Genomic DNA, 133,203 nt, shown 5'->3' with positions numbered 1-133,203 from the left:
AGACGCGCTGCCGAGCCCTACCTACTGCAGCAGCGTCGGTGCCTAACCTCCGCGGCCATTCATTCCACCCCACCCCTGGCCCAAACCGTCCTTCCGAGCTGAAGCTCTTCCCTGGGGTCTGCTCGCTGCTTCAGCAAATACACATTGAGGGAACTATAGGCCGGCGTTGTTGCAGGTGCTGGAGAGAGTGAGCCAGCCTCCCTGCCGGCCTGCAGCATCCTAGGGGGTAACAGACAATGAGCGGGACGAGTGAACTGCGCGGGGCGCGGGAGAGCGGCGAGCTCTGCGGGAGAAAGAGCGGAGCGGCCAGCCCAGCGGGAGAGCACGGGGTGGAGCAGGGCTGGAAGGCTTGAGGAGGAAAGGCCTGCAAGGAAGTGGGGGAGGAGGGGACAGGCAGAGGCACACCTTTGCGTCAGTCGTGAACGGGGACCATAGGAGACCCGTATGACCAGAGGGGGCAAAGAGGGAGTACAGGGAGACGTAGGTTTTTGCGCCCACTTCAGTTTTTGCCGAGTAGGAGGGAGGGTTTGGAGCAGAGCCCTGACCTGATCGCAGCCCGTTCTTTAAATCGTCTGGGTGGTAAGGACACAAGGATGGGGGCAGCGAGCCCAGACCACAGTGAACAGTAGCGTGGCCTCGGGTGGTGGAGTGAGACATGGTTGGCTCTACTCTGAAGATCAAGCCAGGAGGATTTACCGAAAGTTGGATATAAAGTATGAGAAAAAAGAGATTCAAAGATAGCTATGGAAGGTAAAACCCGGAAGGAATGGTTGGCTGTCACCGAGCCAGGGAAGACGGCAGGCATACGTCTGGGGTGGGTCAGGAGTCCCATTTGGGACGTGAATTCAAGAAGTTCACTGGCACTCCAGACAGACACATCAGTAGGTTGCGTGTGAGTGTGGGGACCAGGGACGAAGGGGCTGGGTGGACGTCGGGGAGTCGTCGGCACAAAGATGGTCTTGAAAACCTGGAGAAAAGATGACTCTCCACGGCAGTGAGGGAGGAGAGAACGGAACCGACACAGGGTCTTGGAGCCCCCAACACAGGAAGGCTGGGAAGAAGGGGATCCAGCAACCGGGGGGAGACCACTGAGCCTGGAGGAGAAAGGAGGCCTGGGAACTGAATAGAGAAAGTGAGACAGGAGGGGTCCCGTCGACTGGGGCCCGTGCAGCCTGGAGGTCTCGTAAGAGAGGATTTAGTGCCATGAAGCCCCCCAGGGGCTTCATTCAGCACCTGCAGTCCCTCAGCAATTCCTGCCAGTTTCCCACTCCCCGTTCTCTGGGCCCCTTGGGCCCTGAATCAGCACCCACAGACACTTCTCACGGTCCCCTCTCTGCCATTTCCCATTTCCATCCCCTAATCCTAGGTCCAACACTGGACCATGGAACCTGTCCTTTTTTTTTTTTTAAAGATTTTATTTCACAGAGATCACAAGTAGACATAGAGGCAGGCGGGGAGGGGGGCGGTAAGCAGGCTCCCGGCTCAGAGCAGAGAGCCTGATGCAGGGCTCGATCCCAGGACCCTGGTATCATGTCCTGAGCCAAAGGCAGAGGCTTTAACCCACTGAGCCACCCAGTCGCCCCGTGTCCTTCTTCTCTTATTCACTAGTTTCATTTAAGGAACTCATTTAAGGATTCACTAGATCATTTAAGGAAAATATTAATAACAGTACAAGGACATCATCAGCGTTGTCCTGATTGAAGCAACTCACAGTGGGACCCCGTCTCTACCTTGACTTTTCTCTTCTTCCTCTATCGCAGCTCCAGCTGTGGCCAGGCTGGACTTCATAAAGCACACATTTGAGATCTTGTCACTCTGGTACACTCCAGATAAAACTCAACTCCTTAGCAGGGTGTGCAGATGAATAGCTCAACCTGCTGTTTCGCTCTTCTGTTCCTTCCGGTCCCGCTCAGTGCTGAGAACCACCCTTGCCCCCAGTTCCCTGCTCCTCCACTTCCCACCTGGCCCACCTTCCAGACTCAACCTTCCAGACTCATCCAGGACTCCCCATTGCTGCTGGGTCCAGTGTCCTGGGCACACCCGCCATCCTCCACACCTCACCCCATTACACTTACCACATTCTGTTTATAATACGTGATTTTCCCCACCATGGTGGGGTCTCTTCATGAGAGGGCAGGGGTTGTATTGTATCGCTTTGGTTTGAATGTCCCTGGCCTCATGGGATTCACATAGAAAATATCTCTTAAGTGTTCACTGAATGGGTACCATCCTCTCCAGGCACTGGTCTGCCTCTCTTCTCTTCTGGACCATGTCTGCGATGGATCTAAGCGGCCTTCATGTTATAAAGACTAATGGCCCCATGCTTCAGTCCCACTGCTTGATACGTGGTAGGCGCAAAATAAATATGGGACGAATGAATAAATATCAAATCATAGAACCCAAAACAGGAACAGTAAGGGCCCAAGGTTGCTAGACCTTAGATATATTAATAAAAACATTGGGTCTCTTTTGTAAATGTTCATACAGGCTCATTGAGCTTGTCTCTGAGAGTTCTCTAAAACAGAAGTTAAGATCCGGTTCTATGAGTGATCGTCTAGCTATTGGCAATACCTTTATTTTTTTTTTTACTATTTTTTTAGGTTATAAAAATCATGCATGGTCACTGTTTTTTTAAAAAGGGAAAAAGAAAAGGAGAAGTAAAGGAACAAAAAAAATGGAAAAAAGAAAATTTAAGTAACACGGAGGGGTTAGAGCACAGAGTCCCTCCCTCTTCATCCTGTCCCTCTCCCCCAAAGATCATCACTGTGAAGTTTTTGTATCTCTTCCTAGATAATGCTTATGTGTCTGCAAACATACATATGTTTTTTCTTACACAAATGGGATTCACACTGTGCACAACCCTTCTCAGTGCGCTTGCTTCCGTATCTTGTGTCTCAAACATTTTCCATGTGAGCATATACCCACCTACTGCCTTTCAAAAAAAAATGACTACATACTATTTCTTTGTATTGATGGGTGACAATGAGACCCTATGGCTGAGCAATTAGGATTTGTCTCCCCAGTTTTTCGCAATTATAAGCTTCCTGCAGTAAACCTCCCTCTAACTCTACACTTTGCACACTTGACAGGTGTGGCTGTTGGGTAAATCCCAGAATTGCAACTTCTGTGAAAAAGACATGCAAAGTTGCAATTTTTATAGGTTTTGCCAAATCGTTTTCGAAAAGGTTGCCCCATATTTGGGTTCCAACCAACAGGATTTCAGACAGTCTGCAGCACCACACACCACAGCCCAACCCTGGGCATTACCAAACTTTGCTGACCCCGGTCTGTTAGATGAAAAATTCTATCTTGTTGTTTTGATTGGCATTTTCAAAAATTATGAGTGAGGTTTGGCATCTTTTTGTTTGTTTGGCAATAATTCTTTTAAGCTCATGAGTGGGGCTGTGTTTTTGTTTTAAGAGAAGGAGGATCTTTGAGGCACCTTCTCAAGTCGTGGGCTTCCAAGTAGGGAATGTGGAAGTTAGGAGGCAGGGCTGAATAGACTGAGTGAGTTCTAGCCCAGCTTCTTCTGCTTTCTGGGCCTCAGAAAAAGGAAGAGGTTGGACTGGACATCTGGTCCCTTCCAGCTCCAGCGGCTCATGACTCAAGAGGATGGTTGCTAGCAGTTGGTTCTGACCTTTGCTGTCCACCGTCCACACAACTGCAGTCCAGCCTCTGCAGCCTGGCATTTAAGTTCCTTCTCCATCCGGCCCCGGCATACATTTCTGAATTTACGCCCCACTGAAAAGCCCCCAGTGCTCTGGATCCCCCCATAGTGTTCCCGGAATATGTCCCACAATTTCTGGCCCCTGGTTGCCTCCGCTATTCCTTTCCTCCTCTCCAGCTCGCTCACCTCTGCCTTCGAGGCCACCTGCAAATGCCGTCTCCTCCGGGCATCCCTCCCATCCCACCCGAACAACACCCGCAGCGCCTCAGCTGTCCCCTTCTTAAATGGCCTTTCACAAGCTGCTCTGCCCCTCAGTTGGTACGGCTCTGCGTGAGCTCGACGGAGTGACATTAAGGCCATGAGATCTGGGTTCAAATCTCAGATCTGCCTCATATTTTTACCTCGAGCCATCTACCTCACAGCCAGTCCTCGGCTCTCCCTTCTGTAAAATGAGGGAAACAAAAATCAGGTTTTGTGGAGTTAAATATGATCACGTGGTCAAAGAAGCCACCACAATCCCTGACACAAAGACACTTGACGGTTGGCCTCCATCGAGAGGCTGGGTGGTCGGAAGCCAGCCTGGTTCCTTCCCGCGCCTCCGCGTTGACCATGCCACCACCATTACCTGGCCAGCCACGGGCAGGGGCCGTCGCAGGCAGGGACCTCAGTCTGATGAGATGGCCCGTATCGGAGAGACATCTCGGGTGGCTGTGATGGCGGGGCCTCCGTGCCTGCCATCCGCGATCGGTCCCGCCCAGCGTACCACAGCCACCCTGTCTCTCACCACTGTGACATGAAAGCCTTCCGCTCTGGAGATACGGGGTGTGGACGGGAGAGTGTGGAGTCCCCACCCTCGCCTCCCAGCTCTGTGACTTGGGAAAGTGACGGCAACCCTGAGCCTCAGTTTCCACAACGGGGGGATAGGAGGCACTGAGTCCCATCACCCAGGGATTTATCTGTTTTGTTTTATGAAAAGTGTCTTGAACTATGCCAGATCTGCTGGAATTCAGTAAATTCACCTTCCCGTTTTTCCTCACTGTGTAAATTCAGGACTTGAATCCAGACCCTTGTTTCAAATCCCTCACTTTCCCTTGCAGGTAGTGTCCAGCCAACAATGAGAGCATTGCTGCCCGACGTTCCGGATTTAGCCTGTCACCCCATTATAAAGCAGCCTGGACACTTTAATTGTGTCAGAGCCCTGCCCCGGGCTTCCAGTGACAACATCTGGTGTAGAGGACAGCGTCGGATTAGTCTCTACATTGATTCTCCAACTCAGAGAACATGGTGACTTGCAGAACTCTCCATTTTGTCGCGTCTCGCGCTCTAGCCTCCGATGTCCTTAATGGCACTGTCCTGAACGTGCTCGCTCCCGGAGGCTTCGCCCCTTCCCTTCCAGGTCTGCCTGTCATGCCCCTTCCCTACCAGGTCTGCCTGTCATGCCAGGCTGACAGCAGTCTCCGGTGAGTCTTGTTAAGTACCTGGGACTTGATCCAGACTCTCTCCCCGTTTCTGAATGGAGGCAGAAGCTGTGTCAGGTTGGAAGTCACCCTCCTGCTGGCAACAGGAACCCAGATATCTCACATTCTTTTCTTATGGCTTCACGCGGATCGATCATTCCAGCGAAGGCTCCACGGTTGCAACACGGCTGCCAGAAAGCCCTTGGCTTAGACACGCTGGCCTTACCCTTTGGTACACCTCTCCTGTCTGTGACTCACACGGAGCGGGGAGGAGCCTTCGTGCTTCGCAGCCATCTCGAGAAACGGCTCCAGGCTCGGGAGGGGGAGGCCTTGGCTGGGCTGGCTGGCTTCCATTTGCATATTTCACTCTTTGAAGAAAAGGTTATTCCTGGTAAAACATCTTCATGATGAAATGGGTGTTTAAAATTGTAGCATCTCGCCACATTTGAATACGAGAGAGAGGGATCACCCTGCCTTTAGAGGAAGGAAACATGGGATTAAGTTGCTGGCCCAAAGTTGACATTTCATTAACTCAATTTTTCCAGTAATTCTTCCCCAGCTGGGTTTCTTTTTACTTGCAACTTGCGTATTTTGTGACTGACCTTTTGATTATCTTTCCTAAACACCCCGAAGCTGTCAATTCCAACATCTGGAATTTTGAGTTATCCTTGTTGGCGACAGTTAGAAAAAGGAGGAACCAGGGGTTGAAAAAAGGAACAGGAGGAAAAAAAAAAGTCAGGAAAAGTTCACCTCAAGGACCCAGAGAGAGAAACAACGCAGAAGCGGGGTTCAGAGTTGCGGGACTGCGTCTCATGAAGAGACTGGGGTGCTGTGTGCTCGGTCTGAAACGTCCTGGAGCACCACGCTGCTTCGGTGACTTTGGACTTGGGGGAGGCAGTAGGCATTACCTTTCTGGTATCCTTCCATCCTCTTAGTCACAGCCCCTCAGGACATCACAAAACTCTAAGGGACTCAACTCTGGGGCCATCGTGGGGATCAGTAGATGGGGACACGAGCTCTGAGACAGGACATCAGAGGGCTTTTATCATAGAGACAGCAAAGCATGAACAGTGCTTCCTGGCACGCACGTAATCCCTAACAAAGCAAAATTACGTGCTGGCATCACGTTGAGGATGCACAGAAGAGAGACCCTACGAAGTTTCTGGTGGGTGACAAGTAGAAATTAATTGTAGGGGGGCACCTGGGAGGCTCAGCTGGTTAGGCATCTGTCTTGGGCTCAGGTCACAAACCCAGGGTCCTGGGATCGATCCCCACGTCAGGCTCCCTGCTCAGCGGGGAGCCTGCTTCTTCTTCTCCCTCTGCTGTTCTCCCTGCTTGCTCGCTCTCTCTCTGATAAATAATCTTCTTTAAAAAAAAGAGTCTCCCTCTGCCCTCTCCTCCCTCTTTAAATAAATAAATGCATGCATACATTAAAAAATTAATTGTATGAAGTTCACTATTATAAATCAGGTGTGTGACGTCTAAATAAGCGTCTTCTTGGGTGGGTTATTTATCCTCTTTAAATCTTTGTGCACTCTATTTTTCATATAAGATCTCGGGTTTCTTACCCTCAGAGTCTCCTACCCAGCCCACAGATGCGTGTATCCACGAATAACTCACAGTCTGGTGCCCATTCGTGGATCCGGAGACCTGGGCACATTCGGACAAACGTTGTAAATGCCCTAAAGGGGACATGTGTCGACTGCTTAGGGAATGATGGATTCTGCCTGGGGGAGTTGGGGTGGGGGGTAGGGGAGGACATGACAATTGAGCAGGGTCATTAAGGAAGAAGTAGGGGTCTCCTGAGATGAGGGAGGACATTTCTGATAAGGAGCACAGCAAGGACAAAGGCCCTGAGGTGGGAGATGTCATAGTTGTTCAGGATTGCCTTGTCTGGGATGGAGGGAGCTGGGCTGGGGCAGGTGACAGGAAGTCCTGTGTAGGAGTCACACTCAGACGGACCGTCCAGGCTAAGCCATCAGGCTGTGCGTAGTAAGGAGTCATCAAAGGCTGCCGCGCGTCAGAGTGTCATTAGATCTATCTGGGGAACGTAACTGGCAGGGCCATGGCAGGGACAGATGCTGGGAAATGAGAGTGGCTTTGCGCACCCCAGGAGGGAGATGATGAGGGTCTGAGCTGGGCAGCTACTATGTTGTCAGAGGACTCAAGACTGGCCAGAGAGGTCTTTGGTGGTGGAACTGTCAGGGCTGAGTGACAGAGATGTTGGGTGACGGACTGGGAGGGGTTGGCGATTTATAGCGTAGGTGATTCGGTGAATGGTGCCATAACCGAAAGTCAGGGAACATGGAGGACGAACAGGTTCAGGGCGGAGGTTTGGAGGAGGGGGTGGTGAGGAAACACATCCGTCATAAACAACTAATGTTTTCTTCTTCAGGGCAACATTTGGGCTCCTTTGATTCCAAACTGAAATCACCAGGGCTGAGAGCTTGGAGAGGCAGGGCTGTGAGCCAAAGCCCGCGGATACCTTAGCCAGTTTGCCTGAGATCAGGACTTCTCAGTGCCTTTATTTGTCAAATAATGTAGTGCATCATGGGATCAGTGAGGGGCTGAGAGCAGAGGGCTCTGTAAGTGCTGAGACCTATGCCTGGCATATTCCCAGCACGTGAGATCTCTGCGGTACTGCTCAGGGGTACCTCGAGCAAAAGGGAGGCCAGCGTCTCCTCCTTCTGTTTTAAAAACATTCCACCCGATTCAAAACCAACATTCGGAGGGCAGACAACCAGCTTCCTTCGTCCAGCAGTGATCCTCGTGGTGCATAGCCAATAAGAAAAGAGGAAGTTTTCGTAATCTTTCCCCTTTTATCCTCATTCCTTCCATCAGAACCCTTTCTTTTTATGATTATTATTTTTTATTAACGCAAAACATATTATTTGCCCCAGGGTCCAGGTCCCTGAACCGTCATCTTACACAGTTCACAGCTCTCCCCACAGCGCAACCCTCCCCCATGGCCATCCCTGCATCGGAGCCCTTTCTTGAGGGTCTGTGGGACATGGGGTTCTCTACGGAGCAGGAGAAAGTCCCCCCACCCCCCGCCCCGTCTCAAAGGCTTCCCACCTGCCTGAGACAAGGCTCCCCTAGATGCCAAACATGGGGTGAGCTGCGAGCACCCGGGAACGGCGAGGAGCTCTCCCTGACCCTGTTGGAAGGACACAAGGAGGACGAGATCAGCAAGGGACAGAGTGAGCTGGGGGCCGGGAGACGGGGACCAGATGGCGGGAACAGACAGCAGAATTATGGTGCATGGGAGGCAGGTGACAAAATGCAGACTCGGGGGCCACCCCACCCACTCGGAGCCCCAGGCAGTGCTGAGAAGGAGGAGTCAGGGGGGTCTAAACACGCAGCACCTTGACCAGACGCAGATCCCTGGGCTGGACCTGGGGAAATTCCAGGGCTAGACCCAGAGAAGTGGACTGGGGCTGGCACGGGCCCATTGTGTTTTGGCAGAACCGCCAAACGGGGAGTGGGAGGAGAGGGCCCAAGCAGAGTGACAAGGGGCCGCGGGCAGAGGAGACTGTCCCAGGGAGACTTCTATTCTGGTGTGAATTTCTAAGGAGAGAAAGGTAAAAATAAGTGAACATGTGTATAATACATGCTTATCCTCCAACGTGGTGAGGAACACATCTTTCCTACTTTTAACCTTTCGAGTTAAAACCAGAGACCATCTCTTTCATTTTAGGTAATGTTTAACCTAATCACGTAACCTGACTTGATGGTGACAAAAGGTAATTACATTTAAGTGGAATTCTAACTTAAAAAATTCTTTTGGAAATATCTGTGAGTCACCTGGTTCAACGCAAATATCCATAAAACATGTACTAATTGTTCCAGAGGAAATAATTGTTGCAGAAGGGCAAGAGGTCAGGGGAGCTGAAATACCAGGTTCTTAATTTATAAAGTCAGTAAAAGCACTCTTTTGTAAGTTCTTCTCAAGTCGCAGCCTATTATCAGCTAAGTCTGGCCCTAAAATCACTTTATGCTTAAATACTTCACGAGGGCACAAAACAAGGGAACACACACTAAGAAAACATTTTGTGAGAGACTTAATACTATGGGACTTACTCAGCTTTCAAGAATAGAGAGGTATTTAAAATGAAAAAAAAAAAAAAAAAAAAGTCACTGGTTCTCCACCCAACATGAAAATATACACTTTTAACTAGCTGCGATGTGTAATGATTCACAGAACTCTGGAAATTCTACTCAGTTCTCCTGAAGACTTGGAAATAATGCTCCTTCTCTCCCAACCAGTAATGCTTTTTGTATAAATACAAGGTTGAATTAATATTGCTTTTTGCCTCCTAGGCTTTGTGCCAATGGAGGGGGAAAACAAAAACAGAAACAAAGAGATAACAAAGAACTACAGACAGTCTATGATTAAAGGTTCAGCCCCAGCTACCCTGGCCCTGGTCTTTCCTCTTTCCTCTGGACTGTAGAAGGTCCCACTTCTGTGTGGCAACCACAGCCTGTCGTGGCCCCTTCGGGGAGGTAAGGCACGTGGCAGCTCCTTACCCATAACCTACGAGCTCGCCCCCTGCATTTCCACGATGATGTCCGTTTACCCGATGCAAAAGGAGCCGAGGTTGGCCGGTGGAAGGCCCTCCTCTTCCTTTCACGTCTAACCCAGAATCTCAAACTGCCTGAAGAAATCCATATTTTTTCAAGGATTAAAAATAACACCCCCGAGGCGCCTGGGTGGCTCAGTGGGTTAAGCCTCTGCCTTCAGCTCAGGTCATGATCCCAGGGTTCTGGGATTGAGCCTCATATCGGGCTCTCCGCTCGGTAGGGAGCCTGCTTCCTCTCTCTCTCTCTCTCTGCCTGTCTCTCTGCCTACTTGTGATCTCTGTCAAATAAATTTAAAAACAACACTCCTGCAAAAAACAAAAACAAAACAAAAACCCCAACACCTGTGCTCAAAATTTATGAGATAGGGGCACCTGGGTGGCTCAGTGGGTTAAAGCCTCTGCCTTCGGCTCAGGTCATGATCCCAGAGTCCTGGGATCAAGCCCTGCATCGGGCTCTCTGCTCAGCGGGGAGCCTACCTCCCCCCACCCCGCCTGCCTGTCTGCCTACTTGTGATCTCTGTTAAATAAATTAAAAAAAAATTTATGAGGTAGCCTTGTAGATTAACAACATATTTAAGCCAGTGTTCTGTATTCTTATGGGAAAAGACTCTCATTGTATCTGTTTAATTTTTTAATTTTAAAAATCTAGAAGTTTTTTTGTTAATCTACTATGATCAAACTTTTCATTGCCACGATGTAGATGGGTAGATTTATCTAGATATAGTAAATGAGAAAACACGCAAAAGGTTTGGAAGGTAGGCAGGTGTGGAACAAGTGTGCTTCCCGACTGTGTTTTCCACGAGGTTCTGAGGATCCAAATTAGACGCTCAGACACCCAAGAACAGGACATTTTTTCCACTTCAGTATCTATATGCTCTATTGGCATGGCTGTGAGAATAGACTGGTCACTGACAGACACAACAATCTAAAGACTGTTTTTCTAGAAGTACCGATGGCATTCTGCTCTCACCCCTCCCCGCCTGCGAAGGATCTGCTTTCATACGATTTCGGTAGTTAGGGGAGCTGAGACCATGTGAAATATTACTTGGTTTTATTTCCTTTTAGGGTGGTCCCCTAATCTGTAACATTGTATTTCACTGCAGTGGAAAGGAATTTAATAAAAAAAAAACATAAAATAAGTTTTATTCATAAAAGAGATTCCACCCAAATCCGCAAAGATTGTAAGTCACTCTAGTGGTGAAATAATTTATTGCTTCCCCTGAAAGGAGATTAAAAATTCGCTTCCTGCGCTGCGCAGGGGCAGCCTGGGACCTGGGCATGCCTCCTGAGAGCCCGGCTCCGTCATGCGCTCTCACCCCCACCCCCCCCCCCTCCTCCGGGGCTCTATCTGTGCACCGTCGTGGCACTCAGCCTACTTCTGCCTTATTGCATCACTGGGCACCTTTTTAGTTTAGATAGAGCTGAGGCAAGGGTTCAGGCAGAGATAGACCTTGAGGAGACCACCCACTGGGTGCCCTGTGCCCATGGGGGGCGGAGACTGCAGCAAAGGAGAAACGGATATCGTCATTCTCGCCAGCCGAGTATGGGGGGCCCGGTGGAGCTGAGCACCTGCGTTCCTTGTGGACAACCCCAGCCACTGGGAGGCAAGCGGAGCGATCAGCACCCACGACCATGTGCGTCAGAGCCTGGCAGGGACCTAGAGGTCATGTACGGGGTCGTGGCTCTTCCTCCATCTCACCCTTGAACCCGAGGCCATCTAGGGAAGGAGAATGGTTGGGAGGAACAGCCTTCATAGGGATTTCAACTTTCACGTTGCTAAATATTTATTCTCCCTTGGCTTGCTGCTCTGGGCAGCTTGGGCTTTCTCTCTCTCTCTCTGACAAGTAAAATTTTAAAATCTTAAAAAGAAGATAGAACAAATCCGAATGCCAGTAGTTGGAAAGTTTCTAACCGAATGCCCTGGTAGCAGACAATCAGCCGATGTTAGGAATTGTTTTGCCCATAATACCACAGCGTCATGTTTCGCACACATGAGATGTTGAGACTTTGATCTAGAGAGGAGAGACCACATACGCAGACATTGCTCATTGCCTATCAACACACAGGCCCCCCCGATCCCGCCTTTCCCTGCTAATAGTACCCTAAGTTTGCTCAAATAGTGGAGAAAGATCCTTAATCCTAGGGAAGGTAGGAACGCGTCAGGCAGTCGTGGCAATCCTATTCCCCTTTGCCAGTGATGGTGCAGTTTTGGCCGATGGAATGTAAAGGAAACTCTACCGGGGAGCTTCTAGAAAAGGTTTTCTCACTAGACACTCTTGGGAAAATGTTTAGTCATAGTTCCCTCCTTCTACCAGGATTTGTTTGTATGGAATCGCAGCATCCATCTTGTGACCATGAGGTAGCAAGCTGAGAACTAGAGGCCAACATCCTGGGAAGGGCAGGGCAAGAACAGTTGGGCCACTGAACCAAAGCTGGTATGACTTACTTCCAGAACTTTTGTTATGTAAACAAAACAAAAACAAACCTCTGGTTTAGTAGTTGGAGGGGAGTCTGCTAATTGCAGCCTAAGAGCATTCCTTACTTCCCACTCTGTGTCATTTGTTTTTGAACGGGATGGTTATGTGATAGACCCAACAGTGGTTCTCACATTAGTGGGTGTGCAGCAGAATCTCCGGGAGGGCTTGTACAGAAATACACATTGTTGGGCTCCATGCTGAGTTTCTAAATTGGCAGGTCAGTGATAAGGCCTGGAATTTTGCATTTCTAGTAAGTTTTCAGGGGGTGTCAATGTTGTTGAGTCAAGGATCACATTTTGAGAACCACTGTGAGAGATAATCAAGACATTTTTATTGAATTATATTTACCAACATGTCCACAAATCTTCCTTCTGGTAATGGAGGAAAGAAAGCTACATTTCTTATGACCATAGATGCAAAAAATCTTAACATTTCAGCAAATCAAATTCAATAATATGTAAAAAGGATAATAGATCATGCCCAAGTGGGGTTTATCCTAGGAAGGCAAAGCTATAGGTTAGCATTTGAAACTCAATTGAATTTCGTATTAACCATATTGTAAATGCCATATTAACTGGCTAAAAAAGAAAAAAACCATACCATCATCTTACAGATGCAAGAAAAGCATCTGAAAAACAAAACAAAACAAAAACAAACCAACATTAATTTCTGATTAAAAAAAACAACAACAAAACAACCACTCGGCAATCCAGGAGTAGAAGGGAACTTGCTGAAGCAGGAACAGCATTCACAGACATCTCTCTTCGATCTATGCAAACCCTCTAGGAGATGCCATCTGGCCTCATGGTTTTTAAATAGTACTTGTATTCTGATGTTTCCCGCATTTACATTAGCCCAGACCCCTGCCCCTCCAACTTCAGATTTGGAGGTCTCTCTAGTGACTAACAGGGCTCTCAAGCTCAATATGCCCAAACGACACTGATGTCCCAATACCCACTCTTCTGAGTTCCCCTCAGAAGAGGGGAAATCAAGGCCTGGTACCATGTGTGGCCTTGGCATCTGGTGAAACTGGGAGGGCTCCGAAGTGGCCTAACTTGGACTTCCTCTCCCCACTTGGCTCCCACGGATAGGGTTCCCTAGCCAGAAACACCTTATTAAGAAGATCAGAGGAGGGCGCCTGGGTGGCTCAGTGGATTAAGCCGCTGCCTTCGTCTCAGGTCATGTTCCCAGGGTCCTGGGATGGAGCCCCGCATCGGGCTCTCTGCTCAGCGGGGAGCCTGCTTCCCTCTCTCTCTCTGCCTACTTGTGATCTCTCTCTGTCAAATAAATAAATAAAATCTTTAAAAAAAAAAAAAAAGATCAGAGGAGTTCCTGCCTGCCCATGGGATTATTCAAATAAGTCAATCATACGCTCCTGCAGGAACCAGGGGTCACTCCATCCCTCCGACAGGACAGAGCCTGCTTCCCTGTCCCTTGTTCTCTGTTCCCGATGTGACCCCACGGGCCTGCAGTGTGCTGCATCCTCTCCCAGCTGCAAGTACGTGCGATTACGCTGCTGCCAGTCTCCTGTACTCAATCTTGGGTTCCCACAGCCCTATGACCAACCCAGCACACGTCCCTCCCAAGCAGGGTGAATGGGGGAAATTAAAGCTGCCCATCTTAATAAACGGTACAGGGGGCAAAAATCAGGGCATTTTGATTTCTCACACCTACAACCGACCCATCACCAAATCCCTATTATTTCATACGTCAACTGTGTCTGGGATCTAATCCCTTCCTACCACTTCCATCACAGCCTCGGTAGTGCACACCGCCTCCGGCCCTAACCAAACAGCAGTCTCTGTTGTGGGCGCGACCTCTGCCCACTTCCCCCTGCAATCCATTCACCCCAGAGCAACGTGCTCCTTTTATGACATACGTCTGACCACACCATTCTTTGTTTTTTTTAAGATTTTATTTATTTGACAGAGCGAGCGAGAGAACACAAGCAGGGGGATCAGCAGAGAGGGAGGACAAAGCAGGCTTCCGGCTGAGCAGGGAGCCTGACGTGGGGCTCTATTCCAGCACCCTGGGATCATGACCTGAGCCAAAGGCAGACGCTTAACCAGCTGAGCCACCCAGGCACCCCAGATGACACCATTCTTTTGCTCAAAAATTGCTAATGGCTTCCCGTGACACCCTTGGGATATAAGCCCAAGTTCCTACCACGGCCTCCAACGCGAACTCTTCCGTTTCACTCAAACTGCCCTGAACAACTTGCGATCCCTTGACTCCATCCAGCTCACTCTGGCTCAGAGCCTTTGCCCGTTTCCTCTGCTCCGAATAACCTTCCGCTGGAGAGCACCGGGGCTTCTCCACCCACTTGATCTCTGCTCAAGGTCACCTCCCAGGTCCTTCCTCAATCACCTTTCCTAAAATGGCCCACCTGACATCCTCACCTTGCTTTTTCTTTGTTTGCACCTCATTAGCCCAACTCCCGTCCATTTGTTTACTCTCTGCCTCCACCCAATGAGAAGATCCTCAAAGGCAGGGCCCTTGTTTTCTGCCAGTCTACAGTGCCTAGAATATGCCTGGAGCACACTTGCTCAGTGTTTGTTGCATGGATAAACTGTGAACAAGAACACCCGGTTTTCTAATATCCTCACCAGATATTATAAACCTTTATGTATCTTTGGTAATCTATTTTAATTTGTATCATTTTGGGGGTTGACCTTTGTATTTCTTTTTTCCAGAAAGCTATCTTTTCAGAGTCCTTGCACAGCTTGTCTTTTTCCTATTGCTTTGCAAGAGCTATTGATTCACTGAAAAATTATTCCTTTGTCTGTCCCATGCTGCAAATATATTTTCCTACTTGCTATTTGCGTGTGACTTTGTAGTCACATTACCAATTTTCCCCTTTTGGTTTCTGGTTTTGGGGCATGCTTAGAAAGTCCTTCCCTGTTCCAAGACCATCGAAGCAGCCGTACTTGTTTTCTTCTAAGCAATATATGTATATGTAAAAGATTATGATGTTTAGACCTCTGATGCATCTGGGATTTCCTTTGGGGAATAAAGAGTAAGGAAGTGATCTAGTTTAAAAGCAAATTTAGCTTTTAAGAAGAAAAAGAAAAAAAGCAAAGAAAAAGAAAAAAGAAAAAAGCAAATTTGGCTTTAAAATACAAAGAATTCAAATTTCTGGATACCATTTATGAAACTTATTGTTTTAATCTTCTCAAAGAATATTCATAATTTAAAAAATAAGTTCAAACACAATTCACTTATTTTCCAACACACATTTTTATAAGCATTTGACACACATATATGAATCTATATATGTGTAGATATATGATAAAATTCTATTTCCCATAATTCTCTGGAATATTATAGTTTGACATTATCATCAGTATTAAAATATTTTCGCAACAAAGTTTCTACTTCATTTTTCTCAGTATTTTCTCCGTTTCCTGGATCTTGATTTTCTTTTCGTTTTACTGTATTTTCTTTTAAAAAGTCTCTTTTCAATTAAGCTCACTTCTACATGGAGACAAGAGGCCTTTACTCTGAGCAGGAAGGAGAAGAGATTTATTATGAACTGGTAACTCAGCGAAAAATTTGATTCTTCATAGGTTGTCACGTGTTTACAATAGCTGGAAAGGGAAGATAAAGGAAGACGTTATCTTGAAATGACCATTTCAAAGGTACGCATCTGTCCCTGAAACATCCCCCTGTTGGCACATACATATGGTCAGGCTGAAAACAGTACTCAGAGTTGGAAGGAAACGTGGAACAATTTGGCAAAACAATGCTCCAGAGGAAAACGTGTCAGCACCACGGCTGGGTAGCCACTGTGCCAGGGTAACAGACGGTCCAGAGCAAGCGCTCCTGACTCCTCCCCGCAGTCCTTCTGTTCCAGACACGCTGCTGCTTTTCACCGTGCCCAGAGCAAACGACAGCACACAAGCAGAGATTCTGGGCATAGTTTTAAAACAAAAGAAAATAAATAATCCCTAATCCCCACCCAAAATAAGACACCAGACTTGATAATGTAGCCTACAATCTTGTACCTATCACAGAAAGAAGAGTTTACAAAGCAAATCCACTTATCTTAAAACTGGAAGGTCAAGTTTCCAACTACCACCAAATCTCTAATTACGAATCTCTAACACTCCATCTCTAACTAGACCAGGTGCAGGCAATCCAGGAGACAGAGGAACATGTTAAATGGTATCATAGGTCATAATCAGCAAAATGCAGACTATGGGAAATTGTATAGGACAAAAGACCTGGATTATTCTACAATTTTTTCCCTGCAAGGGCAAAGAAAAAAAGACATTAAAGGGGAATTCACCAAACAAAACACTTCAGGGATATCTTAGCTACTTGCAATGTATGGGCCTTATTTGGATCGAATTATATTAAAGACTTCATAGCAAAATCTAAACACTGACTGCATATTTGGTAATATTAAGGAATTACTATTAGCTTTTTAATGTCTGATCGATGTTGATTATGGTTTTGCTTTTAAAAATATTATGACATCTGAGATATGCTTCCAAATAATCTGGGGGCGGGGGTGGAGGAGTGAGTCGGCAGGGGCGAGGCCAAGACTCGTCACGCTGACAATTGTTAAGGCTGAATGACAGGTACAGGGGGGTTCATTATACTATTCTATTTTTTTTTTTAAGATTTATTTATTTATTTATTTGACAGAGAGAAAGCGAGAGAGCACACGTACACAGAGTGGAAGGCAGAGGGAGAGGGAGAAGCAGGCTCTCCACTGAGCAGGGAGCCCAATGCGGGACCCTGGGATCGTGACCCGAGCCAAAGGCAGCTGCTTAACTGACTGAGTCACCCAGGCGGCCCTATTCTCTGTAATTTTGAATATACTTGAAATTTTCCATAGTAAAAGGCTTTAAAAAACAGGTAAACAAATTTTAGATATTGGATTTATATAAATACATGGTCCTAAGTTCCTGAAAGAACGTTTATGTGTGCACCACAAAACTCTGTCCCCACAGTTGTGACTATGGATAACTAGCCTTGGTTCTTCTCTATCCCGCAAAATGGGAAAAAATAACACTGCCTACCTCAAAGAGTGAACAAAAGTATCGAATGAAAATATATATTAAGCACTTAACCCAATGGTCGGCACATGGTAAGGGCTCAAAAATGTTCACCTCCGCAATACTCCTTTAAAATTGATTTGTTTTCATTTAAAATCTTAAGACTAATTTAATAATCTGTAATAAAGCCAAAACCCTGCCATTTCACTAACAGGACATTTAAAAGCCTCAGCTACTCATTGGTTGGTTTAGCAGAAATCAAGAACAAGCCATTCACAGGAATTCTCACAAACTTGGTGGCCTCTTGCCTCTTACTTAGGGAAGCTCTTTTTCTACATAAGAAAGATAAGAAAAGGTATATAAATTATTTGCTCCCATAAGGACTTTTAGGTTGAATCACTAACAATACTTTAAAAGGATTATATTCTTCACCACAGATTCAGAGAACTATCCTAGAGTCATAAGCCACAAAACCAAACAGAACATACAATAATGTGTGATTGCCAAGGATTTTGCTGTACGTAGAATATGAGCCGACAGATGTTCTTTGAGCTCTGACCGGGAAAGAAATGAGTGTGGCAAATGGATGCTGTAAAGAGTATGTTTATACAAATAATTCCGTGTGAAGGGATAAGCACAGGTTTATATTTAAAAGAAGGGTGTAAGGTACATCTGAATTTCCTTATGAGAACTTCCTTGTGAGAAGTTCGAACATATGCAAAAATAGTCTCTCAAGTCGGTGCACCGGCAAAATTAAATAAACCTGCCAAAACAAGTTCAAGTTTTGGTGGTCTGAAAGATGTTCAAATTTGGCATACGACATACATATTTGAGTACTGGTTTTTTTTTTTTAAAACTCTAGTTTAAAATATCAGTTAAAATAAAAATTTTCAAATTCAAATCAAATTTTTGTGGGACCCAAACAAATTTGTTTATGTTTGGGGGCAGGGGGCATCGAAAGCCTCTCCATTTCCTGTGGATGGCAACCTGAAGTACCTCGGCTGTCCCTCTTCTTGGGGAAGGAACACCTGCCCTTCTCAGGGAGGCCGGTGATAGATGCTTGATGAGCCAGGGCCCGCGACAGGTCTTTAGACAGGTCAGTAACCGGCCTCCTCCAGACGCGTACTTCCACACGTGCGCGGAACATTAGGGAAGCATTTACATTCACGGAGACTGTCCTTCTGTCTCAGATAAGAAGCATAAACGACCTCTTGCATCTGAAGTGCTCTTACGGACTTTCTCTGCTCAGTCCTCACGGCCCGAGCTCTCTCGCAAGTATTCTACTGTACGTTTCTCTCTCGAACCCTCAGACAGGAGTCCTTCTGTGTAACACAATTCTCTACACAGCTGAAGGTCTGCTCTCATAAGCATCAAAACACTGCATTTATTTTGTACGAACATCTTTGAAAACCGAGTTATATGTTCTTAGCCTAAATTATAAGTGCATAGTGTGAATGAGGATGAAATGAAATCAGCATAAAATATAAGGTATAATTATATTATTGTAAGTTGTTCAGTTTTACTGTAAGATTGTCAGAAATGCAGCTAGGAAACACAAACCCAAAGAGAACGCACATGGCACTTTGGGTCACGCTCTGCGGTACAACCTGGTTTGTCAGGCGGAGCGGCTGCCCAGTGTCGTGAATGAGCTGCAGACTGATGTGACTCGAGTGCTTCTGGCTGCCGCGGCCGCTGGCTGCTCTCCGGTTCGGCACGGCAGGGCACTTATGTCTGCTGTCGAGATGGCTATCAGCGGAGCACCTCTCAGGCCCCCTCCGACTTGTCCGATGATTAGGAGTTTGGAAATCAGACAACTCAGCCTGACGGAAACCCACCTGAAGGCAGAGCGAGCCGGCTCTGAGTGAGGGGCTCGGGGGCTTTCTGAGAAAAGTGCATTAGCTCTAGTCATGGACTCTGACATTTTTATTGGTTGGTGGAAGCCTTTTTGGCCCACTCTGTGGTTCTAGGCTACGGTCTAAACAGGCAAGGTGGACAGAATTTTGGTGCATAAAGTCATGGTATCACTGAGGCTTTGTCTGCAGGTTGTAATTTTCAGTCTTATAGTTCATGCAGAGAAAAAAAAATCCCAGCTGTTTCATCTCTCACTCTACAAGGTCTGTTTGTGACTAACTGTATTATGTAACTATGACTATATTATATCTGTGAAGATTTAGAAAGACCTAGAAATCCACTGATTGCCTCACGGGAAAAGCATAAAGGTACGAGCTCCCCCCAGCTAACCGAGGACCAATTCCACAAGCAGGAGAGACAGAGGCGCCACAACACTACTTCCCAGCTTACTCATGCGGGTGCCCCTCACAGGCCAGGACTACCACCATTTCTCTTCCTTTTGATCAAATCTTAACACCGGGAAAAGCCACTGAGCTGACCACTGCACAGGAACGCATGCCCCCGCCTCATGCGTGGAGCAGAGCCTGGGGTTTGGATTCTGGCCTTTCCCTGTTGCTGCTGGGACCGTGCCACTCTGCAGTCATTCTAGACGCAGCTGAACTTTTTGTTGAGCAGGAAAGTTTCATTCAGATACCTTCATTTTGTTCTCTCCTATTGTATTTCCTACATTCTACTTAGCTTTGATACTCAGGAAGAGTCTTTAATAGAAAATCAGTTTTAGTCAAAGTAACGATTGCAGTTATCATGTACTGAGATTTATTATGTGACAGACACCAAAATCTCATTTAAACCTCATTCTTTATTACTCATGCATTCATTGGACACGTTAACCAGTGAGCACCTACGTCCTAGGCCCTGTTCGAGCCTCTGGGATTTTTCATTAAGACAGTCCATCCCGGCATTCAAGGACCTTCTGTTCTATTCTAGTGTGTGTGTGTGGGGGGGGGCAGACAAACAAGCAAAACAAATATATAATAATCTATTCGACACTGACAAGAACCATAAGAAATAAAAGAGAGGCTGGGAGGGGGTTGCGGATAGAGAGTGGCGACGTGTGGGGGGTGGGGGGGGGGAGAGGGAGCGGCTGCTGCTCTGGACAGGGCGGTGCCGAGATGCGAGCAAGAAAACCCGGCAGGAGCAGGTCTGTGTGGCCACGAACAGGAAGAGCATTCCAGGCGGGAGGCACAACACGTGCAAAGGCCCGTGTGGGGAGTGTGCTTGGCAAGTTCAAGGAACAGCTAAGGAGGCTGGCGTGAACGGGGCAGAGCGAGCAGCGGAGGCGGCGAGCAGGGAAGGTCAGAGAACTGCAGGGGCCTGTAAGCTCCTTAGGGTCTTTTAACTCTACTCTGTGCGAGGCGGGAGCCTCCGGAGGTTCTGCGAAGAGGAGAAAGACCAGTAGAACACGCGTCTGTGCCATGGGGAAAACCTAAAGCTACGAGTTGCCCCAAGCTCATTTGCACGCTGTTTCGTAACGGGACAACGGCTGCAGAGACGGTAAATGACTTGCCCACAAGGCGCAAGCAGCAGGGCAGACAAACGCCTGGTTCACGGCCCGGCCTCCTCACTACGGGAAACTGCCCTGTGAACAGGTTCTAGGGACCAAGACTGAGGTTAGTATACAATGAAATTAGTATAAAATTAAAAAGGCACATGGAGCGCCCGGTGGCTCAGTGGGTTAAGCCTCTGCCTTCGGCTCAGATCATGATCTCAGGGTCCTGGGATCAAGCCCTGCATCGGGCTCTCTGCTCAGCATGGAGCCTACTTCCCTACCCTTCTCTCTGCCTGCCTCTCTGCCTACTTGTGATCTGTCTGTCAAATAAATAAATAAAATCTTAAAAAAAAAATTTAAAAGGTACGATGAAAAAAGTCCTTAAAGTCTAAAACCTTCTTCAGCCTTATCGGGATACTACGGACATAGCATCTGTTAGATTTAAAGTCTAAAACCTTCTTCAGCCTTATCGGGATACTACGGACATAGCATCTGTTAGATTTAAAGCGTGCGAAGCGTGTCGTGTAGTTATTACCACAGTAAGGTCAGCTAACACTTCCATCCCTAAAACCCTTGAACAAGACGCAACGTATAATTCCAATTTTCTTGACTGTAAGCCCAACATCTTCTAATTCTAACAAATAACCTATCCGGTTCTTATACAGTCAACTGTAATTTTATGTGATTTTTCAAATTAGGAAAGAATACTACTTCATGCCAAACTAGAGATTTCATGATGTTTTTTATCCCGTATTTCTGAAAGCATCACATACCTTCTACAGAATTTCTGGGTACTAAGCCAATAGAGTGAATTCTTGGTTGTCAATGACTGGCCTTTCTTCTTCAGGATCCCCTGGAGGCTATGGCCATGGAAACAGGTTCCAGCAGAGTCTCCTTCAGTCCAGTTGAACTGAAAACTTGAAGGACTTTTTTTTTCAACAGTTGGAGCTGAATCAGTCAGTGCGCTAAATTGTTTTTGTAGACTCACCACCATTTCTGGAAACGGAAAAAGGAAAGGAATAAAATAAAAACTAAAGTTAAACCACAGATGAGTTTACTTGTTAGCAATGTACTATGTTGGTTTCTTAGTTGGACAATTGCACCACGATAAAGGAAGAGGGTAACAATGGGGGAGATGAAACCAGTTGAGAACTGGGGAACTACTTAAAAAAGGTTAAAGTTGTGGGTACTAAGGGGGACATGGATTGCATGGAGCACTGGGTGTGGTGCATAAACAATGAATCTTAGACCACTGAAAAAAATTAAATTAAAAAAATAAAATCAGCAAAGGGGAACAAAGGTTAAATGGTAAATCTTACGTATTTTTACAATTAAAAAAAGAAAAAAAAATGAACAAGACACCGTACAGGCAATTCTCCAGAAAGAGTTCTGAAAGTCATAGAAATACAGGATGATTTCAGATTTTGGTGGGAAGTTAAGTTCTGTTTTGAAAAGTACAATGTTCCTGAAACAGATTCCTCTGGAGGTTTCTTATGGAGGAGGATGATTTCTTTGGATGGGCACTGGAACACTCATTTTTTTTTTTTTTTAAGATTTTTTATTTATTTACTTGACAGACAGGGATCACAAGTACGCGGAGACGCAGGCAGAAAGAGAGAGAGAGGAGGAAGCAGGCTCCCTGCTGAGCAGAGAGCCTGATGTGGGGCTCGATCCCAGGACCCTGGGCAAAGGCAGAGGCTTTAACCCACTGAGCCACCCAGGTGCCCCTTCACTGAAGAAGTAAAATAATCCCTTAGACACTTTTAAATTTATTTATTTAAGTAATCTCTGCACCTGACATGGGGCTCGAAACACAACCCCGAGACCCAGAGTCGCAGGCTCTCTAGACTGAGCCGGTCAGGTGCCCCGAGGCACTCACTTTTCAGGAAATCAAGATATTTAGCTTTTCTACAACAGTACAGCTAAATGGCGTTAAGAGAAAATGCAACTCACCTCTTCTTTTATATACCACTGCTCTGTCAATGGATGAGTGGTAGAGTGGCTTTTCGCTTTTCCACACATACCTGTCCGAGGCAGAAAAACGTTTGGAGCAGGATGGAGAAGAAACGGACCTAAACACATTTCAGAGATGCTTCTCTGAAGCAACATCTGAAATCCCCAATGCTCCGTGTAAGGGCTCAGCCTTAGAGCGACCCACGGACAGGCCTCAGGTCACAGATGCAGGCAAGGAGCTCTGAAGGGGACGGCAGGCCAACAGAAGGGTGTGCTCATCCCCAAAGCCTCCCAGATGTCATAAGGTCGTGAAGATGATGTTACAAAAATGTAGAAATGGTTTCTCTCGCTGTAAAATTCTCTTGCTGTCTGTTCTCAGAAAGAGAATCCACCACCTAAGAAACAACTTCCTCCTTGCCCTTGCCCAGCTGCCCAGCTCCCCCTCTGCTGAGGATTAAACCAGAGGTACGTCTGGTAATGGATACGAAGTGAACAGCAGGCACCAGTCTTCTGATATAAAGATGTAATCGATGTTAATAATGACAGTTTTCCTGACAATTATGTGTGAACTAAATTTTAATGAACATACCACATTTAAAATATATCAGAGAACTTGTCACTGGACCCTACGGTAAAGGTTTGTGATTCTTTCAGATAATCTTTTTTAAATTTGTTTTCTTAAACAATAAATGTAACGATATACTCAAGGTAAAAAAAAATAAAGAAGTTCCCTAAATAGTCTAATCCCAATGGGTGGATAAACCCACTATTAAAAATCTCTTGCAAATACCTAAGCTAGACAGATTTTCTCATGCATTTATAATGCCTATGCTGGTGGCAACTAGGGCAGTACTTCCTTGGGGCCATATGACCAGAAAACGGGAAAAGTGATCTAGAATAACCTTCTGTGCAGATACTCCTTCTTTACAAATGTATTTTATTTTGCTTACTTCTTCCCCAAATCTACAAAAAACAGAGGTTTTCACAAAGTCCTAATGTTTTCTGCAGGAATTCTGCATGCTTCTCTCCAGTCTTCCCACAGGATTTTGTTTCCCAACTATTAAAGAGTCAGGTATAAAGTACGTACAAGTCCATCATGTTCCGCGTGCGGCTCTGCTGACTCTGGCAAACAACAGTCCTGTGACGACCACCAGGGTGAACGCGCAGAGCAGGCCCATCAGGCCGAAAGTCTCTCATGCCTCTTAATAGTCAATCCCGCTCCACGCTCCCAGATCCCTGGCCTTAGGTAACTACTGATATGTTTTTCCATCCCTGCAATTTATAGCCTTTCCCAGAAAGTCACATAAAGGGACTCATACCGTAGGGAACCTTTTGAGACTTTCTTTGAGCATAAAGCATTTAAGTCATTCATATTGTCGGATGTGGCAGAAGTTTGTTCCTCTCATTGCTGAACAGTATTTCGCTGTACAGATAAACTCCGCTTGGTTTATCCATCACCAGCTGAAGGACGTTTGGGTTGTTGCTACTTTCTGACCACTGTGAATGAAGCCACCAGGAACACCCGAACAGGGATTTTTACATGGAGCTGCCATTTCACTTGGGTAGAGATGTAAGAGCGCGAACTACAGGTAGTGTAATAAATGTATGTCCAACTTGATGAGACCCTGTCAAACTTCCAAAAGGGCTGCACCATTTTAAATCCCACATTAGGTATGGCCAGCTTTTTTTGCTCATTTCACTTTGTTTTTGACCGTTCTAACTGGTGTATAATGATCCCTTACTGTGGTCGGAATCTGCGTTTCCCTATTAACTAATGACATTGAGCATCACTTCAGAGTCTTCTTTGGTTCAAATCTTTTGTCCATTTGAAAACTGGGTGTGTGCTCTTCCTGTGCGAGAATTCTTTACTCTGAACGCGAATCCTGTACCAGCTACGGGACGCGCACTTATTTCCTCCCATCGTACAGCTTCTCATTCTCTTAACAGTCTTCCGAAGAGCAGCTATTCTTTCCTCTGATGAAGTCCAATTTATAATTTTTTCTTTTATAAATCATACTTTTGGTATCATATCTGTAAAATTTTTGCCTAACCCAAAAGGCTAAGAAGATTTTCTGCAATGTTTTCTTCCATGTTCCTCCCAACATCCTCTCCATGACAACTGGAAGTCATCAAAGCAACCTCTTAAGTGGTTATTTGGTTTTCAACTACTGTTTATTGATGTTTTTCATAACCTCCTACATAGGGACCCATACTTAGCTACGGAAAATGCTTTAATAACTTTCATCTAATAATATGGAAGGTGATGTTCAGAGTAACAGGAGAAAAAATTACCAATTAATGTCAACAGTGGGGGTGGAGTAGGGGGAAACAGGCAGGTAACAGACCGCACACACAAGGGCTCTGTGCCGAAGCACTAGTCAGTAGTGATTTACATGTGGGATTTCGCTTAGCTCAAATCACCTACTCCATACAGAAGGATCTTGGTGGTGTATCCCCTGGACAATCTCTTCCCTGAACCCTGGTCTCTCCCGGGAAGATGCCATTTTGGAAACAGATATACTCTCTTTGGTCATTAAACTCCCCTAACGTACCTAAAAGTCAGTAAGTCTAAGATGTGTAACTAAAGGCTAAAATATCAATCTGGGCTCCAACAGCCATATCTGCAGTGTAAACTGGTGCTTGGCTTGAGCTAATGAATTCCTAGTTACCACTGAGATGCCTGAGTGGCAGGGTCACTGAACCCCTAGCCTGTTGGTATCAGCCAGGACAGCCCCTGCTGGCCCCACAATTAGGCAGGCCCAATGACTGGTACTCCCAAGATAACCTAAGGCAACAGAATGAACTTCTGTTCTTCCTGATACTCTTGTAACCACTGAGATCCAAAGACCAAAGAGACATTCCTTCTCTGACAAAGAAGAGGAAGGACCCGGTTTCCTGGGCACCCACAGGCTGTCAGAGTTCACACCCCACCTCTTTTCTTTCATCATTGTGCATCAAAAACCCGAACAGTGAGAAACTACTACCCCTCTCCCCTTTTTGGCAAGGATCCTCTTCCCCACAGTGCTTTATTCATCCCCGTAAGTCTGTTTCTCTATTTAAAAGCTCTCTTAAATGAGGAAAAATAATGCAGTTCTACCTGTGAAAACTAAAATTTAGTTCTTATAGCACAAAGCAGGCGTTATTATCCCTATTTCATTGTCGAGGAACCTGGAGCTGAGCAAATTAGTTTAACTAATTCTAGGAGCCTTGATTTTTCTCAAAGTATATACAATTAGTTGATCAATTGAGTATTAATATAAATTTACATAAGATACAGAGACGTTAACTTTTTTTCAAAGTCTTGTAAAGACTCAAAGTTCTAAAAACAGTTACCAAACTGTTCAAATCAGAGATCAACAGAAATATACTCTATATTATGTAAGATATAGTGTCTATGAAAATTGATAAGCAAACTAAATTTCAGTGCGCCGAGGCTGAGAAATCAAGTAACTTGCCCAGGGTTACACAGCTAGTCTGTACTGCAATCAGGATTCAAACCCAGAATGGTCTGTCTCTACAGCTTTGCTCCTTCCACGCTATCACCATGAACCTACATCAGAACGAGAGTTCAAAGTCAAATGATGAGAGTGACTCAATTAAATATCCTGTTTTTGTGCTTTCCTGTTTTGCTTTTTGTAGGGATTTTTATTTGGAGTACATTCCAATTACGTACATCACAAGCTGATACTTGTAATCTTTGTAATATTGGAAAGCAGACAGGAAATGATCAACTTTGAGAAAAGGGAAGGAGGAAGAATATTAGAAATGTAGGTATGACTCATGCAAATTATAAAAAATTAATAACTAAGTACAATATGGTACTCTGGATTGGAACCTGGATTGGAAAGAGGTCATTAATGGAAATAATGATGAAATCCAAATAAAATCTGGAGTCTGGCTAATAGTAACACCAAAAAAAAAAAAAAAAAAAAGTCGGTTAGAACACAGGGGCTAGTAATTCTAGAAAAAATGTCATAATGCTAAGTAGTCTAACTGCTGAAACTTCAGCGTTCAAATATAAGGTAAGAGACTTGGAAATCAAGCAGGTAAACGTAAACCAGAGGAGACAACATACTTTGCCCTGGCTTCTTCCCACTTCTGCTTCTTCTCATCAACAGATTTCTTCATAACTTGGTACCATTTTCTGAAATCAAACCATGGCTTATCTGAAAGAAATGCAATTCATGATTAGTAACCAAATAAGTCACATTATAACCGTATACATTATTCACTGGAGTCTTCATTCTTTGGTATAACTAAACATTATGGAGTCAGCATTATGGGAATTAGGGAGTCACTGTCTCCACACCTTAACATGACTCTTGAGCAGTCCACCACGGAGTTCCTATCTATACTGTGGCCCTACCTAGATGATACTAAAACCATTTATGTATTTATTTATAGACATGGGGAGTATGACAAGGGACATTAGAAGACACCTTGGTCAACCTTTCACTCTGAGTAGAAGCTGACATAAAGCGATGTGTAGAAAGAAGTATTTAGCATATATTCTGGAAAGAACTCACAAATTGATTTCTACCACTAAATCCAAGCTCCTAAAACCAATGAGCATATATGTGAAATCTTGGGAAAAAAAAAAGTAAAACTCTCAGAAACAGTAGTTTCTACTCTAACAGAGTAGAAAGTATTTCCCAGGGGCTGGGGGGTGGGAGATAGGGAGAGGTTGGTAAAAGGGTACAAAGTTTTGGCTCTAAGACAAGTAAGTTCTGAGAACCTAATGTAAAACACGGTGACTATAGTGGATCACAGTGTATTATATCAAGGAAATCTACTAAGGGACTAGGACTTAGATGTTCACACACACACACACACGCACAAGATTAAAATGTGAGGTGATGAATGTATAACCAGATGAGAGAATCCTTTCGTAGTACATAGCACAAATCATCACAAGATGCACGTTAAATCACTTAACAATTTTTGTATGTCAATTATACCTCAATAAAGCTGATTAAAAACACAATGACTGTAAATCCTAATGAGGGAACTAAGAAACTAGAATTGCATTTAAGAATTCATACACCTACCCAACTTCACTGAATTGCTCTTAGGCCAGACACTGTGTTTTAGGCACTAAAGATCCATTAAAAAATTAAAAAAGAAAGAAAGATATGATCCTTCCCTTGAGAAGCTATAATCTACCTATCCTTCTACCATTTATGTTGGGCCTTACTCCATGTCAGCTGTTCTTAGCACTCTACAGACACTGGCAATCGAACTGGGACAGACATATTTAGTGTACCAGTTCTGATTCAGTGTGCTGTGGCAGGAATGATTAGTTCTGATCTGCTAAGTGGTAAGGTCGGGAGTGGGTGTGAAGAGAAGGTAGAATCTTGAAGAATAAAGGCACATCTGTCAGGGATTGGGGGAGCTAGGGGTAAGAAGGAAAGCATTTCAGGTAGAAGAACCAGCATAAGCAAAGGCTGAGGCATCACAACAGATCGTACAGTCAGGGAACTGCCAGGATGCTCTCAGTCTAGCACGGATAGGGAGGAGTAGCCAGGAATAAAAAAACAGGCTGGTCTTTACACATCGCCGGGAATCACCGAAGTTTAGGAGCCTAGATGTATAATTGGATAATTTATATAAAGAAATAATTCTGGTATTAGGCACAATTTACATACACGTGTTTGTCTATGTGTACGTGTATATTTTTCAAAGTCTTCCTTACATTTACTGTATCTTCTAATCCATCACTTACTTACAATCACTCTGAATTTGAATGACAAAAAAATTAAGTACCTTCTTTGTTCTTTTCATTATATTTCTCGGCAATATTAGACAAAGTCCTGGAAAAACCACAAAGCACATCAATTTATTTGGAAGTCACTTACTTGAAGACAGTTAAAGACTAGAAAAATATAGACTAGCACTTGAAACCTATGCTAACTTTTAATGGAGAAGCAATCACTCTACACACTGCCATTGTTTATTGGCATTTGGGAGGAGTGACACTTTTAAGTTGCGTTGACTTTCCGAAATAATCTTTGAAGTCGCATAGCGCCAAGAGCCTAAAGACATACAGATAAACTGCTACAAGATTCTTTAGAATTTCTGTATGATTTAATGTCGGGAATCAGTGAAGCAATGAGAACACATGTATCTACTTAGAAAATAGGAACACAACATGAGACAAACAACTTACTAAGGTAGAATTAACTCTCTGACAACTAGCTGAGTCAAAATTCATGTAGGAAGTAATTGTTGGTACTAGTCAGTGTTCTGCAACTGAAAGGTTCCATTTTATCTTGAGATAATATAAGGATTCCTGTATTCCGACTAATTAGGTAAAAACAGTATAATTTTTTCCTCATAAAACTGACATACACTCACCATTCTAAATTGTCATCCAATAAAAAGAGCAGTTTCAACACTATGACAATGACAGCGACGGCCTGTACATCGTATTTAACAGTTTTTGCCATTTTAGCTATAGGATCAAATGTCAGAAAATCCACTTCTCCTATTCCAGTCATTTTTACCACTTGGCAGGTTAAATCATTCATTTCATCTGTTGAAGAACAAAAGAGTAAAATGTGAATTAATTCTTTGCCTAACTAGACCATACCAATGTGTACCTCTGTAAGATAAGCTCTATTATCCTAAAACGGAATAATGCTAGAACTGAGGGAACACATTTTGTGAATAAAATAAACCAAAAAATGGTATCTGTATAGAAAAACAAATGGTAGAATCCTGGCAAGGCCTTTTCCAAGTTGGACTTCATAAAACATCTACTATGTATAGGACACATTCTGGTACCTAACACACAGCCACACACTCGTTTTCTACCATTTCCTACAACTCCCTTGTCTGTGTTCTACAGCAATTTGCACTTGCCGAAACAAAATCCCCTGTAAGACCAAGAGCTTCTCTAGGAATGCACACTAACCTGCCGGCTGGCACCCTAGGAGCCTCCGTGCACATTAAACTTGAGGTACTGCTTTCCCAAGGAAATCATATGGTCGGTTTAGCCTCTATTATTCAAAGCTCAATAATGTGGCACTTGGCACCAGAAAGCCTAGCCAGGGCCTATATATTTAGGTTTTCCAATCATTAGCTTTGTGATTCTGCATTAGTCACTTAACCTCAGTTTCTTCATTTGTAAAATGAGCTGTGGGAGGATAAACTGAGATTAAATGACATAAGTGAATGTACGTTGAAAACTCTCAATTACAAAGCAAATTTCTTTACTCACTAATCTAAGTACAAGATGTACAATATTCTATTTTTAAGTGAACAGCTAGTATTTATAAGAGCACAGTCAACTGTACTGAATCAAGTAGCATTTCCTACATGCTTTCAGTCGCCATGTCCTGTGGACTCCACTCTCCGTCCAACGGCAAGCACGGGAACCAGACACTCGCCATGAGCCAGCGTGTCAGTTACATTCTGGTAATCCCTTGCGGTCCTTCCGTTACCTACTATTACATTTGTGTGTGTATGTAATATATACAGACCCTACCACACATTTATACTTATTTTTATCATTGGAGTTATACCATACCTACAAACACAGTTTTGTATATTGCTTTCTTCATTAACATACGCATTTTCCTTCCCTATTAAAAATATATCCAACTGCATGTTTTATACTGCTCAAGCAATAGGCTAACCACACCATGTCTGTATTTTCTCTTTAGAATATAAGTCTTGAATTTCTCACATTTCTAGTTTTGCAAGAAATTCAGGACTGGGTTCCATTGGCAGATTCCACCTGGTGACCTGCGTCTTGGTATATTGTGAACAAGGTCTAGTGAGGCTCTCTCCACATTCCATGCTTCATCGCCTTAAAGAGTTCACTATGATCCTGCAAATGACCAAGCACTGCCTTCTTTTCGGGGGGGGGGGGGGAGCATCCAGCTCGTTAAGAACACATACTGGAACATTTGTTACTTTCATTGCACTCAGCAAACTTACTGTAAAAACCAAGCGTATCCCTCACATCAAAACAGAATTCTTTATTTCTGAACAAGGTCCTTTTAACCTTTTCAGGTGGCCTGAAATATTTTAGGAAAGGATTCTGAAATTAAGCATCATGTTAAAACGGACCCTGTCAGGAGGCTCTAACTGTCCGTGATCTGAGAGGAATTCTCTATTTTGTTGTCATTTTACAAGGCTGTAAAGGCTTCCTCACCGCATACACTACACTTACCAGGGAGATTGACTTCCATCAAGTACTTCGTACACAAGATATCTGGGTGAAGATAGCAGTCTTCAGTTACATCTGGAAAACGTGGCAAATCTAAGAATTGGGCAATTTCAATCATTTTTTTATAGATATCCTCATAGGTAGGCCAAGACTGAAATAAAAAATAATCAAGGTAGCAACTTTTGCAACATAAATTATTTTTAAAAATATTTTCTAATTTTAAAGGTAATATGTATTTGCTGAATGAAATTTGAAATGTGGAGAAAAGCATTACGGGGAAACCACCCATAAATCCCTAATACCCTAACTTAGCAGTTTACAACAGTGGTAACGCTAAATTAAAAAGCCACTAAAATTCCATTTGGCTCATAAAACTCTTACTGACCTTCCCCATGAGAGAAGGAAAGCATTACGTCGTGCCAGTCACAGAAGAACCAGGGAAGGGACAAAGCTGTGACCTAAACTGAAGTTCCAGAGCCCTCACTGGAGCTCTACTGCACGACGTCCCTCTCACACTCCCTCACCACACCCGTCTCATTCACCTTCAAGTTCAGGTCTAACAAACTCAGTTCTCTGTTTCACAATATTCACAACCTTCTATGTGGGAGCTAACACCAGGACTTAAGTCTAAGAGTTGAAAATAACACAATTCAACTTCATATTCTCCCTTAAAACCACATAAAAATTTTTATAGAATCCAGGAAAATCTATTAGCTACTATGAATAAATTGATTCTGTTCACTTAAAGATCACCCCTGTAGTTGATCTGGTATGCTATTTTTAGGTTTGCAATTCATAAACACCCTTGAAATTAATATTACAGGGCGCCTGGGTGGCTCAGTGGGTTAAAGCCTCTGTCTTCATCTCAGGTCATGATCCCAGAGTCCCTCTCTCTCTCTCTGCCTGCCTCTCTGCCTACTTGTGATCTGTCTCTCTGTGAAATAAATAAATAAAATCTTTAAAAAAAGAAATTAATACTACATATAATTTTTCCTCACTTCCTCATCCATTCACATAAAAATATTAAATTTAGAGTCACTCAATGCAAACAACTTTGGGAAATGTAAAGATGAATAAAACAATGCCTTCATGTGTAAACCTGGCGATTCACAGACCTGTACCCCTGGGGATAAAAACACATTATATGTTTATAAAAAATTTTAAAAATTCATAAAAATAAAAAATAAAAAAATAAAAAATAAAAATACGTACTCTAAAAAAAAAAAACAACAAAAAACCCCACAATGCCTTCAAGGAGTTTATAACCTAGAAAGGGAGATAAGGTATACAAAAATACAGTATAAAAGAGAGAATTATCAAGTACCTCAAGTAAGGCTTTTTTTTTTCTTATATGGCTTATGGAGTCCCAGAAAAACTAACACTTCTCATATGGTGGGACCCTATTAAAATTGGGCCTGAAGACACACATTTTGGCTACCTGTTTGGCTGTATTAAAGTTGCTCATGTGGACATTCTGTGGCAAGGCAATTCTACCCCTAGCTACATATCCCCAACAGAAATGTGCATGATGTCTGCGGAAAGGCACGCACTAGAAGGTTCTTAACAACACTATACGTAAAAGCCCCAAGCTGGAAACTACCCAAACGCCATTAATGATCGGTAAATTTTGACAGAATCTCATAATGGAACACTTCATGGCCCGGAAATGAACGCTCTGCCGGCAACAACATGAATGAATCTTCAAAACATCACGTTAGAAAGAAAGAAGCCAGATGCAGAAGAGAATGATTCTCGGTATATAACGTAGAAAACTCAGCGACCTCGCAAGCAGCTTCTACAGAGTGAGAAAGGAGCACTGAGGAGGGGGGAAGCAGTGCTGGGAGGGGCGCCGGGGGGAGCTCAGGGGAGCGGGTCATGGTCATGGTGTTTCTCCCTCTACCGATTGGTTCTGGCTGTGAAAATTCACCAAACTATGTACATATGCAACACATTCACTTTTCTGTATGTCTAGTTCACCTCAAAAAGTGGCAAGAAAGGTAATACCAGTTTAGAAAACCACTTTGTGTGACACAAATACTTCATACATCGCCTTGTAGGAGGAATCATCGAACCGGCGTATTCAGAGTTGGAAACGCCCTAGAAGTCTACGGTCCAACTTTACAAAATCCCGAGCAGGCAGATGTCTGGCCCTTTTTACAAATGTCCAGGGCCAGGAACTCAATATCTTCCCCGAAGTTAGGCTATTCCATTTTTAACGGGTTTAGTCATTAGAAAGTTCTTCTGTGTTCTAAGTAAAAAGTTCCCCAATTTGAGCCAACAGTCAGTTAAAATCGGCCCAGCTGCTTGTGAAAGTGCTGCTGTTGAATCGCGCCTTGCCCAGCTTCTAAATGTGCGAGTGCGTCTGGAGATGACTAAAGGAATAAATATTTCTCCGGTAAATTTTACTTTGGTAAATTCAGCTCATACGCAATTGTAAAGCAAAGGAAATGCTTTGCATTATAAAAGATAATCATACTGTTAATTTCTAGAAATTATAACTATGCTTGATTCTACTTTGCCTGAAGCTACAATCTCGTTTGTATTATATTTTGAGTTTAATAGGAAAAAAGGCCTTTGGTTTAGGCCGTATTATTAACAAGTGATGAACTGTAGCTGAAGGCTACGAAGTAAATTTCTGTCAATCCGAAGTAGCAGTGTTGCCTTTCAATCTTTTTTAAAAAGTGTTGAAATAGAGTGACTGTAGTTGCACACTAAAATACTATAAACTGTATTCTAATCTGTGAATTTAAAAATGAAAAAAGGAAAACAAATTCTCAGTGAACTTTGGGAAGAAGTGGTCTTTTTTCTTTACAAAATGAATTCATTCAGAACGCTGGGATGGAGTGGTGAACAAACGGGCTTCATTTTGCACAAGATTTGAAGCATCTTTTCCAGTTAAAATAGTTTTGACATTGCTGACAAGATTTATGGCAACTCTAATCCTTTCAAATAATGGAGGTCGGAGATGTGATTAAGCACTTCTATCTGCAAACGAAATAAACACTTTTCCCCTTAGAAAAATAATCACCTCAAAAAATCAATTTACTGTATGATAAACTCATGACTAGTAATTGTAAGGCCCCTGATGAAAAGGAATCTGGTAAACTTCAAAGATTTAATATATTTCCAACGTCCACGCTAAAAGCTGGTTTGTCAAACTAAAAGTCTGGTGACAAACAGGCTACGATTCTTTCATGTATGAACTGAGGAAGAAATAACTATTAAGTATTAATAATGCAAGTCTACCGATTTATATTATAGTTTATAATAAATTCTAGATTCTCCTAGTCTCAAGTTAGTACAGCAGACTTCACTTTTAAAATTTTCATTTATTTTTAAAGACTTTTCCTTTTTGAGTAACACTGAAAACCTTTTCTTTTAAAAGGTGGCTACAGGGTTTTCAGGGCGCCTGGGTGGCTCAGTGGGTTAAGCCTCTGCCTTTGGCTCAGGTCATGATCTCAGGGTCCTGGGATCGAGCCCTACATTGGGCTCTCTGCTCAGCGAGGAAGCTTGCTTCCACCTCCCTCTCTGCCTACTTGTGATCTCTCTCTCTTTCAAAGAAATAAATAAAATCTTAAAAAAAAATAAAAATAAATAAAAGGTGGCTACAGGGTTTTCAAGATCATCCTACTTATTTTTTTTACCAACCTGCTATAACTGTTACACATATAAGCCGACTCCCATTTTTATACTACTACAATTCCATGATGGATGTGATCTGATTATAAAACTGCGTGATTACAGAAAATTTATGAGACATAAAATACTATAATAAAGACAATAAGAACTGCTCATAACTTAGAGAAGGCCACTGTTAGCATGTCGGAGGACTCTTCTCTCAGCCCTTCGGGGCAGACCCACATTTATAACACTGGGATTTCAATTCGACACCCTCTTGGACACTGCCACTGGAACACCTTCCCACGGTGCCAAACGTACGTACGCCACACTGAGTTTTTCATCTCCCATACCCCTGAATTTTATCCCTCCATCAAGGTTCCTTACCCCGTCACTAAAACCAAACACTTAGGAATCATCCTTGGCAGCTCCGTTTCCTTGCGCACCACAAGCACCCGGACTGTTTGCCTCAAAGCTGGGTCTGGAATGCTGTTGTTTCTTATCACATCTACAACCACCCTCCTACTCTAAGCCTCCATCATCCCAGACTAGACTCCCAGCCAAACAGTAGCCCCAAAAAGCTCCCCCCTTTAAAGCACTAGCTTCTGCCACTTTAAAGCTACCACCAAGAGTGATATTTCAAAATGCAAGTCTGGTATGTCACTCCTCTACGAAAATCTAACAGTCTACCTCGCTCTTAGGCTAAGCTCCTGTCTGAGAACCAGTGTACAAACTGTATTAGTTGGACATGGTTTTGTCTCCTACCCTTTTACTTAACATTTTATTTTGCGAGTATTTTCTACTGTCAGGAGATAGCCTTTGAAAGGGTCATTTTGAGTGACTGGAAAATACTCCCCTCTATGAACCCATCACTTCCTTATTATTGGACATCTGCGTCAGACACACATCACATGCACACATACTAAGCAGCTATTAAAAAGCGTTTTCATAGGCTGCTCTATGACGTAGGATAACTTTCATGAAAAAAGCGCAGTACAATTCTGAGTTTAAAAAAAGCAAGAGAGGGGTCCCTGGGTGGCTCAGTGGGTTAAGCCTCTGCCTTTGGCTTGGGTCATGATCTCAGGGTCCTGGGATCGAGCCCCGCATCGGGCTCTCTGCTCAGCAGGGAGCCTGCTTCTCCCTCTCTCTCTGCCTGCCTCTCTGCCTACTTGTGATCTCTCTCTGCTAAATAAATAAATGACAATCTTCAAAATAAATAAATAAATCCATTAAAAAAAAAGGCAAGAGAGAAATGTGTATATAGTGTTCAAGACTAATTTGGCAAATAAGACTATGTACATTTAAATGAGACAATCAAAAATACCAATGTTAAGTATTAATGGCATCCATGAGTAATTGGATTGTGGGTGATTTTTACTTCCTTTTTTCTACATTTCTTTTAATCACTCTAAAAGTATTCAAAAACGTATTACAGTGGTCTCAAAATCACATATATAATTACCATATGACAGGGCAACTGCGCTTCTGTCTGGATGCCCAGAGCTGAAAGAAGGGCCTCTAACAGGTATTTGCACACTAATGTCCACAGCGGCATCCTTCACTATAGCCAAGGGTGGAAGCAACTCAAATGTCCACGGATGAATAGATCAACAAAATGTAGTATATACACACAATGGGATAGTGTTGAGCCTTAAAAAGAAATGTTCATTTCTGAGACACGCTACAACATGGAGAAATCTTAAAGACATTATCCTGTGGGAAATAAGTCTGACATAAAAAGACAAATATGGTGTTATTTCACTTACATGGAGTCAGGTTCACGGAGACGGGAAGCAGAATGGCGGACCTCAGGGGCTGGGGAGCAGGGTGCAGTGGGGAGCTGGGGTTTCACAGGGACAGTTTCAGTTTGTGAAGATGAAAAGGGTCTGGAGGTGGACGGTGGTGGCGGTCGCACAACAACGTGAATGGACTTAATTTCGCCAAACCGCGCACTTAAAAATGGTTTAAATGGTTTTACATTATGTATATTTTGCCACCATTCTTTAAATGATTTTTTTTTAAAAGATTTTATTTATTTATTTGACAGACAGAGATCACAAGTAGGCAGAGAGAGAGAGAGGAGGAAGCAGGCTCTCCAATGAGCAGAGAGCCCGACGCGGGGCTCGATCCCAGGGCCCTGGGATCACGACCCGAGCCGAAGGCAGTGGCTCCAACCCACTGAGCCACCCAGGCGCCCCTTTAAATGACTTTTTAAAAAAAGATTTTATTTATTTATTTGATAAAAAGAGCAGTAGGCAGACAGGCAGAGGGAGAGGGAGCAGCTGGCCCTCCGCTGAGCAGGGAGCCCCACGCGGGCCTCGATCCCAGGACCCTGGGATCACGACCTGAGCCAAAGGCAGACGCGTAACCGACTGAGCCACCCAGGAGCCCGTGCTCGTCCCTGCCACAATTCTTAAAAAGTATAAAAGAGGAACCTAAATAACATCTGTATAGAGGGAAAAAACCCACAACATATTAGAGAGGTCATAATTAGAAGTAATAAAAAATAAAAAAAAATGAACATTATAAAAAAATCAACATATATAAAATCTACTACAAACATTCAAAATCTGTAACTACTTGCTAATATCTACCTTTATCACCTATAAAATATCATAACAAAAGAACCCTATGTCAGGGAGATGGAGTCTACAGAAATGTAATTATTAGACATGTAACACTCAAGTATGGGTTTGCCTTTCCCAGAAGACAAAATATACTGAGCAAAAAAGAAAACAGTATCTGCAGAATTGCTTGCTCCAGGTCTCTTTATACAGAAATGATTACTTAATGGTTCTAGTACAATTCCGAAAGGGACTGTCTTCTCAACGCCTCAAATGAGGGAAGAGTCAGAACAGAACGTGACCACTGCATGCCATTCCTGTCCCAGAGGACATCATCAAAAGGCCCAGAATGCTACCCTCTGCACCCAACCCCAACTGAAATGGGGGCCCAATTGTCCCTACAGGGCTTGGCTATGGACTAACCTCCCTATACATCTATCTGCTTCCACTCCAAGTAAGACAGGCTAGTCTGTAGGGCAGCAGAGCCCCAGCCTCAGGCAGGAGGCTAGGAGCACAGTTACACAGCACTCTTTTACAGGGTAAGACCACACTGAAACATTTTTTGTTCCTGTCCTGTTGTCCTCAGCCCAGAGGGGAATCAGGCTCAAATTTCGACAGGATTCTAAAGCACGGGTAACCATCATATAATAATTACGGTAAAGATTTAATGGCTGTGTGTTACTATAGTCTTACTTTGACTTAGAAACAGCATTCGTGGGGCGCCTGGGTGGCTCAGTGGGTTAAAGCCTCTGCCTTCTGCTCGGGTCATGATCTCAGGGTCCTGGGAATGAGCCCCACATCAGGCTCTCTGCTCAGTGGGGAGCCTGCTTCCTCCTCTCTCTCTCTCTCTCTCTCTCTCTGCCTGTTTGAGATCTCTGTCAAATAAATAAATAAAATCTTAAAAAAAAAAGGGGGGGGCACCTGGGTGGCTCAGTGGGTTAAGCCGCTGCCTTCGGCTCAGGTCATGATCTCAGGGTCCTGGGATCGAGTCCCGCATCGGGCTCTCTGCTCAGCAGGGAGCCTGCTTCCCTCTCTCTCTCTCTCTGCCTTCTGGTGATCTCTCTCCGTCAAATAAAAAAATAAAAATCTTAAAAAAAAAGAAAAGAAACCGCATTCGTGTATAGAGCACACCCAAGGAGCGGGTCTCACCGAGGCTGCTGGTATTTGTACTGCATCTCCATTTGGTGTGCGGAATGTCTGGTGTATTCAAGTGGAATACGAGGACTACCAGAATCCTGTTTAAAACTCTGCAGGTGCAGTAAAGTATAATGGCATTTTGTTTGATACTGGCCCTTTGGTTATCTGACGTGTCTCATTCCACCTGGAATGTTTGTGCGACAAGATGGAAGATCGACAAAAGCGAGCAAGCGGCAGAGAGGGAAGGCTAGTACCGCCCGAAGCACCACCTGCACCAGAACCATGGCAAGACAGTTGTTAAAAATTCACATCCCGAGATCCCACTCCAGACTTAACGACTCAATCTCTGACATCCAGCTGAAGAACCTGTGCTTTCAACAAGCTCTCCAGGATATTCTGATGCCGGCACCCCACAAAGAATACAAGAAAACGCAGTGGCTTCCCACCCTCATTCTCCCTGCAGCCCAGCAGAGAGCCTCGGATGGCTTCAGTCCGCGAGCTTGAACGGAGAAGCGCGCCCACCACTCCGAGCGCGGTCAGGATACCGTGGGAGGAGAGAACAAAAGAAAACATCGGTCGGTTTCTGTTCCTGCTGTCTGGCAGCGAAGTGGGAGTGAGGGAAACTGAGAACACCTGTTCTGACCGCACTCCCCTCGGTTCCCCTCGGGGAGGTTCACACCGGCCACATCACTAACGAAGCCCGCGCTGCAGAAGGCCTGCAGGCTGACGGCGACAAAGCTAAGGGCAGCTGGAAGACTCCAAGACCTCCGCTCCCAGGTGCTTGAGGAGGAACTGACAGCTCTGGGGCAGTCTTTTTCCTCCTTCAACCGACAGGGACCTCGTTTCACCAAGGGTGGAAGACCGCTCCGAGGCAGGGTGAATCATCCTGGCAGAGTGCCACCCGGCGGGCTGGGCCACACCAGCATTACATCTTTTCTTTTTCCTCCTCCGGAGAGAAGACCAGAATGCTGCTGATCAACATTCAACAGGCTGGAGATGCAGCTCCAAACGAATCTGCAGTTTCCTTCTTATCCCTTCTTGCTGAGTGTAGTGAGGGATGACGAAATGCCTGCCTCTTGAGAGGACTTAGAAACACTGTCACCGGGCACAGCGGAATAGCACGTATGGGACATATTCCCTGTGTAGAAACTGCTCTGTGGGTTTAACACACGCAAACAGAAAGAAAATCAATACTGAAAAGATACATGTAAGTCCCAGGCAGACTGAGCAGTATGTATGACAGGGACACAAGCATGTCCAGGCCCAGCTTTGGTTTGAGCTGCGATCTGAGACCATAAAGATGGTCCCTGAAAGAAACCACATTTTTAGCTCATTCCACCAGACGGATGGCAAGATTTTTTGCTAGAAGTAAACGATGCTTTGACTCAGCACCAGACTCCAGAAACGAAAGTCATAAATAAAGCAGCAGAGGAGGCAGAGAGAGAAAAAAGGAGGAGTCATCTTTAAGTCAGTAAGTAAGACGAAGAGCCTGTCCACCGGGAGATGGGATCGTAACTCGGAAAAGGGAGATGGTGTGAAACACTAAAACTTAACTCGCACTAAAGCTCAACCTCTTCTTCTGAGCTCTGCTCTGCAGGGTGGGTAATGGCAGGAAGACTTAAGTGTTCCTGGCCCGCCTGGAAAAAGAAAACAAGTCACACCAATACCCTGTATTCCGTGTTCCATTCGGGTTGAAGTGTGTTCTGTCAATTTGTTGTCATTGGAACAGAGGGACTCACTTAAACACTAACAGAACAATTTACAGGAAAAAAGGAGGTCACCCAGGATAAAGGTTTAAGGGTCTTTCAAGCTCTTTTTGGGAGTGGTGGCTTGTTTTTAAGGTGCGCTCAACTTTCTAGAATAACAAAAACAAAACAAAACCGTCCCCAGCAGCCCACACACAAAACACTCCACCAGCATTATCTGCGCCGCCATCTCCTCGAACAATTGCACCTTTTGTCGTTTCTGCTGGAGGTACAGCTGCTGAAGAAGCCAAGACTTACTGCAGAAAGCGAAGACCTGGAAGGAGGGAAGAAAATGCTTCCTTTGTTAACAAAAAGGCATTTCCATTGAAAAGTTTCAACATACTGTGGAACAGTGAATGCACTTTTGTGAGCAAAGGCGAAGCGTACAATGAAGAAAAGCTGCCTGTCAATTAAATAAACAGTCATGTGAAGACATCGCAAACCTTCCCCCCTTTTCTTGAAAAAAGGAGGGGACAGGAGAGACGGAATGTGAACTATCACTAGACATGGCCAAAGATGTGTAAAAGGTAGAGCAAATATGACACAGAGGGCTTCTGGAGTGAGACACATTCATTTAATTACAATCGTAAGAAATCACAAAGTTCCTATGTTTTGTAAAAGACCACAAGGCTATAATAAATTCTTGTAGCATGCATTAAAAACGAAGGGCTTGGGAAAGCATTTTATTGAATTTCACAAATATTCCGGCGAGTTTATTTTCCTTCATGAAGCAATGCCTTGAGACAGGTAAGGACAAGCTAGAGTTTCTGTTACACAACAGCAGGCTCTGGTGATAAACCTGATTACAATACCCTGAGAGAGGTGAACTTCCTGCTTAGCTATTAAAAAAAAAAAAAAAAAGTACAGTGCCTCGCCCTTACTTATTCTTATGATTGTTTTGAAGCAAAGATTCAGCTGAGAAAAAGCTAATGCTACATGCACCTGTTAGTGCAGACTTAAAGCAAGACTTTTTATGACAACGGGAAATTAACAAGAAATAAAAGTAATGTCAGAAGTAATGACAAAACATGTAATATACGGTCTATGGAGGAAGGATAGATGATTTCCACATTATCATGATTCACAAAACAGTTCACTTTGCATTTTTAGTCCGCTGGAATTATCCTAATGGCTGCAATCTACCACGTAGTAACATAAAATACTTTTATGTTCAAAGTCTAGTCTGGAAGTCCGCAGTGAACACCTTATGTGAAATATGGTCTTGGTCCTGCGGATGAGACTATTTTAGAAATATGCCGTCCACTTGTACAAAGACAAACTTATGAACGAACACTAATTTATGACGGATAACAAATGAGGACTTGCCAACCAAATGGGGAATCATAATTTGTTTTGAGCCCAGGATGAGAGCTGGGAAAAACCTACTGGAGTCCCCCTTCTTAAGATTTGTCTGTTCTCCAAATACTCTCCTGATTGTAGCACACCTAATGTTCGAATTTCCCATACCTGTACTAACGAAGATTAAAAGCTATTTATCCAGAAAAGCAGATGATCCTCCAGTAGTTTCTATCTGATTCCGGGAGGGTTGTGTAACTATTTTTGCCACAGACTGACCTTTGTCGTTACCCAGTTTTCTTTGGCTCATGTAAAACCTAGGTCCTATCTCTCTTCTCCTGGGAAGCAGTGGTGAGGGGAGACCTGGGCTGAGCATGCCCGGTTCTGGGGGTACTCGCCAAGGATCAAACTAAGTCACAGACAATCCCCGTGAAATCACCAGTTTCACACAGCAAACATGAAGTATGAGTTTCCCAAAAGAAGTATCCTCAATGTAGCCTCACACATGTATTTTCTGACCAGGGTAATTCGTTATTGGTTTTAGTATACTGGTGAACAGCACAAATTAACCAAGGAGATTATATATTTCACACACTGGTTGTCATGAGTGATGCTGATATACCCCACAACTCACATCTCCAATGTCCTTGCTTATACATCCAAGTTACATCCCTTATACACTTATCGCTAAAATATTAGTAGAATGTTTTTTTATTTTTTCCATCAAATGGCACTATTTAATGGCCTCCTCATATTTTATGTAATAAATACATCTGAAAGTTTCCTACACTTAGGTGGGGAAAACCCCCCAATAAATCAATTTGGAATCTCCTGAAAATGAATTGCTTAAACTTACTATTTTTTAGCTCTTTCAAATCATTTAATCAATAAACACAGACTGAATTCTTTACCACGTTTACAGATTATATTAGGTCTTAAGGATAAAAAAATAGAAGCATTAAATACGGTTCAAAGAGTAGCTGGGGATGCGGGACATAGACAAACCCTCACACCACATACTGCCTTCTACTTCCGTTTTAGAGATTTCAATTGGACAACATCCTCTAGTTGCCTTTAAAATCTTGAAAGATGCAAACAATACATGTAACATACGTGTAATCTTGACACGTGATAATCAAGCGAACACCCATGAATCTACTACCTGACTGAGAACCAGAACGTGGGCAACCGCGCGGCATCTACTGGTACACACCTTCCCTCCCTCCCCCGCCACTCCCCTGCCCTCCCCCCTCCAGAGGTAGAACTAGTACCCTGAATTTTGCTCATCACAAACTCACTTTTTAAAAAACACTATCATACGCATGAACATACCTAATAGTTTACCTTCCCTTTGAACTGAATACAAACGCACCACACTGTGTGCACGTTTGTGAATCTTGCCTTTTACACGCAACAGAATGTAGATTCGTTCATGTTGCCGGTGGCTGCAGCTGTTTAATATATCAGTGTCTGACGGTCCCACTTTATCTGTTTTCCTGCTGACAGACATTTAGATGGTTTCCAGTTCTATTCGTTTTGTTTTTTTTTCATTACCTAGCTGCCTTCTTTAGCCTTTTATCACCAAGTACAAAACTCCATCAATAAAGAACAAGTTAACTAAACTGTGGCATATCGTATAGTTCAGTTCTTAGAAAAATGAAAAGTTAACTGAACTGTAGTCATGTAAGAGAATATCTCTATTCTTAGAAAATACACACTAAAATATTTAGGGGTAATGGGCCATGATTGATGTAACTTACCCTCAATGATTCAGAAACAGAATTGCGCAGACAGACAGACCAACAGACAAACAGTGAGAACAGCACAAATGATAAAACAAATGGGATAAAATGTTAATAGCAGTTGATCTGGGTTAAGGATATACGGGTGTCCTTTGTACTATTTTTATTTTTGTAACTTCTCCGTAAATCTAGAATTATTCCAAAATGAAAAGCTTATTTCAAAAAGATACTCGATATAAGCAGAAAAGGCAAAAAGTGCGATGGTTATTGTTACCAAGACATAATCTCCTATTTTTTTTATGTTTATACTTTCTACCAAAACCTCTAGAAGAAATCACTCCTCTATCTTACCCCTGTCCCCTCACTCAAGATTAACTTAAAATAGTCAACAAAACATATTATCACTAGGGCAAGTATTCTGTGTAAACGAAAGTCCATAACCATGACCTTCCAATAATATGGTCCAGCCAGGGGAAAATTTTAAAGATCAGATTAGTGATAACATTCATTAATAGAGATTGTAATTTTTTTTTAATACAAGAATGAATGGCCGTGAGATATTTTAGGCATTCAAGAAAGAATTTTTTTAGGTAACACGTCCCTAAAAAAACATCTGAATACTGAGTCTACTTCTAAATGTCTAAAAATGAGTATTTGGCATGCTTCCATTTCTGCCCATCAAGGATGAAATAAGATGGAAACTGACTTCCCACCATAAACACAGAAGTAGAAAAATCCATGAAATAATAGTTTCAGGCAATGGACAACAGGACGTATAGGACTAGAATCCCTGAAAGAAAAGAAATAAATGGCCTAGTTTACTGCCTGGAGGCAGTTTCCAAGGTGCAGCGCAGAGAGCCAGGGAGTGAAGTGGAGGCCTGTGATTTTGCTGAGTTGAGGAGACAAAGACTGGAGATCGGAAAAGCTGAGGTGGCTACACTTTGCAGGCAGAGTACCGCAAGGATAAAACCATACACAGAGAGAACTCTGGAGATCTGCAAAGAGGTCCTCTCGGGTCTTTGGCTGAGCACTGATTCATGCTGTATGAGGAAAAACCCAAGGCCAAGGAAAAAAATATCACTGGATTCTTTCCTAATGAATCTAAACAATTCCCAGAGCTCAGGCAAGGCAGCAGCTGCAGTGGAAAGACTGCGTAACGCTGGGGGCACTGGATGGAGCCTTCGGAGGGAACGTGCCAGAGCAGCAAGGATGAGTTAGTCCCAGGATAAAGGCCCTGGACCAGCAATGAAAAAGCTTAAACACGAGCTTCTACAGGATCAAAATGTTCTCCATATTACCTAATTATACCAGAACAAAAATCCAGTATTCAACAACATAAAATTCACAACGTCTGCATCCAATCAAAAATTACCAGACATGGGACGCCTGGGTGGCTCAGTAGGTTAAAGCCTCTGCCTTCGGCTCAGGTCATGATCTCAGGGTCCTGGGATCGAGCCCCGCATTGGGCTCTCTGCTCAGCAGGGAGCCTGCTTCTTCCCTCTCTTTCTGCCTGCCTCTCTGCCTACTTGTGATCTATCAAATAAATAAAATACTAAAAAAAAATTACCAGGCATGAAGAGACACAGGAAAATCCAACACATAATGAAGAGATAAAGTGATCAACAGAAACATACCCAGCAGTAACAGAGACAACAGAATAGAGTGGACAAGACCCTTAAAACACCTGTTATAAATATGGTCAATATACTCAAGGATGTACAAGGAAACAAACATAATGAGGGAAATGGAGAAAATGAAACTTCTGGAAATGAAAAGCATAGGATCTGAAATAAGAAACACACTTACCGGATTTAACAGCAGATTAGACACTCAAAAAGTAAAAATCAGTGAAACTGAAGACATGACTATCGAAACTGTCCAAAACAAAACACACTGAGAAAGAAGATATAAAAAACAAACAAAAGGGGCACCGGGGTGGCTCAGTGGGTTAAGCCTCTGCCTTTGGCTCAGGTAATGATCTCAGGGTCCTAGGATCGAGCCCTGCATCGGGCTCTCTGCTCAGCAGGGAGCCTGCTTCCTCCCTCTCTCTCTCTGCCTGCCTCTCTGCCTACTTGTGATCTCTGTCAAATAAATAAATAAAATCTTAAAAAAAACAAAGATTGTTTTTGCCTGTTTGGGGTCTTGTGTGATTCCACACAAATTTTAGGGATTCTATTTCTGTGAAGAATGCTATTGGAATTTTGATAGGAATTGCATCGGATCTGTAGATTGCTTTCGATAATATGGACCATTTAACAATAGAAATCCTTCTGATCCACACACACGGAATATCTTTCCATTTAGTTGTGTCTTCAGTTTCTTTCATCAGTGTCTTATAGTTTTCAGTGTACAGATCTTTTACCTTCTTGGTTAAATTTATTCCTACGTATTTTGTTCTTTTTTTTTTTTAAGATTTTATTTATTTATTAGAGAGGGAGAGAGAGAGAAGGAGCACCAATGGGGAGGAAAGGGCGACAGGCTCCCTGTGGAGCAGGACCCTGGGATCACAATCTGAGCTGAAGGCAGACACTTAACCAACTGAGCCACCCAGGTGCCCCTTATTCTTCTTGATGCCATTGTAAAGGGGCTGTTTTCCTCATATCTCTTTCTGGTAGTTTTCTGTTAATGTATAGAACCACAAATGATTTTCATATATTGATTTTGTGTCCTGCAATTTGCTGAATTTCTTTGCTAGTTCTATAGTTTTTTGGTAGTCTTTAGGGTTTTCTACATGTAATATTATGCCATCTGCAAATAGAGACAGTTTTACTTCTTTCTTTCTTTCTGATTTGATGCATTTTATTTGTTTTTGCTGCCTAATTGGTCTAGCTAGGACTTCTAATACTATCTGGAATAAAAGTGGCGAGAGTAGGCATCCTTGTCTTGTTTCTGATCTTAGAGGAAAAGTTCTTAGCTTTTCATCATTGAGTATGCTGTTAGCTGTGGGCTTGTCCGAAATAGACCTGCCTGATTTCTGATTCTTATCTTTTCTGTCAGTCTTATCTCTTCTATTCCCCATGTAATGTATCTTTTTTCCTCCAGCTGCTTTTAAAAATTTTCTTTTTATCACTGTTTTTCATCAGTTGGATTGCGATACGCCTTGGCATGGTTTTCTTTATGTTTCTTCTGCTTGGGGTTCATTGACCTCAGATCTGTGACTGTATATAGTTTTCATCAGATTTGGAAATTTTTCATTCATTATTTCTTTAAATATTTTTTTCTGTACTCCCCTTGATTTTTGGTGGGATACCAGTTACATATTAAACCATTTGATAATGCTCACAGCTCACTAAGGCTTTGGGGCTTTTTGGATTTGTTTGTTTGTTTTTTAAAGATTTTATTTGACAGAGAGAGAGATCACAAGTAGGCAGAGAGGCAGGCAGAGAGAGAGAGGGAAGCAGGCTCCCTGCTGAGCAGAGAGCCCGATGCGGGGCTTCATTCCAGGACCCTGAGATCACGACCTGAGCCGAAGGCAGAGGCTTATCCCACTGAGCCACCCAGATGCCCTGGCAAAACAATCTTGAGAAAGAACAAAGCTGAGGGCATCACACTTTCTGATTTCAAGCTACTAACAAAGCTAGAGTAATCAAAACAGTATGGTATCGGCATAAAAAGACACATAGATCAAAGGCAGAATAGAGAGCCCAGAAATAAATCCATGCATATACGGTGAATTAATTTACAACAAAGGAGCCAAGGATATACATGGGGAAAGGATAGTGTCTTCAACAAATAGTGCTGGGAAAACTGGACAGCCACAGGCAAAAATGTGAAACTGGACCACTATTTAACACCATGCACAAAAATGAACTCGAAATGGGACAAGGACTTAAATTTAAGACCTAAAACCACAAAACTCCCAGAAGAAAACATAAGAGGTATGCTCTTTGACATCAATCTTGGCACTGAGTTTTTGGATTTGACACCAAAAGTGAAGACAACAAGAGCAAAGATAAACTAGATCAAACGAAGATAGACTAGATCAAATTAAGAAGCTTCTGCACAGCAAAGATAACCACCAACAAAATGAAAAGGCAACCTATGGAATGGAAAAACATATTTGCAAATCCTGTATCTGATTTATCCAAAAAATATAAAGAACTCACAAGCCTTCATAGCATAAATAATCTAATTTAAAAAGGAGCAGAGGAACTGAGTAGACATTTTTCCAAAGACATACCAGTGAACACCACGTACATGAACAGACGCTCAGTATCACTGATCATCAGGAAAATACAAATTAAAACCCCAATGAGCTGTCACCTCACACCCATTAGAACGGTTACCATCAAAAAAATAAGATAACGAGTGTGGGTTAGATTGTGGAGGAAAAGAGAACCCTTGTACACTGTTAGTGGGAATGTAATTTGGTGCAGCCATTATGAAAAATAGTATGAAGGTTCCTAAAAAAATTAAAAATATAATTACCATGTGATCCATCAATCCCATTTATGGATATACATCCAAAGGAAATGAAAACACTTCCATGTTCATTGCAGCATTATGCATAACAGCCAAGATATAGAAATACCCTGAGCATCCGAGCAGAATGAATGGATAGAGAAGGCATGAGATACACATACACACACACAATTTAACATTATTCAGCTGCAAGGAAGAAGGAAATCTTGCCATTTGTGACAACACGAACGGACACTAGAAACATTAAGCTAAGTTGGATGATCTAGAGAAAGACAAATACTTCATGGGCTCAATTATATGTCAAATCTTAAAAAACAGAAACACCGCTGAACTCATAGAAACCGTGAGTAGAAAAGTGGTTGCCGGGGGGCTGGGGGTTGGGGGAACAGGGAGAGGTCAGTAAAAGGTTACAAACTTTCAGCTATAAGATGACTAAGGTCTGAGGATCCAATGTAAAACACGGTGATTACAGAAGACAACAGCATACTATACAATGAAATTTGCTGGGGAGGTGAATGTAAATGACGTCAGACACACACAAAAAGACAACTGTGTGAGGTGATGGATGTGTTTAGTCAGCTCGATGGAGGAATCCCTTCACGGGCTACACACAGAGCAAACCACCATGACGTACACTTTAAATATCTTACCATGTTGCCCATTTTACTTCAATAAAGCTCAGGGGCCCGGGGGGGGGGGGGCGGGGCGCGGAGAAAGAAAGAAACGAGGCAGGCCTGCAGAAAATAAAACATCTTTAAAGTGCTGGAAGAGGGGCCCCTGGGTGGCTCAGCGGGTTAAGCCTCTGCCTTCGACCCAGGTCATGATCTCAGGGTCCTGGGATCAAGTCCCGCATCAGGCTCTCTGCTCAGTGAGGAGCCTGCTTCCTCCGCTCTCTGCCTGCCTCTCTGCCTACTTGTGATCTCTGTCTGTCAAATAAATAAATAAAATCTTTAAAAAAAATAATAAATAAAGTGCTGAAAGAAACTAAGTACAGACCCAGAATTCTGTACTAGTGAAAATGTCTTTTCAGAAATGAGGGCAAAGGGTACCTGGGGGGCTTGGTAGGTTAAGTAGGGTAAGTCAGGTCGTGATCCTGAGGTCCTGCAATCAAGCCCCACGTCCAGCTCCCTATTCAGCAGGGAGTCTGCTTTTCCCACTCCCTCAGCCCCTCTCCCCAGCTCATGCTCACACTCTCGCTCTCTCAAATAAATAAAAAATCTTTTTTTAAAAATGAAGGCAAATATAGACTTTTTAGACCAAGAAATGCCAAAAAAGAATTCACTGCCAAACAGATCTATACTGTAAGAAAATGTTAAAGGACTTTTTTAGACAAGAAGAATGCCGGAAATAGCAAATACGTAGGTAAATACAAAATCATTTTACCCATTTTAATTTCTTAAAAAGATAAATGATTTTTTTAAAGCAAAAATAATTTAATGCATTGTGAAAATTATAACAGATAAAAGTAAAATGTCTGAGAGGCACCTGGGTGGCTCAGTCAGTTAAGCGTCCCACTCTTGATTTTGGCTCAGGTCATGGTCTCAAGGTTATGAGACTGAGCCTGGGGTCTGTGCCACGCTCAGTGGGGAGTCTGCTTGGGATTCTCTCTCTCCCTTTCCCTCTGCCTCTCCCCCCTCAGGCTCTCTCTCTTTCTCTCTCAAATATAAAATATATAAATTGTAAAAAAAAAAAAAAAAAAAAGTAAAATGTCTGACACTAGAAGATGGGAGCAGGGAGAGGGAGAGGAAAGTGTACTGTTGAAAAGGTCCTACTTTATACATGTCCTGGTGTACTAGTACTTGAGGCAGATTGTGGTAAGTTAAAGACGAATGTTCTAAACTCTAGAGCAATCTCACGCACACAAAACTCCACAGGTGTAGTTAATATATCAACAATGGAGATAAAATAGAATCATTTAAAAAAAGTCTACTCAGGGGCGCCTGGGTGGCTCAGTGGGTTAAAGCCTCTGCCTTCAGCTCAGGTCATGATCCCAGGGTCCTGGGATCGAGCCTCACATCGGGCTCTCTGCTCCGCGGGAAACCTGCTTTCTCCTCTCTCTCTGCCTGCTTGTGATCTCTGTCTGTCAAATAAATAAATAAAATCTTAAAAAAAAAAAAAAAGTCTATTCAGAAGAAGGTGGGAAAAGAAGAAAGAATAAAGACTAGACGGAACAAATAACAGCAGGACAGTAGATTTAAACCCAATCATATCTATAATCACGTTCAATGTCGATGGTCAGACATATAATTCTAAGGCAGAGAATATCAGACTGCATAAATTGAAAAAATCAAGATAACTAGAAACTGACTACCAGGAAGCCATTTTAAATATAAAGACACAGATAGGTTAAAAATAAAGTAGTTCCAAAGGTATGTTAGGCAAACATTCTTTTTAAATTAACATTGGACAAGGTAGATATGAAAACAAATATTCTGAGGGGGGAAGAAAAGGACATTACATAGTGAGAAGAGTCAGTTCATCAAGAAGATAAAATATCCTAATTATTATGCACCTGAGCTCCAAAATACCTGAAACAAAAACTGACAGAATGTGAAAGAAGAAGCTGTAGTCCTAGGAGTTGGAGATTACAATCCACCTGTCTTGGTAACCGGTAGAATGAGTAAAAATTAGTATTTGAATGATTTCAGAGCAAAAATGAAACATGCAAGTAAATACAAAATAACTAATTTTGTTTCTTAATTTATAAAATTTAAGTCTCAAATTACAAAAATTTAGGAGGGGCAGAGGAGAGTCTAGATTTGATACCATAGTGAGAAGATAGTATTTCAGGCTGCAGACCGAAACAGCACCAGAAATAAACATGGCTGTAAATGCTGGCACTCCCTCCCATGCCGCCCATCGGAGGGCAAAGCCAACCTCAGCTAAAGGCTTCAGCTATGTTTCTGGGAAACGTAAGCCACACTGGAGAGCCCCATGGCAGTCCCTTGGTTCTGTGCATTATACGTCACTCCTGCAGTCATCTCAACGTTTGGCAATCATGGGATCTATTACTATCTGAAAGGACAAGGTATATATTTTTTAAAACAATTATTTTTATAGAGTGAGATTTGAGTGTCTATTTGAGTATAAAGTGAAACCAAATTTCTTAATTTAAAAGGAAATTACTGGTTAGCTACCACTCCCAAGAATATAAACTTAGCAGAGGAAGCACGATCCTTTGCAAGAAGCTGAACTTATGGTAACTAAAATTATAAAACACTGTAATGAAAAGTGAGAGTCATATCCATGAACTTCCTAGCACCTCCTTGCAGCAAACTCAGAAATGGGCACATTCAAAGGTTTTTTGTTTTGTTCATAACAGAGCTTTAATATGAAAATTTTCAGGGCACCTGGGTGGCTCAGTGGGTTAAAGCCTCTGCCTTCGGCTCAGGTCATGATCTCAGGGTCCTGGGATCGAGCCCCGCATCGGGCTCTCTGCTCAGCAAAGAGCCTGCCTCCCTTCCTCTCTCTCTGCCTGCCTCTCTGCCTACTTGTGAGTTCTGTCAAATGAATAAATAAAATCTTAAAAATAAAAAAATAAATAAAATGAAAAGTTTCATTTCTAAAAATGATACATTTTTTTCCTCTGAGCAGCTTGAGGATAACTCTTTTTCCTTAGAGGAAAAGCTTTTGCATCCTGGGACCTGGAAGCAATGTCCATTTCAATGTCCATGACATACCTACATTTTGAAGATATTACCTCAGATAATCCCCACAAAAACTACTGAAGAAAGTAGAGGTTTACCTATTCCCAAATCACATTCTTCCTTAGACCTGTTTCCTTACTGAAAAACGAAGAAACGTGGACTAAGTGATGTTTAAATTTCCCTCCAACTTTAATATTTCATGATTCCATATAAAAGTTTCTGGTGTTTATTCCTGAGAAGCTTATCATTTGGCTAGGGAGTTAAAAACAAGTAAGTAATTTTAGGCACCAGCAAAAAGTAAGAATTACCTAAACCTAGCAAAAATGATTGATGTAACTTGAGCAGTGAATGGTTCTGCGAAATCAGGCTAAAGCCTAGTCGTTAGAATGTAAGATACAGACTGGACTGGAGGCTAAGGGAGAAGAGAAGGAAGGGTGGGATGGGAAGGGAGGGAAAGAAGGGCAGGGGAGAATGAGTGAGGGAAAGAGAAGAACGAGAGAATTTTTTGTTAGCCAAGACTCCACTGGAGAGATTAATGCAAAAATGGTAACTGAGTTCCACTGGTCCCTCCAGACACACTGGAGTGTAAAGACACACACCAAGAACAACTGAACTAAATGTCTAGCCATGAACAATTTTTTAGCAGCTAAAACTGAAATTACTAATTAGTGAATTATACAGATTTTCAAATCAATTACAAAAAAAAAAAACCAAACTCAAAAAACAACCACCTTCCATGTGACAGTCTTAGGGTAGCATCAGTACCGCCCGAGGCATGCCCAGGAAATCCAGACGTGTCTCACTGCACACGGGATGCTATTTAAAAGGATGAAAAACGAATCAACCTCAAAAACCTGTGCTTTGCTTTTCCTAGAGGCAGGCAGGGCTCCGGAGGTGGCAGGGGCACCTTGTGCCTGGTAAACGCCCGCCGGAGGTGACTCTTGTTCAGCTATCCCGCCACATCCCCGAAAAATTAGCTGGGGACTGGAGGGCTGACTGGAAACACGGTGTGTCCTCTGTGTCCCTAGTCCTTTACATAAATCATCGCAACCCTCCAGTTATGGAATGAGGAAGTCACCAGAGTGAGCGTACAACACACAAACTATAGTCGGTGACACTGTAGTAGCGTTGTATGGTGACAGATGGAAGCTACGCTTGTGGTGAGCGCAGCAAAACACAGAGACCAGCAAAACCACTGCGCGCCTGCAACTGACGGACCGTCGTATATCAACTGCAGTCGGGTTAAAAAAATTTTTTTTGAAGATTTTATTTATTTGACAGAAAGAGACACAGTGAGAGGGAACACAAGCAGGGGGAGTCGGAGGGGGAGAAGCAGGATCCCTGCCAAGCAGGTTTGATCCCAGGACCCTGGGACCGTGACCTGAGCTGAAGGCAGACACTTAACAACCAAGCCATCTAGGTGCCCCTAAAATTTTTAAAAATAAAAATTAAAAGGAAATGATCACAATTCTGCCCAAGCTAAGAAAATCGTCATGAAGACCCATCGTTCAGGAAGGCTATTCCGGCTTCCTAGCCTGTGCTTCATGCCAGGGCACGTGTACCCACACTGTCGCTTCCAGCCTGGGCCATCCTCCAGCTGGATCCTCTATCCCCGGCCTTCCGGTTCTGGTTGCCGTCTCTTCCACAGGCCCACCTCTTGGTTTTGGTAACCAGTCCGGAGCCCAGTGAGGGGCTCGAACTCACGACCCTGAGATCAAGAGCTAAGACTGAGAGTCAGAAGCTTAGCCGACCGGGCCACCCAGGCGCCATCTCCACCCCCCCAATCTGGAGCTTCTTTATTACCTCAATAACCTACTTCCACTTCCTGGCCCTGCTCTCCCTGCCCTCCCTGCCCCACCCCTCACCCTACCCTCAACGCTCGGTATGGTCCCACTTTTTCTGTCTCCCTCCAAACTAAGGCTGCCTTGGCCATGCTGGACTATGCTCAGAGTGAGGGGACCAGGCAAGTTACCGAATCTCTCTGTGTCTCGGTCTCCTCATCTGTAGAACAAGCATAATAACAACAATAACAATAACAATAACAATATAATAATAATAATAATAATACGGGGGCACCTGGGTGGCTCAATTGGTTAGGCGTTTGCCTTCGGCTCAGGTCATAACTCAGGGGCCTGGGATCCAGCCCCATGTCAAGCTCTCTGCTCAGCAGGAAGTCTGCTTCTCCATCTCCCGTACCTCTCCCCCTGCTTGTGCTCTCTTGCTATCGCTGTCACTATCTGTCTCTCTCTCTCTCAAATAAATAAAATCTTAAAGAATAATAATACACACTTCAGAGGGTTGATACAATAAGAGTTTATAAAATACGTACAAGAGGGCCTCGTACAGAATAAGCACCGCCACTGTTACTATTTCTTCGGCAGCCATACCCGCCATACCCGCTTCCCTGGGCTGCCGTGCACGGGCGCCACCACAAGCGCGCGTGGAGCTGTCCCGTCCTCTCTCCTGGCTGTGGAATAAATGGTGACAATGCGGAAGCAGCCCTGGGGACCCAGCCCCAAACTTGCTTCCTCTCTCTCAATCCCCAGGAACTGCTCCTGCACAAGAGGTTCTGAAAGTAAAGCCGTCTCTGGTTTAAAAACCTAACGTCACCTACGAATCACTTGTAGTGGCCAGTACTCTAAATTCAATGCAGACGTACAATGTTCTGGAATGTTGTGCGCTTGTTTATCTGCATTTCCAGCCATCCGTCACTTTTGGCTCAAATGCTTCAAAAAGAGTACTTCATATGATTCTAGTTTCACAGCACCTACTTAAGTGTTTAGAGGAACAAGTGTAAAACGGAGGGCGGAGTGGCAGGCACACAGAGCCAACGACGACACAACGAGTAAAAGGCTGCAGGTACTACGGTTCCAAGTCTGGGATCACTAACCGTATGGCTCTGGCATTCATTGTCTTCCCAAGCTGTCTACTCAGACGTACAACTGGGATGACAGTGAACCACACTTAGGCAGGGGTTTGGTAAGAATCACAAACGTCTCTTGAATTAAAGCACAAACAATGTAAGGCTGTGAAGGTTAGGAGGACCTAGAAAAATAATTCCTTAAGTGGCCAAACAGGATAATATTTAACGTTAATATTTAGTATACTGACAACCTTCTGATGAAGAACAAAGAGAAGATAATCTCTGAGCACTACACGTAGTGATAAAGACTCGTAATTAAAGGGCAGAAGTCCTTCAGTTGGAGACATCTGAAAACAGATCTAGAAAAAGACCAAGAAGCGAAGGACTTAAAATAGCACCTCTTGAAACAAGAGAATAACTTTCTTCTCTTTTCTCAAAAGCAATATAGTATGCAACTAACAAAAACATTTTTTAAAAATGTGAAACTACCTAAAAGTCTCTACAGAAAACTTCTCAAGTTCAGTGTCAACCAAACAGCTACTGACAGTGCACACACCTCACACCGTAGTGCACGTCAGGACAACCTAAAGGATCAGAAGAGACCACATGTGGAAATTTAAAAAAATAACAATCCTGCTCCTCATTAAATTATGACTAATGATCTACGTGTGGGCAGAACAAAAACTAGGTGCCATTTTTCAAAACTCCCAACCCCAAAGAATAAGTCAGGAAAGGAATACAAATCACCATACTATTCTTGTGTCTCATTAGTGACTACAAAGTAAAAAAGAAAATAACTTGCCTCTATAGCAAAAATTCCTTTGTCGCGCCCATATAATTTCATCTCTTCCGGGAAATGCTGAAAAGCATTTATGTAAGGAATGTGGCCCTCTTCAACAAATCTGTATTTTCAAAAAGAAAAGTGTCAGTGAGAGATATGTACTGATTCAGCAAAGCAGGACAAAGAGCTGAGATGTGTTTCACAGACGAGGTGAGAACAAGTTGAGCCCGCTGCATCTCCCACACGTTTTTACGGAGGATAAATCTGAAAAGATTAGTTAGTCTCTGCACCCATGTGTGGAGAAAACATTTAGCCAATTGTCTAATGATATCTTGAAGTTTCTGACTAACTAGATGAAATATTTCTATGACGTATATATCTTACTTGTCAATTCACCGGCAGGCTTGCAGACACGGCCTCCTTCTACCCCTAGCACCCTTCACATGACGACCTTCCACTCTTCTTCTAAATCACTCTCTCAAGGAGACCTTCCTGGATCCATTTTCCTTGTTAGAAAACGGACCTTGTCTACCTGCCTGTCCTCAGTCGCTATGATAGTGTACAACAGACGCTTGGCCCTAGCGGTAATCCAGGAAAGGGACCTTGCCCGTTTGCTTACCACTCCATCCCAAGGTCCAGTACACAGCAGCTGATCGAATATTTTGAGTAAATGATTGAGTTTGGAGAAAACAGCACATATATATAAATAAATACACCTACATATTTATTTACAATTCATGCATTAAGTCAACAGAAATTGATCGAGTACTAAAACCCAGCACTATCTGAGGCCGTGGGCATACAGCAATGACCAAAACAGGAAAACATGCTTGCTCCCAAGCAGTTTCAGTCCTCATGAAAAGAGACGACAAACGAACGAGTGCAGTCTACAGTATGTTAAGTAGGTGAAGATGTAAGGAGAAAGTAAAGTAGGGGAGAACACAGAATGAGGAATGGGGGCATTGCAACCTAGGCCATCTATACGTACCTATTAGGTTTTTTTTTTTAAGATTTTATTTATTGATTTATTTGACACAGAGAGAGAGAGAAAGAGAGAGAGAGAGAGAGAGAGAGAGAGCGTGCACAAGTGAGGGAAGGAGTAGAGGGAGAGGGAGAAGCAGGCTTCTCACTGAGCACAGAGCCCGACGTGGTGCTCAATCCCAGGACCCTGGGATCATGACCTGAACCGAAGGCAGACACAACCAACTGAGCCACCCAGGTACCCATCTATTAGGTTTTTAAAATATGACAACAGTTAAAAAAAAAAATAAGATAAAGACAGGAATAAGTTAGTATACAAATGTTCTACATTGAAATCTTTGTTGTTGTTATAGCTAAACTGACATCTAGCTTCTAGCTTTCTGTGTGTGAATGAACAATATTGATTCAATGTTATTTCAAATAAAAAATGTGATTTGATTTTTTAATCTATCGAAAGTTGAGAATTAAATGTTATGTAAAAATGGTGTTTTATGAAGTTTAACGATAAAGCAGGCTTCTTTAGAACAGCGCTATAGGGGAAACCATCCTCATCTAGGTTTGTGTTCATTTCTTTAATTACTTAAAAGTATGTGTGTGTAGTAATCAGTCTTCATATTATTTTAGAACTATATTCTTGGTTTAATATTATTTCATACACAGGATGTATTACATGGTTATCATTTTATTACTATGTAGTGTTCCATGACGTTAATATATTCATAATTTACACAGTCGTTGCCCCGATGTGATGATACACACATGCCAGCCCTGTGTGAGGGTTAGCTGAGAGTCAATGAAACACGAGAAGCCCCCACCACGGCCCTAGCGGGACAGGCAGACAGCCTCCGTGGATGCCTCAGTAAAGACAGTGCCGCAGTGCCCCACAGAGGCACACGCACAGCGTTGTGGGAGCCGGGGGAGGAATGACAAACCTGACGAGGGGAAGCAGAGACGTCTATAGAGAGAAGTCTTGGCCATCTGGGGTTTTAACAATTTTCACCATTTCTAAAAGTGCTGCTCGTAATCTCTTTTCAAGTTCGATTGGTTTCTTAAAAATTTCCTTTTAGAAAAATATACTTTTTCAAAAAAGAGCTATTGAATCAAAGCTCCGAATAATCAATTTCATTTTCTTAAGTATTATCAGAGGAGTCTCTCAACCAGTCCAGGAAGCTGAGAGAGGCCCTGGAACAGACTGAAAGCATCCCGTCTGCCCTTCCTGGCCCTGTCACCTGAAAGCAGTCTCTATTTATAATTTGTTATGCTTTTCAAAAGTTTCGATCTGCGGTAGATTGGAAATTTAACAAATGGACTCTATCACAGATAACTGAAGAAGCACTGCACTGGAATTAGGTCGTGTCCATCTGCAAAACTCATCCGGAGCCCACTCACCTTGTTCCATTTCAACTGCTACCATCCCACTCCAAACTGCTATCTCTCGCCCGAAGTACAGCAAAAGACCCCCTGGGTCTCTCTGCTTTCAGCCCTGCCTCCCTAGAATCCATTTTCCTCCTAGCTGCCTGAATGGTCAGAGAACGTCTCCCCTGCTAAAATCTTCCGGGGGCTTACTATCGCACTCAAAAGCCAAATTCCCAAGGAGTATTTAAGGGGTTTCCTTCTAAAGTGACGATCATGCTCTGGAAATAGAGGTGATGGTTGCACAACCTTGTAAATATCCTGAAAACCACTGAATTGCACATTTAAAGGGTGAATTTTACTGTATATGAATTATACTTCAATTAAAAAAAAAATCCAAACACCTAGCCTGGCTCACAAAGACCTGTCCCTGGTCCCCGCTTAGTATCTCTCTGTCCCCACCCGCCCACTGCCCCTTGGACTGCCCCTTCAAATTCTTAGTCCTGTCGCCGAGCCTCCTCTGGCCCTTGATCCTACAGACCTTGCTCTTGCTTGAGGGCTTGCCACTAGCAAGCTCCCTCTACTTGGGGCTAGCACTGCGGCTATCCACCTGCTACCTCCACTCACAGCGCTTCTCAGTGAGCCCTTCCCTCATGACCAGTCTAAAGCAGCAGCCACTGGCCGATTTCAGTCTTCTGCATAGCACTCCACTGTTTCATCATTATTTATTTACATGCTTGTCTATCTCCTCCTTTAGTCTTGAACTTCATGACAGCAGGAACCTGTTCTCTGTGGTTCACCACTGTGATTCAAGGGTCTAGACTCTAGAACAATGCCTGCATCTAGTCGGTATTCAGTAAATATTTGTGGAATGAGTACGCTTTGACTACTCTTATTTATTGTTGCTATTACTAGGTAGGCAGGGTTCTTTATTTTTATTCGTTTAAAGATTTATTTATTTGAGGGGACGCCTGCACGGGTGGCTCAGTCGGTGAGGCGTCTGCCTTCAGCTCTGGTCATGATCCCGGGTCCCTCTACCAAGCCCTGCATGGGGCTCTCTGCTCGGCAGGGAGTCTGCTTCTCCCTCTTCCTCTTCCTCTGCCTCTCCTCTGACTGTGCTCTCTCTCTCTCTCAAATAAATAAAATCTTTAAAAAATGTATTTGAGGGAGAGAGAGATAAACTGAGTGATCGAGCAGGAGGAAGGGCAGAGGGAGAGAGAGAATCCCAAGCAGACTCCCCACTGAGCACAGACCTGATACAGGGCTCGATCCCATGACTCAGATCACATGAGCCAAAATCAAGAGCTGGACGCTCAAGCAACTGAGCCACCCAGGCACCGTAGACAGGGTCAGATAAAGGCTACATTAGGAGTTGTGAATTTATACTAAGGACTATGGATGCTGCTAAGGGATTTAAACTGGGGAATGACATACAGGATGAGTATAAGGTATGGGGTATTGGGACTAGACTAATGATATATTTCCTTCCCACTGCTGTTTTTTAAATACTTTTTCTCCGTTTGGTGGTAGTTCTCAAATGTCAGCATCTGTAAGAATCCCCTGGAGGGCTTATTAAAACAGAGTTACCAGGCCCTTCCCCCAGAGTTTCTGATTCGGATTAGAATGGGTTAGAATCTGGTTAGAATTTACAAACTTGTAAGTTCCTAGGGGCTGCTGCTGCTGGTGGTCAGGGAGCCACACTTTGAGAAGCTGACTTAGAGCTCCTTCTCTGAGAAACACAGAGAAAGAGGAGCAGTGGAACAGTCCCTTTCTTATTGCTCTAAGCACTAAGGGTTAGTTCCCAAACGTGTATGTCCCACAGAGCAAAATAAAAGCCCTCCAGCTAATTAGATCCAATCTCCCTGAAGGCACTTCAGAATTCTCCTTAAAGGGAGGGGAGGAAAGGAGGAGGAGGGGGAACAGTAAGAGAGAGGGAGAGAGACAAATGTGTAGGATCTTATTACCCCTACCCTTCCGACCACAGCTAATATTCTCCCTAAGAAGAATTACGGGTGAATATTGTTTTGTCCATCTTGTAGGTGTCTAGAAGTCCCGTTACTCCCGTAGAGACTGCCCTGAGTAGCTGGATTGCCCCTCTACCCAGCTCGAGTGACAGGATTTGATTGTTGTTTCCGTAAGACCCCTGAGCTCTGGAAAGGAAAAGGGACAGGTGAGGCACAAGACCGTGGGACACAGGGCCCACTTGGGAGGTTGCTAAGTAATCCAGGTGAAGATATGGAGGGAATGGGAAGAAAAAATGGTTTCAAGGGTTGTTTGGGAAGGATCATTGCCAGGATGTAACAACTGACTGTAGCTCTGGGGAGAGGAAAGAGTCAAGGATGAATCTTAAGTTTCTGGATAGGAAGAAATGGAGTGCGGGATATTTACGAGGAAAAAAAGAAGAACACTGGAGAATGAGCTGGACTGAGGAGAAAGACGATGAAAGATGAACTTCTTTTGGTCATTCTGATTTTGAGATACCATAAAGACACCTAAGTAGTGTCCAACAGGCAGTTGTATGTATGAATATATGGTCTGGCCCTCACTAGACAAGTCTGGGCTGTAGATACAAATTTGGGTGTTGTCATCATCATACAGATGGTAATTAAAGCCTTGGAAGAAGATGAGCTCACCCAATGAAGGCATATAGAGCCAGGTGAGTTTTTAACTTAACAGTAAAATTCACTGAATCATGGACTATCTGCAAGCAGAATTAATCACCTCTGAGAAAAGCCTTGTTAGTTGGTTGATGTGGCCAAATTCAAAGGCACTATCATCATTTACTGGAGGTTATTTTATTTAATCAAAGAGCCTAGTATGATGATGATGATGAAGAAGAAAACAAAATAATAGCTAGCACTGAGCTCTTACTATGTGCTGGGCACTGTCCCGAGTGCTTTTTGTGCAGCGATAATGACTGGAAGTAGTTACAACTCTGTGAGGCAGATGCTATCATCGGCCCCAGTTCACCAAGGATGAAACAGAGGCAGAGAGAAATTAAATAATTTACTCAAGGTCACATGTGGTGGCATAGCTGGGATTAAACCCAAGAGTCTGGTTCCAAATCCATGCTTGTAAAAATCACTGTATGCACTGAGTAAACGCAAACGTTACTGTTTAGAATGCATATAAAGCAAGGCAAATAGGAACCCACTAATGATTTCGGCATATCTTCTATTTAATGAGAAAGTCTTATACATGATGCCCTAATTAACTCATTAACTATAAAACACTGTAAATTATCTTGAAAAAAAGGAAATACTGACCATTCACTAACAGGTTTTTCTAATACTTCTGTTCTCAGTTTATCTTATAAACACAGAGAACCTACACGGAGCTCTCACCGACACCAGTGCGAGCTGCTCTGCGGCTACCAATGACCGCTGGCCAACAGGAAGGGCATCGGTTCATCTTCTCTCTTAGAAATGCAGAATACTTAATACTACCACTAAGCTACCTAAGTGTCACTTTTTGTCTTTGGACTCACATTAATGATCTCACATGAGATAATTAATCTTCCAACATCCTGTGGAAGGTAAATACCATTATTTCACTATATGAATAGGAAACCGAGCAGATGAGTTACCAGCCAGAAGATTACGTTTCAGAACTAGAACTCAGGCTACCCAATCTTTCCTGTCTCTCCCTCAATTTAAGCCTTGTAAAATTCAAGATATCCAAAGGTTGTCCCCTGGTCCACACAGATAATCAGCAAAGACATCATCATACAAGAGGTCGAGCTTACCTCAAAAGATCCGAAAGAGTAACTGTCTCTCTCTGCCACAGTAAAGACAGATAGCAGAAAGCAAGTGTCCTTGGCACTGTCATCTTCACGATTCCCTTCTCTTTTCGTAGCGAATATTCGACTCCATCGAGAGATCCAGAACAGACAGATGCTGTTTCTTAGGGGATAAGGAGAGGTTTTTTTTTTTAAGTGCAAATAACTGTTTGGACAACAAAAGAAGGAAAGCGACAAAAAGAATCCAAGGAAGCATTTTCAGTATCTTAAAATCAAGTTATAATTGATACAATCTTTAAAAGAACAATTTGGCAATAAAGAGCCATGATGGCTTAGAGGAAATCGACCAAAAAAGGTAATCACTAGTTCTTTATAGGAGAGGAGTGGCCAGAGATTCTAAAGCGGGATGTGACCTGCTTGAATTTTTTAGAGTGAATAGGAACAATTTTTCAAATAAATACAAGAATAAACAATTACAAAGCAAGACAAAAAGTATGTAACTGCTTTGATGCAGGAGCTACTCCACATGTCCCTCGGAAGGTCTGAGAGGCTCTCCAAAACTCTGGCTAGGGAAGCACTCCTCCCGCTCCCAGCCTCCAGGCACCCTAACCATAGGACATGACTTGCCCTCGTTCATTCACTCAACACTCACTCATCTCATTGTTTTTTTTTTTTTTTTTAAGATTTATTTATTTGACAAAGAGAGATCACGAGTAAGCAGAGAGGCAGGCAGAGAGAGAGGAGGAAGCAGGCTCCCCGCTGAGCAGAGAGCCTGATGTGGGGCTCGATCCCAGGACCCTGAGATCATGACCTGAGCCGAAGGCAGAGGCTTAACCCTCTGAGCCACCCAGGTGCCCCTCACTCATCTCATTGTTGTGCCACCATTCTAGGTCTGGGGAAACGACAGGGAAGTGTCTCACATCCCTTCCAACTTACATTCTAGTAATGGGAGATGGTCACTAAACAGAAAAAAAAATCACAACTGACAGACAGTGGTAAGTGCCACACAGGAAAAATAGCCATGTAGGGACACACAAAGTGATGGGAAGAGAAGAGACAGGTGCGACTTTATATGGGTGGTCAGTGAAGCCTCTTGGGGAAGATAGCATCTAAGCAGAGACCTGACTGAACTCAGAATAACTCCTGAGAGTTCTCAGGAAGAACACTGAGTTCATCAGCAGGAGTGAACTTAAAGGAACAGCGAGAGCGGGGATTGGGGGAGAGGCGGCGCCTGGGTGGCTCAGTCGGTGGAGCATCTGACTCTCGGTTTCAGCTCAGGTCATGGTCTCAGGGTCAAGGGATCCAGCCTGCATCAGGCCGCGAGCTCGACGTGGAGTCTGCTTGACATTCTCTCTCCCTCTCCCTCTGTCCCTGTCCCCACTCACACACTCTCTGAATAACTAAAATCTTCAGGGGATTAAAAAAAAAAAGAAGAACAGCAAGAAAGCCAGTGTGGTGAGAGCATCATGGGTAAAGGGAAAGTGGTAGGAAATGATACAAGAAAGAAAGTAAGAGGGCGCCTGAGTGGCTGGTTGGTTAAGCATCTGACTCCTGATTTCAGCTCAGGTCACGATCTCAGGGTGGTGAGATCGAGCCCCATGTGGGGCTCTGTGCAGGGTATGGAGTCTGCTTAAGTTCTCTCTCTCCTTCTGTCCCTCTCTCTCTCAAAAATAAATACAAATGAATAAAAGCGAGAAAGAAACCATATTACATGGGACTTTGTAGGTCACGTTCTGTACTTCGGATTTTATTCTGCATATTGTAAGAAGTTTCTGGAGAGTTTTAAACAGAGGAACAACCTGATTTCATTTGTACTTTTAAAAAGCTCTCTCTAGTTGCTGTAGGAAGAATGGAGCTATAGGAGGGCAAGAGTGGACACAGGACACTGTGTCCTTTCACCTAGGACAGGGATGACAAGCACTTGGACTGAGTGGTGGCAGTGCAGGCGGGGAGAAGTGGTTGGAATCTGGACGTATTCTGAAGCCAGGGTCAGCAGAATTTGCCAGTGGACTGAACGTGAAGTATGAGAGAAAAGGAAGACAAGTGTGATCCTGACAGTTTGGGCCTTAGCAACCAGGAGAATGAAAATGCCATTTACTGAGACAAGGGAGATGGCAAAAGAGCAGGGCTGACGAAAGACATCAAGGTTTTAGAATTGCACGTGTTAAGTGTAAGATCCTATTAACTGTACAAATGGATATGGTAAGTAGATAATTGAATATAAAAATCTGTAGTTCAAAAAAAAAAAAATGTCTGTAGTTCACAAGAGAATCTGGAGACAGAAATTTCTGAGTCATCAGTATGTAGCTGGTATTTAAAGCCAGAAGCAGGATAAGTAGAAAGCAGGACTAAGAATGACCCCAAGAGACTCCACGATTTCTTGGACAAATCTCTCTAAACTATTTCTCAAAATCCCCCTTTCCAAGTCCTATAAATCCTTTCTTCATAGCATTTATCAATAACTGAACTTTTAAATAAATGTGTGCACTTACTGTCCAGCTCCTCCTACAACAATCTAAGCACCCTGAAGGCAGACAACCTTGCTCATCACTGTGTCCCCAGGGCCCCACGCAGGCTCTAGCACGAAGGAGGAATCCAATAAATATTTGGTGACAAAGAGGCCAGCAGTTCAAGATTTTCACCAGAGTGAAAAGATTTTTTTTTTTTTAAAGATTTTATTTATTTATTTGACAGACGGAGATCACAAGTAGGCAGAGAGGCAGGCAGAGAGAGGAGGAAGCAGGCTCCCCGCCGAGCAGAGAGCCCGATGTGGGACTCGATCCCAGGATCCTGGGATCATGACCTGAGCCGAAGGCAGAAGCTTTAACCCACTGAGCCACCCAGGCGCCCCTCACCAGAGTGAAAAGATTTTTAAACGTGCAAAGAGGGAGCCTGGGTGGCTCAGTAGGCTAAGCATCTGCCTTGGGTTCAGGTCATGATCCTGGGGTGCTGGGATTGAGTCCCGCCTTGGGCTCCCTGCTCGGCGGGCAGTCTACTTCTTCCTCTGCCTCTCTCCCTGCTTTTGGTTTCTCTCTCTCCCTCTCTGACAAACAAATAAAATAAAATCTTTAAAATAAATAAATAAATATAACATGCAAAGATTCAAGGTCAAGGCATGTTGTGGCAGTACCGTTTATAATATGAAACAAATTTAAAACGACCAAACCGACAGGAGTAGAAATTTAAATAAGTAACTACACAACGGAAAACTATATACCAATTCACTCAGTGCTTAAGTCGGTGGTTCTCAAAGTACAGTCCCTAGACCAGGTGCATTAGCATCACCTGAGAACTTATTAGAGCTGCAAATTATTGAGCCTACCAATCTATGCTCTAACAAGGCCTCTGGGAGATTCTGAGGAATGTTAAAGTTTGAGGACGACTGTTTTAAAAGAATTTATAAAGACGCAGATTTCAATAAAGTATTATGTTTAAAAATCTATATATATAAAGGCTTCCATGTATACATATGTGTATATATACATATACATAGAAATATATATACACACACACATAAAATGAGAGAAAGAGGCTCTCCAATGTATGGCGGCTTTCAGTGAAGATGGCAGATTGAAAACACATAGTAGCTTCTGCTCTGTCTCACTACAACGATTATAGAGGAATTTTTTAAAAATAGACATAAACTCAAGAACAAATAACATGGAGAAGGAAGACAACAGCAATAAAATTTTAAAAGCTGGAAAGCCTATGTACAGGTAATTATTGCTTTAGCAGTGTAGAGAAAGCTGGATTCAAAGCCAGCAGAAGGGAAAACCATAAGCCAATGTAACTTTCCTCTGGGGATGTCTAAAGAAAGCTCCAGAATTGGTTAAACCCTGGAAATTGGGTGAAAGTAGGTCTAACACCAGAAAGATTGCCCGAGAGTTGACTGGGAAGCAGTCAGAGGCTCAGACTCCTGCCCCAACTTCGTGCAACAAATGCTTGCCTCCCCCACCCTCGCCCCCGCCAATCTGGGAACACAACTGGGAATTTCTCCTCTAGAGAGGGTGAAACAAAAGGTCTCTTGGAATAGGGCATGTCAATCATACACACAGTTGAGAAAAGGGTACATTACTGAAAACAGGAAGATTAAGTGAGGTGTACATACTGAGTACCAAGACAGCCCCCAAGCCCCACACTCCCCCCCTCAGGCCTTCTACCCACCTGGTTCCTAGAACAGCCAGCATTACACCCTGCAAACAGATGACTCAAAGAGATTTCTCTTGAAAATCCTACCAGCTCAGGGGGAAAAGATTTAAAGATGATAATGCTGGAGGCCTGCTAAGAAAACAGTCCAGCTAGATCACGCACAGCACAACTGACCAAACTCACTGCGGGTATAAGGCTTCCACTCAATTTTCAGTCTCCATTCTTAAGAAGACCAGCCATATTGGGCTCATAAACATTTGAAGAAACTCTCTAATACAAAAAGCAGAGAAGAAAAGATTCAAGTCAAGGGGAAATATTATCAATATCATATTAACATCCTCAGTAAAATAAGAAAAGATGTACCACGAAAACAAGGGAGTAAACCAGGAAAAGATGATACAGTCAAGGAAATAAGGAATTTAACAAAAGAGCGGTAAGAGAATCTTCAGGATGTTGGTAAAGAGATCCCAAAGATAGCCGGGTCATAGGTCTAGCGATGTATCATTGTAGATTAGAGTAGGTCAGAAGTTCCACAAAGATTTCTTCCAGAATATGAAACTGGTAGAATATCTCAGAATTTGGGAGATTTCCAGAACTGGGAGGAAATATGGAGACACAAGAGTAATAAATTATAGACTGGTAATAAAATAAATAGAAAACGAAATAAGTAACAAGGTAATTATCGACTCTGGGAAAACAAAAATATATACAGAAAATGTAATCATAAGGGCGCCTGGGGGGCTCAGTGGGTTAAGCCTCTGCCTTTAGCTCAGGTCATGGTCTCAGGGTCCTGGAATCAAGCCCCACATCAGGCTCTCTGCTCAGCGGGGAGCCTGCTTCCCCCCTCCCCACCCCCCGGCCTTTTTCTCTGCCTACTTCTGATCTCTCTCTGTCAAATAAACTTTTTAAAAATCTTAAAAGAAAAAAAAAAAAAAAAAGCACAATTGTGTGCCGGTGACTACATGGGGAGAGGGGCAGTGAGGATTGTGTGAAAGAGCCAAGACTTCATCTTTCATCCTGGGAATTCAATAGCTCCTGTCCAAAAGCAGCAATCAAGATGCATACCACAAGCGTGTGCTCCAGAGCCACGGGAGCCGCAGAAGAGTGAAAAGGAACGCCCCTTAGGAATGGCACATTTAGGTGAACAAGGGACCATCATCTTTTCATAACAAGCTTTATAACATTTTTTAATTACATGCATGGAGGATTTTGATTTAAAAATGTTAAGAGGGGCGCCTGGGTGGCTCAGTGGGTTAAAGCCTCTGCCTTTCACTCAGGTCATGATCCCAGGGTCCTGGGATCGAGCCCCGCATCGGGCTCTCTGCTTGGCAGGGAGCCTGCTTCCTCCTCCTTTCTCTGCCTGCCTCTCTCCCTACTTGTGATCTCTCTCTGTCAAATAAATAAATAAAATCTTTAAAAAAAAAAAATGTTAAGAATGAAGAAATAGCAAACATTTTTGTAAAAAAATAATAAAACTCCTTTTTTCTCTTTATATATGTGAATAGAAAACTTTCTGGAATGATCTACCACGGCAACATGGTTATTTTTGGATGACACAGTAACTGGTGATTTTCCTTTGTAACTATCTGTATTTTAGATTTTTGAAATAAGGGTTACATTCATAGTTACTCTAAATGTACAAAATAAAATAAAGTCTAAGGATCCTCATTTACTAAAAATCAAACACACAAACAAAAACTTAACACGGGTAAATAGTCAAGATGCTCTAAAAGGCTTGGATGCTTTGAGAGTCCTAGTTGTCTGGGACAGCGTGAGCTCGGGCCGGCCTGAAAGCATGGAGCCAGAAACTCAAGATTCGCCGCTGCCCAATTATTGTGTGATCCGACGTCCTTGACTTCTCTGGACACAGAAAGTAACTTACCTGATATCTGTGTCACTGTGCAGTCCAACAAGTAATGCGGATATACTGACAAAAGGAATTTTTACTTTAGAGGCCAAGAGGCCTGCAAAGCAGCAGTCCATACAAAAAAAATGTTTTGCTGAAAATGTTACATAACCACACAACCCAGATTTCCACAATCCCTAACACCAGACAGTTTGGAAGCTATTTCCCAAAGAACCCCGTCAGCATGCATCAAGATTCTAGTAATCTGTAGTAAGAGTCTGGTCTGTTCTCTGAGGTGTTTTCCATCATGTTTTTTTTTTAAAAAAAAAAAAAAGAAATGTAGTGTGGAAACAGTGAAAATCATGAATAAATGCCCTGAGAAGGTCTATATCTGTTACCTTAAATATACTCCTTATCTATTTTAGATTATGGAGTTAAATCAGAAAGTAAAACTCACACACATACACACAATATGGTTAAGTTTTGCTTTAGTCTATGCTTAAAAATTGGACATACCGTCTGACTCTTACCTATCTCACCGTATGACTAAGATCTGTCATCTTTCTATTGCAACTTTTCTTTGAAAATTCTGAGCCCACACATATACGATCTTAGTCCCGCTAGTTCCTTCTCTCTGGATTCACGTATTATTTAAGTTCCTTTAAAAATTACACAAAAATACTCACGTGGAAACAATGTACCTTTTTAAAAACTGCACTAAGATTTCATTTAGTTTACCTATCTTTTAGCCAAATGATTTAGCAAATCATTCTTTCTTGCCAGGCCGAGTTCCTTTCCCGAGAATATGAAAAGATTGGACTGAACTATTTTTAAGGTGCATTACCAGCTTTAAAATTCTAGATAGCCTGATTCTCATTTTTACCTGATTGTGACACTCTGCTGATGGGGAAAGCCTTCTGAGTGTGACCATCAAGCTGAGGGTCTGGTCCACTTTCAACAAAAGAAGGGCAGCTAAAGTCACTCAGCAGGTCAGGCTCACTATCCCAGTCTGAATGACTCGGGTTATCTTCTAATACCTATTTGCAAAATAACACACATAAAATTATTACATTGGAATTTAAAACGCAATTCATTTCCACGAGCTACCAAGTCCCGCCCATCTGAAACACCATAAAATAAACTACCCTAGGGAACATCTGCCATGTTCCTAAGACTAAAAGACTTTTACCTCTATACTGTGCTCCTGGCTTTCCAGGCTGCTCCCGGAAAACGTCTACAGACACGGGTGAGCAAGGTAACAGGCTGCCAACAGACACAGCAGGCTTCCTTCTCCCTCTAACTAACATCTCTCTTGTAGCCCTAGTAGCCACACCAATAAAAACATCAATAATGACTCCGGCACAATGCTGGCTTCTCTTCACTGAGCCTACCTGGGAATTTTCACTTTGTATCTTTGCTACTTCCATTTCTCCTGCCTGGACTATCCTTTCTTCTCTTTTTCTCCAATTCGTTATTTACTGTCATGCTGTCTTTCCAACCAATTCTTCAATGACTTCTCGATTCCCTGAACTCCTGTGGTACTTTACTATTTATAACATTTAACTGACAAATACACTGATACCATTGTTTAATTTTTCACACGTGTATTGTTGAAATGGTGGTCACAGTGTTCCTAAGAAAGGTCGGCTGGCTGGCTACCTAAAGGCCTCGTTAGCTGACATAACCTTGGGGAAACTGATCACAGTTAAAAAGCCACATTATCAGCCATGCAGACCGGGAAACTCAATCTTATCAAGAGGAGGTAAGATTCATGTTAAGGAAACTCACAAGAGAATAAATTTAAAAAAAAAAAAATCAGGGATGAGATACTTGTGTCATCTTTGAGAAATCTGAAGCAACTGTAGGAGAAAATGTCCACAAGCTTAGGCAAGCAACCAGCTGCCAGGAACCTGACCACATAATCTACTCTCTGTCTGATTCTTCTGGTGTACTATCCAAGCTGCCATCTAAAAAGCCCGTTTCGGGGCACCTGGGTGGCTCGGTTGGTTAAGCATCTGCCTTTGGCTCAGGTCATGATCCCAGGATCTTGGGATCAAGCCCCACATTGGGCTCCCTGCTCAGTTGAGAGCCCGTGTCTCCCTCTCCCACTGCCCCTCCCCACCACTCATGTGCTCTAATAAATAAATAAAATCTTAAAAAAAAAAAAAAAAGCCAGTTTCCCCCTCTGGGCAGCCAATCCCACCCTTTCTACTCAAAGCTTATCCCTCATTTCTATTTTCCCTCTCCCCATTGAGAATTTCTTCTCTCGTATTATTTCTATCAGTACACAAATATGCTATCATGTATCCCACTTAAAAGAAAAAAAACTTTCCTCGACTCCAGCTACCATATCATCTCTCTGTACTTCTCCGCAGCAAAATGCCTTGGAAGAGTTATCCAGATTCGCCGTCCCCAATTTCTCTCTTCCCATTCGATCTTAAGCCTCATTCTAATCACACTTGCCACTGCGCTGCTCTGCTCATCCATTTTTAGCCTTCTCCTTCCCGACCAGGCAGCGCGTTTCAAGGTTAATCCCTTCTCTCTTCTTGAAACACTTTTCTCCTTGGATTCCAGAACGCCCTCTCAGTCTCCAGGCTTCCTCCTAATTTACCAGTTGCTCCTCCGACTTCCTTGCACGGTCTGCTTTTATCCCAGGCATCTTCATCCCAGAGGAACCCAGAGCTCAGTCCTTGGTCCCCTTCTCTATCTTCACTCCTCAGTGACGTCATCTGGTCTTTTGATTTTAAACACCACCTACTATGTTGTTTGCGACTCTAAAATGCCCTGCCTCTCCCCCATATATTAGTGTCCCTGACATCAGGGTCTATCTTATTACCAATGGCATGTCACAGTTTGATGTGCAGCGTGATTTTCATTCTTGGGGATATTTAAAATAACGGAGCATCTTCCAAACAATGGCATTTGAGATTTGATAAATTCTAATGTACATTAACAACATCCAAATTTTTATCTCTAACATAGTCCTCTCTCCCGAACTGAAGACCTGGAAATCAAAGTACTTGGAATTTCCTCTCAGATGTCCAGCAGCTGTCTCAAACTTAAAACATGTCCAAAACCAAACTATAGCTCTTCCCGTTCCACCTGATGTATGAGACCCCAAACTTAAGTCATCCTTGATGACTCCTCTCTTTCTCTTACACCCTATGTCCAACCAATCAGGAAATTCTGATGACCCTACCCTAAGTTTATCTAGAATCCTATAGCCCTTATCACTTCCATTGCTACCATCTTATCCCAGCCACCACCACGTCTTATCTGGAGGAGGGCTTCTCAAACTTTAGTGTGCACAGAAACCACCTAGGAACTGTGTTAAAAAGCAGATTCTAATTCAGTAGGTTTGGGGGAGACCTGAAATTCTGTATTTCTTCCCCAAGATATCCCCATGGCTCACTCCCACTTAAGATTCCCTGATCACACCACAAATAACACTCTTTCCTGCCACCCCATTTTCCATCTCCCTTATCCTACCCTGATCTTTAATAATCACTTGTTCATTTTTTCTGGGAGTTTTAAGTAGTTTATCTCACCCAAGATCACCCAAGATCACGCACTGGAGCCAGGATTCAGATGCAGACCTCTTATTATTCTTGGTTCAGTCACATTCAAAGCATGCAGGAATTACTGAATATTTGAGAAGACTAAGCTTTTTTTTAATCCTTTTATAATTTAAATTCAATTAATTAACATATAGCATATTAGTAGTTTCAGAGGTAGAGGTCAGTGGTTCATCAGTCTTATATAATACCCAGTGCTCATTATATCATGTGCCCTCCTTAATGTCCATCACCCAGTTACCCCATCCACCTGCCCACCCCCTCCCCTTCAGCAACCCTCAGTTTGTTTCCTAAGATTAAGAATCTATAATGGCTTGTCTCCCTCTCTGATTTCATCTTGTTTTATTTTTGCCTCTCTTCCCCTACAATCCTATTGTTTCTTAAATTCCATGTATGAGATCATATGATAACTAGTTCCACTCACTTCGTTAAAAATGGCAAGATTTCGTTTTTTGATGGCTGCATAATATTCCATTGTATATATAAACCACATCTTCTTTATCCATTCATCTGTTGATGGACATCTGGGCTCTTTCCATAGTTTGGCTATTGTGGACACTCTGAGGCTATAAACATTAGGGTGCAGGTGTCCCTTCGGATCACTACATTCTTATCTTTGCAGTAAATCCTTAGTAGTGCGATTGCTGGGTGGTAGGGTAGCTCTATTTTCAACTTTTTTTTTTTTTTTTAAAGATTTTACCCATTTATTTGACAGAGAGAGATCACAAGTAGACAGAGAGGCAGGCAGAGAGAGAGGGAGGGAAGCAGGCTCGCCGCCGAGCAGAGAGCCCGATGCGGGACTCGATCCCAGGACCCCGAGATCATGACCTGAGCCGAAGGCAGCGGCCTAACCCACTGAGCCACCCAGGCGCCCTATTTTCAACTTTTTGAGGGACGTCCATACTGTTTTCCAGAGTGGCTGCACCAGCTTGCTTTCTCACCAACAGTGTAAGAGGGTTCCCCTTTCTCCGCATCCTCGCCAGCATCTGTTATTTCTTGACTTACTGATTTTAGCCATTCTGGCTGGTGTGAGGTGGTATCTCTCTGCGATTTTGATTTGTGTTTCCCTGATGGCGTGATGTTGAGCATTTTTTTCAGGTGTTTGTCGGTCAACTGTATGTCTTCTTTGCAGAAAGCTCGTGTCTTCTGTCCACTTCTCAATTGGATTATTTTCTTTCGGTGTTGAGTTTGGTAAGTTCTTTACAGATTTTGGATACTAGCCCTTTATCTGATAAGACGATTCCAAAACTCTTCTCCCATCCTGTCAGCTGTCTTTTGGTTTTGTCGACTGTGCAAAAGCTTTTTATCTTGCTGAAGTCCTAACAGTTCATTTTTGCCTTTCTTTCCCTTTCCTTTGGAGACGTGTCTATCTAGCTTTGCGCAGTGGCAGTATCGTAGCCAATGAGGTTTATCCGAGGCGCGATTATTGCTAACTGGAGACGTGTCTATCTAGAAGTTGTTGCAGCAGAGGTCGAAGAGGTGCTGCCTGTTCTCTAGGATTTTGATTTTTTTTTAAGATTTTTATTTTTTTATTTGACAGAGATCACAAGTAGCAGAGAGGCAGGCGGAGAGAGAGGAGGAAGCAGGCTCCCTGCTAAGCAGAGAGCCCGATTCAGGGCTCGATCTTGGGACCCTGATATAATGACCCGAGAAGAAGGTAGCAGCTTAACCCACTGAGCCACCCAGGTGCCCCTGGATTCTGATTTTAATCCCAGTGGAGAACACTAATAAAATAGATGACCCATACTTCATAAAAAAAAGAGATAAAAATTTTCAAGAAAGATTTATTTATCTGACAGAGAGAGCGAGCACGCGCACATGTGCGTGCGCACACACATACACAAATGGGGGGAATGGCAGAGAGAGAAGCAGACTCCCCGCTGAGCGGGGAGCCTGACCTGGGCCTCGGTCCCAGGATGTTGAGCTCATGACCTGAGCAGAAGGCAGATGCTTAACTGACTGAGCTGCCCAGGTGCCCCAAGATCAGATTCTTAACAGCCTGGATGGCTCTTTCTTTTCTTTTTTCTCTTTCGAAGTGTCACCTAAGACCCACATGGCATCTTTTGTTTCCTTGAGCAGCACCCGCCCCCTGCATCAAGAGAGGATGGTATTTCATAACTTCGTCACTGTAGAATTGTCTGTTCAAGTTATTCCTCTCGAGTTTATTTAAATGCACGGTCCCAGGTGCAAAAAGGAAGTTTCCTACACGAATTGCTTAGGTCAGTGCCCCTTCCATCATTCTCTCTCCCACGGCTCCGCTGCTCTACACTTCTCCTTCTTAAGCCCTATTCCTTTCACTCAGACCCGGATTTCTCAGGCCCGGATAACTCAGCTCTGCATGTGAAACCCCGGCAGCTCCAACCAAACAAGGATCCACTGGGCCAAGTCTCCAAGCTCTTAAGAAACACATGTCAAATAGATTCGGAATCTCTTCTCAGCCCTGGAGAGTAAGTACCACACATCCAACATAGCACAGTTTATCAAACGTGCCTTTCTCAGAGGCGGAATCTTCCCGTACCCCCAATGAAATGTCCCACGGCACACCCGTAATGCAGTTAAAAGCAAACTAATAACGTAAATGCTCCGGGGGCGGTGGGAGCGGGTGGTGAGGCATCCAGACTTATTTTTCTTCACATAAAGCCTGCTGAGCAGAGATAACTGAGCTGCGTCATGAAATACCGGGTAAGTGGGTGGGTATTCCAAACAAAAGGAGAAACATGCAAAAAAAAATTTTTTTAGTACTACAATTAATGGAAAGTCCTTAAGCTTCTATTTAGAAGTTAACTACAAATTTGTTTCAACTAGTCAAATAAGAAGTCAAAATTAATTCCAGTGTCTAGATCAGTGACCCTTTCCTTCTGGACTACAAGAGAAACCTCTTCCCTGACAATTCTCTGACAAGCATCACAAATCCAGATGAGACTGGACCGGTCTTCATCTCTGTGTCCACCAGAAATGGCTCTTCATCCCGCTTCTCACTCGTGACTTACCGGAGCTTTCCTTCCCCTGGTGCACACCGGGTTCTTACAATACGCCTGCTTGCTCTTCTGCAGGTAGCGCTTCCAAAAGTTATGCAAAACTTCATCCTAAGGTAGAAGGGAAATGAGTAGTGATGGTGACAAGCACACTGGTCCATCCAGACCACTTACACTTCGTACACTGCCCTCCATCTAAATGTCTTACCTTTCTACTCACGTTTCTTAAAAAGGATTTTTATCGCAAAATCAGGTATATGGGAAACACCGAATAAGTTCTTCATAATCACAGATTTTTAAAGAAGAGCCTAATTCCAAAAAGATCACCTAGTTGAATCCCTTCCTTTTGTAAAAGTTTAGTATATAAAGAATGAGAGAAAGGAAGGAACTCCTATATGACCACACTTCTCATTCGAGGCAAAGCTGCTACTGGGTCCAAGTGGAAGTAAAGTAAGATAACAAAACACATTTCCTATTTATTCGTCACCCACTAGGTATGAGGTATCCATTAGTTCAAACACAACACTGCAAGATAGCTACCATCTCCATTCTACCACTGAAGAAACTGCGTAAATTGGCCAAAATGACCCACCCAGGAAATAGAAAATCCATTAGTAGGCTCTGGAATCAGTTTTGACTCCAGAGCCTGTGTTCTTAGCATAATGCCATTCCTGTGTCATTTAAATAGTCAGGTCTGAACAGTTATGTTCATTGGCTAATTTCAGACAGAACTGTTTCCAGGATTAACCCTGATGAAGTGGGTAGAAAACCATATAGGAGTAAACCCTACTGTAGTTGGTTGGTATAACTATATGAAACTATAAATTACAAAGCATTTGTAACATAGGATGACTTGAAAGAAACCCCCAGATTTCACAAACCCCCAGATCACCCCTGTGGGTGCCATCTGGTCTCTCACATTTTTGAATTTTTAACCAACTGAGTTACCCAGGTGCCCCACTCATGTTTTTTGTATTTTTAAATCCTATAATACTTCTCAGGGTAGGCCCAGAGTCCTCCTAGACCATGCATCTTTCTAGAAGGCATTCTTGCTGGCTTGCCCCAAACACTGGTTTGAACAACAAAGGCTCCTTTACAAATCCTTCCTTGGTGACTTCAATACACGTTGATCTTTCTACCTTCTCTTTTTGCCCTTAATGTCACTTATGAGCACACTGTCCTATCATTTCATGTTTACTCATTCCAAATATGCGTAAAACCCTCCCTTCAACTCGGCTAGCTCTCTTCACACCCAGTTTCCAATAATGGGTACAAAGTGAGTAACAAGAACCAACTGGCTTTCTAAAGAATTTCTGAAATGGCTTCAACCAGATGAAGAAACATGAAGTTCACACACAGCAGGGATACCGGGTACTCTGGAGGGGCAGCCAAGTCCAAGTGTGGTCCCTGGACCGGCAGCATCAGCGTCACCTGGGAACTTGTTAGAAATGACCTACTGAATCAGAAACTCTAGAATGAGGATACGTAACTTGTGTTTAGGTGATTCTGGTACACATTCAAGATTGAGAACCACTGACCTAATCTATCACTCCCCAAAGCACATTCTGGAACTCAAAATCCTGATCAATGCTACGCCCGTATATCCCACACTAAAGGACTTTGTTCTCAAGTTGTGAATACTGATACGACATCCCCTTGCATGTCGTATCAGTATTCACAACTTAAAAGCACATTAACACATAAAAGACACCAAAACGTCCGCAAAGTTATTTGTTTTACTTTATTTAACTTAATTGTTCCTAAATAGCTGAAGATTAAAACCTTTTTTATTTTCTTTTAGTTCTTTGCTTATTAATACCCTATAGAACACACTCTGAGAATTATTGATCTAATAGAAGGAGGAAAGCAAAAACATCAGAAAAGATGGTTCCTCTAGGAGTCCTAGTATCATTACTGATAATCCTACTTTTCTCCTTGGTTTCACTCCAAACTTACTGCTCTTCAAACAAAACGTAAGGCTGCATCCAGACACGATGGACTTACCTTTAATTCGGGGCCTACTCCAAGGGTCTTTAAGGCTTCTGCTTGTTGGTAAAGTATCTGCTGAAAACCTTCACACACATACCAATCCCAGCCTTTCTCTAGACGACAGATAACACGGTTCAGACACTTGTACTCCTATTTACTCCATGCTACCGCAGTTACAACTGTGTTTTACACATTACAGCTCGAAGTGTTTTATATTCCTGAATAGGATTTCCATCCTTATACTCTCCTGTTTCCAATCCAGCAAATATGGACACAAATGCTGAAGCTAAACCCCATTTTTATAATTTTTCAGATTTTAAATATTTCAAATTATCTACAATTTTTCTGAAATATTAACACAAACGGCAGAAAAAAGAATAGTCACCAAGTTAAAAAGTGAAGTAAGTTTTAATAGTATGTACTGGACAATGAAATGTCTTGTACTGGACAAGACCCCGCAGAATCCTAAGGGAAAGAACGCTCAATACTCAGCCTGTTTCTCCCCTCCTCTCTTCCAACTCACAAAGAAAGAGAACAATGAGTATTTGGAGAATGAATGAACAAAAGCCCAGATGTGATGGTCCAGGAGTGTAGGAAAGGGCAGTGAGAACACTCAGAGAAAGTAAACTACTCAACGGCACTCTGCTTTTCCGGAAATCGTTCTAGGCTACAGGGAGACACCGGAAGCAAGGAGACCAACGCTAATTGCGCTCTGCCTGGGCCCCAGATACACAGTAGGTATTTTAAATAGGTTATTTCCTTTAATCCTCAGAGTAACCCTAAGAGACTGTGAAGAAATGTGCCACCACCACAGCCAGAGCTACTTGTTTAAAGAGAACTACAAGGTGAAGAAAATATTAGAATCTGTTAAGAGCCTAATGTTTTACTCCTCCCTGCTGGAAAAAGACGACGACTCTCTGAACAACACCAAATCTGCACCTTTTACACTTAGCCGATGACGTCTGTCACTGGGACTCCAAGATCCCCTCCCCTGCACGGGCTCCTACTCCTCCCCCCGCTCACTACCTCAGTTTCTTGGGTCATTTACGAGGGAAGGAGAAAGCCTCCACTTCTGACGCTTTCTGAAGTTGAGTAAAACTCTCCAAACTGTGCCCGTGTGCACTCTTCTTCCAGAGCACTGCTCTTGCAACGGGTAAGGCATACTCTGAATTCAGAGTTTCTATTTTCCATAACAAGTGGTATTAATATTCTCATTTTACAGATGAGGAAACTATGCTGGGTCAAAGAAGTTGAATGGAGGCACATAACAGCTAATTTGAAGCACCTAAATTTCCTGCAGCAGTTTAAGTTGAAACTCTACATTTTAGTTACTTAAGTCACATCCAAATTAATAAAGTTCTACTCTAATAAAATTTAATTAAAAAGTAACCAGCTTCTAGCCTAACAAAAATTGTCACTATTAAAGGTTAAACAGAAACAAAAGTTAGCATTGAGGCTTTCTGTCTGTTATTCATCTAAGAATAACAATGTATTTCATAGAGATATTTCACAAACACTGATATATCTATATTTCATGTGTGTGCATCCTTAAAGCTACCTCACCTACAAGAATCCCCCCTATCATTAGCCTTTTTCAAACTGGAGAATCTGGCTCTATGTAGTCACAGAAACAAAAAGCATCAGTTAGACTTTACCTCCGATTATTCTCAATCATGACTAATTATATGTACTCACTGGATTAATGAAGTAGATTACCTTTCAGAGCACACCCCTGCTGAGATTATTTTAAGGAAAATAATTTTCCTATTTTAAAAGGGTGTGTTCAAAATTGAGTGTGAGAAATGGGTTTCTAAAAGTTGAACATCACGTTAAACTTGCCTAACCTGACAATTCCATACTTGAATCATTTCAGAAAGTATGCATTTTTCTTTAAAAGCACAGAAAAAGCATATTCCGAATAGATCACAAGAACAGAAACGTGCCAACAGATAAGAGGGAATACACTCCATTATTTTTTGCATAATAGTTGCTCCACTTGAAAAGCAACTCACAACCATAAGCAGGATGAAAACAGGATATGCTTAAAGACACTTACTTCCAATTTTACCATCACAATTACCCACTTTCATTCCACCCTGGATGACCTGTTTACGAATCTGGCAACTTCTCAAGAATCTATTTAAAATTCCATTGCACATCCCTAAACACATATGAAGAAAGGGCTTACCAAGTTTTCTTTTTCTTTTAAGTCCCCGGTTGATGGCTTGTATTTTAGTATTAGGAATAGCCCCAGTGTTTATGACTTCCTTAGATCTCTGCAGGAGACAGACAGACCATTAAAAAGGTAGTTTTGCATCTAAGTATATTTCCAAGCATGCTCTGGAAGTATAATGAACCAAACTGTGAGTGGCAGGATTAAGGACAGTAACATTTTGGGAAAACTATCCACTGTAACATTTTGGTTAACCTTTACATTGCTTTTTCATTCAAAATTTTTCACTAACCAAAACAGTACCTGGAACACAGTAAAACACTAAAGAAAGTCTGGCAAATGAATGAAGTTTTATTTTAAGTCACTTTACTAATTTTTTCAAATGAACCCTAATGTTAAAATCAAATTTGTTCCCTCTTTCCTCCATCCAAACACACTCCGGAATTAAGAGAACTGTATTTATTATACCAGTAATGACTATGCGACATACAGATTCATTTCAACCTGCTTTTCTATGTCTTTTAATAATACAGTTTTCATTTCTGAAATTATGAAAAGTACTACTTTCTATTTTTAATCAAATCCACACAACTTTAGAATGACTAAATAGTGAGTATAATTCATCCCACAGTCTTCAACTCCAAGTGCTCTCAAGGGCTGGGACCTAGTATTCTGCCTCTCTCACAACCAGAATAAAGGAATTAAGTCTTAATAAGGGAGGAGAGGTGAAGATTTTTAAAAAACAGGCAAGATTTGTGTATTTCTCTAAGCTTAAGAGATTGAAATAAAGTTTATCTTCAGCCTTCTTTAAGAGTAAAAGAAACATCTTTAACAAGAGGATTTGGGGAATGTATTTCCTCTAGTCACAGAAACCACATTCGAAGTCATTCTGATGGATTGGGTTGGCCACACTGAAAACAGAAGACACAAGAGAATACATACCAAAGCAGTTACCCTACAAAGATAGGTACAATGTATTAAGAGTAGGCAGGGATACTGCTCCTTGGAGAGTCTACTTCTCCCTCTGACTTTCTCCCCTCTCATGCTCTCTCTCACTGCCTCTCTCTCTCTCAAATAAATAAAATCTTAAAAAAAAAAGAAGAAAAAGAGTAGGCAGGGATAAAAAGGCTTAAAATCTGGATTAAATGAAAAGTGAAATAACTAAAAGCTAGAAAAAACTAAATATCTAAAGCTGGATCTATAATTAATTAAATTACTGAATGGTTATATTGTGGGATATTTATATAGGCAATAAGACTGTACACAAATGTTTAGAATAACACAGGAAAATATTTAATTAAGATAGAAGATTCAGGGGCGCCTGAGTGGCTCAGTGGGTTAAGCCGCTGCCTTCGGCTCAGGTCATGATCTCAGGGTCCTGGGATCGAGTCCCGCATCGGGCTCTCCGCTCAGCGGGGAGCCTGCTTCCCTCTCTCTCTCTCTCTCTGCCTGCCTCTCTGTCTACTTGTGATCTCTGTCAAATAAATAAATAAAATCTTTAAAAAAAGAAGATTCAAAAGTGCTCACTCACATTCCCTTTCCCTTCCATACATAGAAAAAAACGAAAGGAAGCAATTAAAATGTTGACTACTGAGATTACTGGTGATTTTATTTTTATTATTTTTTTTAAAGATTTCATTTATTTGACAGAGAGAGAGAAAACACAAGCAGGGGGAGCGGGACAAGGAGACTCCCCGCTGAGCAGGGAGCTGTATACGGTACTCGATCCCAGGACCCTGGGCTCATGACCTGAGCTGAAGGCAGATGCTTAACTGACTGAGCCATCCAGGTGCCCCAAGATTACTGGTGATTTTAGCTTTCATCTTATTAATTTCTAAAATTTTTTTTAAATAGTAGGTAAGTTTTATTTTTATGGACAGATTTCTTCAGGTATCAATAAACATTATTAAAAGCCTAAAAACAAGCTGTTATTGAACATTTTCTGCAGATATTACACAGATATATACATTGTTCTGAAAGCATATGCAATTATTTCATTTTATTTATTTTCTTAATTTCTAAGTTTTCTACAATAAATCTAATGTTATAGTCATAAAAACCTATTGAACTCACACAATTCTAGCCTACACCTTTATGAAATATCTACAAGAACATCCACTGTCTAAATTGGCTAGATTTAAGACCTGAAAAAGGTTTTCCTGTTTCAAATACACCAACGTAACATTCTTATTCTTTTACTTATTGAGAAGGCCTTTTTCCAGATTACAGCAAGTACCCACAGCCTAGAATTACAAACAAGGGAAGACCTGGAGGGCACTGAGGGTACAGAAAACCAGAGAGCTGCACCATGAGCTCTACTCTTCACAGCTAGAACCACGTCTCAATGGCCATCCTCCACCCACTAGATACCAACATGGCCAGCACACAGCACCCGACTCCAGGCAGCACAGATCACATCACGTGCTATACAAAGAACATGCCTGGGGTACCATGAAGCCAAGAATAACCACTGGAGTTGTACAATCATAGCTCTGCCTCTCCTACGGAAGGCCCGGAGTTAGGTTCCTGGCCTATATAGAGATTCTGCCCAGCTTTAGGAACGCTACATCCTTGGGGCACCTGGGTGGTATAGTTGGTTAAGTGTTGGAGTCTTGGTTTCAGCTCAGGTCATGATCTCGGGGTCGTGAGACTGAGCCCCACATCGTGCTCTGCGCCCAGCTCAGAGTCTGCTGGAGATTCACTCCCTTTGCCCCTGTCCCTGCTCGCATTCTCTCTCTCTAACATGAAAAAATAAATCTTAAGAAAAAGAAAGAATGCTACATTCTTGACCAGTTACTCTATATAGGTTGTCTTTCAAATGTGGAACTAGTTAGTGTGGTGGTATTAGGATCTTTCAAGTTAAAATGACTGCAGTAGATTTTATCAGAAGCAAACAGGAACATTATCAAAGACAGAAATAAAAGAGGCAATTAGTTAATGCAGTTTAATTTCCACAAAAATAGCACGCTGACTTCACGTGCGAAGGGCAAATAGTCCAATTAGGCGCAGCCATCCCTGCTGTGTGTGTTTGCCCTGCTGCTACAGGACAACCCAACCCTGGGCAACACGGCTAGCGCCTCCCTTGCATCACAGCAGAGAGGGCCAAACTGCACATGTCTACAGTGTCCATGGTGGGGCGTCTGGGTGGCTCAGTCGGTTGAGGGTCTGATTCTCGATTTCAGCTCAGGTCATGATCTCAGGGTCATGGGATGGAGCCACAGGTCAGGCTCCAGGCTCAGCGAGGAGTCTGCTTGAGATTTTCTCCCTCCACCCCATCCCCCACTCATGCTTACACACCTTCTCTCCCTAAAATAAAGAAATAAATCTTAAAATAATAAATAAAGTATAGGGGCGCCTGGGTGGCTCAGTCAGTTAAGCGTCTGTCTTCGGCTCAGGTCATGGTTCCAGGGTCCTGGGATCCAGCATTAGGCTCCCTGCTCAGCGGGGAGTCTGCTTCTGCCTCTCCCTCCGCAGCCCACAGGCGCTCTTTCTCTCTCGCATGTGTGCGTGCTCTCTCTCAAGTAAATAAAATCTTAAAAAAAAATAAAAAATAGAGGCACCTGGGTGGCTCAGTGGGTTAAGCCCCTGCCTTCGGCTCAGGTCATGATCTCAGGGTCCTGGGATCCAGCCCCCCATTGGGCTCTCTGCTCACCGGGGAGCCCGCTTCCCCCTCTCTGCCTGTCTCTCTGCCTACTTGGGGTCTCTCTCTGTCAAATAAATAAATAAAATCTTTAAAAAAATAATAAAAATTAAAAATAAAGTGTACAAGGTCATGTGTACACATGCATGTGTGTATCTACACACACCTACACATCCGTATGAAACATCACATCAAGACACTGAAATACCCACCACCCACAAAATTTCATTGAGCTAGCATTTTTTTAATATTCTGTGTGACTTAAGTGGGAAGCAGGCATAAGGACTGCAGCTGTATACTGAAGAACGATGATTGTTTCAAGAAAAGCTCTGTGTGACCAACAACGTAAATGAGCCACTTTTCCTCAAAGGAAAATTTTCTTTAGTTGTTTTATATATTTTGCTCAAGTTTTTGGTTGTTTAAGGTAGGAAGGTAAATCTGGTTCCTGTTACTCCACCTTGACCAAAAGCAGAAGTCTACAGAGTTACTTTCCTCTGTCCCAAATTTGCCTTTCTTAAGTCTATATGGTTAATGTAATACTTGTTCCTTCCGGGCTCTATAGAGCTGGAGCCAATCTTTTTCCAGAGAGGATTCCTGGCATGTTCAGCCTGTCCAGTAGCAGACTGTCCACACCCCTCGATTATTTTGGTTATACTGCCCTGAATGTGTGGTCACTGGAACAGGACCCTGCACTCCCAGTGTGAAGGTGGCCTTATCTACCAAGGTTACATGCAAGATAGTGTGACAATCTCTAATGTAAGAGGCAGGTGTGATGGAGTAAAATGACCATGGTAGTCGGAAGACTCAGGTTCATGTCCTGGCTCAACGCTTTATACTTGTGTGACTTTGGCAAGCTCATGCTCATGCTCAATGAGGCCTACTTGCCCCATCGATGGACAGGCACAACAGTATATCTCACAGGTGGCTGTGAGGAGAAAATGAAATAATGGATACGAAAACAGCAATCTCTAAGGTACTGTACAAAGATAAAATGACAATGAAGCATATTTCCAACACTCCCAAAGTCCTCAATCTTTCTAACATTCCAAGTTCCAAACCTCTAAGCTACCACAATATATTAAAAACTCTTACATGAGTATTAATAAAAAAAAACTGTCTCACCTGTAAGTATAATTTTAATTATTTTCCCTGTTACTACACAGTCTGAATCATGAAATTATTCACAAAGAAGGCCCAACATCGTTTCAAAAACCCATCCTAAATCTCATTTACTCATTACTCAGCTCACATGTAAGCACCTGGAAGACTACTTTTATTCTTGGAATTTGGGCACTGCAGGAGTGACAAAACCTCTCATTTGGGAACTATGCCACCTATCAGGCTAAAACCGTAATTTTAAAAACCTCAGCAGATTCATAAATGATATGTCACTTACTTCTGTAACGTTGTGGCAGGAAGTGCAATAATATTTGCCTTCATCAGTGAGACCCCAAGAGACAGCAGCACACTGGGTGCATCTTTCCTTGAACTCTTTCTATAGGAGAGGACAGGAAAGCTGTTACCATTAAACCATATCCAATACACTGCACCTAAACCCTGCAGTTCTACAAAGGGCTCCCTGCAATTTTACCCTACAGATAAAAAACAAACAAACAAACAAAAAAAAGCCATAGAAAATTAAAAATGTACCAAAGAGACTATAAACAAAGAGAAAAACAGTTCAGTCTTCTGAATAGTCTGAAATGGAATTAAACGATTAAAAAGGTTTCTAAAACACGCTGTGAGGAGGAAAAAAAAAAAAAAGAAGAAGAAAAGGTGGTAGGGGGAAAATGGAGAAAAGAATGAGTTAATAAAACTCCTGGGGAGTGCCCTGAGGGAAAAAAGAGAAGGAGATTTAAGTAAAGAAAAGACCTTAAAAATAAAAATTGCATACCATCTGGAACTTTCGCAATGACACTAAAAACACACACCACAAAAGAACCAGCTTTTTTTTGGAGTTGTTCCAAGTTTCAATTTATTCATTCAGCAATATACGGAAAATCGCCCGTGTATGCACTCGGCATTTAACTGGGTGCCGGGGATTCAGTGGTGAGCAAAAGAGACACGATCCCTACCTACTACAGCAAACGCAGGTTAGTGGTGAGATGTAACTATTAACGTCATTAACCCAGCACGTACAGACGTCAGTCATCCCTCACTCGATAAACATCTACTGAACATCTGTCACCAGCAAGGCCTTCCATCACCGCACTGCTTCCGTGAGCACAAAGACGGGCACTCAGCTACTGGTCCCGAACTCTCCGGTCGTGGACCTCATCGCTGATCTAACTGCCCAATACGGCCAACGAATGCAGCATTTTGTGTCGTCTGTCAAAACTGAACGCCGAGTTTATTTCAGCAAGTCGGGAGAGTCTGCCGTGACTCCGGAGCACTACCTGGAGTGAGTCAAACCCGAATTTGGAATCCCTCCCCAGACCGCGGCGACGATCCGCAGAGACGCGGGGCGGGGCGGGGGGACTTACTCAGAGGCCAGCCCGTTCCAGCCCGGCCCTCCCACGCCCACCCCGGGATCAAAGGGAACTTGTGGGTGGCCCGGTCCACGGGGGGTGGGCCTCGTGGGTGGCCACCCCATAAAACCCACAACTCCATCCCCCTCCTGAAACACACCCACATGGACTAACGCCCCGCCCTCCCTTCACCCACAACCTCACCCAGCCAGAAACTCCAGCCTCTCGCCCCAAAACGCGCGCACGCCCGGCCCGCCAGCCCCATCCCTTTCCCCGCCCCGCGGCCTTCCGCCCGCCCTCCTCCGGCCAGCGGCCGCCCCCACAGCCAGTCGGCGTCCTCCAGCCTCTTCCCTCGGCCTCACTTCCCTCCCGCCCCGCCGTCGGGCCCGCAGGGCGCCCGGCTCGCTCACCGCTTCCTCCACGTCCATAACCGCGTCGCCGCCGCCGCCGCCGCCGCCGCCCCCGCCCGGCCCGTTACGCGGGCAGCCGGCGCAGCTTCCGGGAGCGCCGGCAGGAACCCGCCGGGCGGAAACCGAGGCCGGGCTTCGGGTTCCGGACGCTTGGGGACGCGGGGTCGTCTCCGCTCGCTCCGGGAAGGAAGCTCCGCCACCCCTGCAGCCCCCTCCCAGACTTCATGCCTTTCCCCCGTCCAGGTAACTGGAGCCGACCTCGGGAAGAAACGCGGCGCGCCGACTGCGGAGCCGATTCGGTCCCGCTGGGACCGTCTTCCCCCGCACGCTGCCGGGTAGGCGGTGGCGGCTCGCCCTCCCCGCCCCCCACCCAGCCCGGACGGCGGCGGCGGCTCCCCGAGTCGGCTCCAGTCCGGCGCTCACTGGCACGGGAGAGGCTGGGGTTTGGAGGAAGGAACAAGGCTGCTGAGGTAGACCTGGTGCAGTCACCGTTTCCTGCTCCCCGTGCCTCAGTTTCCTCCTCTGTACGCATCCGAGTACTCGTATTAGGCGAGGATTTTACTTGGCAGCTGTTGGAGGCATTACACGACCCGACTTATGTTTGAGAGACCAGTGTGACCCCTGTGGGGAGAAGGCTGATGGGGGCGAGGGCAGAAGGCAAGTCAGGAGACCAGTGAAATAATCCAGACAAGATCCCATGGCAGCTTGAACCAGGTGAAAGCACTAGAGACAGTGAGAATTACAGAGATTCTGGAAATACAGACTGTAAAGGGAGAGCCCTGAGGATATCCTGATGGACAGGAGGAGGGCGGTAGGAGAAAGACTCAAGGGTGACCTCAAGATTTCTGCCCTGAGCACTGGAAGGGTGAGGTCTGGCTGAGTCGGGGCAGGCTGTGGGTGGACCGTTTGGGGGTAGGGTAGAGGAGGAACCAGGAGTTTGATTTTGGACCTGCTAAGTTAGAGATGCTGCTAAGACCTCCAGGCAGGATGAAAAGACAATTTGACATTGGAGCCCAGCATTCTCAGGTGGATTCCGGACTGGAGATACACACTCGGGAGTTCTCTCTGTCCAGATGGTATTTAAAGTCATGAGACTAGAGGAGAATAGAGAGGGACTGGCTCTCTATTCACTCATTTACTTGTCGATTCATTTATTTCCCCAAGTTAATTAAGCACCCACTGCATGCCAGGCACTGTTCGGGCAATTGGGAAATGAGAGGTAAAGAGTCCCAGTCTTCAGGAGACCCCCCCCAGTCCAGTGGAGAAGTCCGTCTCATTATTTTAGCATGGCGCTAGACAAATGTTCTGCCCATTTATGTCACCCATGTCATTTGCCAGGCGTGGCTCTGTGCAACCTCAGACTCTTTCTGAAAAACCTTCCCTATCCTTGCAGCATGAAGGATTGCCCTAAGAACAGCTTGGTGATAAACCTTTTATTTTCTAGATCTCTCGTGGTTTCAGAGGTGGAAATATTAGAACAGGAAGGGACAGTACTGAATGCACAGCTGAAGAGTTAATGTATTGAACTAAAATACCAGATCAGGAATCTTTGTCTTTTTGTTCATTGCTAATATATCCAGGGCCTGGAATAGTACTTAGCAAACAGGATATGATCAATAAATATTTGTTGAGTGGATGAATGACTTTGTAAGATTTTCATGTATATGCAAAATGGTTGAAGCAGATGGCACACCTTGATTTGAGACTTTGGATGTGTGATTTCACAGAAATGAATGACAGATTTTTCCAGCCATTCCTTTGCAGAAAATTGAGTGCTTTGAGCAAAGTCAGCCCTTTGGAAGAAAATGTTTTCTTAGACTATAAGACTTAAAGGAGGGTTTTAGCAGAAAAGCTTTAGTATGCAGTTCTTAAAACCTCTGGCCCAGGTGCCATTTTTGTTTATCAGATTGGCACAGATTTTTTTTTCTTCTTTTTGGTCTAATGGAAATTGTCAATGGTAGAAGTGCTCAGTGAACTGGATTCTGCCTTATGGCGCAGGTGAGCTTGAATGTGGGTATGTTTCTTTTCTTTTCTTTTTTTAAGATTTTATTTATCCATTTGAGAGAGGCAGAGCCAGAGCGAGAGCACAAGGGGGAGGGCAGAGAGAGAGGGAGAAGCAGACCCCCCTGCTGAGCAGGGGGCTCCATCCCAGGACCCCAAGATCATGACCTGAGCCGAAGGTAGATGCTTAACCATCTGAGGCACCCAGGCGCCCTGTAGGTAAATTTCTGGAAAACTGTTGAGCTACATAGAGGTGGTATGGTGGAACAATATCGAGGTAACCCCAAGAAGAGGAAACAGGGAAATAAAATTAGGACAGAGATAATAAATCTTTAAAGGGACTGAGGATTCTGGGCCAGTATTTTACTGAACACCTTGACTGAATGTATTAACATGTCTAAAGAAAGAATGTGTACATCAGAAAGAAATATATTTAACCCTCCAAACCTAAATTCTAGCAAGGACCCCAGCTCTGCTCTTATGCACAAGAAGCTGCTATACCCAAGGTTCCACATAAGTAACAGACACAGAAACCAACACTAATTATTACTCAATTCTGTAATAGAGCCAGTAACTCTAGGCCGAGAAATTTGAAATTTTGATGTGATGGACAAATTCCTAGAAAAATACAAGTTACTGAAAGGTATATAGAAGAAATAGAAAATCTGAACAATTATTTAAGAAGTATATTCTATGTATAAAAAAACCTCATTAAGAAAACCCCAATTTCATATGAGTTAAAGATAGTAAATTCTACCAGATGTTTAAGAAAGAAATAGTACCCATCGTACACAGACTTCTAAATAATGGGAAAAGTGAGTTCATTTACCAGAACATCTTATAAGGCTAGCATAACCTTGACATCAAATCATGGCAAGGATATTTGAAAGAAAGTAAAAAAGTCTGTTGTATTTCAGAAGCAGATGTAAAAATTCCAAACGAAATATCAGCAAATTGAATGCAAGTCCTTTGTTATATTGGGCAATACAAAAATTAATTTGAAATGGATCACAGCCCCACATGTACTAAGTAAAGCTATAGAGCTTCTAGAAGAAGAATCAGAAAGTATCTCTCTGACTTGAGACAGTGCAGATTTCCTGAAAAGCATAGTCCCAAAAGCACTATTCATGAAAGAAAAGATTGCTACATTGGACTTCATTAAAATTAAGAACTTTAGAAAAAAAAATTAAGAACTTTAGTTTATCAAAAGACATTGTTAAGGCAATGTCTTAACAACCCAAAGACTGAGAAAAGGTATTTACAATGGATAAACTCAACAAAAGACTTATATCCACTACAAATAAATTCCTACAAATAAAAAAAATAGGCACTATTTCACAAAGAGGATAGTTAAAAGATCAATGAAAAGCTGCTCAACATTATGATTCACCAGAAAAATGCAAATTTTAAAAGCACAAGGAGATGCTACAACACATCCATTGGGATGGCCAAAGTTAAAATGACAATATAGGGCACCTGTGTGGCTCAGTGGGTTAAGCCTCTGCCTTCGGCTCAGGTCATGATCTCAGGGTCCTGAGATTGAGTCCTGCATCAGGCTCTCTGCTCCGCAGGGAGCCTGCTTCCTCTCTCTCTCTCTCTCTCTCTCTCTCTGCTTGCCTCTCTGCCTACTTGTGATGTCTGGCTGTCAAATAAATAAATAAAATCTTTTTTAAAAATGACAATATCGAGGTTTGGCAAAAACATGGATAAATGCAGTCTCTTCTGCATTGCTGATGAGAGTGTAAACTGGCAGAAATATTTGGGAAAATTGGAGGAAACGCGAACTGTATGCTAATTACGACTCAGCAATCTACCCTTTGATACATTCCCAAGAGAAATTAGTACATGTGTTCACCAAAAGATACATGCGAGTACTTCGTTAAGCTTTCTTTACAATAGCCCCGAATTACAACGACCAAGTGTCCATCAATGGGAGAATCAATAGCAAATAGTGATAGTCACACCATGGAATCCTATACAGGAATAAGAAAGAAGGAATTCATGCTACAGGCAGCAACACGGATGCATCTCACAGAATCGTGACCTGCAAAAGAAGCCTGTGGTGGATTTAAAGTGGACGTACGTCCTTTGCCGCCTTCCCGTTGGAAGATGCAGTCCTTCTCCCTGGCCCTTGGGTCCGCCGTCGTCCGGTGGCCGGCTTGGAGCCACAGAACGCTGAGTCAGTGGTGGTGTCCAACTTCCAAGCGGTGTCTCTGCAGCTTTTGCTTTTCCTCAGATATGCTGTCCTGAAAGCAGCGGCAAGAAGTCCAACTCCCTTGAGACAACCATGCTGCGAGGAAGCCCAGTCGCGCCATGTGTACTAGGGAGGCGACACGGAGGACTGAAGTTCAGACGTATGAGTGAAGTCTTCGGGATCTCCCAGCCTAGCCGGTCACTAGCCACATGCAGCCCCTGCCCCATGCTACGTGGAACAGAAAACCACCCAGCCATGTCCTGCCCCAATTCCTGACTGACAGAATTCCAAATCAACACAACAGTTTTTGTTTTTAAGCCAATAATCTGATGTGCTTTGCTATAATACATAGTAGTTTGTTACAAAGTAATGGATATGCCACAGGAATTGGTTTCGAACTAGAATGTTCTATAGCAAAACCCTAAAATACATGCCCAGAACTAATCCAATCCAGAAGCCTCTTCCTCTAGACAGCAACCTCTCAGAAAAGAGTTTTGAGCATATAATGATGTATACTATAGGATACCCATAAATATCAATATAAGCTAAAATATGTTATTAATGTAAATAACCTCCCTTTCAATGAAAGTATTAGGAACATTGTAATTAAACTAATCTTGTCTTAACACTATGTGATACAGAGATTTGTAGTTCTTGTCTTAAATTTAGTTTACTTTAGTACTACTTTTTAAAGGGATCATAATAGAAAAAGACACCTCACAAAGATACAGAAAATATTTTCACGCCAATGGGAACATTTGCAAACATTCATTCTCAAAATGCAGTCTCCATAGAACACATGTCTTCCAAAGAAGTGGTTACTTTTTCATTCCTTAAGCAATGGGGAGTCTAGACGCTGTTTTAGGCACATGGAATAAAGCAATGGACAGAAACAGTCCCTGCCTCATGAAAGCTTACATTCTAGCTGGCAGAGAGACATACTAAATACATAAGCAAATTACTAAAAAAATATGTCAGGAGGCTAAAAACTTCCATGAGGAGAAAGCAGAACATGAAAATAGGATAGACAGGAAGAAAGGTTGGAGGTGGGAGTTGCTATTTTATTTTATTTTAAGATTTATTTACTAATTTTAGAGAAAGGGGAGGGGCAGAGGGAGAGGGAGAGAAATCCCCAAGCAGATTCCCCACTGAGTGTAGAACCTGACTCGGGGTTCCATCCTAGGACCCTGAGATCACGACCTGAGACGAAATCACGTCAGACACCCAACCGACTGAGCCATCCAGGCACGCTGGGAGTTGCTCTTCGAGACAAGAGTGGTCTGGGAAGGCCGGTCAAATGAAAGTGACATTTGAGAGGAGATTTAAAAGAAGCGGGGGACTGAGCCATGCAGATAGGTGAGCGATCAGCACTTCAGGTGCAAAGCCCTTGAGACAGTGAGGTGGCCCTGAGAAAGCAAGGAGGTGTGTGGCCGAGACCATGAGGTCAGAGAGGGGACTGGGCCAGATCAGGGATATAAGGTCTTGGGGATTATAGGAAGGACATCAGGCTTTGTTCTCAGTGAGATGGAAGACAGAAGAGTGACAGCAGCTGACTCGTATTTTAGAAGCATCTCTCTAGGGATGAGGAGAGTAAGGGGGGAGTAGGGGAACATAAGGGAGGTAGGGAGCAGGAGGGAGGAGCAGGGAGATCACTTAAGGGACCACTGAAGTAGCCCATGTGTGGGCTGAGGGCAGGGTGAAGGGGCAGACCCTGAGGAGAAACAGTCAACCTCTGGACAGATTGCAAAGGCACGGACAGTCTTCCTGATGGATCGGATGCGGCGGGTGAGAGGGAGGAGAGTGAAGGTGACTGCAAAGTTCTGGGTCTGAACCCGCATGAGAAAGCAGTTGCCGTCTGTGGAGACCAGGAAGACACGTGTGGGCTTAATGACAGAGTGGAGGCCAGAATCAAGAGTTTGCTGGGAGTTTGATGTTTAAGTCAGTGATGCGTACTCAGGATCCAGGCAGGGATGTTGATGGTGCTGTTGGGCGGGGGAGGGGGGGGCAAGGGGGGAAGCTAACAGCTGGGAGTCAGGAGCGTGGATAAAATCATCAAGGGTGTGTGGCTAGAAAGGTCCAAGGACCGAGACCCGGCCACTCCGACATAATGAAGTAGGGAGCAAGAAGGAGGCTGAGAATGTCATCGCTGGGAGGCAACGTAAAGCCGAGGCAGATTTTTGCTTGCCTGGTTTGGTTTCTTGGCTTTCTTGTTCCAGACATGGGAAGACAGGGAATGATTCCAGGGGCTCTCACGGGGCTGGAGGGAGGGGCTGGGTCAGCAGCTCAGGCAGAGGGATTGGCCGGAGCAGAGACAATTCAGCCATGACAGGACCAGGAAGGGAGGGCCTGTGGCACAGACACGGTGGGGACGTGAGGAAAGGGCTCCTCTGACTGTTTCTGGTGAGAGGGCAAGGAGGTCATGAGTGGAGTGTGGTTGCTCGAGGCCCAAGGAGAGGTCAGAGGTGTAATACCTCTGGGGAATGGGAGAGTTAAATCAGAAACCTGCTAAATTGTCAGGCACCATCAGGGGCCCCCCTGGACATCTGAGATCGTAAACGTGAAGATAAGGCCAGCCAACACACCCGGCCATTCGGCTGCTCGCTTGTCGAAACAGCCCCTTTACCCCCAAAGGGACAAATTAAGTGTATTCACAATTTCTAAAACACCTGCCGAGTGGTGTTCCTACTGACGGCCTCTCGTCATTGCAGGAATACTTGCCTTTTTGTTTCACGAGAAAAAAGATAACTCACCTGTAAGTCTGACAGGTCTTCTGAGTCTTTTGCCACGAGATAGACAACAGGCTTCTGTGCGGAACAAAGGATGTTTGTGGACATTCGGCCATTATGGGTTACGGTAAGGATCTCCTGACATCTGAAAGGTCCTGAGTTTGTAAAATCAACTACGCCCAGGGCATTCCACAGCCATGACTGCCCCTCTGCCTGTCACCTCCGCTGCCCTTCACTGCTGGCGAAGGAGGTGCCAGCGAATCTCCCCGGCCGTCTGCAGCCTCACCCCAGAGGTCTTCCGCCATTTTGTCAAAGTGGTTCTAGTCGGTGGTTCCATGGACATGGTATCTCCAAGGCCCTCTTGTATAAAAGACGCGACTTACTGTGGAGAACGCACATTCTCTGATGCACCTTCCCATGAATGGCCCCTCAGAAGCCCTCCTTCCCATGTTCCGTGACTGAAATGGAATCCAGCTGCTACCGGGAACAGGGACCTGTTGGAAATATCTATATTTCTTCCTGCTGGATAGCAAACCTTCACATTGCAAACCTGAGACATTTAACACTCATTTTCTTCTAAATTTTCAGCAGTTTCTGTGTCTTTTAAAAGTATTTGCAACAGTGTCTGTCATCCACTCTTTCCACCGCATCTATCATGGCAGAATGATAGAAAACAGATAAATACAAAATATAACTTCAGGGAGTGATACATGCTTTAAAGCCAGGTAAGCATATAGGGTGACTGGGGTGGGGTGAAGTGAATAGAATTTTTATAGGGTCATGAGGAAGACTTCTCGGAAGGAGGGCCCCTCGAGCCAAGCTGGGAATGCGGAGAGAGCCTCGCAGGAATGTGGGGAAATGTATTCCAGGGAGAGTGAAAAGGCCCTGCGGCAGGACTAGGCGTGGTGTGTTTGAGAAACAAAAGGAAGCCAGTGTGGCCAGGATAATGGGTAAGAGGTAGAGCTGTGGCCCTCAGGGTGAGAGCTCTGGGCAGGGCCCTGACTGCCCAGAGGTCTCCTGGCCCCACAAGACTGATATCAGCCATGCATCACCGTCTGTCCCATGCAGGATACCAGAGGTTCCCGGTAGATCGCACCTCCTGGTTACCACATTGGCTCCCAGCAGGGAAGAGGGAAGGGAGAAGGGACACCCCATGGATCAAGGGGGAGCCAGTCAGCAGGGCATGGCTGCCTTGTACTGCCCACTTAACTGGGTGCCGGCCTGTAGGGATGATAGCCTTCATGGAATTTTGGCTCAGAGAGGCTGGGGAGAGCCTGGGGGAGCAGACAAGTGGGGGCCCCACACAAGTACTAGCCAAGCATTTGGGGCTTTGTTGGAATAGCAGTGCTTCCTCCACGGGTGGGAGGCTGCAAGGAAGGAAGGACCCAAGGATTCCAGACTGTAGCTCCCATTTTTCACCATTCATACCCAATTTCACTTGCACTGAAGGGTGTATGTTTGTCAAAACCCACCACAGGCCTTCTACTCAAGGGCATTAACCACCGGGTTTTCTTAGTAAAGTGAGAGCTGATGTGTATCTAGCATTTTCTGAGCCAGGCACCCTTCTAGACTGGTTACCCATGAGCCCCATTTTCCGGACAAGAAAATGAAATCAAAGGTTATCTAAAATTTGTGTAAGTGTCTGAGCCAGGAGCCAAAACCAAGTGGCCTTGTAGGGCCCACAGTTTTGGCCGCCATGCCCTGAGCTTCTCAGGAAGGAGTGGGCTCAACACCATTAGGCCTGGTGCTCCACAAAAGGCTTTCGTGACTTAGCCAATAAGATACTGAATATGAAAGAGTCACATGACACAGGAAGGATCAGGAAATACTTGAACGTAATTGCTCTTGGTTGAATAGCAGCTGAGAGACAATTCCGTACCACACACAATATCGTTATTGAGAGAAATTCTCTATTTTGAGACTACAAGTTAACCTAGTGGCTACTGATTTATTGAGGAAGTTATTGGAGAAGTGGGGTGCATTTCCCTCTGTCAAGCCACAGCTCCAATAGGGGCATTACTTAATTTGTGAGAACATATCAAAAGCTCACACCAATAATTTCTGAAAACCAACAAATGCCTTAGAGGTAATTATACTGATTTGGTGAATGTTCTGTTATAATTTATTTTGTTGGCAGTTTTATTCTTTTTAAAAATACTTATTTATTTGTTTATTTCAGAGATGGTGGGGAAGGGGCAGAGGGAGAGAGAGAATCTCAAGCAGACACCACACCCAGCACAGAGCTCCACATGGGGCTTGATCTCATAACCTTGAGATCATGACTTGAGCCGAAATCAAGAGTTGATCACTTAACTGACTGAGCCACCCAGGTGCTGCAGTTTTATTCTATAAACAGATTTAGCTTGGGTTATTTAAAAATTAAAAGGGAATACATTTTAAAATTTCCATTTATATAGACTCTTATACATGAATATATTACTGAATATAGATGTTTTGAATATTCCTTCTGAGGCCACGGTTAGCCATTTCAATTTAATTCTAAGTGTGCTGAGAAGTCGTTGAAGGATTTTGAACAGAGAAGTGGCATGGTTTGGTTTACACTTTGAAGTACTGTTCAGGTCTCTGTGGGAAACGAACCGTAGAGGAGAAGGAGGCATGAAGAGGAATCACTGGGAGGACCAGGACTTGGTTTTGGGGGCCACAGTGGACAAGGAGAAGTAGATTCACATTGAAGGTGGAGTTAACAATAGACTGGGTGTTGTTGTGAGAAGAAGAGAGGAATTGAAGATGGCATAGTGAGGTCATGGTGGAGCCCTTCACTGGGATGGTGACGGGCAGGTCGGTGGGGGGGGGGGGCGGGGATCTAGGTTTGGGACATGTTTAGTGACTGTGAGAAATACAGGAGGAGATACGGAATAGGAATTTGCACAAATGAGTTGAGTTCAAGGGAGGTATTCTGGCTGGAGATGTGAATTTCGGAGCCATGGTGTAGACATGAGTTTTAAAGCCCAGGATTAAATGCAGACACCTAGGGAGTGAGAGTAGATGGTCGATGAGGGGAAGGGACCAGGGCTGAGACAAGGGCACCGTAACAGGTGGAATTAGGTAGAACAGAACAATCCAGCAAAGATGGTGGAAGGAGAGAACCAATGGAGGGCAGTGACCAGAGCCATATGCCTAGAGTTTCAAGAAAGAAGAAAGGTCAAATGCTGTTAAGAGGTGGGTGAGCTTAGCCCAAGACCCAGCAAGATAGTCATCACGGACGACATGGTTTCAGTCGAGTAGGAAGGGTGGAAGTTTGATTGGCATGGATTCAAGGCAGAATGGGAGGAAAGAGTAGACAAGGCCTGTGGGAATTTTGCTGAAAGGAAGAGTAAGGAATTGGTCAGCCGTACAGGGAGACGCAGTGGGGTTGAACATGGAAGGTTGCAGCATGTTCCTGTGCTCGTGGAAAAGCAATATTGGCTAGCAGGAGAGAGGGGGGAGATTACAGGCAAAGTCCAGGCAAAGCCCTTGAGTGGATGAGAGGGACAGATCTGGCCCCTGATGAGCCTGAGGGGCTGCATTATTCTGTCCTGACCAGGCTGTGGGAATTCCAGGAATGTGACCACCACTCCACCAGGCAGGCCCCTGGTCAGGGGCCCTAGTGACCACATTAGAGCTGGCCACACTGCCTTGTCCCGACTTCCTAATGCTGCCAGCATCCCAGGGCTTGGGACCCAGCACACCTCCACTGAAAGTTCACTTAAGGAGGTTCTACTCAGTATGGAAATAGCTAAATATCATTTCAAGGACGCAACAGAGCAGAGACTCTGTAAGGAGAGTAGATTTGAATCCTGGCCCTGATACTTACGGGGTAGCTACGTGACCTGGAATGTCACTTCTCTGGCGCCCAGTTTTCTCATCTGCAGTGTGGGGATAATAACTCCAACAAAACACCTTCTGAGACTGTCGGGTACAAAGGGGGTAACAGTGCACAAAGAATCTGTCAAAGCTCTGTAAACTGGAAAGTGAAAACAGATGCCATAAATGGTCATGAGGCTAAATTTACCAGACCATTCCCCCCACGTATCTCCCTGAACAGGCAGCTTGCGGAAGAGGCATTTCTAAGGACACATTCCTGTGCCACGCCTCTCTGTGGGCTTGATTTTCATAACTAGACTTTTAAGTTTTTGTTTTCAATAAAGATAAGAGCAAGTCTTCAGCTTGCTGCTTGCAAGAGCCTCCAAACTTCATTACAGACCTAAGTGTATCACTTGAAGATCATCGGTGGAAAGATCATCACAGGTTGAAAGGGAGGGGAGACATATTATTAACTTCAAAGCTTTCTTGGAACCTATTAAACATGAATCACAAAGCACAGGGATGTTCCTGAAAGCAAACACCGTCTGGACACTTCTCAGATGTATGAGCCTTCCTCCTTGGGCTCCCATCAGCATGTCTGCTGAAGGGAAGAGAGACTCTAGTACATCCCCCAATGAATGGACCTTCTGGGTGTTCCAAGGCCTGCTCATGGCCTGGTCTGTCCACAACCAGAGATGAAATCTTTTGTGGTTTGCCTAGTGCTGGGAAGAAGGCTGGAGGAATGAGTACTTGTGGGCCCATTGTGTGTCAGGCTCGGCACCAGCCCCATTGCACAGGTCATCTCATCATTGAGCAGGGAGGTAATTGTTGTCTTCTCATCAAACAGGAAGAGAAACAGAGACTCAGGAGGTCAAGGCAGGTCATGCGGCCAGCAGGAGGAAGAGGGGGAACCTTGCTCAGTTCAGTCCGCTCCAGAGAGCCTGCTCTCCCTGCTCCCCAGGTAGGTGCTTCCTAAAGGTTCGCTTCGTGAATGAGTAGATGGATATAAATAAATAAAGTTCTCTGGATCCCAAACTGCCTTGTCAAAGGACATCAACCGCCAGAAGGCACAGCCCCAATTAAACAGAAGCAAAACAACCTTCTAAGATTGTGTGAGGTACTCAGAGTTTGCCTTAAATAACTCAGAAGTTTCCCAGACTCTTGAGTGATAAGATCTCAGGCAAGTTGCAGAACCTGTTGAGGGCTGGTTTACCCATTTCTAGTCTCGGGGCCCTCCTCTCCCTGCTCCTCCCTCCCTTTCAGGAAGCGAACTCAGCAGAGCCGCAGGACTTGTAGCTCAGGCTATGGGCTAGAAAATTCTTGGAAGAGCAGTCCTGGCTGGTGACCATCCTGTGGCCAGGACTACCTACCTAATTTATGCAGAAAATGAAAGTGGAACCCCTGGTTCAAAACTTAGTAAGAATTTTCAGGAGGCGGACAGCAGATCATTAAACAAGCGTACAAGGTCCTGTGTGTCCGGATAGGCCGCCCACCCATGAAGCCAGCCTTTGCCTGGAGCCCCTGATTTGGGAGAAGGGGAGAAGAAATCTTAGAAGGGGATTGGGTGGAGGGGGCTCTGGGTAGCTGAGGCAGTTCAGTGTCAGACTTTTGATTTCGGCTCAGGTCGTGATCTCAGGGTCGTGAGATCGAGCCCCAAGTTGGGCTCCCCACTCACCAGGGAGTCTGCTTCCCCCACCCCTCTCTCCCTCTGCCTGTCCTCCTACTTGTGCACACACTCCTTCCCTCTCTAAAAATGAATAAATAATTCCTTTTTTAAAAAATAGCCATGGAGATCAGGTTCTGATTTCTTGAAACATACAATTCCAGAATATAAAGTTTCTGAAAGTCATGTAGAACTACTCTTCCATTTTACGGATGAGGAAGTTGAGATCCAGGCAGAAGCGGACAGAAGCAGTGACTTGGGGAGTCATGGGGTCCCACAGAGAAGGCAACTCCTCTCTGGATTTCAGTCTCCTTATCACTGAAACAACACAGGGCAGGCTGAATAATGCATTATTTCTGATTTCTACCAAAATAACAACCACATAAAAGGCCAAGTCCGCAAGGACCAAGGAAGTGGAGGGAGGAAGTGACGGCAGTTGGAGAGGAACTGGAGAGCGGGCGGGTGGGGCAGGAGGAAGCACAGACTAGAAACTGGGGAATTGAGTGACATCTGAATACTGCTCTTAACTTCCTTTCCAGAATGTCAGTAGCAAGTTTTACAGCTCCCCAGGCAGGAGACGAGAGTCTTCTCTGGTCTAAATTCCAGAAACTACCATTTGGGATTCTTCATAGTGAGTGGACTTGAACTGTGTCCTATTAGGCGGAAGCCCTCGGGCCCACATCTGGCTTATGTGCAAAGAGCTTTCTGGGCTCCTGAGAGCTGATGGCCCAGCACGTCCGGATGTGGGAAAAGGCTTCTAACTAAAAAGCAGATAACAAGTAGAAAAAAGAATTGGGAGAAATCAGCCAGCTTCAAAATAAAAACTTAATATAAAAAATAAATTCAGGGGCGCCTGGGTGGCTCAGTGGGTTAAAGCCTCTGCCTTCGGCTCAGGTCATCATCCCAGAGTCCTGGGATCGAGCCCCGCATCGGGCTCTCTGCTCCGTGGGGAGCCTGCTTCCTCCTCTCTCTCCGCCTGCCTCTCTGCCTAGTAGTGATTTCTCTCTGTCAAATAAATAAAATAAAACAAAACAAAACAAAAATAAATTCAGAGATCATTCCAGAACAAAAAGACGAAAGAGATGGAAAATAGCAGAGAAAAAATAAAGCAAGGAAATAAGTCTGCAGGATTGAAAACCATCTGGTAGAAATTCCAGATAGAGAGCCAAGGGGATAAAATTACCAAGGAAATTTCTCAGAACTAAAGCATATATCTCCAACTCAAAAGAGCTAGCACAAATAATGAAAAAGGTCCAGAGTCAGGTATACCATGGGAACTTTTTGAATATCAGGGATACAAAGAGGATGCTGTAAACTTCTAGGGAGAAAAAAAAAAGAATCAGAATCTATTGCCCTCTCCACAGCACACTGGAATCTTGTGGACAAGGGACCAATGACTTGAGCGTTCCAGTCCACACCCTACAACTCTATATTCAGCCAAACCGTCCATCAGATAGGGTAAACTATGTCAGGCATGCAAGATCTAATACCATTTCCTTCCCTTGTTCCCTTTCCTTGTACCTTTAGTGGACTACCAAAGTGATGATCCAACAAAGAAGGGAGTAAACCAAGGAAGGAACCCATAGAATCAGGGAAGCAAGGACTCTAAAGCTTATGAGTCCCCTTGATGATGGTGAATGGAAATTTCCAGATGGCATCTGTATAGTGTCCAGTCTCAACTGAAGAGCGCGGTAGGAAGGCTCTGAGACGACCATCTCTAAGAGTGAGAGTCATACGACATATTGGAGATTATGGAAAACATTATTGATAGAATTGAGGTAGACTTTGTTAGAACGTTAGGAAGAATGAACGATGTGTAGAAAATCAGGCATATGGAAAGAAGAGGAGGGAGGAAACGAGTAAATCCCGTGAAAGTGAGGGACTCAATAAGAAATTTGGTGTGAACATGGTGTTAATGTGGTTCTCTAGTACAGGCCATTTGTGTAGTCATGATCAAGTCTATATACTGACTATGTAATTAAAATTGTTTTATAACTGTGTTGGGGGGAGGGAAGGGAAAGTAGGGAGGTATAGGAGATCTTAGTCCTTATTTATCATTGTAGGAACTCAGTATAGCATCTCGAAATTCTCTCTCAAAAACTACCTCAAAACAACAAAGAAAATAATGAACCGAAACACAGATTCTATCCTGGACACTAGAAAACACTGCAATTCGGAACCTTTACACGTGCAGCTAAATGGCTAGAAGAATCACAAATGACAAAAAACAAGTGAACAAAGATGAATCCAAATCCCACTAGAAGTATAATTTATTATAATAAAACTCACCGATTTTCAGCGTACATGATGAGTTTTGGCATATATATATGTATATATATACATATGCAACCACTACCAAAAAATTTGATTTAGAACACTGCAATCAGTTCCCATCTTCAAGCCCCAAACCCCTAGCAAACACTGAGCTGCTATCATCACCAGAGACTTGCCTCTTTTTTTTTTTTAAGATTTTATTTATTTATCTGAGAGAGAGAGAAAGCAAGAACGTGAGTGGAGGGGGGCAGGAGGAGGCAGAGGGAGGGGGAGAAGCGGACTCCCCACTGAGCAGGAGTCTGAGGACTCGGGGTTCGATCCCAGGACCCCTGGGATCATGACCTGAGCTGAAGGCTCAGCCACCCAGGTGCCCCTGGACTTGCCTTTTCTAGAACTTTTCTAGAACTTCACATAAATACATACGGTATGTGTCGGGGTGCCTGGGTGGCTTAGCTGGTTAAGCATCCGACTCTAGGTTTCAGCTCAGGTTATGATCTCAGGATTGTGGGACTGAGCCCTGCAGCAGGCTCTGTGCTCAGTGCAGAATCTTCTTGTCCCTCTCTCTCTTTTCTTCCACTCCCCATTGCTCACTGTCTCTCTCTCAAATAAATAAATAAATAAAATCTTTAAAAAAAACCCACATACATTGTGTATTCATTTTAGATATGGCTTTTTTCATTTAGTAATGCTTTTGTGATTCCGCCATGGTATCGGGTGTATCAGTAGCTCATACCTATTAATTGTTAAGCAGGATTCCATTAAGATACAGATTTTTCTTTATTTACTTACCAGCTGATGGGCATTTGGATTACTTCCAGTTTGGGGTTACTCTGAACAAAGCTGTTATGAGTCTTCATGTATAAATCTTTGTGTGGACATAATGTTTTCATTTCACTTGAAAAATACCCAAGAGTGGAATTTCTGAGTCATATGGTAAGGGAATGTTTAACTTTGTAAGTAAATGAAAACTGTGGCTTCACATTGTAGCCAGACCTTGGCATTGTCAATCTTGTAAGCTTTATTCACTTCAAGGGATATGCAGTAGTATCTCCCTTTGGTTTAAATTTACATTTCTTTCATGACTAATGATGTTGCACATTTTTCATGTGCTTATTTGGCATCTGTATTTTAAAAGGAAAATGTCTACTCAAATCTTTTGCCTGATTTTAAGTATCTTTTCTCATTATTGAGTTGTGAGTATTCTTTATATCTTATGAACACAAATCCTTTATTTTATGTATGCTTTGCTAGCATAGTCTCCCAGTCTGTGGCTTGCTTTTTCATTTTCCTAACTGTGCTTTCAAAAAATCACACATTTTTTATTTTGATGGTCCAAAGTATTGATTTTTTTATGTGTCCTATTTTTTAAAATTTGCCTAATTCAAGGTCATTAAGATTTTCTGCTGCTTTTTCAAAGTAAGGTTTGTAGTTTTCGTTCATTTTTGTGCATATAGCCCACCAATTATTCCTGCACCTTTATTGAAAAGATTATCCTTTTCCCATTTAATTGTCTTGGCATCTTCTAGAAAATCAGTTGACCATATTTTTGTGGGGACCTCTTTCTGGACTTTCTGTTCTATTCCACTGGTTTATATTATAGGTCACCTTTAGTTCAGTACCATACTATCTTGATTACTCTTAGCTTCATGGTCGATCTGCAAACTAGACCGTGTAAGTCCTCCAACTCTGCTCTTTTTCGATATTATTTTGGCTGTCCACATACATTTTAAATTTTGCTTACTGAATTTTAAAATAACCCTGTTCATATTTTGAATCTCATTGTGTTTCAACTATAGATGAGTCTGCAGGAGAACCAGCACCGGGGGGGGGGGGGGGGTGGAGGCACGAATTGGCATGTTAACAACATTGAATCTTCCAGCCGAGGAATATGGCAGGTGTCACCCTTTATACTTATTTTTAATTTCTCTCAGTGATATTGTGTGCTTTCCAGAGTACATTTATTGCACATATTTGTTAAATTTATCCATATTTCATAATTTTCTTTCTCTCGTTTCCTGTGTGTGTGTGTGTGTGTTTGAGAGAGAGAGAGAAAATGAGGGAGGGAGGAAGAGAGGGAGTTTCCTCTATGTTTCCCAAAGTTGAGTAAAAGAAAATTGGGTAATTAAGGATTGTGGTTAGCTGAATTCCAGTTAAGTCAGATTTTACTGCATTTGGCATCCACACTAATAGCTCTGATTATGTCATGCCCGTGTTCAAAAACCTTCATTGGGAAATAATTATGGGATGTGCTCAAAGAATGTAGTATCAATTTACCAAGGAGAAAACTGGGAACAGCCGAGCAGACTGATTAACTAGACGGTGCTGTATTCTTACCAGGCAGCCATGAAAATAACATGATGCAATAGTGGCTTTCAGAATGGGGTCAGGGTGTCTTCCAGGGTCAGGCCGGCGTCAGAGTCTCCACTCATGCTCTGATCACAGAAGCCTTTTTTTTATCCTTTCTGGCTTTTGCGGTTCCTGGGAGGATTTTGTTTAAACACAGAGTTCCCAGTGCATCAAATGTTTAAAAATCATTATTGCCAAAAAATTTTGAATGACCAAGAAAGACATCTGTGGGCTTATAATCAGATTAGAGAAGAATCAGTGTGTTGTGTCCTTGGGGAAAAAAGAAGATATATGTGTACAGAACGACATTGAAAGGTTATACATGTATCAGACATTAATAGCAAGTCTATTTGTGCAGATTGTGAATTATTTCTAAATGCTCTTGTTTATATGTTTCTAAATGTGTACAATGTATCGTGTATGTTCTTTAATGAGAATATAGACTCCTTAAGGGGCCATTCAAGGCTTTCCACCATCCGACACTGAATGCCTTCCCAGCCTCCCTGCTATGCTGCAAATCCTCCCTGAACCACAAGGTAAGCCTCAGAGAATTACTCACCATTTCCTGTGTAGGCCCTGCCTTTCCCTGTCCCCACACCTTTTCTCCAGCTAAGTTCTTTTTTTTTTTTTAAAGATTTATTTATTTGACAGATAGAAATTACAAGTAGGCAGAGTGGCAGGCAGAGAGAGAGGAGGAAGCAGGCTCCCAGCTAAGCAGAGAGCCTGATGCAAGGCTCGATCCCAGGACCCTGGGATCATGACCTGATCCAGCTAAGTTCTTAGCACAGCATTCCCTAGCCGTACACTCTTGCTTCCCACTGGAGTTCGGCCCATTCAAAATGCATGTGATAAAATGTAAGGTAAAGAGAAAAACGGTTCAAAACTACATCAAGAGTGTGATTTCAACCAATTAAAGAAAAAAAAAGCCAAGACAAAAGCTGGAGGGAACGATGTTAAGTCACATACAACCCCTGTGTACTGGGATTAGAAGTCTTTTGTTCTGTTTGTTTGTCATGCTTTCCAAATCTATGATGACCTATTCAAATAGTAAAAAAAAGGGGGGGGGATCATACTCATCTTAAGACCTATATCAAATGTTAACACCTCCAAGAACCGTTCATAAAGGACAACAACAATACACTTCTTGAACTGTCCAGGCTGCGTCTCCAAGCAGTTTAACTGTTTCTGTGTCGCATGACGCAGGCCAAAGCAGAGGCCTTTCTGGTTAACACTGGCCTCTCCTGAATAAGTCACCTCACCTCTCTGGGCCGCTGGTTCCTCCCAGGGTTGCAGGAGGCGTTGACTGAGACCCGGTGACTATGCTCTGGAAACTGGAAAGTGCTATTCAAATGCCGGCCCCGTCTGATTCCCGTACGGGACTGAGGCTCAGTCACCCCGAACTATCCACCACAGGTGACACGCAACAAATGTGATTGCTTTAAATCTCCCTGCGGTTCCAAAACTCGAGCAAAAGCCTCTGCGTGTCCTGAAATGTTACCAGTAGACTGGGATTTGATAAAGGTCTGTGCTCCGGAGAGCCCATGATTTTTACCGAGATTTGATTTTCCTTTGCTGTTCCCAGCACTTGTGGCCTTAATGGGCAAGCTGGTACTGGGTCAGCCATCAGCGGGGCCGGGCACAGTCCCGGGGCTGGGGGGTGGAGTGGGGGGTTTGCTCTTCAGCGTTTATTAAAAATAGGAAAAAGACTACAGTAACACCATGAAGATGGCTCTGCAGCCCTGGGCAGGCTATTCCTTGTCTACTTCTCAGACAGAGACGACCCAGAAAAGAGCCAGCCTCTGGGCTGGCCCGGCCATGGCCTCTATTAACTGGACAGACTTTGGGAGAGACGGCGGGGAAGCCACCTGCGTTCTCCAGGCCAACTTCTCGTTCCTCGGAGGGTTCTTGAAGCCCCAAGAGGGGACGTGGCTTGCCAAGGGCACCTGCTAGTTAGTAACAACTAGTTAGCATGGGAACTAGAGCTTACCTGTGTGTTACTTGCATGAGCTCAGATTGCTCTAAGGAAGAAGGAATTCCCACTCAATTCCATCCCCCGTCACACCAAGCAGAACCTGGCCCTAGCTGGTCCTCTGTGAGTGTGAACACAGCCGTGTGCAAGTCAGGCAGGACTCTTTCCTTGAAATCCAGCTATGGCCCTCAGGAAACATTTCTTTCCAGACTAAGAAAGACCGAGCCACCTGTCCCGGACCAGAGCTCTGGAGTGATTTACAAGCATCGGCTATCATGGCTTTCTTACGAGGAGAAGCAACCACGAAAATCATGATGATGAGAACCAAACAAAGCAGACACACCAAAGAAGGAAGACCTGCTCAACAGAGATAAGAAAAGACTCCAGGGGCGCCTGGGTGGCTCAGATGGGTAAGTATTTGCCTTTGGCTCAGGTCATGATCTCCGGGTCGCAGGATCAAGCCCCGTATTGGGCTCCCTGCTCGGGGGGCTGTCTGCTTCTCCCTCTGCCCCTCACCCAGCTCGTGCTTTTTCATACACACACTCTCTCTCAAATAAATAAGTAAAATCTTTAAAAATAATAAGAAAAGCAAAGAAGTTCTAGAAACTTCTAAAAGTCCGTGATTCACAAATGCCAACAGAACCTACAACTTTTCCTAACAACAAATGCCAAACACAGACTGAAAACATTCACAGGACCCATTGGCCTTTTGGCGAGCTCAGCTTTGCTGCAGAGGCCTGGGAGACCCGCAGCCCTGCCGGGGGTCACAACGGGTTTGGGCACCCGTCCCCAGCTCTGTGCCTGGCCACCCCATCGTGTATCAGGAAAGTGACGCATTACCCTGTGTGGTGGCTTCCAGAAGAGCTCATGTGAAACAGAGACACTCGGAGCAGGACACTCCAGGAGGCTTTGGGTCGTCAGGAGTGAACCTGCATATTCCTTGCAGCCAGGAAGCCTTTTCAAGATTTCTCACAGCATTTCCATCAATTTCCACACCTCTGAACTCTTCCTTGGAAAATGCTGCAGACAAGAGCAACAACAAAAATTGGGGGGTGTCTCACCACTGCCGTGAGAACTGGGAGCCCCAGTAAGTGAGCTCTTTTGCCTGCACACAGAACCCAAAGAGAACACGACGGGGAGAACTCACCATGCACGGTATTCTGTTTTTCTTTTTTGGTGTCTATGTCCTGGCAGGAAAGGGAGATGCTTTGAGATGAAAAACCAAATGTGTGGGGCGCCTGGGTGGCTCAGTGGGTTAAGTCGCTGCCTTCAGCTCAGGTCGTGATCTCAGGGTCCTGGGATCGAGCCCCGCATCGAGCTTTCTGCTCAGTAGGGGAGCCTGCTTCCTCCTCTCTCTGCCTACTTGTGATCTCTCTCTCTCTCTGTCAAATAAATAAAATACTAAAAAAACAAACAAACAAACAAAAAAAAACCAAACATGAGGTCTGGCTCTGTCACTATTCAGTTCCTTTCAGTTTGACAAATACTGACCCACGGCCTCTGTCTGCAGGACGGTGTGTGAAGTCCCCGGGGGCAGCCGCCTCAGTGCCGCTCTAGGGAGAAAGGGGCTGGAATTACCGCGTCTTTGCCAGGTTCCCAGTGAAGTCAGATGCTCTTCACAGTGATGGTTTTACTTCCTCCTCAGGCAATCTTAAGAGGTTGGTTACGATCGTTCCTCTTCAGAACGAGAGAAATTAACACCGGACAAGAGAAAGCAGCCCAAACATCACCACTGATAAAACGGGTAATCTGGAATTTTAACGCATTTCTACGTGTCTCTGAAGCTGGGGAACAAGTGAAAAGGAGAGGGTCATGTTCTGTACGTGTAGCGAAAACACTGGAAGGAAACACCAAAATGTCAACGATGCTTCTTTCTGAGTGGTGGGGCCACAGGGATTTCCGGTGCATCGTGTGCTGTTCCATCTCCCACCTTCTCTCTTTCCCTGGACTTCAGGGGCAGAGGATGACATTGGTCCATTCCTCGGTCCATGGTAGACAGTCATCATTGGTCTTTAAAAACCTGTCTTGAGCTTCCTTTAGGATGGAGCTAGAGGGTATAATGCTAACCGAAATCAGTCAGTCAGAGGAAGACAAACACCAGATGATTTTACGCATGTGGGATTTAAGAAACAAAACAAACGAGCGAAGGGGAAAAAGAGAGACAAATCAAGAAACAGACTCTTAACTATAGAGAACAAACCCATGGTTACCAGAGGGAGCAGGAGGGAGGCTGGGGGAAACAGGTGATGGGGAGGAAGGAACACACTTGTCCTGCCGGCCACCAGGTGACAACTGGAAGTGTTGAATCACTCAGTTGTACACCGAAAACTAATATTACACTGTGTGTTAACTAACTGGAATTTCAGTAGAAACTTGGAAAAAAACAAACCAAAAAAAAAAAAAAAATTCCCTTTATCCTTGTTCCCTACCCTCACACGTTAGATGCTATTACTTTTGTGTTCTTGGAACGTGTGAGCTGTTTTATGTATAGATGTTTCATTTACCTAAGTGGGATCAGCTGAAAAAAACAAAAATCTCATTTTGCTTATTATATTTAAAACTATTCACCACAAGGGGCACCTGGGTGGCTCAGTGGGTTAACCGACTCTTGATTTCGGCTCAAGTCATGAGATCCAGCCCCATGTCAGCTGGTGCGTGCGCGCTCTCTTGTTCACAAAAAAAAAAAAACAAAACAAAATAACTCTGCACACAAAATTGTTTCTATTATAGAAATTTGCAGGTGTTTAAAAGCAGAACCTCTGGATCATTTTGAACCAGATCACAGACCTACTATTTCATCCCAGACATGTGCCAGACACAATATTTCATTCAGTATGTATCTTTAAAAAGTTGCCGCTCCTCAGAAAAAATAAACACAATATATTTACAATGCATAAAATAAAATGCAATTCCTTCTTGTTATTGAAAACCTAGTCAGTGTACATAGTTCCTTGAAAACCTTAAAATTCTTTCTCTTTGTTAGTGTTTTCTTAAAGCTTCCTCCGTTGTGATTATTTGCTATTTTTTTTCAGTCTCTTCCAATTCTTTGGCATCTCCTCCATTTTATTTTCCTAGTAATTTTTTATTGAAAAAACCTGGTAATTTTTTGCTGTCCAACTTCCCACACTCTGGATTCTGCTAATTGCATCCTGTGGTATTGGTTAACAGGTCCCTCTGACCCCCGTACTTCCTGTAAATTACTGGTTAGATCTGAAAGTGTTTCAGACTCAGGGTTGTTTTGCTTTGTTTTGCAGTTTTTGTTGGTCTGGGGAAGACCACTGCCTAACCGGTACCATCGGAGGTACCCAGACCTGATTCTCTTGCTTTCGTGGGTGTGATCAACCCTGATGGTCATTGTCCAGATCCGTTAATTCATGCAGAAAATGCTGCATGTGTTCATTTGTCTTCCCGGGCCGTGATAACAGCATACCACAAACCAGTGGCACCTGGGTGGCTCAATTCTGGATTTCAGCTCAGGTCATGATCTCGGGGTCGTGGGACCGAGCCCTGTGTCAGGCTCCCACTCAGCACAGAGTCTGCTTCTCCCTCTCCCTCTGCTCCTCCCTCCCGCTTGTGCTCACTCTCTCGCCCTCAAATGAATGAATGAATGAGTGAATGAATGAATGAATAAATAAAATCTTAAAAAAAAAATCACAAACTCAGTGGCTTAAACAACCGAAATGTATTTTCTCACTGCTCTGGAGTCTGGAAGTCCAAGATCAAGGTCCTGGCAAGGTCGGTTTCTGGTGAGACCTCGCTCCTTGGTTTACAGATGCTGACTTTTTCAGTGCATCCTCAGGAGGCCTTACCCTCTGTGAGATGATAAGAGAGATCTCTGATGTCTCTTGCTCTCCTTATAAGGATACTAGTCCTAATAGATTAGGGCCTCACCTTAATGCCCTCATCTAACCTTAATTACCTCCATAAAGGCCCTATCTCCCCACTGAGGGCCAGGGCTCCAACATGAGAATTGGAAGGGGGGCAAAATTCAGGCTATAACAGTGATATTTTAATTTCTACCATTCCTTCTTTATTAGTTGGAATATGTAAATAAAGAGAAACATTTCTTCATCACCTGTTTGGTTCAACTCTGAGATATAATCCTGAATTTTATATCAGGAAAAGCAGGAAAAATAATTCATTCTTTCCCATTATTTATCCATTTTCAAAATAAGAAGCGGTTTCCTAGCATTGTCTAAGGGGGAATCAGTACTGTCTTGGCGTGTTTGTTCTTTCGGTATGATTATAAACTCATGAATATAAACACATTGGATTGTTTTCATCGGTCGCAGTGATCAATCTTTTTAATGTGCAGATCGTCTTATCTCTGGCCTGTAGGGGTTTCTTGAGGTTGGATGCCGTCCTTGAACCTGAGTAATGTCTTCAGTCGCTTCCTTGTGATCTGACCTACTTCGACCTGGAATCCATCGTGACCTTCCCCAAGGACGGGACCACAGGCAAGGCTGCAAAGAACATCCTTGTCCAAGGGGAGGACTGGCAGGGCTGGGTCATACACTGAGTTAACCTCATTGAGAAGTAGGTGAAACGATTCGATTAAAAGTTTCCAGTTCAGGGGCACTTGGGGGCTTAGCATCTGCCTTTAGCCCAGGTCATGATCTCGGGATTGTAGGACTGAGTCCCCCCTCTGGCTCTCTGCTCAGTGGGGAGTCTGCTTCTCCCTCTGCTCATGCCTGCTCTCTCTCTATCTCTCTCAAATAAATAAATAAATAAATAAATAAAATCTTGAAAAAAAAAAGTTCTGGATCATTCCAGGAGATGGCTGCACAAATTCACACTCTCGCCAATAGCATGAAGAGCCTTTACCCACTTCCTGCCCCTCCCCAGCGCTTGGTTTACTCAGCCCTTTGGTGTGGGAAACCAAAATTTTGTTTTTCTGGTTTCCTTTTCTCTGATTGCTGATGAATTTCACAGAGTATGCTTGCTCGCCTTTCAGGTTTCTTTCTTGTAAAGTGAGTGCATCTTTGGAAAACATCATATGGTGTGAGGTAAGGAACAAGTTCATTTTTTTCCCTATATATGGGAACCAGTTTTCCCAATACCATTTACCTAAATACATACATACATACATACATACCATATATATATATATATAAAATGTATATATATGATCTTTTCCCTATCAATAGTGATGCCAGATTCTTGTACTACGTTGCCAAATATTCATGGGTCTGTCTGAGTACTCCATGCTTTTGCCTTGGTTTATCTGTTTTGGTGCTGTTTTTATTAAAATGGCTTTGTGGTCTGTCTTAATTTCTGGTAAGGTCAATCTTCTTTCTTTTTGGTTTTAAAAGTTGACTGAGCCGGGTGCCTGGGTGGCTCAGCCTGTTAAACATCTGCCTTCGGCTCAGCTCATGATCCTGGGGTCCTGGGATCGAGTCCCGCATCAGGCTCCCTGCTCAGTGGGAGTCTGTCCTCCCTCTGCCTGCTGTTCCCCCTGCTTGTGTGTTATGCTGTCCGATAAATAAATAAATAAAATCTTAAAAATAAATAAAAGCATGAGTTCATTCTGATACCTCTCCTCCCCATCCAATATCACAAGGTTTTTCATTACTGTTATGGGGTTAACTATTTCCCCCAAAAGACGTGGCAGCCCCCAGTAGTGAATGTGACCTTATTTCGAAAGAGGGCCTTTGCAGATGATGAAGTTCATAAGCAGTGGTCAGGGTAGACTCTAGTCCAATATGGCTGACATCCTTACACAGAGAGGAAATGTAGACACAGACCCAGAGAGAACAGCATGTGAGGATGAGGAGAGAAATGAAGGAAATGCTTCTATAAGCAGGGAACGGTCATGATGGCCAGCACACCACCGGAAGCTGGGCCAGAGGCCAGAACAGATTCCCTGTCTCAGCCCCTTAGAAGGAAACTTGATCTTGAACTTCCAGCCTCCAGAACCGTTAGACAGTAGATGTCTGTTGTTCAAGCTCCCCGTGTGTGGTACGTCATTCAGGTCGCCTGGGAAACAATCCGCTGACCTTTCTCCATTCCTTCCTTCCAGCTCTTTTCTCCCACAGTGAAAACTCCAGCTCCTCATGTCAATGTGTTTACCCATGTTCTCAGTCCTCAGATACACAGAAATTTTTGCAGAATTGCTATATTTGTATCTCTCCCAACCACAAAATTATTAAGTAAAATTCAAGATTTTTTTCCAGTTCCTTTTTTTTTAAAAGACATATTTATTTATTTGAGAGAGAGAGAGAGCAGTGGAGAGGAGCAGAGCAAGAGGGAGAGAGACGATCCCTAGCCGACTCCCAGCTCAGTGTAGAGCCTGATGCAGGGCTCGATCTCCGACCTTGAGCTCATGCCCTCAGCTGAAATCAAGTCAGACACTCAACTGACTGAGCCGCCCAGGTGCCCCTCCCATTATTTTCGTGTTCAGATTGAGGGTATAAAGTACTGTATTCAAAATTATTTAAATTAGTTCTTTTTCTTGTGTGGTTATGTTATCCATTTGCTATAGAGGTTAGTTCCGTTGTTTTGGCTTTATTCAATTTGAGGGCTGACCTCCCCATTCATACCGATGGAATCTTTTTTGCTGAATGTGTTACACATTAACAAGTTTCCAAAGTTTGTTGAAACTATGAAGTCAGAGAACTATCATTCTCTCTCCTTTCCCTTCCACTCCATTCTGACCCATCCCATTAGGTCATTTGTTTCATTAGTTTCCAGTATCACCTTCCTGCATTTCTTCTTTGCAAAAAGAAGCAGATTTACATCTATATCTTCTTATTTCTCTTTCTTACACAAAAGATAGCATTTCACATAGGCACTTTATTTTTTTCTGCTTAATAGATTTTGGAAATGATTCCACGACAGTTTTTAGAGGTCTTCCTCTTTGTTTTCACAGCTGCCTCGTACTCCATTGTGGGAACGCCACTTTAATTCATGCCATCTTAGATTATGGGATTAAGGCAGTTTCTGGGAATTTTCTATTACATATAATGTTGCAATGAATATCAGGTGCATGTGTGTTTTCATGTTGTTGAAACATATCTTCAGGATAAATTCCTAGAAATGGGATTGCTAAGGCAAGGGTTGAATACAGACCTAGCTTTGTTTGGTATCGTCAAATCATCCCAAAAGTCTTTACCATTTTGATTTCCACCCACAATGTATGAGAACGCATACATTCCATGGCCTCTCCCATACGGTGTATGCTCAAGATTTTGAATTTGTGCCAGCCTGGTGGGTGAAGATGCCATTTTAGCGTCGTTACAATTTGTATTTCTCTCATGATGAGTGGAGTTGAACATTTCTTCATGCCTTTCAAGGGCCACTTTATTTCATTTTTTGGTGAATCATATGTTCATGTTTTTGTTTTTTTTTTGGTTTGTTTTTTTTTTTTTGCCCAGTTTGCTGTTGGAATTTTGATCTTTCCTCCAAATTTAAAACTTTTTTTTTTTTAAAGTAGACTCCACACTGGGCATGGAGCCCAATGTGGGCCTTGAGTTCATGACCTTGAGATTAACCCGAACTGAGATCAAGAGAAAGACACTTAACCACCGGAGCCCCACAGATGTTGCTCTTTCAAATTTTAAAGAGTTCTTTAACTATTAACCATATTAGTCTTTTATCTTTGATATATATTATAAATATTTTCCCCCAGTATGTCATTCTGACTTTCCTTATACTTGTCATGTAAAACTTTCTTTTCTTTCTTTTTTGACATTTATGTAGTTGGATTTATCGGTTTTTAAGACTGCATCAGGATAGTATTTGGAGTGTTAGCTGGCTAGGCATTAATAAAATCCTGGTTAAATCCTTGGCAAACAAAACACTGGCCTCACTAGATTTTGTCAAATGCCAATAATTCTGGGCTGAGCTAATCTGCTCCTCTGTCTGAAATTATTATGGCAAATAATGAACAAGAAGACATCCTCCAAATACAGTTGCCTTTGTAAGAGGCAAATATCATCGGTCTTAGAGCTACAGAGGCACAGTTCTGAGCTGGCCTTGATGAAGATTTATCATAGAACCTTCAGTAAGTGACTTCATCTCATTGAGCCGCAAAATGGTCCCTTGCTCTGGGTTCAGACTGTAACCCGCCTTCCAGTTTCAGGACAGGATCTGGGGCAGGGCAGAGCTGAATGCTGATAGCAGGCCAGCTGGTCAACATGCTGTCCCCTGTGACTTAAGCAGGAGATGGCCCTGGGAACTGGAGAAGAGTCCTGGGGTCTGAGGAAGCTGTTTTTACTGGTGACTCTGTGGGTCTCTTTCTCTGATAGGATTTGAGGCACTTCAGAAGGTTTCTAGCTTCCACAGCTGGTCATCCCCCAATTGAGATCTGCTGTCCTGCCCGCTATTTCATTATTGGTCACTGCTTTGGACTAGAGCACTGTGCGCGGGGGGTTAAAATGCCTGTTAAAGGGCTCCCATCCCCAGACAGCGCTGTGTGTGCATGCCTAACCTGCTGACAGACTGGCACAGACTGGTACAGACTGGCAGGAGGGCTCATCAGCTCGCTCTTAGCAGAGCTTTGAAGGAACGGGATGTACAGAGGACACACTTTGATGGGAAGACCGAGCCTGGGCTCAGGGCTGGAGAGGCACTGATCGAGGCAGTGACTGGGGAGGTTGTGTCCTTGTGTGGCCATGCAGAGAAGGACGTGGGCAGCAGTATCAGAGAGGTGGACCAAAGGGCATTGGGAAAAGGGGGATGATACAGTCACTGCTGACTTCTCTCTGCCCCCTTCCTCGCCCAGTGCCCCAGTTCAGGACACAACTTCTCCCATAGTCCCCAGCCTTCCCCCTCCTTCCCTCACATGTAGCCTTTCTGAGGCTTCCCGTGTTTTGAGCAAACTCCATACCCTGGCCTGTCGAGTCTGTCTAGGATCTTGTCCCTTCGGTTTTGCGCACAGACCTAGGACTAATCCCTGAACAACACTGAGGCATGTGAAATGACAAGGACAAGGTATCATGATGACTGGGGAACTGTGATTTTAAACTAAGACCTTTCTCACGAATCCAGGCTCAGGCCCATCAGCCTTGGGAACTGTCGACAAGACATATTTTCTCAGTCTCAGGTTCTCACAAGGCTCCCTCGGCTTTGAGGATCCTTTCCCCCATCCCCTGGCTCACTGAGCTCCAGCATTCTGAGGTCTCAGCCTAGAGCCCCTAGGCTAGTCGCCCAGTAAAGGTGGCCTCAGTTGGCCCTGGTTGGGGGGACGCGAGCACCACCTGGTGGCCATGTACTATCATCGCACCAAATGCAGACATGACCCACCGGTCTGCGGATCCTAAAGCTTAGGGTCCCAGGATACTGGGTGGAAAGCCCGCCTGTCCTGACACCCCACCCCTATCAGGACAGGCCACTAGGGGTGCGCAGAGGCTCCTTCCAGGGAAAGATGGTTTTAGCCCTTCGAAGGGGAAGGTCTCATTTGTTGGTCCTGTTCCTGTAGGTGGTGATGCCTTTCCCTTCTCCTCCCCCTCCCCCCAGCACAGCTTTGCACCAACTCTGCCAATTAGAGTGCAGTGTGGGTTGGAGTGCAGTGTGCGGTGGGAGACGAGGGAGAGCTGGGAGGCAGAATCTGTCCGTGCTTCTAGCAATCTGCTGGCCTTCCCTCCTCGGCCCTCTGTGGCTTTCTGCTGTCACTCCGTTCTCTGCCACATGACACTGTCTCCGTATGTCTCTGTCTCAGAGGGCATCTCCTCTTATAAGGACATCAGTCACACTAGATTAAGGGCCAAATTTCATGGCCTTATCTTAACGTGGACTACATCTGCAAAGACCCTATTCCAAGTAAAGTCACACTCATAGGATAAGAACATATCTTTCGGGAGCAGGGGGCACAGTCCAACCCCATAAGAGGAAAGAAACTGAGCTGTGGTGAGATCAGGCACAGAGGTTGGAGCTGTGAGTTCCAGATTTGACGTTTCTTTGAAGTCTCAGTTTTTAATCTTAAACATCCCTATATTTTTAACACCCTTTGCTATTATAAGTTCAAGTTTGTTTCGGTGTGAAATAGTATCTCTTCAGATCTTTGACATTTTGGTGAAGGGACTTGTTTAGCTATGGCTTCATGAGCCTTCGAAGCATTTCTGAACTTTTTCAAGTGAGTTTATAGCCCAGTTGGGAAAGTATAAACCAAGGTAAACTCAATTCCCATACAAACCCAGCAAGGCCAGTCTGTTTAGCTGAAGAGGAAACTGGTTCAAAGTGGTTAACAAGCTGCCAAAGTCACATCCTAATTGACCAGGAGCAGGATCAGAACTCGGTTCTCTGGTTGCCTGATCAGCTTTTCTACTATCACATCCGACCCAGGGGAGATAAGAGGACGACAGGGAGCGCGTGTGCCGTCCCACCGTTCCCACGTTGGGGAGAAGGATCTGGGGACTTGTGGAGAAAATCAACTCCGTGAATTCCGAAACATAAACACAGGGTTCTGCCCGGCAAAACCCACAACATTTTCATTAAGATAGAAAGGAAAACCCACTCACACCATCTTCAATTACTGTACTCCCAAACACTCACGTTAGAAACGCCCTTCCAAGTGCCTCTGTGAAAAGGAGGGGATGCACGGTTTCTAGTTCTGCTTGTTATTTGGAGGTTGCTTAAAAGATCATTAAGTGGGCTCTTTTCCGGTCACTACCAAGGGCGTCTCTACCTGAAGATCCTCGTTAGAGAGGCGCCATCACTACCGTAACCCCACCATGCACGCAGCCAGCCTCCCCCGGGCACCTAGCTGCACCAGGAGATTCGCCACCCAGTGACATACACCCCTGCCCCTGCAGGAAGCTCATACACAGGGACAAGCGTCCCGGTGCCCTGAAGAGGAGCAAACGTGCAACCACGTGGTGGGGGGAGGCGCTGGGGAAACTGCGCTGTCCGCCTGTGGGCGAGGCTGGGTAGCGTGTGCGCGCATGCACAGGGGGGTGGGCGTGTGCCCCCAGCCCATTAGTCCTACTCAGTTTCATTGTCCTGCCAGGCCCCTCCCATAATCTATTTCCTTAGGGTGGGTGACGCTGGGACACCTGCGGTGGACGTGAGCACCTGCCGGATTGCCGCACGCCTTTCCCACGCCAGCCCCGGGGGAATCCAGGCTGGGACACCTGGACACCTCTCCCCTCCCTGGGGGTTTGGGCAGCCTCGTCCCGTCTTCCTCAGCATTGCCAGGCTGGGTCCAAGCAGTCTGGAACCCTTTTTGCTCCCCGAAGCCGGCGACCTTTGGGGGTTGTGGGAGCCCCTGGTTTTCACCCACAGGTCCGAGGGGTCTCCAGGCGCGATTTGCTAAAGGAAGGAGGTAGCTGAGGCGGCACCCATTCTGGGAAGATCAGGGTGAGTCTGTGGCCTGTGTGGGAGGCTGTTGTTTCTCAGTTACACTATCTGGTCGGTGAGGGAACATCAGCTGCTGTTTCTGCGTGCCTGTGTGCTCGCCCACTGCGGACACTATTGCTAATCTAGTCAACAGGAACCGCAAGGCAGGAATTACCTGTTTGGTTTCGCAGAGAGGCGGAGTCCCTTGCCCGATGTCTCCCAGCCCAGGAAGTGGTGAAGCAGGGCTACCTGCTGTACCCCGTGGCCTCTTGGCGATTTCAGCTCCTTGGTCCTACCCTAGGAGAGAACGACCACTACACAGTCACCAGCCAGTGGCGACCCTGGGGACTGAGTGTCCATCATGTGGCTTCTGGAGCCCAAGGCCAGGGTTCCCAGCTGAATGGCAGGGGCAAGCCAGGAGAAGCACGAGCAGCAGATGCCAACGAGGGGCACCCGGAAGGAGTCCAGGGGACCCAGGGGCATCTGGATGGACCCCAGATGGTGTCTATTACAGGGAGCAAAGCTGTGGAAGGGGCCAGGGGCCAGCCAGGCTAATCCTTGGACCTCAGCATGCCCCCACTCTGACTTGATCCCCATTGCCCTCCCAGCCCACCTCCAAGCCTGGGCCTGTTGGGCTCTTTTCTCCGGGGGCTCTTACTGTGGACTCCCGTGGGAGGGAGGGGAGAGCAGGCTGTGTCCTGCTCTGCAGACCCTTATGCGAAACTTTGGTTTTACGTCTGTCCCTTTGCCTTCATTTGCTTCTAGTTTGTGAACTCTCCCTCGCTGTTCTCTTTGTCTTTATGTCTGGGCCATCCTCCGGGGCTGGGGGAACCGTGGGTGATATGCACGTGGCCCGATCCGTCGCTGCATGGGGATCCAGTCCCCTAACTCTTCTCCCATCAGCCTGCCCGCGACCGAGGCCCATCCCGGGGTCAGACGCAGAAGTGGAGTTGGGGTTTGGAGCCAAGGTTCTGAGTCAAGCCGAGACAGGGCTTGAGGGAGAAGTCAGGGTGGAGGGCCGAGTCTCCACGTGACTGCCCGGCCAGCCTGAGCAGTGGGTGGGCCAGGCCGGCCAGCACAGAGCCCACAGAAGCTGGGGCAGGGTGGCTGGGCAGGGCCACCTTCAGAAGCCAGGCCTCAGGCTGTGGGGTCAGGACACATCCTGGAGGAGCGTGCCTGAGGAAACTGGAGGGAGCGGGTCAGCCGTGCAGGTCCAGGCCCTCGGCTGCCGAACGCAGAGAGTCAGGGGAGACAGGAGAGATGGAGGTGTGCGAGCGGGTCGGGGGGCCTGGTGACCGAGTCCCGGCACTCGGCAGGAGCAGTGCCCCCTGTGGTCAGGACTGAGGGCGAGCTCTGCTTTGGCACAGAAGCTGCTGGTCCACCACCCTCCATGATGGCTCCTGGTCGACGTGGGCGGTCGGCACTACGCCCGAGGGGAGGCTAAGCAAAGGCCGTGGGCTGGGGAGAGGAGGCCAGAGGGCACAGGGTCACATAGCAGGAAGAAAGTGAGACGGATCCTCCAAGGGCTCGAGGACGTGTCCCTCTGGAGGAAGCCACCCAAGGACAGTGGGTGAGAAACATGGCGGACTTTCCCTGGGGAAGCCTGGAGACCAGGGGCTCTGCCCCTTGTGGGAGACCGAGTCAGTTAGAGTTCCATTAAGATTCATCTTTGACTGCACCGTGGTGGGGAGAGGCAGCCTGTGGGCACAGCCACACAGCCCACAGCGGGAGCCTCTACCAAGCCCATCCTTAAGTCATCCTACGGTGTGAAGGAGCATGGAGCGAACAGCCAGCGCGGGCAGGTCGGGGAGGGGCAGGGCGCCCCCGGGACAGACGGGCCTGCTCCCTCCCGGAAAGGCTGCCGCAGGGCCCGGCCCCCTCAGCCGCAGAGGACTTACCCACCAGAGCCTCCGGATGCCAGGCTTGCAGGCTCAGAACCAGGTGTGCCCACTTGCCGAGATGGCTCCTTCCCTCAGAGGGGGAGTCCTACGACCCCGCTCACGGCACTGTTGGATAAAATGTCAACACTTCCTGTGCTGGTGAGACATGAACGTCCTGAAGACCCGCTTTTTGCATAGGCGTGATTAGTGCGTTTTTATTTCTAGGAAACAGAAGCGCACTTGATGAGGCTGGAATCAGAATGTGGGACTTGGGCCGCCTGGATATTTAACATCAGACCGTTCCAGTCGAAGGCATCAGCTCCTCGACGGGGAGGGCTTTGCCAGCCAGATAGTCCCGAGCTGGGTTAACTAAGCTCCTTGGACGGTCCCTAAGGGATGTGGCCAGCCCGACCCCTGTTGTTTCTTTTTCCTGTTTCCACGCTTGGATAAGCTCTTTGCCCTACCCATGAGCTCTTTTATAAGAGGACAGGGCCCCTGGGTGGCTCAGTTGTTAAGCGTCTGCCTCCAGTTCAGGTCATGATCCCAGCGGGGAGCCTGCTTCTCCCTCTCCCACTCCCCCTGCTTATGCTCCCTCTCTCGCTGTGTCTCTCTCTGTTGAATAAATAAAATCTTCAAAAAAAGAAAAACGAAATAAGAGGTGTAAGTTCGGTTAACATAAGCAAAAGTTCATTTATCGGAAGGATATGTGAGAGACTGTATTTGGGTTCTCCAGAGGAGCAGACTGAGGCTGAGGGGCGGGGTGGGAGAAAGATTTCTTTTAAGCAATTGTCTCACACGGTTGTGGGGGTTGGCAAGCTCAGGTTTTGCAGTTCTCTGTGGCAGTCTTTTTTTTTTTTTTTTTCTAAGATTTTATTTCTTTGAGATAGAGAGCTGGGGGGAGGGGCAGAGGCAGAGAGAGAAGCTGAGCAGGGAGCCCAACTCCGGGCTCGATCCCAGGACCGCAGATCATGGCCTGAGCTGAGCTTCACCGACTGAGCGCCCCCAGGCGCCCCTCTCATGGGCAGCTGAGGAGAATTCCTTCCGTCTGTGTTGTTCTTCTCACATTTTAAGTTCTGGAGGCCGGAAGTCCAAGGTGAAGGTGTCTTCGGAGGGCTGAGGGAGTGTATGGACTCCGGGTGTCTCTCCTTGGCTCATAGACGCTGCCTTCATGCTCGTTCTCACGGTCTTCTCCTGATACGTGTGCCTGTGCCCGAATTTCCCCTTTGATGGAGATACCCGTCATAGTGGATGAGGGTCCCCCTTAATTAATTCTATCCGCCATTACCCCATGTCCAAATAAGCTCTCATTCTGATGTCCGGGGGTCAGGACTTCAATATATGAATTTGGGGGAACACAGTTCAACCCATCACAGAGATAAATTCAGAGGAGAGTAGAGAACCACGCTCGGGCAACAGCCAAGGCGGTTCTAGAGGCTTTGGAACAGGCCTCCCTTCTGACTGGGGACCCTCAGGGTAAGGGGGCTAAGAGGGCGAGCAGCTTCCCAGGAGGGCTGGCCCTCCATGTCCAACAGTTTTGTCCCTTGTTCAAAATTCAGATCCTCGGGGGAGCGGGTGGCTGGCCTGGTTGAGGCATGAGCCTGTCCCCGAGCCCGGCGGGAGGCAGTGGGGCGGTGCCTCCAGGACGTGTCCTGTGTGGGCGACCTCACGCCCGTCTTGCGCCCTGGGGAGCTGTGAGGAAGAGGGAATGGGGGCAGGCTGCGACTACGCCCAGTCCTGTCTCCCTGAAGAGGCTGTCCCCCCTCTTCTCGGTCCGTGTGGGTTGACTTCATGGCCTGGTTCTCAGGTTGCCCAGATGTGGACTCTGAGGCTCAGAGGCGCTCAAGCGGCCTGCGGTTTGAGCAGCCAGAGGTCTGGCCAGGAGCCAGCAGGCCCAGGAGGGCCGGACGTCCTCCGGTCAAGCCCTGGGCCCGGGCCAGGCCTCCCTCACAGGGAACATTTGGGCCAATGAGCTCTCAACACCTTCGGGTCTGAGTATTGACACTTGCAGTGTGCGTGGAAAGCCCTGGGCTTGGCCTCCTGAGCCGTTGCTCCAGCTGACGAGCCCCCGTCCCCCTTTCCTAATCTCGTACAAAACAAAGGCAGCACCCCTCCCGCCGGCAGGGAGGGAGCCCAGGCCCCATTTCAGGGTGGTCTGGCACGGTGAACGCACCAGGCTGTCGGGACTTCTCTGCCAGGACCCAGGAGGACCCAGCGGGCAGCCCTGCTGGGGACCCTCCACCTGCTGGCCCAGGTGCACAGCCACGGAGCACAGCCCCCTGGGCGGCCCGGGCTCCCCTCCGGTGTTTGAGGGGGGCATCCGGAGCGTTCCTGAAACAGCCTGCCGCCGTGCAGACCGCCCTGGAGATGGAGGGGTGACTTTGCCGCAGAGAGGTAAGGCAGAGCCCCCAGCCCCGGGCACGGCCCTGGCCCCACCGTTGCTCCGAGAGGACTCCGCCCACGGCCAGCCTGCCCCGCAGCCCCTCGGGACGCAGCCACAAGCCTGACACCTGGTGTCTGGAGGGCTGCAGGGCCCGGGATGCATCCGAGGAATCGCAGAGGCAAAGACGTCCGAGCCGCAGGAGGAGAGGGGTAGGCACTTGGGCGGCAAACCAGACGCCAGGCTCGTCCCCCGTCACCGACTTGCGCTCTCTGCACGTTTCTCAAACGGGGTCCTCCTGGGTCCATCTGGGGGTCCAGGAATTCTTTACAAAGAATTTTAACTGGGCGCTTGAACTCCAAGAAAAATCTAAGAATATCATTTGCATAGTCCGGGCCATCCAGGAGAAGCTCTCATAATGGGGGCTTTGGGGGGGCTTGGGGCGGGGGGCCACCATGGACTGTCAGGGGCCCCCACCCTGCGCCAAGGGCACTGATCAGGTGCGGCCGTTGGAGCTGCTGCAGGCTGACAGGAGCTGAGAGAAGCCCGATGATGTCATGGCCCGAGGGCGGCCCGTGGGGAGGGCAAGGGCGGGGCGCGGGCCTGACCGAGGAGGCTCGGAGGTCTGTGGGTTCTGGACAACTTCTGGCCACTCCTCAGCGTGTAGTTTCTCTGACACAACCCTGTGACTCATGTCTCATCCTGGCTTAGCTACTGGAGCCCCAGGCCAGAGGCAGAATTTTCTAGGCTGTGTGGCAACGAGATCAGCCATCCCAAGAGAACTGGCTGTGCCGAGGTGGGGGGGTGGGGTGGTTGCGGCAGAGATGGGGAGGGTCTGAGTCATCCCAGGGCAGCAGGAGAGCAGGGGGTGGGGGGGGGGAGTGGGGACTGGAGGAGTCACGAGGAACAACGGGCCCCAGACACAAACATGGCACCCTCTGTCGCAGGTTCTTACATTTTCCATGCCCCCTGATGCCTCTGTGGGGTGCTGCCCACTCCCTACGCACTGAGAAGCATCCGGCACAGAGTTCTGCATTCATTGCACAGAGAGCAGTTGGGGGCGGGGGAGGCAGGTACCAGGAAGCCCGTGGCCGCCCTCTGTGCCCCGTGCGAAGCCGGACTCCTCCGCGACAGGTGGAAGTGTGCCCGTGGCAGGCTGCGTCTCTGTGCGGTTGGTCACGGATTCTCTCTGGGCCTCTGAGAAGCCACGCTTTGCCCTGCCCCAGAGGTGTTGACAGAGCGGCCTGGAAATCTGGGTCAGCAACGGGCAAGTCCCTACAGGTGGCCCCCGCTGCCGGGAGAGACAGGCCTGGCTCTAAGGAAGCTGTGAGCTCAGCTGGGGACCCAGAACCCGCTGGTATGACACATCTCGTTTACGTGGCTGCCCAGAAACCCTTTCTGTGGAGGCAGCATGAGGAGAGGACAGGAGCTTGGCAGTCACCCAGGTTTGACTTTGTCACAAGAGTCCTCCATTCCCTGGGGTTTGGATTGAAACATCTTAGGGTCCCCGCTGGCAGCGACATCCTCTGAATCTGGCGGGCTCGTCCTGCCGCAGGACAAGTTAACCCTCATAGGTCTCAAAATTCGTATCCTCAGCCTCCCTAGGGCAGCCTAGACCACGGCCAAAGGTCCCCTGGGGCCGCTGCCCATGGGGGAGTCCCACAGAGACAAGGAGCTTCAAAAGAGGGACAGGTCCTGAGTTGACTCCAACTGAAGCCAAGCTCCAAGAAGTTTAAGAAGTTTAAGGAGGCTTTAGGCCGTGGGCATGAAAACACCTTTGCTAACAATAGAATGCTCTGAACGATTCGTGAATTTTTCTCTCATGTGTACCGTCATCCACCTGTTCATTCCCCTGCTCCTTGCTCATGAACAGAGCAGACCCAGCTTATGTCCTCGAGCGGCTGCAGCAGCTCCCAGTTCAGCCAGGAGGGGAGTGGGAGGCCTGTGCTGAGGGTCCCAAATCTCCAGGGGGGGAGAGAGACGCCTGTTATTTTCCCATTTTACAGATGAGAAAACTGAGAGAGAAAGGTGTCTGGCCCAAAGGCACACAAGGTCATGATTGAGTCAGGAACCTGGAGGGCAGAGAGGCAAGACAGGAGGGAAGAGGGGAGTGGGGAGGGGAGGAAGCGAAGGGGAGGCCTCTGGAGCTCTGGCTGGGATCAGCACAGGAAGGGCTGAGATGCTCCCCACCCCCGATTGGCCCCCCCTGGCCTTCCTCCCTCCAGAGGTCTGGGGCCTGGAGCCTGGGGTCTGAGGCACCCACCCCGCCCCACCTTGTCCCGGCGGATCTGCGGGCGCTCCAGCGGCTGTGTGCCCCTGCCCTCTGGTGGCAAGATCTGGAAACGTCAGCACTGCACTGTAGCGGGCGTGTCTGACGGCAGTGGGATACAGGTCCGTTCAGTACCTTCTGTGTGCCGAGCGCTGAGCTCGAGATCAGAGAAAGAGGAAAATGGCCCGTGTCTTAGAGCGCACGATCTAGAGGAGAAGCAGACCCTGACAATACAATGAGGAAGGGGCTCGCTGGGGTGGAGTTTGAGGTGTCACATGATGGGACTGTTTTAACACAGGGTAGCCCCACACCCATGAGTAGGAGCCTTTCCCTGCCAAAGGTCCCGCCAGATCCAGGAGCATATTGTCAGCCCCCGCTCTGGAGCCCTGGGCCGCCCAGCAAGGGTGGGAAGGGCCCAGGAGTGGGTTCCGACGCCAGCCTCTGAGGCCAGAACCCCAGAGCCAGAGGGGACATCTGAGTGAGGTTTTTAGCTGTGTCTGCCAAGGAGCCTCAGGGCCCATGGGTGCGCGGGCTGGGTCCCACTCCTCGCCGTCTTAACCCAGCCCCACCCTGCAGAGGCCAAGGAACAAGATGGTTAAGGGCTTGCTGGAGTGGCTCGGGAGGAAGGGGGTGTCCCTCGAGGACGCTGTGTGAGCTGTGGCCGAGCCAGCCTGGAGCCCAAGAGCAGAGCCCACAGAGTCAGAGTCTGCACTTTACCAAGAGCCTGGCCGAGTGGGGTGCACGTTACGGACGGAGGAGTGGGGTTGTCTTGAGCTCCTGGACTAAGGCAGGCGATGACCTTCAGGGTGACGATGCGTGTGCTTTCCCTGCGCAGCCACTGCGCCAGGGTCTGGAAATTCCTGGGGTGTTGGCCAAGGTCGGGGCCTCCCCACAGTCCCCACGGCACTGGCGAGTGGACGCTGAGATGCAAGCAGGCTCCTGTTCCCTGTGAGCCTCTGTCTGCCCCGGGGAGTCAGGAATCTGAGTTGACCCTCGAGGGGACAACTGGAACTGACCAGGCGGACCCATGAGCGAGGCCAGCCTGGACCGGTTCCCAGGCCGCTGTTTCCAGAGGACGGGCTTTTGCAGACCTTACAGAACACTGTCGGGACCCAGGGCCACTGAAGGCCCCTGTGCTCAATGTGAAAATCACCAGACTCAACTACAGGACCGAATGAAAAAAGACAGCGGACGCACACTCACAAATCATGTGCTTATCGGTGGTGTTAGAAGGTCCACCTGAAAAGAACTCTGGCCAATACACACAACTAGGCAGAGCGGCAGGCAGACAGAGAGGAGGAAGCAGGCTCCCTGCTGAGCAGAGAGCCTGGTGCAGGGCTCGATCCCAGGACCCTGAGATCATGACCTGAGCCGAAGGCAGTGGCTTAATCCACTGAGCCACCCAGGCGCCCCAAGCTCATAGACTTTTAAACCATGTTCCAGCCTCTTACCTTGACAAATAAGCTTCACAGGGACCTAGAAGTCCACCCCTCCATGGGGGCAGCTGACTGGCCAGGTAAACAGTGTCCTCCCCCCTTGGCTGCAATGAAAATCACTTGAGTGCTTTGAAAATTCCCGATTCCAGACCCCACGTCAGACCATTTCAAGCTGAACTCCAGGAAGCAGGATTTTAAAGTGCAGAGTTAAAAGTGTGATTTTAAATGCAGAGGTGAGGCTGCAGCCCCGTCAGGGACCCACCGGGTTTGATGTTGAAGTCCGCCGTGCGAGACGGGCGGAGAGCGGGGAAAGGAGTCCAGACCTTAGACCCACGCAGACCAAGCTGCCGTCCTGGGTGTGAACCTTGATTCTGCCCCCCAAGGTCTATAACCCTGGACACATCGCCGCTCTGAGCCTCGATCTTCCAACCCGTAGGATGGAGACAAGGACACCAACCTTGAAAGGTGCGGTCTCTCTCCTCTGCTTGAGTCTGGACTGGCCTGTGGCTGCTTTAACCAGGAGGGTGCAGCAAAGGGACACAGAGCCAGCTCTGGGCCTAGATTTCCAGCTCCTCAGCCTCTTACCTGACTTTTCCTAAGGAGAGTAAGACTGAGAGACAGTTCGCCCAAGGAGAAGGGGGAGCAAGGGGGAGAAGTGTTCGACCCCTCGCTGCTGTCCCAGCTCTGAGGGAGGAAGAGACAACATCTGGAGCCACAGACGGGGTCAGGATTTCCACGTCTGAGTCCTGGTCTGTCACTCGCCAGCTGTGTGACCTCCAGCTGGTTCATGAACCTCTCTGTGCAGATGCCTCCTCTTTTGCAAAGGGATGGTAATAACGGGCTGTTGTGGGATCTCGCTGGGAGTAGCGCCCAGCTCCGGAAGCACTCTGTGTCCGCTGTTAGGCTCGCTGACTTCTGATGGCTCCAGCAGGCACGGGGGGGGGGGGGGGGGGGGGCAGGAAGGCCTGCTCCGGTTGGGGGCCCCTTGGCTCGGTCCTGATGCCGTGGCTGCAAGGCATTTGTAACTAGGAGGTTCTGCCAGCCCTTGAGGTTATTTGGGGTCTAGCCACAGCTGTGCAGGTCTGTTGGCTTGTTTTGGAGGGGGAAGCCCGGAAGGGCCTGGAAAAAAACCCCTATTTCCCACTGGTCCCCTCTTTTCCCGTCTGGAAACAACAGAGCCCTCCAGGGGGTGTCAGGGTGGGGCAGGATTTCCCCTCTTGGGGAGCCTTGGGGATCTGGCCCCTCCAAGGAGTCTTGGCCCTTCTCCGAGCTTCTGGCAGGTGAGAAGCCTTCCGGAGCAGCTCAGACAGTTTCTGCCTAGAGCCCTTCCTCTCACCAGCCGGCTCCTCCCACCTCTCCACCTTTCCGGTGTCTGTGTCTCCTCTGTTTCCCCCTCCCCCAGCTCAGGGGCTTCCCCCCTCTCCCCTCCCCCAGCTCAGGAGGCTCCCTTCTCCCTAATCTCCTTTTCGGAACTAAAATCTCAATTCTCCCCTTTGTCCTGCTCAGAACAGCTTCCACCGTCCTGGAGACCCTGGGGCCTGGGGTCACTTGAGGTAACGCCCCCCCAACAAAGATAGTCCTTCCCCCTACGCCAAGAGGCATTATGATACCAGTTGCTAAAATGATGTTAAAAAATCCTTTTCACCTCATTATGCAATATTTGAATTTAACCTTTGTATATTTCCTCCTTTGACTTCTGTCTTATGTGGGAGATTGTGTTTGGAGACAACGAAAACTAGGGGAAAGGCTGCTCTCTGGTTTTTAGCGAAAATGTCCCCCTTCCCTCTGTCCCCACCAGTTTTTCCACTCTGGGCTGCAGTGCTCACCGGGGACCCAGGACTTCGGCAGGCCCCACTTCCCTGTCTAACCACGGAATACCTGCATTGCTCCAAAGTGCTCCGCAGAAGGCGGGCCCGGGAGCATGAGGGAAGGAGCACAGCAAAGCAGACAGCGTGGAGAATCCGGTGCCGGAGGGGCCTGGGAGATGATCCCACCCAGCAATTGGTCAGACCTTCTATTATGGTAAACTAGAAACAGGATTTACCATTTTAACCGTGTTTAAGTGTTCTGTTCAGTGGCGATGGGTTTTTATAGCTAAGGTAACATTTATGCAAATAAAATCTTTTTTTTTTTTTAAGATTTTATTTATTTATTTGACAGATCACAAGTAGGCAGAGAGGCAGGCAGAGAGAGAGGAGGAAGCAGGCTCCCTGCCCAGCAGAGAGCCTGGTGTGGGGCCTGATCCCAGGACCCTGGGATCATGACCTGAGCTGAAGGCAGAGGCTTTAACTCACTGAGCCACCCAGGCACCCCACAAATGAAATCTTAAGCACAAACCTGATAGAAAACCATTAATGGCCAGCGGCCCTGCGGAGCGCCAGGTGCTGGAGCAGGGACCGGGACCGGCAGCCCCTCCTTGGGCAGGGAGGGACCCGGTGAAGGGCAGGGACCGGAGGGCGTGACTGCCCCCCAATCAGATAGTTGACCCCCTCATCCCCTGCCCTCCAGGCCTGGTCCCACCCTGGAGCCCCGTATCTACTTGGGGATCTCCAGCCATAGGCAAAGGCACTTTGGACAGTAGCTTTTGGCGGATTTGGGTGATGGACAAGAGGGTCCTAGGTCTGAGCCTCCCAGAGAGAAAACAGAACTGTGAGATGCTTCTGAAGCCCGTTCGGTGAGAGAAGGACTGCTGCCGGGCAGAGCCCCACAGAGGCGCATTTGAACCTGGCCCTGGGTCACTGCCTCCCGCCCCCCACCTCTGCCTGGGAGTCCCATCCAGGAGTGTTGGGCCTGAACGGGGCAAAGGGGCTCCCATGAATCTTTGCGCAAGGTTAAGACGTTGCCCATTTGGATGAGTTTCTCCTGACTTCCTCCGAGTGGAAAGCAGGTCAAAAGTGAATCCCATGGGTCGGGTCCTTCAGTCCTCTGCCCCTGCCCAGAGGAGGTAGCAGACATGAACCAGAGAAGAGCCTGCAAGGACGGAGAAGGAAGCCCCATGACCTTGGAGGGCAGGTTGGGCTTCCAGCTGCCGGCGGAATCTCTGAGCCCCGAGAAGGAACCTCAGGAAGGAATGTGGTACATTTGTCCTCCCGCAGGGCACACACCACACACCCTGACATGCTCACCAGCAGCCCCGGTCTCGGTGTGGCCCTGCTTTGGTCCCTAGGCTTCCCGAGGGCCGGCTGGAGCTGGAGGTGGCTGAGCTGCCCCGTCCGCCACCCTCATGCACCAGACACAGTGCTGCTCTGTTTGGGCAGTGACCAGGGCAAAGGCAGAAGGCCCTGTCTTGTAGAACCTGGCCTCCCTTCCCCCACCCACCAGGGGCCTGTCTGGGTTTGGGGGGGGCACTTGTCTGGGTCAGAGTTCTAGAACATTCCTCAGGGTTCCTTGTGGTCAGCTATTGTAGAGAGAGGTATGGCAAACAGCTACAGGGCCCTTTGGAGCTGAGGGGGGCCTGATGACAGCCCCCCCAAGTCCCTTCCCACTGGTCCTGGAGCCAGTGTGCCATGCTCGGCTGGTCTGAGGCAGGGGTCAAGACTCTGGGTTTCCCTGGGAGCTGCTGGTATGCAGCGCTGTGACTGATTTTACAGTAAAAGGATCAACATAGTTTAAGGAGGGAAAAGAGCCAGCCAAGAGGTTTTCTGCCCGAGTTGAAAGGTGTGATGAGTCAAGGGGACCCCGGAAGCCACATACTCACGCTCGGCAACGCTTTGCACAGATGCCAACAGACCCAGCTCTTCACCTGACACAGTCGACCTTCTGGAAAAAGAGCAGAAAAGTGACCCCCGAGGCTTTGTTCCAAGGACTGATGGAGTCTGCCTTCACACAGCTGATGCATTGAAATCCCTCCCATCCCGAGAGCCTGATGCCAAAAAACTTCCTGAAAGCCTCTCAGAAGAATGTAGAACAACTTCAGAGACGAGCACGTGGAGGTTTGGATGAAAACACCCATCTTCGGGAAAGCCATGAGACAGCTGGAGAAGGTTCTGGAAGAGAAGGCGCACAGGGAGACAGGGTTTCTGAGGGGACGTAGGCTGAAGAGACACCCTTTCCTGCTCGCTTTGGAGAACGTCCCACCAATGCTGCTAACCTGGATCCAGACAGAAAGAATGAGCGGGGAAAGGAGACCAGAACTTTCTGTCAGAGGTCGGTTTGCAGAAACTCACGGAGGCTGTCAGCTTGACCGCTTCCACCAAAAGACTTGGGAAGATGAGTGTGGGGAGAGTTTTCTGAGCAAAGTGCTTACAGCTGGACAGAGTCTCCAAACAGGCCAAATTTCAAACCCTGCCTGAACTTCACCGAGAAGGCATCAGGGAACTCAGCAGAACCGCCGTCGAGGAGGGAATGGACCGCTGAGCAAGGGAGAACGTCTTCCCCCGGCACGGCAATGTCAGCAGCCCTCAGAAGGGCGCCTCCCGTGGAAGACGGCCGAAGACCTGGAGGGAGATCTGGGAAGAACCGCCTTCTTCTATGACAACCTCCTGTTCTCTCAAAGGCGAAGAAAGCTCCAGAAAGGTGGTGGGCAGCCCTGTCCAGCTCAGCGGGTAAGATCACACTGACGCAAGTTGGCAAAGGCAGACGTAAGGCCCAGTTTTTCCCTCGTGGCCTCTGTGCCCCCAACTCAGCCCAGGACAGAGGCGGGGGGACCCAGGGCTCTGGGGGCTCCTCAGGTCCCCAAGGGAGGAGGACAGCTGAGCCACGAGGGCTCAGGGACCGAGGCCTTATGTGGGTACAATTCGCAGCAGCAGGCCCCGCATGTCCACACAGCAGAATGTTGGACTCCGTTCTCTCTCAAAAGCAATTTTGATCGGGGCGTCTGGGGTGCTGAGTCAGTTGAGTATCTGACCTGATTTCAGCTCAGGTCATGATCTCGGGGTCGTGAGATCAAGATGCACTTCAGGCTCCGTGCTCAGTCCAGAGTCTGCTCGCCCCTCCCCCTCTCCCTCTCCTCCTCCCCCCCCAAAAATAAACAAATGAATATTTTTAAAAAAGTAATTCTGATCAGTATTTTTAGTTTAATTGCTGCCATTTAATGGATGCTACACTCGCTCTTATTGAAGGCTGATAGAATTGTATTTCCTAAGACAGCGTTCTTCAAGTATAGATGATTCTAGTATAATTATTATGAATGTGTTATTTCTACTCTATTGGTCCCTCTAGAATTAGATGGGATAAGGCTTGTATTTTGATTGAAACCAAAGGTCCCGCAGACAGCCTCTCCTTTGCTGTCCTGCCCACCACTCCCTTGCAGGGTATTCAATAAACGTCTATCTCCTTTAGAAGGAAGGAAAGAAAGAAAAGAAGGAAGCAAGGGAAGGAAGGAAAGAAAGAGAGAGAGAGAAAGAAAGAAAGGAGTGGGGGCAGGAGGGAGAGAGGAAGTAAGGAAGGAAGGAGGGAGGAAGGAAAGAAAGGGAGAGAGAGAAAGAGGAAGGGAGGGAGGGAGGGAGGGACAAAGGAAAGAGAGAAAGAAAGAAAGAGGAAAGAAGGAAGGAGAAAGAAAGAAAAGATCCAGTATTAAACCATACTGGAACTTGGACGTGCCCAGATGGAGAGGAGTAAAACAATAGACACTGTTTCGATTCGCTATGAGCTGCTGGAAGAAATATGTAGGCACCTCAGTAGATTCTGATGAGTTTGAAAAGCCACGTAACTCTCCCCCAAGGCCACAATGACACCCCCAGCTGAACCTGTCAATCATTATAATGGTTTCGCTGTAAATTCACAGACTAACTGAAGGGAGTTAACGTTTTACCATCATCAGCTCCTCGTGTTTGATTTTCTTTCAACCTTCCTTATTCTATGTAGGATTGTGTTTGCTGCTGTAGGGCTTCTACATTTTATGCGCTCAAAATGAAAGTTTTTTGTTTCCCCCCTTGGGGGAGAAATGGATGAAAGTCAGCCTCACGCCCATAGTGCCCTGTGAGGCGTGCTCTGAAAGCCTGAGGACTTTTCCATGGACACATCTGACCCCTCATGCTGCAGGCGGGGACACAGAGGGGCAGTGACTTGGCCCATAGCTGAGCGACATCTGTGGCAGCACAGAGATGAGAAGCCTGGAGTGCTGCCTGGAGGAGGAGAAGAAGGCTCCTCGGCTCCCAGCTGTGATGCTGAGAAAATTTAATCAGCTTCCTGGTGATTTCCAAGGTAAGTAAGAAGAACCAGCTGCTTCTACCTGTCTGCAGCCTGGCCTCGTGTTACCTTGGCACCAGCAGTCAACAGGAGCATGGCCTCCCGTGGGCCCGTGGGTCCTTCCCTCCAGCAGGGTGGTGCAGAGTGGTGTGGGCCGCCCAGCCCCAGCGTGCGGGCTCTCTTCCGCTGAGGTCTGCTTATTTAGAACCCAAAGGAAATTTGCCCAAGAAACAGGATTTCCGCACTTGCTGACTAATTTTTCTTTTTATATTCTAGAAGAACTTAACAGAGAGAATTTCGTCTCTTGAAGAAATTGCTTATTTTTAACAGCAGTATGAGACCAGAGAGCCTAAAAATGGGATGTTCCCAGATCCGGGAGGAAAACCCACTTCCCCTCATTGCACGGAGGAGGAAATGAAAGCCCAACGGGAGAGCTGATTTGCCCAAAGTCCGCATCATTTATTGGCAGGACAGGACTTGAACTGGCTGCCTTTTATGGGGTAGGGATTTCCGCAGATCTGGTTTGCTGACAGTGCCTCGTGGGAAACATCCTTCCGATGGATGGGCACAGGCTTCTTTGTGGACTTTATTGGCCGTGGAGATCAGTCTGGGGCTCCCAAAGACATCTCTCCTTTCTCCTTTCTCCCCAGCTCTCCTTCCCTCGTCTGCCGACCGTCCATCAGCTGCTGGAAACCTGGAGTCTGCAGGGTTGGGTCAGAGGGCAGAACCGAGTGGACTGGGCCGCGTGGGACTGGCCAGCGGGCTCCTCTGTCCGCTAGCGTCACGCCCCACCCCTGCCCGCCCCTGCTCGGCCTGAGTGAGGTCAGAGCCTGGAGGACGTGCTGTCTGCTCTCTCCCTGCTCAGCCAGGGCCTGAGTCTGTCCCGGTCCCGAGGCCCCACCTGGACTTCTGCCGGGTCCCATGCAGCCCCTGCGGTGGGCCTGTGTCCTTGTGTAGGGGGGAAGGATTTGACCTCTCCCCTCTCAGGTCTTCAGCAGGGCCTGAAAATTAAATCGACCTACAAGGATTATGGGAGAAAAGCACACCGATATTTGTAGGTACATGGGAACCCCCTAGGAAAAAAAACCCCATAGGAACCCCCTAGCAGCAAAACCTCAGTAGTTACCTGCCGAGTAAAGCGAGGCAAGTATGGAAAAGGACGGAGGTCTACGGGTCACAAAAGGCAGGCGGTCGTCCTCCCGGGGTCTGCTGCACAGAGTTCTCTCGGCCTCGGTCACCGTCTCTTACTCCTGGAATGGGGCGCTGAGCTGGGGGCCCCCGGCGCATCATCCCGTTCTGATCTACAGGCAGCAGGGACCCCTCTGTGGGTTGGGGGCAGGCCACAGGGTACCACTCCTGGGGGACATGTTGAAATGAGCGCCGAAATAGACCTCCCGGCTGGCCTTTCCGGAGGGGAGCTGGGGCCCCCCACTCTGGGCCAGGGGTGGGAGCTGCTGCTGGTCGGCCCGTCTGGCACCATGATCCTTTGTTTCACACAACGCTGCCTTCCCCACACGCCCCCCCACACCCCTCACCTGCAGTGACCTGCTGGGTGACATGCTCGTGTCTTTAAAGAAGCAGTTGAGACATGGTGTCCCCTGTGGGCGGCCTTGCTCTGAGGGAGGAGACGAGCTTCCAGAGGCAGGGGCTGGCAAACCAGAGCCGCACCGCAGATCCTATCCAGCCCTCTCCTTCGGGCTGTTCAGAGGGGCTCACTCCTATCACTTTTCAAGGACTGTCTGAGCACCTTCCCCCCTCCTTTTCCTGGAAAAACTGTGTTCATTCTCCTGGAACCGGTTGCTGAGGAGCCATTTCTCCAAAAAATGTCCCACCAAATAGAGTCAGGGTCCAGCCCTGGAGTGATGTTTCCCTCCGGGCTTTCCGTCACCCCTCCCCATGCCCAGCCGCCGTCCCCAGCACCTGCCTGCCTCCTGCTGTGGGCACAGGAAGGTAGAAGTCTCCGACTCCTGCCTCCAGCTGCTGGGGGACCTGCGGTGTGGCCCAGGCCCTGATGCTGCCATCCAGTGGTGGCAGCGACCAGGACCATGACCCAGAAGGAGAGACCAGGGTGTGACAGGGGCAGGGCTTGGCCAGGCTGCGGCTGCCTCTGGCTGATCTCCCTGGGGCTCCCTCGATTTCTGCCTCTCTGTGACCCCTCTACAGTCCTAAATGGCAGCAACAGCCGGGAAGCCAAAAACCAAAACAAACCCTCCCAACCAGCCACCCCCGCCACACACACACAGACCAGCCCTTGGCGGCAGACGACCAGCTTTGGTTTCTGGTTTTGCAGCCAAGAGCCCCCAAAGGATGAAGAATCCTGCCTGAGTTCTGGAGAGTCTGTGCCTGGCCTTCTCTGATATGGTCCAGGCGCTGTGATGCTTCTGCCAGAAACAGTAGCCATGACTCCTCGAGCTGAGAACCGGGAACTTGACGGATGTTCTCACATCGGCCCCTGCAGGGTCTAAGACCTAGAGCAAAGCCCCCGGGCTTGGGAGGAGCAAGTGGAAATGTGCCAGCATCCCCAGAGGGCTCGTCACGTAGTCAAATGCCATCTGCCTGCCCAGACCCTCTGTCCGGCCCCAGCTGCCGGGACCTCAAGTCCCACTCCTGGGACACCCCGTCTGTGGTGCACCAGTGACGGCCACACATCCTTTGATACTCTTTGCATTGAGGAGTGAGGTGCGTGTCCCCTTCCGTGGAGTCTGGGCGCGATGCTCCAGGATGGCTTTGCCCATGGAACACAGCAGAAGGAGAGAGGATCTGGTGTCTGGCCGGGCCTGGAGAAGCCAGTAGTTTCCATGTCCCGACTCTGGGTCGCTGTCTCTGGGAACCCTGAGCCACCCCAGAGAAGACCACCCACCCCGGGGCTGCCGTGGACGTAGTCGACAGCAAACAAGAAGTGTGTATCAGGCCATGTGCTCGTTCCTGTTTATGATCCCCGGAGTGTGTCTGGGGAAGCGGGGGGGGGGGGGAGGGCGCAGGACAGGATGAGCTGGATGTCAGGAGGGCCTCGGCAACCTCACCAACCAAGCTCAGGCCTGTGGACGTGTCCTCGCAACGAGAATGAGCCCGTCAAGGTTTCTGAGCAGGAGGGGCCGTCTCTGTGGCTGTGAGTCAGAAGGTCACCTGCTGGCAATGGGCCAGCAGCAATGGGCCGGAAGGTGTGTGAGGCTGACTTCCAGGCATCAGAACATTGGCTGGGGACACATCCGTGGGGAGGAGCCAGGGACAAGTGTACACTTTGCCGAGATGTGACGTGCTCAGACTACTACCCCCAAACTACTTTGTCCACGGAAACCCCGAAATACCTGATTTGGTAATTCTAAGGATTCACGATTCCATGACTCTGTGCTGTGAAATGCCCGCGTCTCTAGAGCTCTGTGATCTGAAGGGCTTCCCAGTCGGTGATTCCAGAATTCTCTGATTCATGCTGCGTTGAATCAGCCCCTTGGGTTCCTGCCAACCCCTCTGGCCTGCGACTTCTCCCAGAGCGGAGGGAAGGCTTGGTTTGTGGCTCTTCTATTCAGCCAGACAGGTGTCACCCCCCTGTGAGATGGCGGAGATGGGAGAGAGTACGTTGGGAAGGTCCGGGAGCAGGATGGAAAAATGTGGGGCCTGTGCCGGCGAGCTGAGGCAAGAGCAGAGCGCCTCCTTCAGGGGGCGCTGGGAAGTGCTGCCTGCCCTAGGCACCTTGTCCTCTCCATCCACGCCCACCGCCCGCAGCGGCACTTCTGGGACCCTGGCTCCGCAGAGGAGCCCTCTAGAGAAGAGCATTTCCAGTGGGTGGGGTTGTGTCTGATCTTAGGTCACAAGCAGGAGTCATGCATTGACAGCTGTCCTCACCATGCTTGACAGTAGGCCTTAGGACACAGGACCCAAGCAGGGTGACCTGTGATTTAGGTAAGAGGGCATGTAGGGAGATGAATGAGGAGGATGTCAGGGGTCAGGGCCAAGGGCCGGGTACAGCTAAAGAAACGTTGGGCAGAGCTGGGTCTCCCACGGGTAAACGGGGCGGGGACTCGGGGTGATGGACAGTGTCTGATGTGAAAGCTGTCTCGCCCGCTGGCCCATTGTCACCCTTGACTTCCTGTACCACTTTAGGCCAGTCCTCTCCCTCGCTAGGCCTCCATCTCTCCCTGTAGCGACAAGAAGACAGAGCAGAGGGTTTTAAAGATCCTGAGGACTCTAACGGCCCAGGACCCCGTGAGTTGGTCTTTGTTCCTCTCCCCTCGGCTCTCCTCTCAGCATCCCATTCTGGAGATGAGGTCCTCTTGACATGTTGTTGTGAGGGCCGGTCCGGGAAGCGAAAAAGCCCTTGGCACAGTGCCTGGCACTCTTGCTGTGGGCTGCTAGCCGCTCTTTCCAGGGCCGCGTGTGGGCCTCTCTGCCCCGTCAGGCTGCCCTGGCTCTCCATGTGTACAAGAGTCTCCAGGCAAGCGAGACTGCTCCGAGATGGTAATAAGACAAGGAGGCAGTGTGGAAAGACAGCTAGGCCCGCCTCCACTCCAGAGGTCCCTTCTGGTCTCTCCAGAGCCAGTCTCAGGGGTTCAAGAATGTCTCTAAAAAGGAGATGAAATGGGCTACAACTGTGGGCAGTATTGGTTATGAAAGATGAGGGAAACAATCTAGCACCCATTCATCCAGCCAGCCACCCATTTATTCATCTACCATCATCCTTCCATCATCCATCCATCCATCCATCCATTCATCTATCCATTCATCCATCCATCCACCCATCATCCTTCCATCATCCATCCATCCATCCATCCATTCATCATCCATCCACCCATCATCCATCCATCCATCCATCCATCCATCTTCCATCCATTCATTCATCCATCCTTCCATCTATGCATCTGTCCATTTTCCCACCGATCCATCATCCATTCATCTACCCATTCATCCTTCCTTCCTTCATCCTTCTATCCATCCATGCTTCTACCTATCCTTCCGTCTATTCATCCATCAATCCATCCATCCATCCATCCACCCACACATCATCCATTCATGCATCATCCATCCATCATCCATTCATCCA

General features: G+C 45.8%; 1 protein-coding gene and 1 pseudogene across 3 annotated transcripts; one reads left to right on the top strand and one right to left on the bottom strand.

Moving 5' to 3' along the window:
* Window positions 1-12,490: 12,490 nt before the first annotated feature.
* Window positions 12,491-85,854, bottom strand: TAF1B (TATA-box binding protein associated factor, RNA polymerase I subunit B). Of its 3 annotated transcripts, XM_045979145.1 has the most exons (16): window positions 83,824-85,854; window positions 82,342-82,440; window positions 77,321-77,408; window positions 75,148-75,245; window positions 73,159-73,254; window positions 67,477-67,630; window positions 60,605-60,761; window positions 54,547-54,646; window positions 30,714-30,861; window positions 28,892-29,069; window positions 28,301-28,347; window positions 26,613-26,703; window positions 22,538-22,608; window positions 21,358-21,580; window positions 15,861-16,090; window positions 15,608-15,768 (listed from the first exon to the last, which is right to left on the bottom strand). In XM_045979145.1, the coding sequence occupies exons 1-16, from the start codon at window positions 83,839-83,841 to the stop codon at window positions 15,752-15,754; spliced, it is 1,815 nt and encodes a 604-aa protein (XP_045835101.1). In that variant the 5' UTR covers window positions 83,842-85,854; the 3' UTR covers window positions 15,608-15,751. The 3 variants fall into 3 exon arrangements, with proteins under 3 accessions (XP_045835103.1, XP_045835101.1, XP_045835102.1); XM_045979147.1 differs by lacking the exon at window positions 15,861-16,090 and having other exon boundaries at window positions 12,491-15,768; window positions 83,824-85,641; XM_045979146.1 differs by lacking the exons at window positions 15,608-15,768; window positions 15,861-16,090 and adding an exon at window positions 16,101-19,019.
* LOC123926224 lies at window positions 71,541-71,714 on the top strand (annotated as a pseudogene).
* Window positions 85,855-133,203: the final 47,349 nt, after the last annotated feature.

This window comes from Meles meles, chromosome 15, assembly GCF_922984935.1.
Source record: "Meles meles chromosome 15, mMelMel3.1 paternal haplotype, whole genome shotgun sequence".
NCBI lineage: Eukaryota > Metazoa > Chordata > Mammalia > Carnivora > Mustelidae > Meles > Meles meles.
Note: the sequence above shows the minus strand (reverse complement) of the source record. Positions and strands in the feature narration are given on the sequence as shown.

What these genes read in the sequence shown, in the direction of transcription:
- TAF1B (XM_045979145.1), bottom strand. An exon ending in GATGGAAGTCAATCTCCCTG is followed by an intron (nt 29,070 to 30,713) that starts GTAAGTGTAGTG and finishes GTTCTTCAACAG; the next exon opens with ATGAAATGAATGATTTAACC. An exon ending in TGGGAAGAAGCCAGGGCAAA is followed by an intron (nt 22,609 to 26,612) that starts GTATGTTGTCTC and finishes TGCCTCGGACAG; the next exon opens with GTATGTGTGGAAAAGCGAAA.